Source organism: Bactrocera oleae, chromosome 5 (genome assembly GCF_042242935.1).
Source record: "Bactrocera oleae isolate idBacOlea1 chromosome 5, idBacOlea1, whole genome shotgun sequence".
NCBI classification, from domain to species: domain Eukaryota; kingdom Metazoa; phylum Arthropoda; class Insecta; order Diptera; family Tephritidae; genus Bactrocera; species Bactrocera oleae.
The window spans coordinates 32,222,174-32,366,352 of NC_091539.1; the positions used below are offsets into that span (position 1 = coordinate 32,222,174).

Sequence of the window (144,179 nt, forward strand, 5' to 3'; positions counted from 1 at the left end):
TTGCACTAGTTAGGCATTATTCCTTTACTATCAAGGTTGACAGTTTATTGCGTTTATGACGTAAGCTATTTGGACCCTTTTTAAAGGTTAAAAATAAATTCAAAACATGTGTTCAATCTGCATAAGTATCTAATATTCTGTTTCGCTCGAACTTAACTCTTCTTTAGATGCTTGAATGGTTTTGTTTATCTCAATATTCGTTAAAAGTCGAGAAACCTATCAAATGATAGCATATTCGTTTGAAGTGAAATATTATTTCTTTACTATTTTGTCGATTTATTTAAACATATTTTGGTGAGTTCTTAAAAGCTTGCTTTAATCTATATTAAATATAAAGAGACTGTGCAGTAAATGAGTGACTATATTTAAAATCTTGGGTTCAGCAATTGATTAACTCAAGCAAAATGAGGTGAATTATGGTTGGGTGCATTGAATGTAGTATATTATACCTCCTGCTGCTGCAAATGGTAAAATGCGATACCGAAACTACTTCCATCACTACTACTAAGGAGGTTACTGATTCTTTTACGTCTAGAACAGCTGATACTGAATCTGAAAATTCTAAGATCGCAGAAAAAACTGAACTGATTAAGAATTTAGGAAGTACAAAATAGAAAAAAAATAGTAGTAGACGTCTACTAAGTAGGATAAAAAAAATCAGGAAAATATATCTTAAACTAGGGGAAGAAGCATGAGTAGAGAGTAGAGCGCTGCCCTCCATGCAAAACATATATAAACGCATAATTCTAACTAATAGACGAAGATGTTTCCGTTGCACTGAATATCTATCTAATGATCTAGACAAAATAGTGGGAATAATTTATGATAACCATTTCCTGTCTGCGTTTATATCCTTGCTTACATATTGCATGCCACTAAATGATTCTATACATATTTTACATAACTTGTTGCTTAGATGAATTTAGATACGATAATTATTTTAAAATCCCATTATGTAAAGTAACTGTTGTATGGTTGCCGATCTACTTGTTAACGCAATTGTTTCAGTGCTTTGTATTGCGTATGGCTACTGTTCCCAATCTGCATGAAAACACAGACCGCATCTAATTGTGTTAATTTTTGAAAAGCGCTTTTGAAAGTTATTGATACTACTGCTCAAATGTATGCCGAAACTCGTAAAATTAAACAAAAGAAACACTGACTCATATGGGAATTTATATTGTTATGTTTAGCAGATTTAAATAAATTTACATTACGTGAACAATGAAATAATTGAATTTCTTAGAAATTATCTGAAAATTTCCCGATAAATGCATGTTGTTAGAGCAACAGCTAGCGACTGCAGCCATATGTAAAGCTGTAAATAATTGTTCACATCAACCAGAATTTAACCACTACTGCGCATGCTTTGGAAATTCATTCAGAAATTTTTGGCGGTATTTTTGCTCTCTGTTGACATTTTGCAACAAACAACAAGCTTAGAGGCAGGTACGTTATCAAGGAAGAAGAGCTTAGCGAGCGATGACGAACAACGAAGAACTACGAAAGCAACACTGCATTCGTCCTTATTAGGCTGAACGAGGACATAAATTCAGTCAGTTATTTTCCAAACGTGCCGGCGTGCAGATCATAAATATTCCGAGAAAGCTGCTTAGGTATTCTTCGAATGGTCAATTTATAAATTGCATTTATCAATTTATACGCGCCAATATACATTATTTATACCTACATATGTATACAACGGTGTCTGGATGTACCTATACTTATTGTTTCGGATAACGCGAGCTGTATATGAAGAAGTTTGTGTTTAAGCTTACATGTGTGTATATGTAAATATATACAAGTGTGTATAAATTGTTGCTTTACCTTTAACGGTGCACCGGGTGTAAAACGCATGTGGGTATGGGTGTGAGAATAAATGCGTAAATAAATTGAATTTAAATACTTCCGCCATTGTCGGCTAGGCGGGAGGTTGCAAAGACACTGGGAAGTCGCTCAGGGGTTTTATAATGCAGTTAACTAAGGAAACGAAACAGACAAAGCGGAAACGAAAGAAGCTGAAAAGGCATAAGCAGTGGCGTTAAGTCCCTAAAGGACGTCTCTCAAAGAGTGCAGCATACAGTTCTTAAATTCAAGAAAAGTGAAAGCAAAAAATAGTGAAATTTCGCCAAATTTGTAGCAGTTTAAAGTAATAGGAAGAAATTTCAAACAAAGCAGCGTTGTAAAAAAATACTTGTTTCACTGGTAAAAGAGATAAAATCAAGTAACACAGAAACAGTAACGCATGTAATTGTATGCCGTGTTATCCTGATCTGTGCGTACATTTCTCTTCGTCTACGTGGCCAATAAAATGGAAACGCGTTTGCAAGCTCTGTGCTAACGACCGTCTGGGGAGCGTGGGTGTGCAACACATGGAAATTGCGCGACATACCAACAGACGCGTAGCGTATATTAAATTGCGCGCGAAAAAGTTAGCTATGCTCAACTGAATTAAAGTTTTGTTGCTAGAAAAGTTGCAAAAACAGTAGTGTAATCGACAACAGATTTACAGCAACACCAATTTGAACACCGTTATTTATTTTATGGTGTTACGATTAAGCAATGAAGTAGTTCCAAATTTTTTCAGTGGTGACAATGAGTCGAATCTCAAAATATTCCTTATATATTAAATGTACATACATATATGTACATTTAAGGAAAAATTATTTCGACTGCCAAATAAATTAACTGCAAATGTTTGTTAAATATAATTTCAACAACTGAGTATTCATGCTACCGACTATGTGTTTCTCTATTCATGTAATTGGACCTAAATTTGTATTTAGAAGTTAACATATATAGAATAATATTTGAAAGTATATATAAAGTTATAAAATGCTTGCCATATTTTTGTAAAAGGGTTACTGAAATGTGGTTATATTTATAAACATATACTTGTACATATACTTAAAGCAAAGTATGTTTAATCTGCATACATACATATATACTACTGTGGTCAAGAAGCAAAGTGAATTTGTTTACAAAATGTAAATTCTTTATTTATTCTTCCAAATCAATTTCATCGTCCTTCAAAGTAATAACCGTCCGATAAACCGCACTTTTGCCAACGCTCTTTTCAGTCCTCGAAACAGTCGGAATAAGACATTCTTCGAATCGGTTTTTATCTCCACAATCGTGTCAAATGGTGCTCCCGTATTGGCCTTTTCTGAGTAGTCAAAAGTCGCACGGAGCAAAATCAGGCGAACAATATGAGTCGAGTTTTTGGCAATAAAGTCGGGAAGACCCAACACATATAATATGGTACATTATCGTAAATGCATGAAGGAACCAAGAGTTGTTCGCCCATAATTGTGGATTCTTCAGACGATTTATAACGCTCAAATAATATTCTTTGTGGATACGATTATCACCTCACCTACTTTTTGATCACAGGGTATATGTAATTAACTCATATCAAACTCAAAAGTATTTGGCTTGCTCTAAGGACCGTCGCCGGGAAATGTATTTGATATTCAAAATCCAAACTGACACTCAATCGGAAAAATAATGAGTTTCTGCGCCCACAAATTTTCGAATGATAAAATAAATATATTAAGTATGACAGTCTGATTTTCATCTGAATCTGGAATATAAAATTGATATTGTTTCATAATAACTAAAGCTACAGACAATTTTTGATTCAATGAAAGTAACTAGTATTTAAAGTCTAGATATTAATACAAGGGAAAATCTAAAGTCGGTGGTATGGTATCTTCCAAAAGCCATCTGCTTTATTCGGACTATATCTAGTCTTCGGGTGTTTTTCTGACATGAAAATATTACCTGCAAGGTCTTAATCCAAAACGGTAGAACGCTGACAACGCAAGATGTGTCAATGTTTACCGCGTAAATTAGTAAAGTTGGCTGAGTAAACATGCAGTAAGCATGTAAACTTCTTATACATACACACATATATGTCATTTCAGTTGATACTACAATAGAAAAAGCGCACAGTGAGTAGGTACTTCCTATTCAGGCGCTCAATTAATGCAAAGTTTTGACATGCTTTAATTTAAAAACATCTCTTGATGAACATTGAACAATGGAAGGTGTTTTGTAAAGTGAGTTACATATATGTTCCCACGCACTTACACATGTGAGCACCGCGATATTTGCAATCAGCGAAATCATGCTCGAATCCTCCAAAGCGTTGTAATGTTGAAATTAACGCAATTTTTTAATTTTTATTTATTTTTTTTATAGTGAACACAAAATAAGTTAAGCACTAAAACAAGGTTGGAGCTTATTGCTGCATAAACCACAATTGCCATTGAAAAAACAAAAGCTTTTGTTATTGTTACTGTTCCCAGCATTATACCGTTATTTCCTTTAATTTTCACCAACGCATTTTTGAAGCGCTTCTGTACAGCATTGAGATGTACAATGTGCGACAAAAACTGCAAATACAACACAAACAAAACCAGACGGTGCACCAACGGTGGCAAGAGCAACAACAGCATCAGCAGCTGCACATGGATGTTTAATCTTGTGGCGGTTGCCTTATTAATCCAACATGTCGCCTGTGTTGCAACAGCTAGCGTTCATGTTACAGGCGAGGCGACAACATCAACAACACTGGTGTCGTCAAAGGCGCTCACCGATCCCCTACCATCCGCATTTGTACCCACAGCCCTGCTGCTGAGGCGCCATGGCGATAACGGTAGCAGTAGCAGCTACAAAAACTCACCCACACAGTCTGATTCCGGGAGCCGCGCTACGAGCCGTCACCTCAGTGCCATTGAGTCCAGAGTCGGCGGTGTCAGCAGTATCGTTGCCGGAGATGATGGTGTGGACTTCGCTGCCTATGTAAATGGTGAGTCTCATGCAAATCCATGTAAGTTTACATATATACGAGTTCAAGCAAAATACAAACAATATCACATATACACAAGCAAATCAGTAGTTGCAAACCTTGCATTTTCAGTGGATTTTTGGTGAAACTCTTAGTAAATTTTACACTCCCTCGCTTTACATATTCGCCAGAATTTGTACACACTTATGAACACTTACACTTTGCCCAAGGTTGCGAAAAGAAAGTGCCAAAAATATATACGTATGCATATTTGGCGCGTTTTCGTTTTACAAATGTGAGCATTTATGGTGTAGCTATAAATTTTTGAATGGCTTTGTTAGCTTTTGGAGCTGCAAAGTTCGCCGATTTAAAGGAATTTATTATGGCAAGCGTATGAATTTATTTGGCACAGTAAAAAGTAAAAAAAATAGAACATAAGAATACATTTTAAGATTTATGCAATAAGTAAAGTTTTTTGTTGACTAACTGCTATTGCTACGGAGATTCAGTACAGTTGACAATTCTCTCGCTTTGAAAAGAGGTTGGCACATTTTATTTAAAACAGCCGGTAACCATGAGGGCCATGCTTTTTATTTCTGATACATAGGGTGGTCGTCATGGTAATATTTTACTTCGAAAGTTCGCCCATCGAAAGCGCTATTGTATTGTTGCATTTATTTTGCTGTTTCAGAAAGCTTAAAAGGCGTTGATTAGCGATTTAGCAATAAAATAATGAAATGGTAGTGCAAACGCCTGCAAAAGGTAGTACACGAAAAGCCATAAAGTGCCAAAACTGCCCCTATTCTGTGCACTTGACAAGTTCAACAGTTTGCTAATTTGTCAAGATTGATAATTTATCACATAATATAAGTGCCATTAATAAGAAGCTGTGTTCTTAACAAATTATAAAGATGTGAAATGCTCTTGACAGTGCCTTTATAAATGAAATATCTGTGTTCCTATTTTTACTCTGGCAATTGTTGAGGCGAATGTTTGCCAGTGCTAGATTTTGAATGAGCCTGGCGCGCATTTCGCCAGGTCGTGCTTGGTCCGATGATGTTTAGCTTTGCTGTCAATATTATTGAACTAAAAATTAACAAAAAACCTTGAAATATATGTAAAATTCTATGTTGTAGAAGAATCCAATCGATCAGAAATCAGCTGTTTTGCTTCTGTTACTTTGTTCACCACACACGTAACCCTTAAGTTCTGAAGCTTTATATATTATCAAGATAACAAGAAGCTTATGACTTGATAAATATCTTGATAAATTGTCAATATTCTGTTTATATGTCAAGTGCACAAATAAAGGTCTTAGTCCTATAGTTTCGAATGTACAGTTTTTCCCAGACAGGTTGAATAAAGGTTAGATTTTTTCAGTTGGTCCGCATTCTGAACAATATACTCTGACATTTATAAAATGGAAAGAGTTAAAGCTATTGAAGCCGAAGAAAAAATAAATGGTAGCATTTTTGAACAACAAAGTCATCAGCCAAAAAACGAAAGACGTCATTATTTATCGACGATTAAACTCAAGAAAGTGTTGGGATAACTTCCTAAGAAGGAACAGTTTTTAGACAGTATAGAAAATGTAATTGGAATTTGTACTGCAACCTGTGCTGCACTGGATCAAGGTTAACCGAGGACTTTACTCCTTTCACTAGAGAAGTCCACATTTTGTGCAAATGTGTCCCTGAGTATGCAGCGAGAGAAGTTTATTAATTGCTTGGGTTGTATCCTCCCAGTAACAATTTTACTTGGCGCGGACTAGTACTTTTCAGTCAGGGCTAATGGTATAAAATGCAGTTGTCAAAATTAATTTACCCCTATCGACCAAACAGCCCCAGCTAAACGTTCTATGTTAGCTGTGAGCTCATTTCCAGCTTTGCCTTTGCAATCTGTTACCCGAATTATGTGAACCCGGTTGGAAGTTAAAAAAATAAATATTATTTAGCATTTAATGATGGTCTAAAGATTCACCAGAACTATGAGACTACAATTTGATGCATACCTTTACGCTGTGCAGTACAATAGAAACACCGCTTATAAAGCTGTTTCGATGTTAGCTTTTATTGTTTTTTATTATTTTTGCTTTTATTCTTTAATGCTTTTGAATCATTAAAAGTTGAAGCCACAAATCACTCCGCACATAGAATTTGTGATTTCATCCGCATAAGGAATGCTTATTCAAATTAGCTCGGGGCAACGTAAAGTGGCGTGAAAATGGCTATCTCATTCACCCACTCGTACTAACAAAACGAGCATGTACATTGTGTTTCTGTAACTGCAATGCGGGTATTATTTGCGATCTGACTGCGACCTGAAACTATCGCCACTCAATTTGCATATTGACAACTGCTAATTCAATTTCAGCGCAAGCTACTGGATGCATATAAAAACCTCACCACATTGCAATTTCAAAACAAATGCGGTGATGATAATGGCAATTGTGGGGCCAACAGAGCGTATACGCAACTTGCGCGTTCAAATCAAATCAATTATATCTGCACATACTTATATATAAGAAGGTATACTTAAACAGAGATATTCGCAATTTGGAATGTGGCTGTGATATTCTAATTAGTATAATTTGGTTTCCTTTTAGTCGAAAGATGTAAATTTTGAAGCACTAATACACAGCAGGCTTATACCTAAATCTCATCGAAAAAAATTGAAAACACTTGCTTAGGTGCGAATAAAGCTTAGATTTAGGCTTTATTGCACTACGTCATCACAAACATCATTAAATCGAAAATTGTAAATAATTCATGTAAGTAATCTCTAGGGTATATGTAAGGATATACGAGTATTTGGACTGCGATAGATTAGCGCCGTGTCACAGTGACCGCAAAATGCAAAAAACATCAAATCAAACTCAACTAAAAGCATACGGATGTGTATGCACGTTTAGGGAAAATAAAAGCTTAACCAAACACGAATTCGGTGTCATCGGTGGCCTCAACACTTATTTTGAGTGCATTGTTGCAACATCTCCACATGCTGGCTTGTACAAACACCTTCAGCAGACTGGCTAAACATCAAAATTCGCCATCACACAGTGTTTCGTTTAGTACACATACTCTAAAACTGTATTGTCAGTTTTAAGAACTTAATTAAAAACTTTGAAAAGGATTTCATATAGTGTTAAGAGTTCGTTCAAATTTGCTCCTTAAAATAATATGTGGCTTGAAAGCTACAGAAATGAACCAATTCGATAGAGAAACATTAGTTCGACATGCGGAAAATTCGCCCAAATTACATCGCTTAGATAAAAACTCATTAGGGAACTCATAGCAAAAAAATTTCGACTAATACTGTATATACCAGGGTAGAAAATTTTAAAAGCAAATAAAATTTAAACAAAGATCGAATAAGAAAATATAAACGAAATTTACGAGCAATCTGAGGTTGGGAAGAGAAAGGGGAGGAGCGTGGCTGAATTTTTACCCGTTAAAATTTTTTAACTGGCAAAATTACGAGTCCTATCGCTAAGTTGTAGGTAATATAGCTAAGTTGTAGGTAATGAAAAGCTCTATAATCTTTGTAAATACACCTTTCTCATATAACCTCAAAATTAATGTGGAAAATTCACATATCCAAGTTTTTTATTTTTATCTTCTACCAAAAAAAAAGTCTTTCTTTTTTGAAAAAGTCAGTAGGCGTTATGTTTACTGAAACCTCTGCTTCTTGATGGTATACAAAATATATAAAAAAGATTACTATGGTATATTTTCTTAGGACATGCAAATATAACCCCATCATAGTTATTTTTTCTTCATCTGCTTTTCGGGGTTTTTAATTTTTATGGTAATAAACAAAAAGCCATTAATATTTTTATTTTTAGTTGACTTGCACTTATATGCAGTTTCAAGAAAGAAACGAAAAAACTGTTAATATTTGTACATTGTTAAAAAAACTTTTAAGATAAAAATCTATTTTGACCACATAATATTTAATGTTGTATCTATAGGTATAGCAAAGGTATATATAAATATATATAAACATATATATGTATATAATTATTATTATACTTTAAAGTCAACATCGAAAAAAGTATGTGTGTAGATATACATAACAACATAACACGCTTATTATTTAAACGGGGATATCCTTTAATGAACACAGATTGAGAATCGACTTGTTTTAACTATTTATTTAGCTTAAATTTAAGTAAAATAAAATCAAAAGCATCGAGCGTTCTCAAATTAAATTAGATTTTAATTTTTATTAAAGTCGATTCCTTACTGTGTTCTTGTCAACCAATTACCATGTATGGAAGATAAACACTGTGCGTCACTCCATTTACATACGTCTAATATTCACCACTATCACTCACCATTTATTTACGCAAACTGATGTGTTTACTTTTCACATCACATATTTAGTTTGTTGTTGTTCGTTTTTAGTGCTATGTAGTTTTGTCTAACACTTGTTAATACATACACATACAGGTAGCATATTTATTTAACTAGAGAAATGTTTGTAAAGTTGACACCATCTGTTACTAGACACAGACTCATCATTTTGCCACTGAAAAGCTATACCATTATAAGTCTTCGTTGACTTACCTTAACTGAAGTGGCTTTGTTTATATTTAGTGAAAATCATTCCCATCGCGACTGGCAAAGCTATGTTATCCGATAGAACTCGTGAGTTCGAAAAAGATTGCCATTCTTTGAGAATTTCTAAGAAATTGCTTTCGTTTTCTTTATTTTCGTTAATGAACTGTATAAATAATAATAACAAATTATAAAGACAAATGAGTCTATATGTTCTAAGGGTGATTAAGCCAAAATTTTATGATAAACTTTTGAAGTATATCTAGTAGTGTATGAAAGTATACATTTCAATCTCACCAGCACAATTTGTTACTGTGCATACTATATGTACATACTTCTGTATATACATTTAGTTTGAATATAATAATAACATTTTATTTAAATATGTTAATATTTACGTTACTCTCAACGCGTTCTAAGCTGGTATTTGCCTACTCATATATTTGTTTACGTATTTACTTAGTGATATAGTATAGTTTATTTATTTATTACTTTATACATTCTTTTTGACATATATACACAACTTATTCGTCGTACTCGGCGACGCCGTCGGAGGAATTTTCGCCGAGTGTTGCCGCCGTGTAAAACACAATGCGGACGATTTCCGTCGTGTGTATTCCGCATTCAAAAATATCACAATAAATGACGAAACCAAACATAAGCAATCTTATTATTGCCAACGCAGACATTTTTTTGAATTTTTTTTTTTATTTCTTACGGTTTTTTCCTTTCTTTGATATGATGGTGCCGTTTTTGCCGCGGTCGGCGATCAAATTAGAAATAGCTCTATCTCAAAAATCGTCATGGTGGACGAAATTCGCCGCAGTCATGTATTGTGTTAATCTTCATATTCAATCGTGTGTTCTAAACACCGACGGTGTCGCCTAGTACGACGAATATTCGTTGTCGCCCGTATTGTGTTTAAGTTATTAAGTGGGGCTAAATTCGGGTGCAGACGCACAAAAAATACTCAAAAGGCCTGCAAATATTCGCAGGTGTCGGCAAACTCTTACTAAAAAAATTTTGGCAAATTCGCATAATTTAACAATTGTACTAAACGAAATTGTGAATCGATTACAATCAATCAGAAGAAAGGAAGCACCAAATTTTAGAAGGATAACTCATAATTTGCTGTATTTATTTAGTATTAAGTCAACTAGACTAGAATAACGAAAATCTTTACATTTACATTTAGTATATTGGGCTAAGGTAATGCATTTGCTGAGTTCTTTCACCATTTTCTGCAGCAAATCATAGTATAGCCAAAAACCCAATCGATTTTTGTTTTTGCATTTATATCACTTGTATATAAGTATATTTGAGAATAGTTTCCGAAATTTTGAAGTTCATCCGGCAAATAGTTTCGAAGATATGAGCGTATTTCTAAGAATTTTTTAATTAAGTCTAACCGGCTCCCAAAACTTTAAATGCCTTTTTGTCGAAATGCTGTTTTCAGAGTCCGTAACAGCTGTAATGATCGACTTTTCATATATTTTTGTGAGGTAATAATCGAAGGAATAAGATTTTTAAAAATAATTTCGATTTTTAAGCCCTTCTGAAGAGTAAATTTTTTGACAAAAAGCGACTTTTTTAAGAACGGCCCAGTTTGTCAAAAATGAAAATTTTGATGAGCGCTTCCATCATTACCTGTATTTATCTATAGAAATATGAATATGAGTTTTGGGATTTGAAATAATTTTTAAGCAGAAAAAGCTTCTTCATCGCGAGACACCTTTTTCGGAGGACATCCAGGAGATCAGCTACGGGATCAAAGGAACCCAAAATTTTTCGAAATGAATCGCCGATTATTAAAGTACTTTATTGAATTATGTAAATGTAAATGAAGTATGTAAATGACAAAATTTAAAATGGAGTCACATGGAAAATTAATGAAATACATAGTCCGATTTTGTCCATTTGTACTAAGAACCTCTGTACCAAATTTGTTTCCATGCTAAAATAGGGGAAAAATAATAACGACGTATTGTTGGCACAATACCTATTTTTAATAAAGGTTGCTTTTTTCGACAAGTGGTTTTCAAGAAGAAATAAAACGCATATAATTTAATGCTATGACCAAGAATTTATCTTAATTGTAAAGATACGGATTTGCCCTTATGTTTTAAAAATTATTTAAGGCGGAGTGACAGCCGCGGTTGGTTCGAAAAAATTCCAGCTGAGACCACAATTGTTTGACCACTTTTTGCAGCAATTGGGACCTTAAGTCAGCAATAACACGGCATCAATCGGCTCTGTTTTATCTGCGTAAACAAGCCACTTCACATAGCACCACAAAAATAGTCAATCGGTGTTAAAACGTTCATCTTGGCCCCCGACGGATGAGGATAATGCGCTCACCAAAAGTGTTCTTCAATAAATTGATTGTTTCGTCAGCTGTATAGCTGTAGCGCTGTCTTGTTGGAACCAAAGGTCGTTCACATCAACATCCTCCATATCAGGCACAAAAAAGTCATTAATAATAACTCTACAGTTCATTGACTGTAACACAATGTTGCTTAATTTTTAAAGAAATATGGACCAATGATTCCCATTACCCATAGGACACAACAAACAGTTACTTTTTGAGAATATTACGGAGTCTCAGCAATGGATTATGAACTACAAATGTGACAATTTTGTTTAGTTACGTACCCATTCAACTAAAAGTGAGCTTCTTCGCTGAATAAAAACTAAAAAAATAGCATAGCGCGAACGAAACCATTATTTTAGTAACAAAGTTACACGATTTTCAAACGTTGTTCTGGAGTAAGTCTGTTCATAATGAAATGGCAAACCTGAATTTCGAGCGTGTTTCTACAATTGATAAAAGAAAAGCAGTTGATATTTTTACTATTGATTTGTTTATATATAATTTTTCACAAATTTTTTAACGTTATCGTTATTTTAACTATTACAATTCTCAATTTTTTAATTTTTTGTTGCTTTATGTGATAGAGAGATATTTTAATAATATTCTTGATATATCTTGAGTAAATCAGCTGATTAGAACTTGAGATATTGTGGCAACTGCTTAAAAAAAAGTAGTTTCGAGAAAAAAGCGTTGAAAGTTTTACATTAAATTTCTGACAGCTTTACTGATAGAATAGTACGTATAACTTACTTTTTCCTAACTTAATCAGCCATCACAGCTTCATACATTGGGTCTTCCTTTATATTCTCTCATATTGATTGATTTCAGGATTTCTCTCCTTATGACGAGCAATTCTTTCTTCTTTTGAAGTATCTGAGGCTCGAATCTCAAACCGTTGAATTCTTGCTACCTTGAGCCTGACTGGTTCAGTTGCCACGAAACTAAAATGGCTATATCTTCAAAAATAATTTGAATTTTAAAAAATACTTTTTGGAAGATATTTTGAAAAAGCTAAGCTATCGAATTATTTCAAATGTCTAGACTAGAATTCCCCCTTTAGTCATTGCAGAGTATAAAAATATATTTCTGTGCAACATGTTGCGAGAGTATAAAAAAACACTAAATTTTTTATAACATAACAAAAGTTAGAGAAGAATTCAATGTTAATAAAATGCGCCGCAATTGGATTACTGTATACTTCCTATGGCGCATTCGCCTTACAGAGAGACCAAATACAAATTTCTAACCACATATTATCAAATTAATTGTGGTTGTTTTTCTACGTTTTTTTAAACTCAGTTTTAATTAAATTAATTTCAATCGACCCAATTAAACAAATAATTGAATTACGAAATTGCTAAGAGCACGGTTTGCTGCCTTGGCTTCTGGAAGTTGATGCAAGACATACAAACTCACTCACCTATAGGGAATGTTTGCTTGTATTTGCATATACTTGAGTAGGTGTGCGACTGTTTGAGCAACATTAAGCTATAGTTCGTATATATCTATGTATATATAGTTACATAAGACACGCGCACTCACCGTTATAACAAGGACGTCTACGAAAATAAAATGAAATAAAATGAGGTGAAAGTATGTCAAGCTAACAAAAGCAAGACCGGTCAAGAAAAACGAATACTCAGATACACTCATATACATACAAACGTACAGACACGTATACATCTGCAAATACAGTCACTCAACTTCGTCTACTTCGATACCCAAAGTGCGGAAGAAGTGTGAATAGGCGGAGATAATGCACGTTTAACCAACTTTCTTTGTGTGAGTGTATGTAAATATGTATGTATTTAGCTTATTTAAAGGCCTTATGACACCATAATAGAGTGCAAAATGCCATTGCTGGCTTAAGTCGTTAAAGACTACATTACCACATTCATATATACATACAAATATATATGTATATACATTAGGGTGGAGCGAATTTTTTTTATATTGTTTTGCTTAGCCTGGGGATAGAATCTGTAGATTATAAAAAATGGAAATTTTTGGACAAAAAATTTTTTTTTTAACATCTAGAGGCGGCGCACTCAGTTTTAAAGTAAATTTCAAGTAAAAATTTTTTTTGGACAAGAAAAAATTATTTTTGGTTTAAACTCTTTACATTTATATAATGAAAATTACCGAATGTGACGGTTTTTGACTCAAATTTATTTTAACGCTTAAGGAAAGCATGTTGTCGCTTAAGACTTTTTTTAAAACTCCAATAATGAAAGAGGACTCTCTTCTAGAACACTTCTCAAAAAATTTTTTAGAAAATCAAAATTTCAACTCGAAAATTTACTTTAAACTCAGCGCCGCCTCTAGATGTTAAAAAAAATTTTTTTTGTCCCAAAATTTTCTTTTCTTATAATCTACAGATTTTGGCTAAGCAAAAAAATTTTTTTTTTCGCTCCACCCTAATATACATACATGATTCTGACATACATATGTATTTATTTTTATGACATTGTACACAAGCATGAAGAAACGCCACCAATTTAAAGAGTATATACTCGTATATGTATGTATGTACTCGTATAGCAAAGTAATTGCTTCATTGTGTTTTAAGATATTATACAATATACAGATATATAAAGAAAATATCCTTTAGTGGGCGGCATAAATACCGGGAAACCAGCAATTACTGAAAGATATAGATTATATCAAAGTTATGACAATTCTGGAAAATAAATCTTGGAAAATTTTCGTGTTAATAGTCTAAAATTTTCTACGTAACCATATAACATCAAATTATAAACAAATTGTGTAAAATATGCTGACAAACTTTCAGAATGTAGGTGCAAATATGAGTATCAAGTTAGACTCCGCAATCATATGGATAAATTTTTAAATAATTTAGGGAATTGTAGTGATGAACAAGGAGAGCGGGCCACCAGGATCTTAAAGTGATGAAGAAAGGCATCGTCACATTTTGCTTGCTTGATTACTGTTGCTTCCTAAAAAGAGATTGTCAATTGGAAAATTCTAAAAGAAACTCTCATAAAAGACATATGACATAAGTTTTCGACACTGTCTCTCTGTTTACTTCGATGTATCCTTATTTTTCAAAATAAAGCTGACAATATAAATATATCTGTTATTTTATTTCATGTTTTCTGATTTTTATAACGTAAAATGAAAACAAAGAGTTCAAAATAAACGAGAACAATTCTTATATTGTAAATTATATATACATATATCTTTAGGACAACAAAACCATTTTAGACCGGTATAATCATAGGAATTTCCAGTCTCAAATGGAATTGCTATTGGCGGTTTAACTTGTTCAATAAGCAAGATATTTATAAGGGTATAAAATGGTTTTTTTTTTTGGGAATGGTTATTGAATTTTGAAATTTAGCTAAAAATTAATATTAATAGCCCCTTTAGAAATAGAAGCTGGTCAAAAGAGTGTCTGTTAAAGTTCGATGTGTTAGGTGGATGTTTTTGAGTTCAAGTCGATTTCAGTGGTTTCGTTAAATATTTCGATTTGTCAAAAAATTACAAGTTTCGAAGGTCTTGCAAAGAATGGAAGCAATTAATAATTCGATTCTGTTTTAAGTGGTTTTAATGATTGTTTGCTTTGAAGTGAGCTAAGTACATACATATATCTCTTTTGGAATTTCGTCACGATCGCAACTGTTTGGAAACTTCTCTGATTCTGAAAGTAATGCAATTTCTAGTGACTACTCAAGATTTCCTCGATCTTGCGATATTCCAACTGCCGATTTGGCATCTAAAAGACTTTAAAATTTTATGGCTTCATGATTTTTTGATTTATGTTACAAACCTTCTTAAATAATAAACTTTGTTTAAATTTTAAAGCAGTTAGTGAACGTATGGCAGACATAGTTTCTTGGAGCGTTTGCTCGGCATTCTTTAAGGTTGCGCTCTAGTTGCGCCAAACAATATTTCGAACAAAAACTTCAAAGCGGCAAGAGCAGAGTCAGCATGAGAACATATACACTTGCACACAACTACAGACATATGCATGGTAGATTTTATTCCACACTTTAGTCGCCGCGTCCGCGAGGCATGCGATAAGTGCCGCAGACTAATGGTAGAAGGCAGAAGGCATTAGTTCAACAGGGCGTATGAGGAGCGGAATAACATACGAGTATACTATGTATGAATACAAAAAGTTCCATGGCAATCGGCAAGGTGCATATGTGTGTGTAAGCATGCGCTCCAAAAATTGCCATATAAAAATGTAATATCGCAATGGGCAGAGCGAGAAAAGCAATAAGAACACAATAATAACAACAGTAAGAGCAGCAAACGAAAAGCGGAGCGCAAAGTTATACGTAAGCACCGACATCATTACCGAACAACGTAAGCATCAAGCACTGCACCGCAATCATCGCTGGTCGGTGTCGCCACAACCACGACTACTACAAGTGTAACAAACCACTTTTTGCCAACGGCAGTGTCACTGTGCTGCTACTTTGCAGCTGGTTGCTTGTCAGTTTTGAAAGTGTGCTGCTGAAGCACTGCCACCACTCGCAATTCAGTCTGAAGCTCATACTCATTGTTTGCACGACAACCCCAACCCTCTCCGTCGCTATTATAATTGCAGATTGTGCCTCTTTCAAGCAGTCGCATTGCCTGCAGTTGGTGTTAGTTGTGGCAAGTATTGCACGAATGTCACATGACGACGACATTGTTATTTCCGCAATTTTCGCATACAACAATGCAACAGTGCAACAATGGTGGTTAACCACAAAGGGGGAAATAAATTTTGATGAGCGTTGAATTTTGCGCGCTCTGCCATTCCTTAACAAAATAAAGCTTGAAATTGCTAAATAAATGGAAAATGAGCAAAAAAAATGGAAAATTTTACTGAGTCCACGATGCATGAGATTGTGACGCAATAAAATTATTACTGTGGTTAAAGTGCATGTTCTAATCCGAGTTTATGGAGCTATTACCATGTCCTTAGGTTTATGTTATTTATAGAAAAATACAAAGCATTAACCCATAAAGTATTTCCTTACTACAACGCCTGTTTTTATGATATCTTAGTTGTGTTCCTTTGGACCCAAATTTGGTGAGTGTCGAATCGAACAAACAGATGGCATAAGTCAAAAAAGTGTGTTAAACTAAAAACGGTTAGATTAGAAAACATAATTAAATAAGTAAGAATAGGCTAAGTTCGGTTGTAACCGGACATTTTATACTCTTGCTACTTGCAAGGATAAAAGCCGGCTAAATACCTTCAGGTGTTGGCAAAACTTTATATAAAAATTTTGCGAAAGAATTCAACATTAATTATACGGCAAAATCCTGAATGAATTACAATTAAATTTGGTATTTTATTAATTTTATTTTAGATTATAGGCCATAGGCTCACTTAGTTTTGTTGCTATATTTTACTTCCCGTCAGCTAAAATTATATTTAACAAGTAAGGAAGGGCTAAGTTCGGATGTAACCGAACATTATATACTCTCGCAAAGTCAAATGGTATTTCGTTTGAGATTTCTTTGTAGATTGACTGATATTTTCGGTAGAACTATAGGCACTGGGGTCCACATATTTAGTGCTTAGGGGCTTGAACAGTTTTGGTTCGATTTATTCAATTTTTGGTCACATGGTGGCATACTTTAAACGTATTATTCATGCAAAGTTTTACCCCGATATAATCATTGTTGTTTGATATGCATAGTGGAAAGTGAAAGAATCAGATGGAATTGAAAATGGTGTTATTAGGGAAATAGGCGTGGTTGTAGTCCGATTTCATACTATAACATAGAAATATGAAAAGAACGTTATGCACCGAATTTGGTTGAAATCGGTTAAGCAGATCCCAAGATATGGGTTTTCACCTACAAGTGGGCGGTGCCTATAAATTCATCTCATATCATCCCAGAGATAAAATTTAATGTCTTTGTCGTGTTTAGTGCTTGATTTATCGTGCTTTTAGTATTTTTTAACAGTACCGTTATATGGGAAGTGGGCGGGCTTGTTACCCTATTTCACCCATTTTCCACCAGTGAATTTAGTTATTATAACTTTAGTGGTTTAGGAGATATGCACATTAAAACTTGATAAAGGGCCCACGACCACTTTAAAAAAATTTTGTTTAACTGCAGATGCCCCTTTCTAATGCGATTCGTTGTACCAAATAGCAGTCTTTTATCTTGTTAGGGAGCTTAATTATGTCAATTTATTGATTTTCGATTAATGGCGTTTTGTGGGCGCGTCAGTATTCCGATTACGCCCATCTATAATACTATCATTCTTATGGTGCTAAGAACATATTTACGAAGTGTCATCAATATAACGCAATTTTTACTAAAGTTACATTTCGCACAGACGGACGGACGGCCGGATAGACAGTCAGCCGGATTTCAACTCGTCATCCTGATCATTTATATATACCTATATATATATATTCCTATATCTAACTCGATTAGTTTTAGGTGATAAAAACAACCGTTAGGTGAACAAAACTAAAATAGTCTGTAGCAACATGTAGCAAGAGTATAAAAATGACAATTATATGTGTATTCACTGAGAATTGTTTAACAGTTCCTGAACGGAAATACTAAATTGGCATAACTTTGCTCCAGTAATACAAGCATTTATTGATTCTTATACCATATTTGAAGTAGATGAAGATAATTATTCTGGTAACTTACATATGATCCGATATATGTATGCAGCTTAAAGTCAATCGAAATTTGAAAATTGTTATATTAGATATTGTATATTGGGACTATGGGAATCGCTGGAACGATTTTATCCATTTTCAGAACGAGGCCCAATTTTTATAAGGAAAAAATGTCCACTTCATTTCACTGAGTTATCGTAAATTTTGACTAATCTTTGGTATATAGTCACTGATATTATCATATTCGGTAACTGGAGTTTAAATATTGTAGTTATTATGCGTTTTGAAAAATTTTAGTTAAATGTTGAAGATATTATGTGTATTACATACATATGTTCTATTCTCATATCAAAATTGGTTTTACGGGGCTAAACTAACAATTAAGGAGCATACTTGATAGTAATTTTTGACAGCAAACCACTACTCGCAATGCAGTGGAAAACTTTGCAGCGAAATCAGTTGCGAGATTGGCGGCAAGAGCAAACTTTTCTACGGACGGATCAGAAATGTCTTAAGGAGTGGGCGCCGGAATCTATTGCAAGGAAATGGATCTCAGGAGACCCTTCAAGCTTCCGGAATACTGCAGTATCTTCCAGGCCGAAGTCTTTTAAGTTAGGAAAACTCAAATTACATAGAGAACATTAATATATACATGCCAACGTCAATTATGGCATTAACCTCACATAATATTACGTCAGAGAATGTCCTGAGAAGCATGGAGTCAGAAGTTGTGATGGCTGCCGGAAAGCGACTGCATATACAGACTGTAGGACCGTTGATGGCAGACATGTGAGCCGGATGGGCATTAGTAACGAACTTATCTAGAACTCGTCTTAGATATCAAGGGGCTTCGCAGTTCAAAGGATCAAACTATATATTTAGTCTATCTTAAACTTCGCTGTATGACGAGTTTTTCAACTAAAATTAAACTGAACCTCCTTCTGGCATTACAAAAGATGGTCTATATATGACGTGACAGCCAACCAGTAATCGAACCTACTTACTGTAAAGTGCGGTGGGAATATAATATTGCGTTATCTATAAAGTAGGCCAGGCTGTAATCCAACGTCGACAATTTTCAAACTGTAACAAGGATATAAAGAATATGAATAAGAGCCCTAATAAGAGGTTTAGTAAGATGCGTGTTTTTCAAGGGCTGTCTGACTAGGCATTGACCGATAACCATTCATGCGGTGACATTAAAAATTTTGCCCTAAGTCCACAATCGAAGCTTTTCGAGAATAGCAATATAAGATCATATCAGCACGTCATTCTCGGGAATTTTATTCCAAAATGGAGACAGTCACTCCTTTGTAATGGAGTGTTTGACCGGTTTCAATTTTTTCATCATAGAGCAATTGCTTTGTACATACCTACATATACATTCACATAGTTAGTGTTTAAAAGCTACTGGGTTTACCGCAGACATTTCCTATTTATTCCATTTCGACCTTTTTTGTTGAATATCCTTTTATAGCTTTTTTACTACTAACTATTTAATTATTATGTCATTTAAATTTAAATATTCATAAAAATGAAATAATAATGGCTTTTTAACACCCACAACGCTTCGAAAAGTACACGACCGTTGAAGGCTTACTCATTTAAAATTCATTAATAATGACAAGTGGAACTGCCAGCTGCTGCCTTTTGAATGACAGCGCACACACCTCTTTTGGCATTCAAAGCCTTTGCCAAATTTAATTTCATAAACGCCTAACCGGCCAGCTAACTAATAGCAATTCTGAACTGCCGACGACGCTCTTTGTCAGAAACGAGTACATATAAACATGTGTATCTATGTAAGTGAATGGGTGAATGGGTGAATGGTTAAGTAAGTTTGGTACCGCTTTACTTTCGGCAGTCGGAAAATGTCGGAAGTGGGTATTTTGTAAGCCACAAAGAAAGCGCCAAACACGGGCAAGAACATAAATTCTCGACAAGAATATTTACGAGTACATACATATATACACGAGTACATAAATAATATAATAATATATATTGTAGTACTGCGATGTATTTGCAAGCACGTAAATTGGTATAGTATAAGTATAAGTAGGAGTAAGAGCCCACTGGGAAACTTTTTTCCGTAAAAGGTATACCAAACCTGTGAATACCGTCAGATCGTATCGGCTGACAAAAATACTAATTATATATAGTAATTATGTATAGCAAATATTACTGTTTCCAAAATGCTAAATATATTTCTTGTTACGAGTAAATTATTTAAGAAAAGAAGGTTTGTCTGGTTAAGTCGAAAATGTTGTTTATTTGCTAAATGCTTAATGATGCTCTAACAAAGCTAGTAAACCAAATGAAGTGTAGCATTGAAACAAATGGTGTTTGAAAAGATAGGTATATGCAAAACGAAATAGATCACTAGAATTTCAGAAGGCTGGAGCTTGCTATCCATTGGTTTGGTTACAGCAACTCAAATGTTTATGAAGTGGAAATGCTGACACAAATTATGGGTCTGTAACACTAAGAAAGCAATAAAGGAAACTGCGGTGTCCACAGGCGGTCAGGTATATTTCACTGTCTCAAGTGAAAGCATATGCAAGTAAAGTAAATTATTTTCATCCATTACAAATGCCAGGATATAAAGTGGTTTATACAAGCAAGAATTTCATGAATTCGGAAGAAATTTTGCATTAATTTAATATTGCCGGCTGTAGCACACACTTCTCCTAATGTCGTTAGATTAAATATCTTCAGGTGTTGTAATATAATATTAAAAAAAATGTTACGAAAGGGTTCAACTTCGTTGTTCGCTCAAATCGTGAACTAATTACAACCAGAGTTGGTATCATATTAACTTATTTTGAATGTCAGCGAATATTATACTAAAATTATTGGGGACAGAGAAATAAGGTTTGATTTCATTAATGTTTTACATTGCTCAGGTATACTTGAAATCTTATTTTCAAGCAATTTTACAAATATATAAATATAAACATACGTATGGAATAAAATCAGCCGGACGTTTCAAAATCTTGAATATCAGTTATAAGGTAGCAAGAGAAACACACTTTATCAATTTTATTGAAATTACAAGCATATTGGCTGATATATGTGGTAAAAAGTCAACTGGAACCTCGAAAATCTTTGTATTAGGTATACGGGGTCTAGGAAATATTAACCGAATTCTAGCAATTTTTGACGGAAGGGTATATTATTATCAAAGAAAAATTTTCCCCGAATTTGAATCACATATCTAACAGATTGACCAATATTTTCGGCAAAAAGTCAGCCACATGCACTAGGGACCACATATTTAGCGACTGGGTTCTTCAAAAGTTATGACACCGGCTCCTATAAAGGCTCTCGTGCCATCCTGGGTGTAATATTTTATGTCTTTGGCGCATTTAGTTATTGATTTATCGCGTTTTAACAAAACCGTTATATGGGTAGAGGGCGGGGTTAGAATCCGATTTTCTCCATTTTTACACTGTCGGTTCTTAAAGGATTTGTTCTAAGCGAATTTTGTTTTGTAGCTAAGGCCACGCCCATTTTTTTTTAATATTTAGCCCACAGGTGCCCCGTGCTACTGAAATTTCCTGTACCAAAAACCAGGTTTATATCTTTGCGTTTTGTGGGCGTGGCAGTTGTCCGATTGAGCCCATCTACGAACATGTAACAAGTTTCATTACAATATATCAATTTTTACTCAAAGTACACCTTGCACATGCAGACGGACAGACACTCACCCGTATTTCATCTCATCCCGTAAACCTGATCATTTATATGTATAACTCTATATCTATATCGGTTGTTTTTAGATGATAGAAACAATCATTAGGTGAACAAAAAGGATTCAATCATGTTTGGTATCTTATTAAATTTTTGATATGATCCGATAACGACAAATTTTTTAACTTGGGATATTATTAAAGCACTATTTGTGCAAAGTTTTATCTCAATATGGTATATTCGTTGGTACTTGATTTGTAGACGGTAAAATTGTGTCATATGGGAAGTTGTAGTCCGATCATTTTCATACCGTAACATAGGCATGTCAGGATAGTATTAAATACCGAATTTTTGTGAAATTGGTCGAGCTTATGAAGCTTAGTTGCGAGAGCATAAAAAATTTAAACTACTGGGGCTTCGATAACTGCAGAAAGATTTACCCCATAGCATTTTTGGTACATCTTTTTGTACACTTTGAAAATGGGCGTATAAAACTACAATCTCGCGTAGTTCTATGGGAATACCAATTTGAATTCAGATTTTAAATGTGAGAAATCGGCTTAGAGCATTCTTAGCCCAATATAGGAACTCAGTCTAAGTGTTTTCGAAGATCTGGTTGACTTTGTAATGTATCTAATATTGAATTCGTTGGAAAAGTTTTATAAACATTTTGTGTGGAGTTCTGGGTACGTCTGTGTATTTAATCCAACAAACAATGAGACAATTTAACTTCGACTGTGCCCGAACTGATGTTTACTTGTTGTCGACCTTTGTTAATTGTCTTTAAAGCAGTTTCTCGCGGTAATTAAAAACAAAGTTTTACCAAATATTCAAACCAGCACTGTTACTTTGTGCTCGTGTTCATATCTATTACTTATCGTTTTCGCTGAACGCTGGAATAACATCGATACATATTATCGACAGTCAAATCCACAAGAACAGTTGGATAAACAAACAAATGTTTGGTAAGCTGCGGTAACATTAAATAAAATGTAATGTTGTACTGTAAACATTGATCTTGCGATACATGTATGTATGTTCGCAGTCTAAATGTGAACACGACTGCAAATATATCGTTCTATTTGCTAACTCGCAGATGCATTCAATTCACAATATTCTACTATTGGGCGCCCAACCCAAGGAAAGCTTGGTACATTCACATAAATGCACGAGTATTTGGCCTTTTGTATATTCCAAACAATTTTGTGGGCCACACAATTGTATTTCCACATATTTACGTTTCGTAGTAAAATTAAAACAAATCCCTCAAATGCTATGAAACCCGTCAAAAGCGGTGTGACCTTTAGCTCTATTGTGTTTGGTCTTTATAAGCGCTACACTTCCTGCCTTTCTAACACATTTAACAAATGGAGAATTCAAATTAAGTGTTCACCTTACCAGCTACCTTCCTTAAGGCTACCAGCTTTCTCATTCCTTCAAGTTTGTCTCGCCTTGTGTCTTAGCCATTTTGCCATTCTATTTTGTAGAAAGTTGAATAATCTACGAACACAATGCAATACTATATATAAATTTGACCTTAACCTTGAATGGAAATTGAAAAGCCAGGTACACACGGAACAAAATTTTGGTATGTACATAAATTATAAAGAACGGAACAAATAAATACTCACAATAAATAATACTCGCAAGTATACACATCTGTTCATATAAGTATGAAAACATTTTCACTTTTACGAGCAAAGCAAACAGAATGGCAGCCAAACTGTGTTGGCCAAAATTCTTAGCTTCGAGCGGTGTAATGAGGTTATCTTTTGGAACGGCATAGTGTTTCTGAATGACTGGTGGATTGTCGATAGAGGGCGCTTTCATCGAAAATCCTCATTTTTTCTATTCGTTAATTTCTAAATAATTATGACACATTATTTCTAACGAAGCACCTGCTGAGTTAACAAGGTCAATGAAGTGGATAAAAGTATTCATAGAAACAAAGAGATATTTTGTGTTCACAATATATTTTAAAAATGATTTCGGGCAAGTGACCGCCGTGGCTGCCTCGAATAAATCTCAATCGAGAGGCCCAATTTTCGATCAATTTTTCCAGCATTCAGGGCCATACGTCAGCAATAACTCACCGAATATTCCTTTTCAAGGCCTCAATCGTCTCGGCCTTATCTGCGTAGACAAGTGACTTTACATAACCCTACAAAAAATAGTTCGCACGATCTTGGAGGCCCACGACACGAGATAATGCGTTCACCAAAAGTTTATTTCAATAAATTAATAATTTCGTTGGCTGTATAGCATGTAGCACCCACTTGTTGGAACTAAAGATCGTCCACATCAACATCCTCCAATTCAGGCATGAAAAAGTCATTAATTATAACTCTATAGCGTTCTCCATTGACTCTAACATAATGGTCGGCTCAATTTCTTTGCCCCTAGCACTTACAAGATCAATGCTTGAACAAAAATTTACGCCAGGTAGCGTAAGATCGTTATATTACCAACAGTTATACAAATCTAAACTATGGTATGGACCAAGTCAGACGGTCCATATCAAAGTTTTGATTCGTTTCGAATGGTTATTAAACAAGAAAAACGTTAACTTTGTCTGCCCATTCACATTCGTCCATTGTCACAGGCCCATATCTAATAGCAACTATGCATATGTATATATAACTAAATCTGAAAACATTACCGGCCAACAATTTGCGTCTAACGAAAATCGTTTTGCTAGTTCTTTCTAGCCACGTTGTTTTATATAAAAAACCTTCAAGTCGAATTAAGGTTACTTAATAACGAAACAATGTTTTTTATGAAGATCTTTATCTTAGTTTGATCGGTTAGTTTGAATGGTAGAGATATGTTATAGTGGTCCGATCTGAACAATATGTTCGGAGGTTGTAGCGTTAAGAAAATAATTATTATAGATTAGAATCTATGCCAAATTTCCTGAAGTGCGTTTTCCATACAAGATCTTGATCGATCAATTCGTACGGCAGCTAATTGCATAGATATTATGTCTAATCCTTTAACTTTCTAATGGCGTGAAAGGTTTATTTGAAGAAACTGATATTCCTTGTCATACATTGGCAGGCACGTACCAAAATATACCGAAGTGGGAAAATGCAATATTAAATGGGAAGCAATTGTTGATCCTAAAACTATTTTAATGCCGCCATTGCATATTAAATTGGGTCTTATTATACAATTTGTAAAGGCTCTTAATCATGAGTCCCAAGTTTTAAAACACTTGAAGATTTTTTCCAAGGCATTCAGAGGCGAAAATAAAAGCTGGACTCTTTGAAGACCCTGAAAAAAAATTATGGATTTTGATATTTTCACGAAGTTACTTAGCAATGAGGAGAAAAAAGCCTGGAACAGCTTTATGGCAGTAGTGCATGATTTCCTTGGAAACCATAGGTCTCACTATTATGACGAGCTGATCACTGACAGATTGTCTTTGAAATTATGAACACATGTTACATTTTCATTGAGATAAATTTACAGATAAATGAAAGCTTATTCGGAAGAACACAAAGAACGCTTACATTAAGTTATAAGAAATGAAAGGCCACATGAGTTGCATTTGATGCAAATTTGCAAATAAATTTGTTTTTGAAGGGGTTGATGATTTTTATGTATTCGGACGCTTGGCTGGTGGTGGTCATGCCTTCTTTTTCGCTGCCTTTCCTGATACCTTTGTTGCTTGTTTCTGCGGCTTCAAAAGATCAATATTGTCTGGTGAAGTCAATTTGCAGCTTACCATTGCGTTTCGGCCACTTTTTGAATTTTTTGATCGAGAAGTGATGCAGTGCTGTCAACGGTTTTTTCCCACCCAACGTTCAATGGATCGAAAATTATTCATGGTTGTTCGTCTTCACTGAGAATTCAACTTCACGAGCATTCAATTCTACAGCCTGGACATCGGTAAAAATGTTAGGGTTGAATGAGTTTGACTGCAAACTGACACGCCAATTCCTTTAACTCATTAATGCTAAGGCCATAATAATGATTGACGCATTTCAGAATACACTCAACGAGGGCCCGTTCTTGCGAGGGAGAGAAAACCTGGAAGGAAAACAATTTAATGAGAAAAAAATGATAACACTCCCAGATATAAGAAGATATAGTTAAATGATTGAAAAAAGTTAAAAACCATACCATGTACGATGTAATGTGCGTATGGAAGTGCGGATGAATTCAAACCAATCAACATCACTGACAGTAGAAATATCCGTGAAATGGTCGGCAACTTTTTTCACGTGACGGGTCAGCGTGATCCTATCGACTCCATATTCACGGGCAGCTGCTCGTATGGCTTTTTATACCCTGAACAGGGTATATTAAGTTTGCCACGAAGTTTGTAACACCCAGAAGGAAACGGCGGAGACCCTATACAATATATACATAAATGATCGGCATGATGATTTGATTTAGCCATGTCCGTCTGTTTGTCCGTCGATCTGCACCTGTCCTTTTCTCACTAAGAAGCTGCTCATTTGTCAGAACGGCCGATATCGGACCACTATAGCATATAGCTGCCATACAAACTGAACAATCGGAATCAAGTGCTTGTATGGGAAACTCTTTCATTTTAAGAGGTATCTTCGTTAAATTTGGCACGGATTATTATTTAAGGCTAAAAATTATTCTCTGCAGAAATTGGTCAGATCAGACCATCATATCATATAGCTGCCATACAAATTGAACGTTCGGAATCAAGTTCTTGTAAGGTGTATTTGTGATTATTTATTGTGTATTATAGCTTCGGCGCAACCGAAGTTAACGTTTTTTTCTTGTTACTTTTACAAATTGTCTTTAGTGCCACCCAGCAACGCCTTAAAGTTCATTTCCTTGTATTCGGTAGCCTTTTTTGGGGTTGCGGAGGTGGTTTGTAAGGTTGATATATAAAATAGAGTAAAATTACATAAAAATACTTCCTTTCAATGTACAATATATAGTGATATTTGACAGTTCTGATGCAACTCTAGCATGAATTACGGGTGGTTTATAATCTAACCACCGAGATGGTTCCCAACTCAGCCATGACCCAATTTTGTAAACGTCAAAAATAAAATATCCACAATCTCAATAAGACATGAACCAATATTCGATAAATTTATAAATCGCAAAATATAATCAAAACAATCAACGAATATGCATAACTCTTGCCTTTTCGGCACAAATTCAGTCACTTGTATAGCATAATCAGAATTTTTTCGCGATCAACTGTCAATACCACGTCTGCAGCTGTCACAAGCAATCTGACTGGATGCTTCTGTGTTATCACAAAAACTAGCTAATGATAATATACAAGCTTACAATGACCGATGGTGATATCGGTCAATTAGGGGGAAAAAGTGCTGATTATTTACTACTCAGCCCGGTTCACAACCCAGCCCTCTCCCCAAATTCAGAACTACTTGTATTTTTAAACTCTTGCAACATGTTGCTACAGAGTATAATAGTTTTGTTCAGATAACGGCTGTTTGTATAACCTAAAACTAATCGAGTTTGATATAGGGTAATAAGGTGCGCGACAAAGTGATAAAGGCACTTCGAAGTTAGTACAATATAAGCAAACGGAAATTCCTTGAAAATGGTAACCATATTACAAAAATTCTATATATAAATGAGAGAGAAAAAATCGCTTTGGGACGTAAAAAGATAACGTTAGATTTACTAAAAATTGCGTTTATTTTAATAGGTGCTCAATACATTGCGACAAAATGATGAGGTCGGTAATTTTGGTAAAGAAATTTTTATTTCAATTGTAACATTTTTTAGTTATTATTAATTTATTAAATTTCCATTATTTTCAATTGTTTTATAAACTTTGTTAGGCATGGAATTTATAAGTTCAGTTCTTCAATTGATCCGTGCTGTTTATTTTCGGCAGACACCTGGCGTACAAGCAGTCCCTATAACATAACATTCATATCGGGAGAACGTGGAGGCCAGTCAAGTAATTCAATATGGTGGTTCTCGAATTTTTAGCAAGATAAGGCAGCAAACCGTCAGAACACTCTGATACTCCAGGCTGTTCATCCGATTTGATGAAAAGTGGAGTTCTAAGGTACCACTGGAACTGATGCGCCTCACACCATCAACGAACCTTCACCGAAATTCCGCTTCGAAAAGCACATTGGTTCCTTCCGAAAATCTCGCCAGTAATAGCTAAAACCGTCTGGTCCATTCAGATTATATTTTTTCGCATCAGAAAAAAGTATCTAAAAAATAATATGTGCACTAAATTAAACTTACCTGTATTTATAAATTGTTTACCAGATGCCAATTGGTCCTCATATTCCTGTTACGCAACTCCCTGCTCTTTAATCAAATACGGCACTATTTTTAATTTAGATTGTACAATGTGTAGTTGTGCATTGATAGATCTCCGAATTGTCCTGATGGATGCTTGTAGACAAAGATCTTTCCTCATTTTTGCCGCACTTTTCATAGAGTTCGATGTCATTCGTGAAATAGCACGGGTTTCACGCGTAGTTAGAATCTTTGGCCGACCTGTAGTTTTTAATTTCCGGTAATTTTCTCTGTTTTTTACAAAATTTTGTACGCCGCATAAAGATCTGCACAAACTTTTGGCAATTTCTATCATGCTTCTGTATATAAAGCAGAAATTTGTCCTTGTTCAGAGCTAAACGCGACTTACCACGTTTTTAATACCCAAGTTTTGAATACAAAATATTTATGTATCGAAACTAATACCGAGCGCACTAATCAACAGCTTTTTAAAGACTGCCTTATCATTTTGTCGCAATGTATTGTGCACTTATTTAAATAAACGCACTTTTGGTAAATCTAACGGTATCTTTCCACGTCCCAAAGCGATTGTTATACTCTCGCAACTTGTTGCTACAGAGTACAATGGTTTTGTTCACCTAACGGTTGTTTGTATCACCTAAAACTAATCGAGTTAGATATAGGGTTATATATATATAAATGATCAGGATGAAGAGACGAGTTGAAATCCGGGTGACTGTCTGTCCGTCCGTCCGTCTGTCCTATGTCCTTCCGTCCGTGCAAGCTGTAACTTGAGTAAAAATTGAGATATCTTCATGAAACTGCGTTCACATATTTCTTGGTACCATAAGACGGTTGGTATTGCAGATGGGCTTAATCGGACCACTGCCACGCCCACAAAATGCCATTAATCAAAAACAAATAAATTGCCATAATTAAGCTCCGCAGTAAGATGCAAGACTGTTATTTGGTACAAAGGATCACATTAGGGAGGGGCATCTGCAGTTAAAATGTGTTTTAAAAAGTGGGCGTGGTCCCGCCCCTAATAAGTTTAATGTGCATATCTCGTAAACCGCTAAAGCTATAATAACCAAATTCTCTGGGAGCAAATGTTTTTAGCACCTCTATTGACGGTGTGAAAATGGGTGAAATCGGGTGACAAGCCCGCCCACTCCCCATATAACGGTACTGTTTAAAAATACTAAAAGCGCGATAAATCAAGCTTTAAACATCGCAAAGACATTAAATTTTATTTAAACACAATTTTAAATTCCATCTGATTCTTTCACTTTCCAGTATATAATATATAATTCCTTTAGCTTCCATAAACCTAATAGAATGATTTTCGAACTAACAGCTGACTTTATATCGCATATTTCAGAAAATAAGTAAGATACGTTAGCAAAATTTACTGGAAGTATAATATTGGATTTACTATAGTTTAATCCCGAAAATTGGTGAAATTGGTTCATATACTACATATATTGATTTTTTATTGTTCTAAGAAACCGTATGCACCTGAAGATATTTCCCTGGTTTTGATCGTGGCAAGTTGAAAGAGTATGAAATGTTTGGTTACAACCGAACTTAGCTCTTACCTACTTGTTTATTTTTAACCTTATTTTGAGGTATAAAAGCAAAAAAATTAAGACATGTATAACCCATGCTAAAAAATGTTTTCACATGATGTCAGCATCTTTAAAATACTAACGGGACAAGAAGTATTGACACCAGATTATTCATTTTAGAAACAAGCGAACATTAACATTGGGAAAGATGTTCTTTGAACTTCATTAATAAATTTCACAGATTGACTGATATTTTCGGAGAAAATTCAGCCATAGGTACCTAGATATACATTTTCGGCATCTGTAGCTTGAACAGTTGTGGTCCGATTTTGACCCTTTTTAGACGGGAGATGGCATATTTTGAAGGATTTATTAACACAAATTTTATTCAATATCTTCATTGATGCTTTATTTCATTGGGTATTGCAAGTTTTCACATGGTGTCGTAGGAATATCCGAGTGATGTTCTGTTCCAAATTTGGAAGTGGAAGTGGGCATTATCATAAAATCTTTACTGCAAAATTTAATCTATATAAAGTAAATTTTCACTGAGCTATCGCGTGGTTGTATAACGATTCACTCATTGTTATGATGTGATGAAATGTAAAGGGGAAAATTGTTTCATTAAATGTTTAAATCGCTGACGCTTCTTCAATACTGAATTAGAGGTTTGTATCTTAATTCGTGTGTTAGATGAAAATAAATTCGCACCGTCATACTGCTTATATTGATGTATGGTATATATACATATATGTATAACTCTATATCTATCTCGTTTAGTTTTAGGTTTTGCAAACAACTGTTAAGTGAGCAAAACTAGTATATTAGACTAGTGCAGAAGGCTTTGAAAATAATGAAAAAAGGAAGAAATTCATAGCAGGTTAAACCCATCGAAAAAATAATATACGGTCGATCTAAGATCGGGTAAAGGAAGGGGAATGGCGTGGTTGAATTTTTAAAGGTTATAAACTGTTAATGAAAAGATCTATAACTCTTGTTTATAGACTTTTCCACAAAATATATATGAAAAATTCAAATAATCAAACTTTTAGGTTTTTTATTTTTATCTTGTACAAAAAATTATTTTTTCATTTTAAAATGAACAATCCATTACTAATCAGATAGTAAAACTCTATAAAAAAAATTCCTCATAAACTGTTAAATATTAACCTACATGCTCACAGAAAACAATCGAACCAAACGGATAGAAAATCTTTATGATATGCTGAGAGTTCGTTGGAGAATACTTATGTGGTTAAGAAATATGTATTCTCTTAAGTTCTAAAACCAACATGGTTTGCTAACAAAAAATATTCTGCTTTCAATGGAATTGCTTTTAATTTACGTCGAATAAAATTTTTCCATGAAATATAAAATCTAACTCTTGAAGAAATTATACAAAAATATTAAGATCACAGCATGACGTAGCCTACTGCGTATGTGTTTATACCACAAAAGTTTGCATCAACAAAGTTACGCAAGAGTGTAACTCCAAGCAAATTAATGGTAAAAAATATAAAAGACTTAAAATGCAAAGTTACTTTTCAAAACAAGCTGGTGATGGCGGAAGGGAAGCAACCCACTCAAGTTTTTTTACATTTCTGACTTTAACTTCTAGTTAGAGATGTTGAGCCGCAAAAGTCAACTGTGTTAGTTTTGTACCATTTTTTGCGTATTTTTTGCATAACCTAACTATCGCTTAGTTGTTTGCCTAATAAAGTTTGAGTCGTTTTCGGAGTTTTTATTATTTTCTTATTGCTAGAAGTTTTCAATTTTGCGTAAGAAAATGAAAATTACGAAATCTTCGCAGATTTGTCAATGATTTGCCTTTTTGATTTATTTTGAAAACTTTTAAGAAGTCACAGAATCAATATCGTATACTAATTTAATGAAAAGAAAAGGAAAATAAGTTTGGTAGCAAATAGAAAAAGGCAGTAGCTCTATACTGATATCCCGAAGTGCATTCTTATCGAGGAAAGTAATATCTGAATGAAGGCTTTATAATTGTTATCAATGATGGTAAATTTAAGATAAGCATACTATATTTACAGGCCAGAAAATTTAGGACGCAATAACGAAATTTGGCCCTGACTTCTTACCATAAAAGTATTTAAAACTCTGAGCAAGATAAATTAACCTAAACCCAAAACGAAACGTCGGAGACCTTATAAAGTATATACACTCAAAATTAAATTTGCCTAGGACAGGTCCATATAAACGGCGAACAAAACCGGAATGCATAGAATATTTTTTTTAGATTGTTTTTTGTTTGCTCGTGTGAAATTTGATCTGCATATGTCAATTAGTATGTGTTTGGCAGGTGTTTGTATAAGACATGAAGAGTGACGAGCTTAGTCGATGTAGCCATTTCCGTCTCTCTGTCTGCCTGTATATGCGCGAACTAGTTCCGCAATTTATGAAATCTGGATGTGAAATTTTGCACACGTCCAAAAGGAAGTACTTGTATGGAAACATTTTTTGTTTAAGAAGGCATCTTCATAAAATTGGCATAGATTATTATCCAAGACATCGCTGCAATCTCCGAACATATGGGTTAGATTGAACAACTATGGTATATAGCTGCCATTCAAACTGACCGATCAAAATTAAGATAAAAACATTTTTATACTATTTGTGCTAAAAAAAATGCATTTTTCAATGGTAACATAGCTTCGGTGCAGCCGAGTTTTTCTTCTTTTAATCTAACTAGGCCTTGTTTTACGAAGTATTGTTTGTTTAAGGAATGTACGTAGATAAGAAGCTAATAATGGTTCATACTTATTAAACAAAAATAAAACAGAAAAAAATTGTGTGCGCATTTGTCACCCTAGTCCCATTGCTACGAGCTTAGAAACATTCCCTCTTTAAGAACTCATGTGTTTTATTTTTGTAGTTACAGCACTTACATGCATTTGCTGACAACTGCGTCCCGAGCTCAAGTCACATATGTTTATATTTGTGCGGGTGGCAACAGGACTGCTGTTTTCATACTCTCGCAACCTGTTGCTACAGAGTATAATAGTTTTGTTCATCTAACGGTTGTTTGCATCACCTAAAACTAATCGAGTTAGATATAGGATTATGTATATATAAATGCTCAGGATGAAGAGACGAGTTGAAATCCGGGTGACTGTCTGTCCGTCCGTCCGTCTGTCCGTCTGACCGTCCGTGCAAGCTCTAATTTGAGTAAAAATTGAGATATCTTTATGAAACTTGGTAGACATGTTTCTTGGTAATCGGACCACTGCCACGCCCACAGAGCGCCATTAATCAAAAACAAATAAATTGCCATAACTAAGCTCCACAACAAGATACAAGACTCTTATTTGGTGTACAGGATCACAATAAGGAGGGGCATCTGCAGTTAAATTTTTTTTTTTAAGTGGGTGTGGTCCCGCCCCTAATAGGTTTAATGTGCATATCTCCTAAACCGCTAACGCTATAATAACAAAATTCACTGGAAGCAAATGTTTTTAGCACTTCTATTGACGGTGTGAAAATAGTTGAAATCGGGTGGCAACTCCGCCCACTCCCCATATAACGGTACTATTAAAAACTACTAAAAGCGCGATAAATCAAGCACGAAACACGCCAGAGACATTAAATTTTATCTCTGGGATGGTATGAGATGACTTTATAGAAACCGCGTTCAAAATTAGACAGTGGGCGTGGCACAGCCCACTTTTAGGTGAAAACCCATATCTTGAGATCTGCTTAACCGATTTCAACCAAATTCGGTGCATGACGTTCGTTTCATATTGACATAGTGCGAAAATGGGCGAAATCGGACTACAACCACGCCTATTTCCCATATAACACCATTTACACTATGCAAATCAGGCAACAATGACTGTATCGGGATAAAACTTTGCGTAAGTAATGCGATTAAAGTATGCCACCTTGTGGCCAAAAATTGTCTAAATCGAACCAAAACTGTTCAAGCCCCTAAGTACTAAATATGTGGACCCCAGTGCCTATAGTTGACCTTCTACCGAAAATATCAGTCAATCCACAAAGAAATCTCAAACGAATATACTATTTCACTTTGCGAGAGTATAAAATGTTCGGTTACATCCGAACTTAACCCTTCCTTACTTGTTAAAAATATATTCATGTGCTTTATACATAAATCCAAAGCACGTGACTTATAAAAATAAAGTGACAATTTTATGTGTACTTTGTGCATGCTAAATGACTTCATGAACTATGTTTATGATTTGTAAATATGTGTAGGTACCATGTATATGTGTAATATATATATGTATATATAATATATGATGCATGTGCATATGTACAGCACAGATTTGGAAGTGGCATAGAGCAAGAAGTGTCAAACATGAAGTGCTCAAAGTTTCCACGGCGTTGCCAAGGACGACGAGGCGGTGGTAAGGCTGTCACATTAAATTACTTTCGGGCAAGCGTTAGCTCGTGTATTTGCTGGCAAGTAGTAATGCAGGCAACTTGTGCGAATTAGCTTGGATACTGTATGTATGTATAGTACGTAAGCTTTCATGACTTTTTAATAATAAAAATTTGCATGTAATAAAATATAAGTACTCGTATTACACTTTTACATTAATACATTACACAAGTAAAAGATTTAGGCATATCCGACAAGCTACTTTATGTGTCCATAGGTATAATGCGAAAGAAGAGTAAACTAAATTGTCAGCTATCGCAATTTTATATCTGATTTTTATATTCAAGCTAAAAATGTGCGCAGTGCTTTAGAACATGAAATATTCTGGCTAAAAATTTATAAGTTAGAGTTTAGCCGAATATTAGATTTTCACGTAACGGAACAGACCCTAATTTTTATCCAGCCAATAATTGCAGCATTCCTGAAAAAAATTTGGAAGGATGCTTTCTGCACAACTACAACAACAAGGGACTCCTCTCCTCAATCCGGTTTTTTATATGCAAACTTTATATATATTTATATATTCTGCAAAATAATTTATTTACAATTGACTGCTAAATACTTGCTCTTGCCTTGGGTCCGTATGTTTATTAAAGAATAATTTATCTGCTTTGCCCAGTAGGTGCAAAATATCTACATCTTATAAAGTCATAAAATCTCTTAGATATTCAGTACTACTACATGATACTTTTTCATTTTGGAAAGTCCCGTACAAAGACATTTGCCAAGTGGTGGCAAATGGAACAAATATGAAATATAATAAATCTCGTGCCGAATTTATTACTTACTTCTGAATGCTTCTTCAGCAGGTTTTTGTGGTGTATTAATGTTGGCACTTGACACATAATAAATTCAACAACAAAGTTGGCTCATCTTCCGCTCCTTCGTTGTTCATTTGCATGGCCATTTAAGTGCACTTCTTGTCTTTTTGGACTGCTGACTGCCTGACTGGCTTTATTTATTTATTGACGCCTGGTGGAAATGTATAAACATAACTTTTCACTTTAGAATTTTAATGGTCGTTACATGCTTCTATTATCAAATGATCAGCACTGATAGTGTATTAAGCAAGCTGAATTTAAGATGTTCCTCTATTTTTATACTCTCGCAACCTGTTGCTACAGAGTAAAATAGTTTTGTTCACCTAACGGTTGTTTGTATCACATAAAACTAATCGAGTTAGATATAGGGTTATATCTCTCTATTATATATAAAAGTTTTCTGCTGCTGTCGAAAATCAACTAACATAAGAGCGAGCTAACTCGCGCTCGGCGGGGGGCGGACGTAGGCGAGCGAGCGAAGCGAGCGTCCCGGAGCGCAGCGGAGGGCGCCTAGTATAATATATATAAATGATCAGGATGAAGAGACGAGTTGAAATCCGGGTGACTGTCTGTCCGTCCGTCCGTCTGTCCGTCTGTCCTTTCAACGGATGCGATGCAGGTTTTACTAGGTGCACCCCCTCTTGACCTGATTGTTGTACAGCGAGCTGTTGCATTCAGGTTAAGAAGGGGCTTGAGTGTGTCATTGCTGCGGAATGATTGGATTTCCGATGATTATGTGGAGAGGGAGGGATTTCTAGGGAGCAAGAGGCTTCTAGATGATAGGGTTAGGAGTAGGTGGCAAGACCGTTGGGACAATAGTCCTAACGGTCGGGTGACTTATGAGTACATCCGGGATGTTAGGTTCGTTGAGGGTAACCCAGACTTCAGATTTTGTCTGAGTCTGGGTTTTTTGTTAACGGGGCATGGGCCTCTGAATGCATTTTTGCATCAGAGGCACCTTTCTGATAGGGCGGGGTGTTTGTGTGGGGCGCGTCGTGAAGACTGGGTTCACTTGATCGCGGAGTGCCCGATGTACTCGGACATTAGGGATCTAGGGGGTATGGGGATTAGCTGGACTGATGGACGGTTAGATGTTAGCGGTGTGATCTCCACTAGTCGGAATGCCGAACAGTTAGGGTCGTTTGCGCGTGAATTGTTTAGGCGGCGGAGGCGTTTAACTGTGAGTTAGGGTTAGCTTCTTGTGTGAAAGGTGTGTGAGTGTAATGTGCGTATGGGGTTCAACCCTTGGTTACCAGTCCAGAGCTGTATGGAGGCTCAACTGGTAGTAGCTTCGGCTACGAGGTCTGACCGGAGACTTAATTCTGGTACCACGGGGAGCAGGGGCCCTTGGAGTTCGCTCCAACCTGCTCGTGCGGACTGGCCCTTCGGGGAGTATCGTGGTGGTTGTGGTTTATACCCAAATGCGGGAAGAACTGACGTTTTGTCAGTTCAATGTGGAGTTGCATTGCAACCGGGTGCCGGACCCAAAGTACGGCAGAGGTTTTAGATAGGCCTCGAACCTTACCAAGGTGTGTAGTGTGTCCATTCCACACTACCAATCGGTACTGAAAAATGCCTAGCATTTTTGGGGCGCTGATCAACGCATTGTATTGATACGCTGTGCTTTTGAGCGCCGTGAGATAAGGCCGTCGACGGCAGGTACTCACGTTAAACACACCGGACGTTGTCCGTCTGTCCATCTGGTTGGTATTGCAGATGGGCGTAATCGGATCACTGCCACGCCCACAAAACGCCATTAATCAACAACAATAAATTGCCATAACTAACCTCCGCAATAAGATACAAGACTGTTATTTGGTACACAGGATCACATTAGGGAGGGGCATCTGCAGTTACATTTTTTTTAAAGTGGGCGTGGTCCCGCCTCTAATAGGTTTAATCTAGGCAAATCTCCTAAACCGCTAATGCTATAATAACAAAATTCACTGGAAGCAAATGTTTTTAGCACTTATATTGACGGTGTGAAAATAGTTGAAATCGGGTGGCAACTCCGCCCACTCCCCATATAACGGTACTGTTAAAAACTACTAAAAGCGTGATAAATCAAGCACTAAACATGCCAGAGACACTAAATTTTATCTCTGGGATGGTATGAGATGACTTTATAGGAACCGCGTTCAAAATTAGACAGTGGGCGTGGCACAGCCCACTTTTAGGTGAAAACCCATATCTTGAGATCTGCTTAACCAATTTCAACAAAATTCGGTAAATAACGTTATTTTCATATTTCTATAATATAGTGCGAAAATGGGCGAAATCGGACTACAACCACGCCTATTTCCCATAGAACACCATTTTCAATTCCATCTGATTCTTTCCACTATGCATATCAAGCAACAATGATTATATCGGGGTAAAACTTTGCGTGATACGTTTAAAGTTTAAAGTATGCCACCTTGTGACCAAAAATTGTCTAAACCGAACCGAAACTGTTCAAGCCCCTAGGTACTAAATATGTGGACCCCAGTGCCTATAGTTGACCTTATACCGAAAATATCAGTCAATCCACAAAGAAATCTCAAACGAGTGTACCGTTTGACTTTGCGAGAGTATAAAATGTTCGGTTACATCCGAACTTAGCTCTTCCTTACTTGTTTTTGTTTAGGTTTATTAATAAACGAATCTGACACTCTTTGGCAACAATCATAAGCTACATGAACGCAAATATACATTTTCTTTCAGGCACTATTATCACTGTACTTCCAAGAATGAAGAACTCAATTCATTTGTTCTTCTATGGTAATACAAAATATTAATACCTTGGATAAGGCATCAAAAAAAATACTTGTCGGAGAATAATTTTGAAATTATAGCACCTCAAAGTCCTAACTTATGGTGGAAACAAAATAAAAACTAAGTTAGGGATTTATATGCGCTGATATACGATTCTCTAGTTCAGCTAAGCCATTTGCTGGACAGGTAGCCGTTAAAAGATTGACGCTACGAGAAATTCTTCTACCACTTCGATTAAACAAGGTGCAATGAAAAATTTCATTACCAGCATTCCTCAGGCATAAAATATCATTAAGAGAAACCATAAAAAATTAAAAAAAAAAGTGCATAGGAACGTTATTACAATTGAGTACAATCGGGTAAGAACAATGACTTATAGTAGGACCATTGTCGAATATTTCGCCCATTTAAGTTTATATGACATATATGTGCTATAGTGGTTTAATCTGAACAACGTATTCAGAGTTTGTAGCGTTTTCCAATATCGGCTGTTCTGAAAAATGAGCAGCTTCTTGGGCAGTGAAGGACATGTGCAAATTTGAAGTCGGTGTCTCAAAAACTGAGGGACTAATTCGTATATACAGATGTACAGACATACATATTAAGCTCTTGAACCATTTTTAACGTCGGAGACCCTATAAAATATATACATGAATGATTAGCATGATGAGCTGAGTTGATTTAGCCATGTCCGTCTGTCTGTTCGTCCATCCGTCTGGCTGTATATATAAGCTATATATTTTTAAGCTATCGATCTGAAATTTCGCACCTGTCTTTTCATCACTAAGAAGCTGCTCATTTGTGGGAACGGCCGATATCGGACCACTATAGCATATAGCTGCCATTAAAACTGAACAATCGGAATCAAGTGCTTGCATGGAAAACTTTTTTATTTCACGAGGTATCTTCATGAAATTAAATCGAAATAAAGTTCTTGTAAGGAAGATTTTTATTTGTGAAGAATATTATAGCTTCGGTGCAACCGAAGTTAACGTTTTTTTTTGGTTACTTATAATTTTTTTGTATAAAATTATTCCTAGTAATATGTTGGATGGGTCCTTCTGAGTATTTTTATATACGTAGATTAGTATATATATTAAGAGCACTTGGTTAAATAGTGAAAAGGTTTAAGGGGACACTGACATAAGGAAAAAAACGAATTATCGAAATCGATTTATTTTAGACTTGTCCGTTCCTTTTAATTAAGGGAATTTAAGCAAAATAAGTATTTTATATTTTACGTAATATGTTTCTTCTATCCCTCGTTAAACACTTGCACCGCAAACTATAAATGTACTTGCCTTTACATACGGACATGTAATTGAATATAATATTGTATATACTAAGGAAGCACATTTTAACTCAGTGAGATGCGAATTGCAGTAAATGACCATAAGAAAATAAGTTGAAGTGAAGGGAACCAGGATGAACAGTGAAATTGCAAGCCGCAAAGGCCACAGTGACAAGACCGAAAAAAGAAAACTGCGAATATCCGTGCCGTTAGTCTGAAAATCAATTCGTTGAATGCGCTGGCAGTTAAGAAATATTTTCTTTCATCTTTCAGTTCTGGCGATACTTTCACATTTTGTTTATTTCCTTTTAATTCTCAAAATGTTTCTTATTATTTATTTAAGTTTGTGTTTCCCTTTTTTAGGGTGACATCAAATATTAAAAACGAGCGCATAACAGTCTGCTGTACGTCTGTTGGAAGCTCGGTACTCCCAGCACACCTTTATAGCGAGTTGTACATAAGCTGCATCCCAACTCAGCCAGACATATAAAAAACAACGATTGATGAAAAAACTAGTGGAGAGAAAAGTGCAGTTATAAATATGTGCAAGCTGTCATTCCAATATGATAAACATTTTACTGTATACAGCAAAATGTAAAAAGAGTTTCCTAAAGCCGCTAAAATGAAAACAAGTATAACATAAGTTAGGTCTTAACGTTTTCATATACATGTACGAGAATATACCTACATATATATTTATACCCTGCGCAGGATACATTAAGTTTGCCATGAAGTTAGTAACACCCAGAAGGTGACATCGTATAAGATATATATGATTTGGTGGTCGGGATCATAAGAGTGAGCCAACCCTAAAAACAATATGTGATATTCTCTTTCGAAAATTCATCAGTGAATTTAACATAACCTCTCATATGCAAAATTTGGTTAAATAGTGTTCTAGCTGAAAATAAAAATCCCTTGAATAATACTACAACAGTTTTGATTGGTTTAAGCAAGAAAAAACGTTGACTTCGGCTGCACTGAAACTAGAATACCCTTCACAAATAAAAGAGTGTTCCATACAAAAGCTTTATTCTGATCCTTCAGTTTGTATGGCATCTATATATTATAGTGGTGTGATATCGGCAATTCCGACAAATGAGCAAAATTGAGTGGGCAAAATTTCAGATTTATATCTCAAAAACTGAGAGACTAGTTCGCGTATATACGGACAGACGGACGGACAGAATGATGGACATGGCTAAATCGACTCAGCTCGTCATGCTGGTCATTTATATATATGGTCTTAAACGTTTCTTTTAGGGCAATATATATAATATATATACAAGGAGCGTTCCAAAGTATACAGGACTTTTAAAAAAAAGACAGAACAAATGGTTTTATCGGCAAAACCAATTAATTTTATTCTAAATAAATTTACACTTTAATACAGCTTTTTGCATGGTCCAAAAGCATGTCTAACGAGTGTTTAAGCTCGTTGCCCGGTATGGCCGGCAGTATGCCGGTGCAAGCTTTTTGAATGGCCTCCACGTCTGCATAACGCCTTCGTTTCATCGGCAAATGCATTTTTCCGAAAAGGTAGAAGTCGAACGGTGGCATATCAGGTGAATACGGGGAGTGGTTGATTGTTAAAATGTGACGCTTCAAAACTCCAAGATAGAATACCGCATTAACGGTTTGGCTGGGTGGAACAAATTTTTTGTGGACTCTTTGTGGAATACCCTTGGAATCATAAAACCAAATCACCATTGTCTTAACTTTTGACTTCTCCTGGCGCGAATTTTTGGGTTTTGGCTCATTTCTCATTTATGTCCTCACGACCACTTTGAAAACGTTGAAACCACTCGGGCACTCTGCTACGTGATAGGCAATCATCGCCATAAACTTGTTTCATCAATTGAAACGATTCGGTAAGAGTTTTACTAATTTTTAAACAAAATTTAATGTTGGCTCTTTGTTCGAAGCTGATTTTCGCACCGATGACAAAAACATACTGACACTTAAAACGCAATAACTTCACTTCCAATAGATGAAATGTCATTAAATTTTTACTGGAAGTCGATAAAGGATAGCAGATTCTAACGCACTAGTCGACATATAGATGGCGCCACTAGAGATTACTTTGTTACTTTTTTACTCTTTACTTTGGAACGCACCTTGTAGTACTAAAATTATACTTTAATATTTATTACAGTTTCCGTCTTAAATACAAAGCTATCAAATACCAATTAGTATAAAAATCTACTTAAGAGTTACACGAATGTAAAAACAGCTAATCAAACTTATATAGACGGTGCCGATTTCGTTCATACATACATTTCAATTGAGTCTATCCGGGTCAAATTTGATCAAATAATCTAAAGGAGCATTCCAGAAAACTTTGATATTCATCAGAAAATGAGTTTATGTATATTCTGCATTAATAAGTTAAATATAAATTGATTTCATAAATTTACATATAAATGTTCGCTGGTTCTTTGCATCAAAACTAAATTACGTATACGCCATGCCAAACCCATAAAGCTTTAAAAATTTGAAGAACAAAAGCATTATTCATGTAAAACACATCTTTTTAATTATAAGCTTAATAGGCAAAACAGCATATTTGAAATGGCTTTACTCTAAAAAATATAACATCCCCAATTTTACATCATTTATTTGAAGATAAAAGCTGATTCATTAAACTTTAAGTATATTTATATATTTATGCAAATAGGCTTTTAATTTTATATATATGTACCTACAGGTTGGTTGAAATATTGGTTGGTCTCACCAAGAAATGGAACTACTAGCTCCAAGTTTTTTTTCAAGTTAGCACATCTGTCGTGAGAACACATGCAAAGTTACAAGTCATTCTGTCAATTAATTCTTTGTTTACAAGTCATTTAAAGTTGACGTGTATTTTTTTAATATGAAGAAAATTGAATTTCGCGCATTGATAAGATTCTTTGTTTTCAAAGGTTTAAAACCAAAGGAAACTTATAAACATTTGTTAAAAGTGTATAAGGAGTCCGCATTTTCAAAACGTACCGTTGAATTTTGGGCTGGTGAATTTAAACGTGGTCGTACGAAGGACGACCAAAAACCGCAACCATACCAGAATACAATGAGCAAGTTCAAACTAGTTGAGCAAGCGGACATGTCAGATGTGGTGATTTTTGTGGTATTAACAATATGTTCTAAAAATTTTTAAATTTGGAGAGAAAACTTACTGAGTTATTGAAACAGTTTAAATTAATTATTTTAATGAAAATAAAAGTGTGAAATAGCATAAAAAACAAAAATGAAGTTAACAAAAAATGTGCTTGCGTAAATAAGTGCAGCAGCAACAACAACAGCGCAAGTGGTCTGAAAACAATACCTAGCACAATTAATAAACTCAACTAGCTGGTGTGCACACACAAGGAAAACAAAAACAAAAAAGCGGAGAATTAAAATGAAAGCAGCACAAAATAACGAAGAAGGGGTGATTGGAAGAGTAGATTAAAGTGCGGTGAAAATTTCTGCAGCAAAATGCAAAAGTGCAAGCAAGAACAGGGACGAAGCTGTGCAGCTTGGTGATAAGTGTGACGAAACTTTTAAGTGTCATTCAAATATGAAAATTCCCAAAATTGTGAATGTGTTTATCACGAAGGTGACTTCAATAGATTTAAAAAAGGTTTTTACGTGGGTAAGCGATTGATTGTGTGTCTGGATCATGGTGATGTAAACGTAGCCTCATCCGACCACGCCACGCTGGATAAAAACTCAAGAAAAATAATAGCATATATAAAACAGCACGAAAAAGAAGATCTTAAGTTATGTTTGAGCAGCAGTGTAATGTTGGATACATCAAGCTCACAAGATCTTCTCAATAAAACAGTGAGAAACAATGAGGATGAACAGCTCCTGAATGCCAAGGTTGAAAGAGAATTGCTACGTGATTTAAATCAAGAATTGAAATCTAAAAACAAATTATTAACTGAATCTACTGGAAATAAATAAAGCAGAAGTAAACAAATGTAAGTCGTACGCTGAAATTTTAAAAGAGGATAAGAAAGAAAGAGTGTTTGAAAAAGTTCCAGCGATTGTAGTTAAGACCAAGAATAAAGAAACGGATAAAAACTATGCTCAACTAGTTAAAAAAAATATATATCTACTAACACAAGTGCTCTAATAAAAAATGTAATGACAACAAAATCGGGTGCAGTGATAGTTAAGTGTAAAAGTAAGGAAGATGTCTTAAGAACCAAAGACCTACTGACTGAAAAACTAGGTGAAAATTTTGAAGTGGTACAGGAGAAAATGAATGCTCCCAAAATCAAAATTTTTGATATAGAAAGTGGCATGAACAAGGAAGAACTTATCTAAAATTATAGCTGACTTTACTAATAGTAAGAACAAACGTAGCTTAATTCTTGAAGTGTCTTCTAACATTTATCTCAGTGCGATGTCCAATAAAGTTACCTATGTTGGCCATAAGAGCTGTCGTGTGTTTGATGTTTTTAACTTGAGTATGTGCTTTCGATGTGGCCGGACCAATCATAGCCGCAAAAAATGTAACAATGAATCAGCTTGTCTAATTTGTGCTGGAAAGCATGATACTAGAGAATGCACCAGCACCATAAAATCATGTATAAACTGTGTTTATTACAATAAACATTTTAATAAAAACAACCCCACAAAAATGCTCATGTAAAACCAAAACACAACAATCGTAAATTTAAACAGCGAAAAAATTGGATTACGATTGGCATTATGAAGTCATGTCACACTAAAGAGAAGTTATATAATAAATGGAAAAAAATATAGATAATATAGAACTAAAAACAAAATACAATACTTACTGTAAAAAACTGGACAAAGTTAAAAAAATTACTAAGTGTAATTATGAGAGTAATTCGATAAATAGTAAATTTAACTGTAGTAAAGACTTATGGAATTATGTAAATCATAAATTAGGTAAAAATGTAAAGGCATCTAAAGATATAGACTACTTAATCGAACATGATGTGAAGATCACTAACTCTGCGGAAATTGCTGATACTTTTGTAAATTTTTTTAGTAATTAATACTAAGTCAATTTTATTTAAGCTAGCTGATGAACAAGAAATTGAAAAAGTAATAAGAAACCTAAAAGACAAAGCTGGGGGAGTTGATGGAAAATAATAAGTAAATTTATTAGTAAACCATTGGAATTTATCTTTAATAACTGTATGACTATAGGAATATGGCCAAATGGATTAAAATGTGCAGAAATCCTACCAATCCATAAATCAGGACACAAATATAAAACAAATAACTATCGTCCAATATCCTTAATTTCTAATATAGCAAAAGTTTTTGAAAAAATTATTCATAAACGAATTTATAACTTCATAACAGACTCAAAAATTATTGCGAAAAACCAATATGGCTTCTTAAAAAATAAAGGCACTAAGGATGCAATTGTAGCAATTACCAGTTTTATATACACTAATATTGATAAAAATAATTCAACAGTGATAGCTTTCCCGGATTTAGCAAAAGTTTTTGATACAGTAGATCATGCTTTATTGCTGGATAAATTATATAGATATGGAATCAGAGGAATGGCTGTTGATTTAATTCGTGACTACCTTAAAAACAGATATCAAGTAGTTAAATTTAACGGGGTAAAAAGCAAATCATGTAAAGTTCAAATAGGGGTGCCGCAAGGTACAATCTTGGGACATTGCTTTTTCTTCTATATGTAAATGATATCTTTAAGGAACTACCTGAAAACTGTTTAGCAGCTTATGCAGATGATACAATAGTTAAATGTGTAGGTAAATCTTGGGCGGAAGCTGAATCACAAATGAATGTGCAGTTAAGTTTAATAGGGAATTGGATGTGTAATAATTACTTAACTCTAAATGTTGGAAAAACTAACTACATAACTTTCGGTTCATATAAAGACAGTATTTCAGAAAGTTTTGAGTTAAAAATTTATGATAAGACCATTAAAAGAACTGATAATAGTAAATACTTAGGTGTATATTTTGATAGTCACATGAGATGGGATATTCATATGAAAGAAGTCATAAAAAAAACTAGATATTTTCTATTTATATTCTCAAAATTTAAAAATATAATGAACAAGAAAGCACTAAAAACAGTTAATTACGCATTATTCGATAGTATAGTCAACTATGGAATTATTGCCTGGGGAGGTAGTTATAAGAATGTTACAAAATTGTTAATAAAAATACCAGATAAATGAATTAATCATTTATGGGATAAAAACGAGAGAACACCCGTACTGGGTATTAAAAAGAAGTTTATTTCTGAGTCACTATGTCATCATTATTCCGATTGTAGAGAGGTATTTAATGAATATAAAGGTAAGGCTAGAGCTAAACCGTTACAGTTATCAAAGATTAATTAAAATATATCTTACAAAGATTCGAAATATATAGCAATTAAATACTACAATATGTTACCGCTGAGTCTAAAGTTGTTAAATATTAAAAATAAAGCAAGCAAAAAAAAAATAACTGAGTTGATTGTAGACACTAATATTTAAAAATACTATGTTTTCTCTTGTTTTTCAATTATAAATGACATTTGTTATTAATAGATTAGTACTTAGTTATAATAAACTAATATTACCAGGTCTATGTACAGGTGTTTTGTAACACCTCTATAGGTGCATACTTTGTATGTAATATGTACGTTGTATCCTTGAATAAATAAATAAATAAACAAATAAATAATATTGTCAGTGAAGATCCAAGTTTGACTAAGCGTAGCTGTTTGGAAAGTTAGTCCCGCACACGTTAACAATTCAACAAAAAATAGATCGAAAACAAATTTCTCAGTTCGTTTTATAACTTTGGCTCCCAGCGACTACTGCCTCTTCAGAAATCTGAAACCATTCCTTCGTGGTTTCCGCGTTTTTCGTCGAATGAAGAAGCTATTACAGCCGTAGAAGGGTGTTTTGCAAAGCCTCCGGAAAGTCATTATACGGATGGCATAAAATTAGTGGAGGATCATTCTAATAAGTGTATTGAAGTTAAGGGAGATTATGTTAAAAAAAAAACAATTATTTCGTACCAAAAACAGTATTTTTCCATTTCGTGCGGAGAAACTTTTCAAACAACATGTATATATATACATTTTATTTGATCACGACAATGTATATCGCCACGGAGTAATAATTTGTTAAAGGAATTAGAATTAGATTTAAAGTAACATTTGCTGCTTTTTTCTTAATTTAATATTGATACCGTTTAAGAAATAACACAAGGGTACCTCAACGTGGTAGTTAGCTGGACGGAAAGAAGCGGCTTAGCTGTCAATCCAGAAAGTCCAGTCAAAACTGAACTCGTTTTATTTCCCATAAGGTATAAAATCCCGGATGCACCTTTTCCCTCATTAGGGTCTCTGGACTTCACCCTATCGAAAAGCTGAAGTACTTGGGCCTAATTCTTGATATGAAGTTATCATGGAAGGACAATGCGGATAAGAAGGAGAGAAAGTCATTGGTTGCCTTATATTGTTGTAAATGACCTATTGGGAAGCGGTGGGGTCTCTTACCAAAAATTGTGCTTTGCGAAATAGTAGCTAAACCAATACTGTTATATGGTGTATTTGTCTGGGGGAGAGCGTTCGGTAAAGCTACTCTCGCTAAACAGCTAGAATGTGTTCAACGAGCGGCTCTAATTGGCATCTGTGGGGAACTACGTACAACACTAACGATAGCACTTAATGCCATTCTACATATAGCACCCGCGGACATAGTTGGCAGATGCATTGCTGTGAAGGTTGCTATCAGACTCCAGGAAACTGGATACATAGAGCGTCTCAGAGAGGGATACTCCGAAACCCTCTCGCTTCGACTGCACACTTGATTCTCTATCAACTCTAGTTTCCGGCCGTCTACTGTAGTTCTTTCAAGCATCCGAGTAATCAGCCCATTTACATTGGCAACCTAATGTAATATTGATTCCAAATTCGACGCTGAACTGGCAAAATCTTTACTCAGCGTATCCATAACTAACATAAGAATACATTTACTCGCTTTTATTACTCGCATATATATAAATATATGTATAAACATAAATATAAATGCGGTTACCTTTTTCAGTCCCTGTCTGCCTCTTATCTTATCACATTATTCTCTAAAGGTTACCATATCCTCAACCCAAATCGCTGCAATAACACATTTACCAATCATTTCTCATCACTTTTGCTTTTCGAGCGGAATATTTAAATATACCATTGCTCCACTTAGCAGGAGCTGCAGCGACACTCCGAAAACCACATAATATTGTAAGGCAGCAAATAGCCAAAAGCGAGCACCCAACAACAACAGTTACGTGCGGTAATGTTCTACGAACAAGGGTTGATGTGGAGATGCAACAGCGCACAGATGGTGGTGGAGGAAACAGTAGCAGCTGGGAGTATTTACTGTGTCTGCTGCCGTCATCGGCAGTAATTTATGCCCGCCTGCTTTAATTATAGTGCTGGCGTGCATAGCAAGCGAAAGACGATTGCTTACAAGAATACTACAAGTCGGTTTGCATTCGCTTGCTCGTACCTGCTGCTCATTTTGCACACGACGACAATCGCTTCGGCAAAACAACAAAAAAAATTTGTGCGGTGTGCCGCGCCTGTCTGGATTTTGCTTTTAAATTTTATTTCAACTATCTTAACGAGGAAATTTAAAATTTAATGCATTGTTCATTGTGAAAAATAAAGAAATCACTTAAATATGAGAATTAAATGCACAGAAGACGATGGAAAAACGCATTAAGTCAGCTTTGAGGTGTGTGACATCGCCAGTTAAAGCAACTTCCGGTGCGCGAAACAGTTGGCCTCGTTTGTTGTTATTTTTTTAACTTTTATTGAAAAAATAGTAATTATTTTTAAGCACAACTTCTTCACGTTTAACTCATACATATACATAATTGCTGATATTCGCAAGCACTCCCACCCATAAACGCCATTTGATACATGCACCAGGAGGCACCACAAGGCAACGCGCCATCTTAACTTCCTCAAACACGTCGGCTGTAAAAATTTTATAGTCAATTCGTTTTTATTGCAGCTGAAGGAAAAGGCATAAAACCCAAATACCGAACACAATGCCATACCAAAATTTCGAGAAGACAGCCTGTGGCAGCTGCAGCAGAATATGGCCAACGAGGCAAAAAACTAGAAAAAATGCGGATGAAAAAGCACGAAAAGTGAATGAAAATCGATAAGGAATGTAGAAAGACAGGCAATCCCATGAGCCATCGCATGCCACGCAATTTTGCGCCGCACACCATATAAACTCTTTGTAATGCTAAATGCGAAGATTTAATTTTGGCGGAGAGTATATGCAAATGGTACGAATAACTGCCATTTTTCTTATCCGTCGACCGTAGAGCGAAAGGTGCCGAGACCGTTCACCAGCATTTACCGTTTCTAATGCTGCATGCATTTAAGTAAACCACTTGCTCACGTGTTTAAAAGTATGTTCGTAAAGTTACAGTCCTGAAAGGAGTAAGCGCCAAATGAAAGCCCAGTTTGGTGAAGTAATAATAATTATTTCCAATTAACATAATCAGAATGTGCGATTTCGAAAAGGTCAACTGCGATAAATGTAGATATTTAGTGCTAGCTGGTTTTATGTATTCATTTTACGACATAAATGTTATATCTGAATGTGTGCTTAATATGATCTCAGACAGCATGAAAACCCGGCAGGAGCACTATGCATTGAAATGAACATACCACGCTCACTCAAATATGATATGTGCGATTTTTATACTTACAAATCAGTGTTATGCATATTATAGTTAATATAAAATTGTATTGAGAATAATTCAATACTTAATAATATTTTCTACTGTACGGTTAAAAGTTCTCATCGGACAAGCATCAAACATGTCTAATACAGGGTCGTAGGCCCACCATATTAATTTTTAATTTAATAATTGACTAAAATTATTAATTTGGGATCCCCAGCATTAACTCTTAAAAAATTTTAATAACAACCTACAAAAAAAAAAGAAAATGAAGTCGATTACCCACACAGAAAAAGAGTTATTACGGTTGGTTTTTGTAGCACGATCCGTGAGCCACCCGGTATTAAAAAGTAACAATGATTTGTTAACAAGTATATTATCCTAGTGGCCTACAAATTTTACATTATTATACTCTCGGAACATGTTGCTACAGAGTATAATTGTTTTGTTCACCTAACGATTGTTTGCACCACCTCAAACAAATCGAGTTAGATAGAGGGTTATGTATATATAAATGATCAGAATGAAGAGACGAGTTATAATCCGGGTGACTGTCTGTCCGTCCGTCCGTCTGTGCAAGCTGCAACTTGAGTAAAAAGCAAATCCTTGACAAAAAAGTACGTACACAAAATGCCCTAAATTATAATATAAACCTGTTATTTGGTACAGGGGATTGCAGTAGCAAGGGGCACAAGTAGGCGTGGCCTCGTTTTCCACTAAATTTAAGGTACATATCTCCCAAAATTCAAGTTATATCACCAAAATTCTCTTAGGACAAATTCCTACCGACAGTGTGAATGGATGAATCATAACCATGCTCTCTCCCAACGGTTTTGTTAAAAAGTGCTAAAAGCATAGCATAACATTAATAACTACAATATTTAGGGGGAAATCCATATCTCCGGGCTTACTCGACCGATTCCTACAAAATTTAGTACATAACATTATCCTAATGATATTATGTTATAATGTGAAACAATCGCTCTATAACCTCGCCTACCTTCTATATAGCACAATTTTAAATTCTATATGTTTCTTTACCTTTAGTATATAAATCAATAACTAATCAATGTATCCGAATAAAACTTTGCACAAATAGTTCCCACAAGGTATTTCATCTTAACATAACTTTTGAAGAACCCAGACCCAAAAATATCTGTCAATCTGTGAGATATATTATTGAAATTAAAAAAAAAAAAATTTTTTTGACAATTTATACCCTTGCTTAAAAATGGGTTGAATTGGGTCAATACTTCTTTAACTCCCATATACCTGATAAATAGATTTTCGAACTTCCAGTTGACTTTATACCACATATATCGTTCTATGTACTAGTTACTTTAATGAAATGGAAAGAGCGAGTTTTTCTAATAACAGTGTATCTTTCTGCCTAAAAGGGATGAAATCGTGCGGAAACTTGCCTTAGCCCCATATAATTGGTATTTGAAACGTCCGATTGACTTCATCTTTATGTTTATATTTATAAATTTATAAAATTGCTTGAAAATAAGTTCTCAAGTATACCTGAGCAATATCAAAAATTAGTGCAATCAGCCTTTCTTTTTCTCTGCCCCCAATGATTTTGGTATAATTTTAGCTGACTGGAAGAAAAATATAGTAATAAAACTCCTTCCTCAGGAAAATATACAAAAGAGTCAACCGATCTTTTCAATCTTTAAACCATGCTAAGAAGAAAACACTATTTTGCACCAAATTTGGGTCAAATAAGTCGAAAAGTTCCAAACAGTTTTGACTGATTTATATGTAAATCTTTTCAAATTTTCTTTCATATCATTCATACCAACAGATTTATTGTTCTTTACGAAGATAAGTTTTACATTCGGTGGTTTTGAACCATATATTGCGTCAATAACTATATTCGTACGGTTTTCTTTTCCAAATTTGAATGTTTATTTAAGAAAAACATGTACCATAGTATTATTCAAAGTATTGTTCATCTGACTTTACAACATTTTCCCATTTTTTCTGATAATTTGCGCATTCTTCCCATAAGAACTGCGTCGGCTTGGTGGGCACGAATGAATCAAGCCAATTATTGATACGCTGTTTTGATGTGAATCATATTTAAGTGAGGGCGTTCTGCATCTAGCGTTACAAATGGTAGTCACAAAGGGTAAGGCCTGCGAAGTAAGGCAGGTGGGATAAGACTTCCCTATCGCTATTTTTCTATTAGTTTTTTACCAGTCTTGCATCAAGAGGCCGCGTGTTGTTATGGTCGTAGTGGATCCATTTTTCATCACCATTCACAATCCGATGTAAAGACGACTTCTTTTTGCTGCGTTCAAGCAGAATTTCTGACATTCAAAATCATCTTTCAACATCAGCTTCAATTTATAGGCCTCCCGATTTCTTTACATGTTCAAAATATTGGAGCAAGGAAATAATAGTCCAGTTATGCCGTCTCTTGTCAAACCGCACGAATATAGTTATAGACCCAATATTTATGTGTGAGGTAGGCTCATACCTATACGCCATCTTCACAATATACAATGACACAATAAAAAAAAACGTCTCTACCTAGATCATTACCATCGTGTCTATGATAACTTATCGAAAATGTTCGTATCAAAAAATTTGGGACACGTGCTAATCTGAACATAGACAGATTTGGTGATAATAAGCTATTTCACATAAATATAAAAATAAAATAGAATTCTTTCATTATTTTTGCCTCTTTGCGATAGGCAAGAGAAATTTCTGTTTTATTGCACGGGCGTTGTTTACTTTTTTATTTAAGAAATAACTGAATCTACAAATTATTTATATATGAATTTTTTCTTTCACTTAACTTGAATAGCTTAACCCGGATTAATTTAATTATTAAAATTAACCATAAAACTATATGCTTGAGAATGTTCGTTTTTGAAACTACAAGTATAAAATTTTCTCAATTTTTGATAATGCAGTAGCAGTGTGGGAATCAAAAATAAACCATTAGAATAAACAAAAAATTTGAAGTAGCTATTAACATGCAAGAGGGAAATGAAAAGGGCACTAATGTTGCATTTATATATTATATGAAAGCAGTGCAACGCTGAGTAATATAGAGCGACTAAATATCGATATTTAAAGGTGAACGTTTACAAGAACCAACAATAATATTGACAATTTAACAATTAATTTTTTTGTTACTAAACAATTAAATTAGTTAAATCACAGATGACCGATACAGTCCATTTTCGAAAGTCGAAGTGAAATACAATACAATTGGTTAGCTAAAGTCAAAATCAAGAGATCAATACTTTCTTTCGAATCAATACTTTCTAGCTCCAAATAACCACTTTTTTTTAAACAATAACCGAACTAGCATGATAAATCACACATAAAGTTAAAAAAAAAACGGGTCCAACCGAACATTTTATAATCTTGCAACTTACCAGGATCAAAGCTGGGAAAATACCTTATGCCTAATCATATACGATATATGTGGTACAAAGACAGGCGGAAGTTTGAAAATATTTCTATTAGGTATATGTAAATGGGGTCAACGGAAATTATTGATCCGATTCAACCCAATTTTGACGGACATACTATTATCAGGAAAGGATTCTTTCCAAATTTCTATAACACATCTCACAGATTGACCGATATTTTCAATAAAAAGTTCGCAATGAGAACTGTGGTCCTTATATTTGGTATTTGGGGGCATGAACAGTTTTGCTTCGGTGTGGGAAATTCTTGGTCATGAGGTGGCACATCATAAAGGCACTATTCGTGCTAAGCTTTATTTGGATCCATTAATTGATTCTTGATTGGTATACCGGAAAGTGAAAGAATCAGATGGAATTTAAAATTGTGGTATATGAAAAATAGGCGTGGCTTTTGTCTGAATTCGCCTATTTTCGCACTGTAATGTATAAATATCAGAATAATGTAACATACTGAATTTGCTTGAAATCGGTAGAGTAGGTCCCGAGATATGTGTTTTCACCTAAATATGGCCGATGCCACGCAAATCGTAAAATTTTATGTCTCTGGATCATTTAGTTATAGATTTCTCGCAGTTTTATTAGTTTTTAACCAAACCGCTATATGGGGAGTGGGCAAGGTAATAATCCGAATTCCCCTATTTTGACAGGGTGGGTAGGGATGGCAAAAAGATCTATTCTAAACGAATTTGGTTATTTTGACTAGGAGATATGTACATTAAGCTTGTTAAGGGGCGGGCCACACCCACAAAAACATTTTTTTTTCAACCATAGATGTCTCCTCCTAGTGTAATTCGTTGTACTAAATAACATCCCTGTGTCTTATTGGGGAGCTTAGTTATGTCAAGTTATTGGTTTTAGATTATTGGCGTTTTGTGGGAGTGGCAATAGTCCAATTCCGCCCATTTGCAATACCAATGCTTCTTAGGTGTCCAGGAACATGTGTATCAAGATTCATCGAGATAGAGATTTCAAATATTACTCAAGTTATCGCTTGCTCGGACGGACGGACGGACAGACGGTAGAAGTTACAGACAGACAGTCACTCGGAATTCATCTCGTCTCGTTATCCTGATCATTTATATATTTATATAAACTATATCTATCTCGATTAGCTTTAGATGATGAAAACAACATTTTGGTGAACTAAACTGTTATACTCTGTAGCAACATGTTGCGAGAGTATAAAAATAAAACGATCTCAAACAGAACCCACTAATTGCGGCATTGTTTTGATTCTTGCGGAATCCCTAGTGCCAGTTCGTCATTTCTTCGGTATACCGTGATTTATCGCTAGCCTCAATTACAAAATCATGTACTCTCTCAAGCCGAAGAGGAGAGTTTCGTATAACAAATGAGTTATTATGTTTAGTAAAATTTCTGTTATGCATATGTCAAGAGCTAGCGAACTTTTACATAAATTTCACTTAATGACTTCTATGGCGCTTTCGAAGGCCTTGTTTGCCGGTCTTGCATTTGATAAATCATAACTGAGGCCCAAAGTTCGTTCTAGGCACTATGGCCGAGTGGGAAATATATACATATAAATTATATATTAGAGTGTAGAATAAATTAATTATCATGCAAATTTGTGTTTATGTTAGGTTGTGAATGAGCTCTACGTGTATAAATTTGTCGAACTTCCAATTGGTATTTTAAAATGGTTCACATATAAAAACAAATCTACGAATCCGATTCGGCTGAAATTTAAGCAGGAGCTGTCTACAGGAATGTAGTAGAGTTTCTCGGTGTGAGGCGGTGAGGATAAATATTTATTGAACCACCCTCGTAGTAGTGAATTATCCATTTTTTATTAGTAATAAACATGAGAGGTTATATACCTTGGAGTTTTGAAGCGTTTGGTGCGCCGTATTCGACTTGTTCGGCTCGAATATCGCGAAGATGGAAGTAGGCGCTTGTTGCACGATAATGCGCCGTTTCATCGATCGACGCTTGTGGCCGATTATTTGACCAAAAATAACATTTTAACAATCAACCACTCCCCGTATTAACCTTATATGGCACCGTGCGACTTCTACCTTTTCCGAAAACTGCTTTTGCTGATGAAAGGAAAGCGTTATGCAGACGTGGAGGCCATTCAAAAGGCTTGTACCGGCATACTGGCGGTCATACCGGGCAGCGAGCTAAAACACTCGTTCGACATGCTTTTGGACCGTTCAAAAGCCTGTATTAAAGCAGAAGGAGACTATTTTAAATAAAATAAAATTAATTGATTTTGCCGATAAAACCATTTGTTCTGTCTTTTTTTTTTAAAGTCCTGTTTACTTTGGAACGCACCTTGTATATATTGGAAGCTTAACTATTCTCTAGTTATAGCTAGAGTCAATGTCTACTGTAGTTATGTCGTTTCTTAATTGTAAAAGGGTGTCAGAAATTTCAACCAGTATATGAGTCAGACACTTTAAATATTTGATTGCGTCCGCAGTTAGAAATTCCTTACTTGGCAAAATTATATTAGTGTACTCCACGAATGAGGTCACTTTGCTGTTCATGTTTTCAAACTGGTCGATATTGTTTATTATTGTGCACTACACGAAATGTTGTTAGCTGGTTTTCATTTTAGTTTCTGTTCCGAACTTGCATTTCCTTTTATATTGCCAGGCGTTGGTGCCCCTACTTTTATTTCACTGCTCCGTTTGCTTGAATTTTTTATACTTTTTGCAATGGAAAAAATCGTAATTTGCAAAATTTATTGTTATGGTCGAATATGAAAGTGTTGCCGGCACCTTCTACTGATAGCGCGATGGTTTACGTTTGTGTACGTTGCTTAGCAACTTAGTATGGGCATATGTACATAAATACGAATTTGTACACGATTACATTTGAAAATATACTGTTAAATATACATATATAGCACAATGTGGACTTGTTATTATTTTATTTCGAGACCCGGTTTAATGGTCCACCACCAAGACTTCACTTCCCCTCTCCTTTTAATTTTTTAATAGCAGCATGAAGGCATGGATGGCTTTGGTTTTTGAATTTTATTGCTCCAGTAAAAACTTCACAAATATACAGTTGCCCCTGGTGGTCTAAATGAAAATAAAGTGTACAGTTTTTTAGTAATTTATTGCATGCACAGTTCTACACATACATACATACCATACCCATGTTCTTATGCACATCCTTCTTATATGTACTGCACATTCCATATAGCAATATTGTAGATGTACTACATGCTCGTGGCTTGACACAAAGTAATTTAGGAACATTTTTGAGTGAATTGAGATTTTCCTGAAGTATATTTGAACAAATGTATGCCAAATAAAGCCTTGGAGAGTTTAACTTATTGATGTTACACACTTCTTGTCATAAATCAACATCAATATGTATACCAAAGCTTTGTTAAATAATTCTGTACATATACACACCGACTTGGTGTTTGTGAATTTGCATAATGATCGATACTCATGGTGAAGAAATTGTACAAGCGGTGAGTTCCACCGCGAAGAAAATAATATTTGAGAGGGTAATCAATATATAGGTTATCTTTCTCTTTTTCTTCAACTTTCTTTAAACAGGTCAGGTCAACCGATTGAGGAAAAATGAGAGGGAGAAAGAAAAACTGATGGAATATAAACTTTTTTGGATGAAATAATACTTTTATCAAATCTCAATGCAGTATGAGGGAAAGGACTGACATTTTTACTTTGTAAATTATTCCACTGTTGCAATTATTTGCCTATACAAAGCCTAGCATTCACATAGAAGATGTTCCATAGGCTCTTCTTCATCTGCCTCTTGGCAGCTTGTACAATAGTCCTTGTATGGTATCCCAGTCTGGTGGTCTGCAAATAAGACAGCACTCCTACTAGAGTTCTTATGTCATCCCTTTTGAATTTTGATATTTCGCATGTGCCGCCCATATTCCATTCATGCCAGGTTTGCCTGTTGAGAAAGTAAGGCATTGTCTCCACTTAAACTCAGCTATATACATACATATATACCTATAACATGCCTGTCGATTAAATTTCTGCAAGTAGCATATAAATTCCCTCTTTAACGGAGTCTTATTGTAGAGTGTTGCATGCTCTGGCTAGTTCATCTGCTTCACAGTTGCCAGGAATATAACTGTACCCACCTGTACTGAATCTATTGCAGGTTTATCGTGAAAAGGATGTTAGATCCAGTAAGAGATCCAGGCATTCTTTCACTATCTTCGATGAAACCCTAAGGGTCTTTAGTGATTTCAAAGCCGCTTGGCTATCTGTATATGGTATAAAAATATTATTACTTGCTGGGAACACACTCGGAGCAATAGGGCTTTCTTTAATTGTTGTGATCTCTGCTTGAAAGACACTACAGTGGTCTGTTACACCACTAGCGATTAGATTATGTAGTTTGGACCCACCCGTATAGATACTTAATTCTGTGTCCCTGTCTCATCTCTCAAAGGTACGCAACGTTGGACGTTGAATTTAAGTTTAATTCTAAAGGATTATGAAAATCTGTGATATTGGATAGAAACGAGAACTTTCTAAATACATACATAAATGATCAGCATGTTGAGCTGAGTTGATTTAGCCATGCCCGTCTTTCTGTATATATACAAACAAGTTCTTCAGTGTTTAAGCTATCGATCTGTCATACAAATTGAAGATCGGAATCAAGCTTTGTAAGGAACCTTTGTATTTGTGAAGGTTATTATAGCTTCGGTGCAACCGAAGTTAACGTTTTTTCTTGTTTCCTATACTTCAGTATTCTTGCTAATTTTGGGACCCTAGGAATTTTTGTGTTGTAGTCAAGGGGTGTAGGCGTCAAACCACCACCATTTACTTAAATGACATTAATAGATATACGTGATGGAAAATTTTTGAACTCAAATTCTTAATATCAAATACCTCTTAGCACTTCAGTCGTAAATTTTTCCTTCACATTTGTTGAGTAGATTATTGGCCATCAGACCAATAAACAGCCTTACAACTGCTGTGTACAGCCAGTAAGTTACGCGAGGCGTTAGTCCGCATCTGGGCCTCACCATCTTTTTACAATCCTTATAAAGTGCTGTAGCTGTCTTCTTTATACTAGCGTCAAGGTTTGGTTTCCATAATGGCTTCCTGTCTAAAATTAGTTCTAAGTAGTTTGCATTGTCTCCCATTAATATTCGCAGTAAGCGAACAAACTGATATTATTCAAAGCGAAAAATATTCCATTGGTTTGAAGAAAACGCATGGTGTTATGTTAGGTTAGGTTACGAGGTCGATGCTAACAGGGATCTCACTTAGACAGCTTAGAACGCCAGTCTATTGTGGTATCTAAAACTCTAATATAATAGATCATAAGACCCTTACAATTCAACAAAGCGCTTCGAGCCTATTACAAATTTGTTGCGACGGCTAATGTCAGTTTCGGCTATGTCTTCTGGTTCGCCGAAGTTAAGACTGACGAGTTCAACAAAGCGCTTTGAGCCTCTCACAAAGTTGTTGCGACGGCTAATGTCAGTTTCGGCTATGTCTCCTGGTTCGCCAAGGTTAAAACTGCCGAGATGTTTAAACCTCAGTCTTGCAAGGGACTGGACAATTGATGTTTTCACCTCACCTACTCAAAGGGATCTCGCAGTCGCATAGGAGTTGATTGTCAACCAGCTCCTGCTAAGCGCTCGCGAGGTCTATTGGTGAAGTACTAGAACCCAAGACGCCAATGGAGATTCATCTCTGTCCCATTTGAGCTGGGCAAGGGTGCCTAGACCGGCTAGCTCATTGGCTTTGCAGTTTGTAACAGTACGTCTACCGTCACCTTAATAGCAGCTGCTTCTGCCTGAAAAACTACAGTGGTCAGGTAGCCTACAACTAAGATTAACGGAGATTACCTTAAAGAAAACTACCGTCTAACCATGTTTCGTAGCTCCTACGATCCAGGTTTTCAGGAATGCAGTTGAAGAGGAGACAATTTTGGCATTTCTTTGTTCGGACCCCTTCATATACGTTTCTCTGAGCCTAAGAGCACACTTCGGAGCAATAACTTGCCGGCAATGTCTACGGGAAAGAAAGAAAAAGCATGCTGCTAAATTTAATTGGCCTTTAAGGTTTATTAGTATGTACATATTTTAAAAAGAAAATTGATATGTTTTTTTACTCATTGTCAATCATGGTCATCAAAACCTTGTTTTTCGTAGGTAACAATACATAAACATTCTTTAATTTTCTTTTTACTTTTTTTGCAATAAATAAAAAAATTGTGTATTAAGTTTTAAAGTTATTATATGTATAGCAGCCTGTTGCAATTAAAATAGAAATATACAATATTTTCTTCTAAACCTTTACAGCTAGCTCACACGACATGACACAAACAAAATTCTAATTGTCTAGATTATAGCACATTGCCTTACAGAAACCACCTTCAAATAACTTTTATTTTTCTAAAAAGTAAGAAAACTGCAAAGTACAGAAACTGAAAATAAAATAACGCAAATCAAAAACAACTTTATTTGAGAAATCCTCACAGGTAAGAAGTTATAAACATTAATCATAATTGTTTTACGCAACATTGCTTTTGCCTTCCTTTTACTCCGTGACATGCGTTATTGCCAGCAATGTAAGCGAGTTGAATCAACAAATTGCCGCCGCACATGAACTCATCAACAACACAAAGCGCTGAAAAGTTGTAGTTTTCATGTGGTAAGTGGTGGTGGGGAGGTCGCAACAGCAATAACCGTTAAAGTCTTACCTTTGATATTGTGCCTGTTATACGCGATACCGCAATCCATTTCGTATGGCGAGAAAGATCTAACCCACCGCCTATCTCATTCCTCCAACAAAACCAGCACCTCCAACAATTGTACATTCATGGCCGCCAACGCGATTAAAACTTTCGCCAAAGGGAAATGCCAAATGCCAAGCAAAAGATACCCGACGCCCAGTCAACCAATAACTAAGGTAGTCATCGCAATCTGTCTCATTTCAATATTTCGCCATTTCACTGTCATCGCTGGTGTCAACATCGTCCGTGTTTTTGTTTCGGTGTCAGTTTTCGTTTGTGTGCTGCAGGCGAGCGGCGAAGCGAATAGCAAACACTTATCAGAATGAAATGAAAAAAGTTCTTTGGCCAGAAGCAAAAAGGTGCCGGCGAACATTTATATATTTACAATATGTTTGTAAGTATGCATGTTCGTATACAAAATATGTTTATAAATATTTACCTTCCCCCAACTCCCTTTTGTGATTTGGTCAAAACTTGCAGTACCATCTAAAAGTTCAGCCCACAATCAAAAGCTATTTGTTGAAGTTTTAATATAAATAAAAGGATAATTTCCTTTAAATATTTGTTTTGCATTACGAACTTTCAGCATGCCATGCAAACAGAGCACGTGATTCCTTACCATTTTTCAGATATTTTATTCACTCGTAAAAATTTTGTAAATTTCAAATTAGAATCCTAACTTAATTTAAGTTTTTAAATAATTTCGCAGCCGCAAGTTTTCCTAGTTTCCTCTGTAATTTTTTGTAATTCGTAAGCCATTATGATTATTTTCGCTTGCTAAATTATATCTCGGAGTAACCGGAATTTGTATTTAGTTATACTGAAGAATTTTGCTTCAACAAATATTTAGTTCACCTATCTTGGCCTGCTTGTGCCAAAGATATGGATATTTTACTGCAGCTGTATTTGCTTCAAATTGGCTCATTTGGAATTCTTGGATCAAATATTTTGCAAAAGTGTTTTTATTGACAGCATTGCCTAGTATATCAGACACATATTTCATAAAATAACAGTGCAAATTTTAGCACCTCAAACACTTTTCCGACCATTTTTTAAAAACAATTGTCGTCGGGTTTAAAGTCATTGTAAAAAAAGTGTCCGTATTTCCGCATTTTTTTGATAAATATCACCAAAGCAAATTTTGGTTAGGTAGTAGCATGATTAAAAAAAGAAAAACTGTACTAATACTTCTATAGAACGTTGTGGGATCTTCGAGGTTTGTCTCAGTTGGAGACTATAGGTGGCTATGAAATATAAAAAATATCGACGACAATTTTTGATATAAAAATTCTCCGAAAAATCGACACTTGCTGAACTTGAAACTTTTATAATATAAGTAGATCTGAGGTGGCAGTAGAATCGCTGATAATTCATTCTCTACATTTGTGGATTTCGGCTGAGAGGTATTAAGACTTCTCTGCTCTATTTTGAAACAAAGTAGAAATACACTAGTATTTATGATGAATACGATATACTCGATATACTTGCTTTTACTCTGGTCACTTCAAAGTAAATAATTCGGTAAAGCACACTGCGGTTTAATACAATTTTATACCTAAAGTAATCGGTTTATATGAGGCAAGTACTATTGAGTAATAAATGTATGTATGTATGCAGTTGATAGGTACACAAAAAAAAAAACAAATAAGGAAGGGCTAAGTTCGGGTTGAACCGAACATTACAAAGTCTTGCAACTTGCCAGAAGTTAAGCTGCGGAAATACTTTCAGGTCTATTAGGTTAGTTATATAGGGGGTATAAGGGAAGTTTTCACTTGATTTTATTCATTTTAAGCACGAAGATGCACCGTTTTGTGTAATCTCGGGTATAAAATTGAATGTCCTTGGCGCATTTGTTTTAAGATTTACCGACTTTTTAAAATTTTTTTCAACCATAAAGGTTTTTGACTACTGGCGTTTTGAGGGTCCGATTGCGTTCATCTTCAACACCAGCCCTCCTTGGGTGCCAGGGAACATGTTTACCAAGTTGCAAGATATTTAAATTCTTTCTCCAGTTATCGCCTGCACAGATGGACATACGAAAGGACGGACAGACAGACAGTCACCCGGGAATCAACTCGTCTCGTCATCCTGATCATTTATGTATATATAACCCCATATCTATCTCGATTAAGTTTAGGTGATATAAGCAACCGTTAGGTGAACAAACCTATTATACTCTGTAGCTACATATTGAGCTACATGAGTATAATAAAAGAACTAAAAGGGCAAGCGAAAAGTATTGTAGTTACCGTTCCCTTACTACACAATGGAGTGGACATATGGTAAACAAAAAGTGTATATATTTATAAACAGGGGAGATTAGTTTTAGAAATATTTTTCGCTATAATTCTCCTTTCAGCTTTAACTTCTAATATAAGTCTTACATTTTGTATTTTGTTGGGAAAAATACTATTACAATTACAGGTTAGCCGTTCAATTCACCTTTCATTATTAATATGTAATTTAAACCCCAAATACCACCTACTTCAAAGTCCTTTTTAATGTAGAATATTTTCTCTCCTTGCGTTCACTGCCAATGCTCACCCAAGTTTGTTAGATGTGTAACGTGTTGGCGACACGTTCTCGCCAAATAATTATTCTATAACTCTAGAAAGCAAGCAACTGTATTTACATGCTTGAGGATAGGTCACAAATAAATCAGCCACCAAGACCGACGGAACTTTTCGACCCAAACAAAATGTCCGGGTATCGCGGTTTTCATTCCTGCTTAGATTTGAAAGGTATTAACTAATAGTTTATTTCTTTTCAATATCAGTCATTGTTAAAACATTGTCTTATTTAAATATCACATATACTTACACTTTTCTAGTAGAATGCTATTTGCATAATAATATATTTTTTATTTCGAACTCCTTCTTAGCACTTAGATATCATATTTAAGTATAACTTCTAATAAATACCAATACTAATAGTAATATATTTTAATTAATATAAATCAAAGACATCAAAGAAAATTGTAGAATATATTTCACTGAACTTTGCCATCCTTTGTTTATTTTAGTAATCTCAACCATTTTTATTTAACTAACTTCAAACCCATCATACAGCCTGTGTTCCATATAACTCTATTTTGAATCTCAGAAACTTCATTTTGTTAAAACAACTTCTAACTCCTAACCCAAAGCAACCACAAATGTTCCAATGTATGTTTACAATTCAATTTAAAATAAATCAATAAATCAAGAGCGCTCATAAAATTGTCAAATTAAAAAGTTTTTTGTATGGAACTTGGTTTTGATCGTTCAGTTTGTATGGCAGCTATTTGCTATGATGATCCGATATCCGCGGTTCCGCCAAATTGGCAGATTTTCGGGGCAAAAAGGACGTGTTCAAAATTTCAAATCCGTATCTCAAAATCTGTGGGACTAGTTCGCGTATATACCGACAGACGGATATGGCTAAATCAACTCAATTCTTCATGCTAATCATTATATACCGTACATATGTGTTTTATGTGGTCTCTGAAGTTTCCTTTTCGGTGTTACAAAATTCGTGGAAAACTTTATATATTTACTTTATTCAGGTTATACTTAAGCTATCAGTGTGTTTTGGTACATTCGTATATAGTATGAAACTGTTTGCTCTTAATTTTGATCTCGAGCTATAACTGTAATAGCCGTTTTCATTCGGCGGACATATACAGTTTATACATAGTTTATATATAAACTAAAAATGAGCTATAAATAAACAGATCGTCAAAATGATAGTAAATAACTCGGAACACATTTGTTATTAGAACAAAAAATGGGTGTAAAGCCTAGCCTAATAACTGATTTCCGTAAAGCTTCTCCGAATTAAATATTCAGAGTTTTGCAGACGGTGCGATAGTAATAAGAAATTATTTCTACAAATATGTGTAATTATTATCCAATCTACCAATAAGTCTTTTTTTATTTATTTTGCCTTTGTAAACAGGTCTACGCTTGGCTATTGTACTTTAATTCCAACATAATAATTTCGTTTCAAGCAAACCAAAATCAAAAACACTGAAATGAGTTCGCAGACGACATTTAATGTCGGCGGCGCGACAAATCAAATCGGCATCTAAAGGAAAGCATACATTTTGATCCAAATCGTCAGCCCACAAAGTCAGTAGTACCAGCCACAACAACAACCTATGTTATGGCACAGCAGTGTGTAAATGAATAAAATAGAAAAATAAAACATAATATTCTAAGAAACAAATTATGTTGGCAAAGGAGTGAGTCATTGATGGATTTGATTTATATATATTGTATGTGTATTGGTATGTTCATGTCATGAATGGTTGTCGCAAATTATATAATAAGTAAATAAAAAATGTAAATTTTGTCTATTTACACACAAATGGTTCACATTAGGACATGTACAGACAGACTAAGCAATAAAATTATCTATGAACGTACATGATAATATGTAGAACAATATACCTCGTAAATACTTAAATGTACTTGTCATGAACGTAACGTTTAACAGAGGTCGAGAACGAGCGACCATACAGGCTTAAAAGTCCATCGGACTGATGGACGGACTAAAGTTTTGGATATTATATCAAGTCCTCAAGAGCTCTCGATGCAACTTTACTAGAAGTAACAATTTAGAGTAATTTTGTTTTGCTTTAAAAAAATTATATTCAGAGATAAATCGAGGCCTGCTTCAACGATCCGCCCTTGAACAATTTTTATTTACTTACTCACTGTTCTGCGTTGCGTGATATGTAAATCTGTTTTTGCTATGCTTTTGAAATCTGTTTGTGTCACAATACCGATGAACTGCGATTCGTTTGTGACTTCTCGCTTTTGCCATGGCAGCCATTTGTCACGATTAATCAAACCATTGATCAAATATTTTGGAAATGTGTAGTTATTTTTAGCAACGATTTATATTGCATATACAATTATTTGTAAATCATTTCTATAGTCATACTTTACGTGTTGAGTGTAAAATCAATGGAGCACAACTTATTTTTAGCGGACTGAATTTGTAGAGTATCTTCAAAAGGGCATATCAAATTGTATGTGTTTGGTTATGCAAAAATGTGTTTTTCATTATTTTATGATTTTAATTTTTTATGTCTTATAACCAACTTAAATTCCATCTTTCGATATATTTACAAGTACACATAAAATGGATAGATCGAAAATTTCGTAGGATTTTAAACAAAACCCGATTTTATTATTCATTAGAGTTACTATCGTGGGCGATATACCGGTGCTAGCCATCCTTCAACTTTTGATACCATTTTTATAGTGAAAGTAGTAACCGGCTACAGTCCCGGCGATTGGTTTTTCATCAACGATAAACTTCGCTTGAGGTAGCGGAGAGCCCGATTAATACTCATCAAGCCCCTTTTTGGTATCAGCAGCATGTTTTTCATTGGGAAATTTCATTTGCACACCAAATTAATTTTTATAAACTTTTTCAAAATTGCAAAATAAGAGTTATTAGAGAATAATATTAGTTATATTTAGATTTTGTCTCCGGTCGGTATACCAGTATTATTGGTATGGTCCGATTTCGTTTATTATTGGTATCATCCTCTTTGGGGTTCTCGTATGCTAATTCATATTTTAATATTATTTTATATAGATTAAATTATAAGGTGTTTACCTAAATTTATACAGGAAGCAAAAATACCAACATATACATATACATAAGTATGTGACAGAAATATTTCGTAGATTTACATATTTGTTTTTTAAGATTTCGTGGTTATAACAAGTATGGTCAGTTTTATTTCGGTAATGTTAACGTTGAAGCGTTTCGGAGAGGTTTATGATAATTGTGAAAATTTTGTTTCTGATATGTGGTAAACAATATTGTTATATAAGATGTCCCAAGTTGGACATTGAGTTTTCTAGTTTGCCAATTTTCTCTACGTGTGAGGGGAAAAAATTAAATATTTTTGCAAGTCAAGCAATAATACAAGAAGTCCATTTATATCTCTTGCGGTTAGGTGTTGCAATCGGATTTCCAATCAGACCTCAAGTAATCAACAAATATAGATAAATTCCTATTCTTCCCTGCAGCTTCTTGATCTATGACATATCTTTTTCCTGTATTGGTCTATATAAATATACACTTGAGACGTGAACTAGCAATACCTTTAAATACTCTATATTCGCACCAGTTCGTATGCTTCATGAATGTTTATTACACGGTATGGACACATATATACTCATGAGTAAGTATGTATAGACGCATGTATGTATATATAAGCTTATATAACATAGTGTATTTAGTATATGCGCGGTTCTTTGTTGTGCCCAAACCGCAGATTGCTACTGTTTGTGCTGTTTCTCTTCGTGTTATTACCGAATTCCACCTCTTCACTCCTCTCTGAAAGCCCGTTAACCATAAATGATGTGGCTTTAAGCCATTGCGCAACCGCTTTCACGCACAATGCATAAAAGACGATTTGCGAGCTATGTGGACGAGGGCTTCAACCACGCATTGCTGGCACCGACACGCACATGCATTCAGAATGAGTTTGGGAAAGAAATGAAATTGGAGCCATTTCCATTCTATTTACACGTGTTGCTCGTTTGCTAACTATTGCTTTAGCTTCTCCTGCACATGTACTGGTATGCATGTAGTTTTAAGCTGAAAAGCCGGCGTATGCCTGGACGATTTTTTGCGGCCTTCTATATCAAAACGAATATTCGTCTGTGTGCGAGTCTAAAATCCCATAAATGTTGCTATCCGAAGATTTGTTTGCTATTGAACTAAGCCTAACGGGTCAATTAAACAGCACAACTTGACGTTTTAATTTGTCTGTATTTAACAGAAAGTAGTGGACCGCCCGCCGCTTGCCGTCACATGACAAAATGACTGCGAGACCCATTGACAGCCGAGCGGCACTAGAGTACAATGAAATTGTAATTCATCTGGAATACGCCAAACAGCCGCAAAGCAACGTTATGGGATTCACAAGCTTGTTTTGCAAGTTGCGCAAGAATTGTATGCTTCGCTTGCCTCTGCCGATTAAATCGATCGGGTCCTAACAACCAGCCGCGTTGTGCATAAGCGATTTTTTGACATAAAGGTGGGTCGATATAGAGTGAATAAATTCTTGCGCGTATCAGTGATGCTCTTATTCAATTTTAGTAAGAGAAGTATCGATAAGCTATGATCGTGTAGATTGTGTACGTTGAGAAATTATACGAACTTTTTTTTAAATATCCAAATATGAAATATCAATAAATAGGACCAGACAGCTTAATAATTTTTTATTTGATTTAAAACTTAATATTGTTTTCCCTCCGTCTAAAAAGAGGACATAGCAGGTAGGAATAAAGCACTAGACCTACATATTAGGGTTTAGTAAGTTCTATAGAAGTTGTTATAACTAAGAATCACTCAAGCCATTTCAGAAAATTCATTGCAAAGATCTATTACAACATATTTGTGGAAAAATGAAGATAAATTGGTATATTATGTTGAATACATATATACCTATATATGTAAATGTGTATTTAACACGAATTAAAATTTTATCAAAACAACATTTGCAAGTAGTGGAAATTATGATTTTCAGCCTTCAATTAAATAATCTCCGCAATATGTCAATATCCTCTACAATCCTAATTTTGAGAATTCAATAGGCTCATACATAGGTACATTAGTGTGGCAGCCAGTCAAACTACATTCGAACTCTGCGAATTAGGAGCAGCTGGTGCTCCAATTTCCAGTACACAAACAAATATACGATAAATGTGGGTTTTATACTTAAGTATATGAAAAATGTACATAAGTGTGGTTAAATGCAGCAGTCCCGATCTCACATATCCAGACATTCAGCTGTAAGACCATATCTCGGCTATTCCAATACTTTACTGAAAGATTCATACCAATTTCAAAAAATTTTGAAATAATATATTAATTTTCCTTCCTTTCGAAAGTTTGTCAAGACTCTAAAGGTATGACTTCCTCTGGTTCTCGCTTTTGTCGAAAAAATAGAAAAATAACATTTTCAGTGAAAAATTTTCATTAATACTTTTTTTTTGGAAGTTTTTGGAAACATTTTTACATATTTTCAAGTATCGTCCACAAATCCCACTGTTTTCAATTTAATTCCATTCCCACTTCTTATACGCCCTAACGTTTGTAAACATGAATGATACTCGTATCTTTACACAGTTATTGTCCAACTTTATAGCATGCGAATCGCCTTTACCACGTCCACCAAATGTAATTATGTAAATCTGTGCACATGCAGACACTTTTATATCACCAATTAGAATCGCCTTACTGTACGCAATTAACGACACGTCGCAAACTTTAATTCAAACTATGGCGACACGCACTTGCATTTCATCTTTATACCCACTATCTCGTTTTATGTAGGCAGATTCTATTAGCAAAGAAGACATATAAACACTTGTACATACATATACTCTTAGGGTAGTTTTCTCGATGTTAAGGTCTGGCTAACTCAACCAAGACTTCTTCCTTCGGTTGAGTTAACCAGAACTTAACTGACAGATGGTTGCTAACCAGACATTGAGAAAGCGGCCCTTACAAGATTAGTCTGCAAAAATGATTGTACATGGTCCAGTTTTATATTATTTGTGTAATCCAAAAATAGTCCTCTGTACTGCTGTAACGGAACAATTCATGTCGCCACACTACGGCACGATTTGTAATGGACTGCAATGAAAATGAAACAAAAAAATGTTTTAAACATTTTGTTATCTTAAAAGCTCGTGAAAATGAAACAAAAAAATGTTTTAAACATTTTGTTATCTTAAAAGCTCGTTCTATTGTAGATAACAAAAATACTTTCGAGATTAACTTCCTCAAATACTGCTGAGGATAATTACCATAATAGTGAGAAGTTGCTAAAGTAATCCCATGAAGTACACAGATTTATGCCCAGTTGACTAAACAAGTTAAATTTAGATATTTTTTTGTTTCACACACGATATCTTCGTTCTCAACACCGGTATATAAATTGTTCCATATTCCGGATAACTTTCTAATCCATATAGCAGACATAAATTTCTCGCCCTTTTTGCTCGGAAAAATTAACAGATATATGTTGTACATTCAACAACCAGTTGTTGCTTTAACTAGCTTTAAAATAAAATTTAGTAGGTTGCAAATCTGCACTGTCTACTTTGAGGACATAAAAAAAACATAACAGCCACATTGATTAACATTTTCGCATAAAAATGAAAGCATCAAATAAGTCTTACATATCTGTTTATTATGTATGCATGTATATAATCGTTTATTAACACACCGGATATGACCCCAAATCATAATATTAAGAAACGGATGTGAATATGAAATATAATAATATGGACAGAAGTGCCACAGAACATCTGCTAGAAAATCGACCGAACAGTTGTTTGTTAGAAAAATAATGAAATAAAGATGCATACATGGATTTGGCTTACATATGTATATGGAAAGAAAATAGAACAAACAATGAAACAATTTATTCGTTCCTCCCATTTCCTTCTGTAACTTGATATATAATATGTCGGATAGTACTGAGAGCACCAGGTTTGGTGAAGAAGCTATTTTTCAATGATAATCATAATAATTTAACATATTTGATGAGACAAAGTTAACACATGAACTCAGTATAAGTTAATATGGCACCAAAAGTTCGGATAATCACTTGGCAACTTTGCTTAATAACGAATACGTATGAACTCAGAAAACTTTACAATAACGACACACACACACATATCTCAATATTTCATTCACCTCTAAAGTTTACAAATACCGAGCTTATCTAAAGTTCGACTGCACCTAAACATTCAAAATATTCAAACCAATCATTTTAAAGCAGTTTATATTGCTAGTTTAAGATGCTATGTAAAGAATATGAAAGAGTTATATAAATAAACATAACCGCGCAAGGGTCACTTAAATAAAGTATTTTGTACTATAAAGAATATTTTGCACTTAATATTTCTTCGAGGAAAAAATAACTTAATATTCATAGATCGATTATGAAGGTGTTTATTTTTAGTCCAAACACTAGAGTCGGAATAAACTTCAATAATTAATATCTCAGTATCCAAACATAACATTATTAGAAGATACTCATAATCAATATATATTTTTACTACACATTATATAAGATATATAAAAAATGGGTTTCTGTGAAACCAACCATATTTACCAGTGGTTGGCTTCATGTTTAATATTCCCTCTGCCTTCTCCCTTGTGCGGTAGGGGTGAATATAGTTTGCTAGTAGTTGTAGATTTAATGCTCCTATAAGCCCCACAAATCCAATATATTAAAATAGTAAAACTTATATAATATATGCAGTTGGAAAAGTTAATTCAAGCCCTCTCCTAAAAGAAATTAAATAAAGATCCAGTTCATGGACTATTTGGATAGAAACTTTCATATACAACTAGCAAACTATAATATAATATGTAAACATAAATGCAAGTAATAAAGTAATCACATATATATAAATCAAGAAAAAACGTTAACTTTAGCTGCAGGGAGTCCCTAATACCCTTCACGGGTGCATTTTTTATAGCATAAAAGAGTATAAAAAGACCTTTATCTTGGTTTTGATCAATCAGTTTGTATGTTAGCTTTATGCTATAATGGTTCGATCTGAACTATTTACTCTAAGGATGTAGCCCTGTTTTAAACAATAATTTGTTCCAAATTTCGCGAAGATATCCTAACTAAAAAGCTGTCCATGCAAGGATTTAATTTGGATCGATAATTTTGTATTCCCTTTACTATACCCTAAAGTGGTTCATTATAGGCGGTTCTGAGACATGCTAAGCTCCTTGAGGAGAGAAGGACGTGTGCAAAATTTCAAGTATTTCTAAAAGGAGAGACTAAATCGCGTATATGTATACAGACGGACATGGCTAAATCGGCTCAGCTCGTCACGCTGATCATTTGTATAGTTATATATTTTGTAGGGCCTCCGACGTTTTCTTCTGGTCGTGGCAAACTTAACATACCCTGTTCAGGGTATAAAAATTGATATCGTACATTTATAATATTCAATGCTTATATATTAGCGAAAAAGAAAATCGCATGGGAGAAAAAGCAATTAAATATGTCAAATAGCAATCAAAGTTGGGCAACTCTGCTGGTAAATCGTAACAATTTGGAATCGTTTATATTTATTTTCGAATTTGTGTTGTAGCTTTTTTTTGCTATTTGATATAACGAAAATTAATGATGAAAAAGTTTGACCACTGTTGTGACATGAAAAATGTTTGCGCGAACATTGCTTCCCAATCTTCCAGGCCAGCAGATCATTAACGCTCCCTCGCCGCATTTACAAGCTGGCGCACATGATCTATATATGCATGTGAGTACTTATATATCATATATGTATACACACACATGTATAGAAATATAATATGTTTATTACTTACACCCAAATATCACAATATGTTTCTACGAATATGAACATGCACCATATTAATGTCTATATTAAAACATGTTGAGCATATGGATTTGAAATGATTTATGATTTTCTTACCACAGCCAAAGACTTGAGCTTTGCGCATGTATTGGCGCTTATGCAGTAGTGTTTAAGGTTTCGTTCAGGATTTTCAGGATTTGTAAGAACAACAAACCTGTTATACAGGGTAGCGCGCAAATCGTGCTACAAAAACAAACCGTAATAACTTTTTTCCTGTGTGAGTAATTGGATTATTTTTTTTTATTTGGCAGGTTATTATTTAAATTTTTTGAAAATGAATGATTCAGATACCGAAAAGAAGGTTTGGACTGTACAGCTGTATAATGCTTTGCATAGATGGACCATTATGAGGTTGGTAAAGATGTTTGCCACTTCTGGAAGTATCGCAAAAAAACCATACCATCGAGAACCTTATTTTTCGTGTTCAAGAAACAATCGCGACTCGCAACTTATCGGAGTTAGCAGACGGTCATTACAACGGCTAATTCATGATGTCTTAAACCTGTTTACGTGCAAAGTTCAAATAACAAGCCGGTTAAACCCTCTAGACTTGCCTATTCGCCTGGAATTTTGCTAAGTGATTGCCGAAGAAGGCAACAACTTGTTAAATTGAATGTTTATTTAGATGTAAACGGAATTGCAAAATTGTCGTACATGGAGTGAATGAAATCCAGAAATATCTGTGGGGCGCGCACTTACTTCAAGGTGTATTATCGAGCCATAATTCTTTGAAGAAAATGGTGTAATAGTAACTGTCACTGTCAAAGACGTATCCCTTTCAATAGCGCTTGGCTCTAGCTAGATTAAGCAACTGCACACACACATAGCCAGACCAGTTAATGCGGAGCTCAAGAAACTCCATTTTCCGTTGACCCCAAGGTCATCTGACCTGACTGCACTAGCCTTTTTTTATGGAGTTATATCAAGCAAGAGACGTACAATACAAAACCCAGAAATCTGACCTAAATCGATAATTAAGGCAATCCCGACTTCAATCCTTCAGGCGTCAATGAATAATTTTCTAATTAGGTGTCGTCGTTTTCACACTTTAAGGATTTTTGTTAAGAAGTTACACTTAAACAACCATAAAAACCCTAAAAAGTTAAAATTGGGTTTGGAAACTTTAGTACCTAATAGTTTTCATGAAGCTTGAAATAAGATTGCGTTTGTTTTGGTGCTAGAACTTAAGATTTTATTCACATTTAGACTCTGGGACAAAATCTCATTCCGTTTTTAATTGTACCATATACAACTGGATCTATAAAAACGTAAACAGAAATATTCCATACTTTTTGAATAAACAAAATACGCCTATCATCAAAGACTGTAGAGCAATATTTCTTAATTTTTTCTTAATTTTTTGGTATAAGGTGGTCTTGTTTCAGTCTAAGCGACCAGATTAAAGGGAATGCAGAAATTGTTTTCTAAAAAGAAACTTTGGTTATCCGAAAGCCATATCGCCTATAATACTTGTTTAAATATTTCATTCCACTTCCACTGATTGTCATAGGAAAAAAAGTCATACATGGTTGCCTATCAGGAAGTACATATGTAAAGGGTGATACACTTCGAGGTTCTTTACAAGAAAAAATACAGAAACTTCAAATCTAATGGGGAATGTTTATTATCATTCGAAGAACATTCTTTGGCATTTATTTTTTGCTGATTATTTGTTTCAACTATTGGCTGCGACTACGTCTCAGATGGTCCATCTTTTGAGTCCAATTCTCGATGACTTAATTTCAGGCATCAAATAGTCGGTTATCATGACGCGATAACGGTCGCCATTGACGGTTACATTCTAGCCGGCATCATTTTTGAAGAAATATGCACCGATGATTTCACCGGCCCACAAACCACACACAACCGTTGGCATCTCTTGAATCTCTTTAGGTTGATCTTCGTACCGAATGCGTCAATTTTGCTTGTTTACATACCCATTGAGTCAGAAATGCGCCTAATCGTTGAACAAAATTTGGCTCGAAAACGTCGGATCTTCTTGAAAGATCCCATAGAGCGAGGTCGAGAGGCTTCAGTTCTTGCACAAGCTGTATTTTGTACGCTTCAATTAAGATCTCGACGTACTCGTAAAAAGCGCCAGGCCGTTCCATACGCTCAGTAGGCCGATTATGTTCACCATAAGTTGAGCGAAGCGCGCAAAACACATTATTTACAGAACGTGAATTTTCGTAATAAACTATTAAAAAAGTATCTCTACTTCTTATACACGAATGGATTAAAAACATATCAATATTTCTATGCTCGTGGTATTATTGATTATGGCACTTTGAGGCCATTCAGATTACTGGCTAAACTCTATTTCTTTACTGGATTTTCCAAATCGGCTTAAAATTTAATGGAATTGAAAGGAGTTAAATATATTCACACATTTGCTATCACTGTGGTTGCTATTATCATTATCAATATTACCCATGTTTTTGATAATGCTTATTTTTATACGCCATTTTTGGTTGGTTGTCGGGTTTAGGCAAACTGCTGTGTGTGTTGTGATTACGTAAGGAAGTTTATTGATTTTAAGCCCTGCAACAATACCTTTTGTTTATAACATGTAGGACAATTTGATATAATGAAAGTGGCTTGTTAACAGTTATGTCAAATATAAATAAAGTAGGGTTATGTTTGTAACATTACAAGTATATATCTGCATCACAAAGTAAAGTCCTTGCTTAAGTTTCTAATACAGCTCAGCTTGCCACAACAAATGTTGCTCATAATTTTGTGTTATTTAATCAGCAAATTATGGCCTCTGAATATGCATTTAATCAAAACAAAAGTCACCTTAGTATTGAGGTGGCTAAATTTTACACCATTTTGTACCACACCCATCTATATATATCTATCTATAGAGACAAATTTATAAAAATTTCCTATATATTCGTAGCCGCTACTCCCATTTTTATATTCTCGCAACATGTTGCTACAGAGTATAATAGTTTTGTTCACCTAATGGATGTTTGTATCACCAAAAACTAATCGAGATAGTTATGGAGCTATATATATATATAAATAATCATTTTTACGCGACGATCTGAAATACGGGTGACTCTCTGTTCGTCTATCTGTCCGTGCAAGCGATAAGATGAGCACAAATTGAGATATCTTGATGAAAGTTGTTACGTATGTTTCTTGGCGATCAAGAGAGGTTGGTATTGCAGATGGGTGTCATCGGAAAAGTGTCGTCACTAAGCACTAAACTAACTGAAATGCAAAATTGCAAGTTGGCACAAGATATTGCAGTACACAGGACAGGACCCTTGCGACACTCTAGTATACCTGAGCAATGGAATTTCATGACTTGTATTTGCATTAATAATTTTTTTTTCAAGTCATTAGATGTTTTAAATGGATTTTTCTGGTACTAACGTACCAACATTTAGTTGAAACGGTTTAAAGTTTTGACTTTTCTTCATTTAGTTTCGGGGCTTTTCACGCCGTGAAGGGTATTAAATATCATGTTTTTGGAGTAGTTCGTGATATTGGTTTTTTCCTGATACTTTTTCCTTTCTTGTATAGTTGCATGCATTTCGCAGCCCATGTTTCATTTTTGTACTCTCGCAACTTGTTGCTACAGAGTATAATAGTTTTGTGCACCTAACGGTTGTTTGTATCACCTAAAACTAATCAAATTAGATATAGAGTTATATATATATAGATGATCAGGATGAAGAGACGAGTAGAAATCTGGGTGACTGTCCGTCCGTCCGTCCGTCCGCCCGTGCAAGCTGTAGCTTGAGTAAAAATTGAGATATCTATATGAAACTTGGTACAAAAATTTCTTGGTACCGTAAGACGGTTGGTATTGCAGATGGGCGTAATCAGACCACTGCCACGCCCACAAAACGCCATTAGTCAAAAACAAAAAATTGCCGTAACTAAGCTCCACAATAAGATACAAGACTGTCATTTGGTATAAAGGATATTATTAGAGAGGGGCATCTGCACATTAAATTTTTTTAAAGTGGGCGTAGTCCCGCCCCTAATAGGTTTAATATGCATACCTCCTAGACTGCTAAAACTATTATAACAAAATTCACTGGAAGCAAATGTTTTTAGCACCTATATAAAATGAGTGAAATCGGGTTACACCGCCAACCACTCTCCATATAACGGTACTGTTAAAAAATACTAAAAGCGCGATAAACCAAGCACTAAACAAGTCAGAGACATTAAATTTGATCTCTGGGATGGTATGAGGTGAGTTTATAGGAAACGCGTTCAAAATTAAACAAAGGGCGTGGCACCGCCCACTTTTGGGTGAAAACCCCTATCTTGGGATCCGTTTAACCGATTTCAACCAAATTCGGTATATAACACTCTTTTCATATTTCTATGTTATAGTATATATTTATATGTAATGGGCGAAATCGGACTACAACCACGCCTATTTCCCATATAAAATCATTTTAAATTCCATCTGATTTTTTCACTCTCCAGTATGCAAATGAAGCAACAATGATTATATCTGCGTAAAACTTTGCGTGAATAATACGTTTAAAGTATGCCACCTTGCCTCCAAAAACTATCTAAATTGAACCAAACCTGTTCAAGCCCCTAGGTACTGAATATGTGGACCCCAGTGCCTATAGTTGACTTTTTACCGAAAATATCGGTCAACATAGAACAAGACGGCAAGATCCACAAAGTATAGACATATATAGTACAGAGAGTATAAAATATTTGGTTACATCCGAACTTAGCCCTTCCTTACTTGTTCTTCCTATCATTTTTTAACTATAAATCTAAGACTACTATTTTATTTATTATTATTGTATCCATTAAAAGCCAAAATGTTATTGACATGTTTGAATTCGAAATTTTATTTTTAAAATAAATTTACGGTGAGTGTCCCTATTATTTCTTCCACCTCAAAACGCTGTCAACTTACACAAAATAAATTTACGCCAATATTCTAGAAATAATTGATGGTAAACAAAATAAACAGAAACTACTGTTATCAAGCATCGTTGCATAGTCACAAGTGATTCAAACCTACATGTTGGTAAAAAGTTTTTTGGGCTTTGAAATAAGCCAATGGGTTTGTCCATATGATTTTTGCCACCAGTGTATATTAATTTCAGTTAGTGCTAATGCACCATACCCGTAAATGTGCTGGGCATATTTATTCATAATAATAAACGAAGTCATGTGAGTATATAATAGTAAATGAACAGTAAATCCTAATAATGAAAATATTTCCAGCAAAAATATTTAGCAAAAAACAAAAAAATCTAAGAAAATGAACAAAAACAGCTGTGGCCGCATATAAAATTCAAATTAACCTCGTGTGGCAATTATATATATGTATATATGTATGTGCATTTGTGGATCTCATGTTTGAAAGCTTTATGTGCAGGGTCTTTCTCGAGCAATATACACGAGTGGACAATTGAATGGCTTGCCTGACAACCGGCCACATATAACCCCACTCTCAGCGTGGGGTCTCTGAAAGTTTTCGCATGCACGCTAAGCTCCACATATTTAGCTTTGCCACGCGCATCGCACACGGCAGCACTTGGCACATTTTTCGACGCGTCACGCTGTCACGCTGAATTATTTAAATTTTTACGAGCATGTTGTATTTTTTTCGTATTTTTATTTGTTTTTTAGATATTTGTATATTGCTAGCGCCGAGCTTTACTTTTTACTACGATTAACAGTCAACACGACCTGATTACGTGCGTGAGTACCCTTAAACGCGCCTCTGCTTTAAAGTGTCACAGAGGTTTACGAAATATGTACGTAAAAAACAAACAAAGTGGGGCGCATTGATATTCACACAGTTCTAATTCAATTTAATAAAATATTCACCGCAACAATTTTGGAAAATGATTAAATGTGGGCAGTATAGTCCGACGAAATGATGAGCAATCAAGGAATAATTAAAATGTCCACCAGAACAATGCCACAAAATATGAGATTTTCAAGCAATTAAGAGAACGCTCGTACGACTAAGAACTACTTGTGCGTACTTACGAACTCATATACACTTAGCACGCACTTGCTAGTGTAATGATTCATTTGACATTCAAAACTATGAAAATACACTCTAGAGGAATTTGACGCCTTGTTTAAAGTATACTTGTACTTTAAGATCTTGGACGATAGTTTTAGTTGCCTAAACTTTACGCGAGCTTAAATTGCTTGCATCTAATGTATGTAAATAGAGATTAAAGTTCTGCAAGATATAAACAAATGATAAGTGTCAATCTGTGGTCCTATGAAATTAACATGAAATATGCAGTTTTATCCTACTAATTTCTTTATGTTGTATCCATCTAATATTTAAAAGTTTTGTGTCACAGTGTTTGTTGCCATACTAATCCGAAACAGCTGGACCGATTTTGATGAAATTTGGGAGTACATCTGAGAACCGGACAACATTATTTTTCATACCCTTTAATATTAATGGTGGTCCACCCCAAATATTATTATTTTTTTTTTTTTAACACAATTTTTGTTGTTCTTTTTGCATGATTCAGCATTAAAAAATACAAACAATTCTAAATTTTCACCCTTATACAATCAACCCCTTATTTTTAATCGTGATTTTTATATTAAACTGTTCCATCCACAGATTCGCAAGTTGGCAATCGAATACAATAATTGTAGTCTACTATAACTTTCATGTAAAATTCTATGAACCAATCAATTATGCGCGCCAAGTTTCTCCAGCTATCATTTCTCAACCAGCAAACATCACGGAGTAGGGATGAAATAAAATCGGCTTCCATTTCTCTCTTATTTATGTACATCTCGATCGTAGCAGTGCATTTTAATTTTTCAGTACAACTCTCAGGTTAATTTTGTCATCATTGTGAATTAAACATTATTTCTTTGTCCATCTCGAAAACGGCCTTTTTGGTTGGGGTAACCGAACACGGGGTTTTCGTATATATTTTAATTAAAAGTTGGAAGTATGTCATTGCTTATTTACAATCACAGACAAAGATACATTATTATTAGAAAGAGATTCTTTCAAAACTTCATTAAGGTTTCTTACATATTCACTGATAGATCTGTTAGTCAATCGGAAGTTCGAAAGCATTTATATTAGGTATTTGGGGTCTTTTAATTTTACCCATGGCACAAGAGCATGCTGCTTTCACCAAAATGTTCTCCCGAATTTCAATATTAGAACTCATAGAGTGACCGATTTTTCGGTAAAAAATCAGCCATACGCACTGGTGTCCACATAATTGGTGTCTGAGTCCTTGAAAAGTTATGGTCCGATTTCGACAATTTTTGGGCGTTAGATTACACATTTGTGCAAAGTTTTACTCTAATAACTTTTTTGATGTTGGTTTTGTGTCCTGTAAAGTGAAAGAATCAGATGGAATTTAAAAACTGTTATATGAGAAGTAGGCGTGGTTGTCAACCGATTGCGCCCATTTCCATGGTGTGTAATACACCAAATTTGGTTGATATTAATTAAGTAGTTCCTGAGAAATAATAATAGTGGGTGGTGCTACGCCCATTATTTCATTGTTGTACTGGCTCCCATTAAGCGCTTCTCTGCCATCCTGGCAGTGAAATTTATTGCTTTTGGCTATTTTATTCCGTGTGTTATCGCACTAGTAATTTTTAACATAACAGTTGTATGTGGCGTGGATGTGGTTATAATCGTGTACTGGTTTAAGTTAGCGCTTGCACGGACAGACAGTCACCGTTTTATGTGATTCAAACAACCGTTAGGGGAACAAAACTATTATACTCTATGCAATACGTTGCGAGAGTATAAAAATGGACATCAGTTGCTTTATTCAAATCAAATAATTTGGGTCGTGTATATATAGCCAATCCGAGGCAGACTAAATGGTTCTATCTGCGTCTGTTGTTGGTTAATGTCACCCGACCATTGTCATTTTAAGATGTACTTGAAAATGAACAACACTGTCAGACGTTTAAGGATGCGTGCTTTGCACTAGGCTTGCTATATTATAAAAGAAGACAATAATTTTTACAGTGTGTCTGCTGATCCAGCATTAAACTGCATAGGAACACATATTTATCTATTATTTGCTTTAATACTGACGACATGTTTCCCGGCCCGATCACGAATGTTATGGGATAATCATAAAGATTCGATGCCTGATTATATATTATATCGGCATCGTACAATCTAACGATATATTTAGTGATGCAGTATACAATGATTGAGGATCATTGCATTGTGATTGCGAATTTACCAATAAATTATTTCGGTATGAGTTCACCAAATCCAAGTGCATCTGATATAAATCGTGAAACGATAAAACATTTGTTGCCAGGGACCATGACTTTGCAAAGGCACAGTATTAGTTATTAAAAAATTAAAGAAAAACCTTAACGAAGCAACCATTTTGAATGACAAGTTTCGAGGAGAAATTGTATGCTGGGCAACGGGCAAATTATGTGGCATGTTCTTGCGTGAGCAAACCATATTGTTTGTTTATAGGCATTTGCTAAAGACGGACTGACCAAAAATATTGTACACTCTATTGCGTTGAGAGATTTATATTTGCTTACTTTTAATTGAAATAATAAGTAGTAGAAGCATGATGATATGGTACGTAGCTATTAATGGTAATAAATAACACGGAGTTCATATACGGAATCATCAGCCGCGGCAATACGTAATTTGGATAGCAGCCAATGAGGCATACATATGTACTAAGTATATATAGCGTACAAAAATTTAAGAAAATTATGTAAAATGAAATGACCGAAAAATATCCGAATAAAGTAACGAAATAGGCAACATCAAAAGTGAAGTTGTCGATAAATACCATGGTAATTGCAACTACCGAATTTGGTCGAAATTGGTCTATTAGTTCCGATATATATGATTTCACTTAAAGGTGGGCAGTGCCACGCCCGTTCCTTGATTTTGACCCGACTCCTATAAATCCCTGTTGTACCATCCTGATTTAAAAATTTAATGCCTCTGACTGCATTTAATTATTGATTTAATGCACTTTTAGTAGTTTTTTACAAAACCGTTATATGGGAAGTGGGCGGGGTTATAATCCGATTTCATCTATTTCCACACTTACGTAGGATGTTTCGAAAAGACGTGTTTTGTGCAAATTTGAGTGATATAACTTGAATGGGCCCTTCGTTAATGCATTCCTTGTACCAAATTACAGTTTTTGTATCCTATTTTGTGCCTTATTGATGGCAATTTATAAGTTTTTGATTAATGGCGTTTAGTGGGCGTGGCAATTTTCCGATTACCCTCATTTCCGATTACCCAACTCTTTATGTGATCAGGGAACATGTGTACCAAGTTTCATCAAGATGGATAAATTTTTACTCAAATTACAGTTTACACGAACGGACATACAGACAGTCACCCGGATTTCAACTCGTCTTATTATTCTGAATCGGGAACATCTTGCAACAGTATAAAAATAACAAGATCAATAGAGGAACGAAAAAAGTTTACGACGCTGTGGTGTGTGTGTTATTTCGATCATGGTTTAAAAAATGTTTTCACGATCAGTTGCCTTTTTTAAGCCTTGGCGAATAAAACTTATGGTTACTACTGTAAATCTCCCATCCTGTTTCGTTTTCATTATTCTTGCTGTTTCCATCTATTACTTTGAGAATTTCATTATCATTAAGGATAGAATTTTCAAAAAATTCGTTGACATCTTTAATGTAGAAATCGTCGCTAGCAAGTTGAAAAATATTCGCGCATGCACTTAAGTCCTCCTTCCTTATGTAATAAGACTAAGCGATTCGCTGAACTAGTGGCTGAATTGTAAAGGTCGTATTTGGTGGAAATAATATAGTCTGAATATTTTCATGTATTATTGATTACAAATGACCAGGTTTTTAACAGAACTATTATGTGATGAGTGGGCGGTGTTTTAATCTGAAGTGACCCATTTTTACAGGGCGAGTAGGGATGCCAAACAAAGTTGCCCTAAGCGAATTGTGTTATTATAGCTAAAACGGTTTGGGATAACTTATTAGAGGGCGGGCCACATCCACATTTTATAAATATTTTCAACCATAGATGCCCTTTGCAAATGCAATTCGTTTGGACTAAATATCAGCCTTGTACGAGTATCTTATTAACAATGTTCCGATTCCGCCCATCTGCAATATCAACCCTCTTTTGGTGTCAAGAAACCTGTGTAAGAAGTTTCATCAAGATATCTTCATTTTCTCTGGCACAGACAGACAGACAGTCGAAAGTCAAACCGTCTAGGCATCCTGATCATGTGTATATCTACAACTCCATATCTATCTTGATTAGTCTCAGGTGATACAAACAACCGTTAGGTGAACAAAACTATTCTACTCTGTAGAAACATGTTACAAGAGTATAAAAATTTAATTTGGCACAGCAAATAGAAGTAAGAAGAGGCATCTGTGGTTTGAAAAATTTTAAAAAGTGGGCATGACTTTCCCAAATTAGTTTAGTGTGACTATCCCAGAAACTATTAAAATTATATCAATCAAATATTCTCAGGGGAATTTAATTTCAAATTCTTTATTATACAGACGGCCTCATAGAAGCCGGTGTCAAAATTGGAAAAATCATTTGACTCAGATATAATCTGGAGCCCTTTCAAGCCAATTTGGTGTATTACACAACTCCGACATTAAGCAATATATCATATATAACCATTTTAAATGTAATCTGATTCTTTCACCGTACAGCAAAAAAATTACGAATGACGGTATCAAAATGAAACTCAACACAAATAATGGTATTTTAGTTTGAACCCCGAAACCCCAGTGTCGATGCTCCCCTAGCTCCCATATACTCGTATGTACCTAATAAAACGATTTTTGAACTTTCGGTTGACTTTATACCACTTATAGCGGCCAATATGTGCGTTATCTTTAAGAAATTCAGAGTAAATATCTTCCTGATAACAGTGTATCGTTGTACCAAACAAGGATAAAATCTGGTGAATACTTCCACTAGTTTCTACTTGGCTTAACATATATAGTAGAGAGGTTGACTTTATACCTTATATATTGGTCAGATATATTACATCTTAATGAATGTCAGAGATAATATTTTAGGGTAATGGTATGACCTTATATGAAAATCAATAATAAAATCATGTCAATAATTTCAAACTCCACCTGAATTAAAACTGTTTATCTGGGTCAATATGTGTGATATTTTATTGAAGTGGACCAGTTTTCTTATTTCTAATTTAGTCATTTTCATTCTTTGGTACTGGATGCAGAAACTTTTCACGTTTAATCCGATACCTACTGGTGATAATAAAGTGAAAGAGGTTCCTTTCTCTACCTAGGAAAGAAGAAAAAGGATAGGACTATTAATTTGAATACTGACTTTTCAACTTTTTAAAACCGTTCGTTGGCCAATTCTCTAATTGCTTTCAGCTGCGTGTCTCACGTCGGATGCATCAACTGTCTTCGTGTTAAAAATATTCCATTTTATTATCATACAAATATGAGCTGAGCATGGTCTCATTCGGTGTGGAATGACGTAAATAAGCTAATACGTCTACCGTATGAATCTGTCACTCTTATTTGGAAATATATATTTGACATTATAATTAAAAAAATATATATATTTATGATATGAGATTGAAAAGCATTCTTCTAGTGTTTCGTTTTTTTAGCAGTTCTCTTGAAATCTAGTTATTGGAGAAATCTTAAAGCATGTCTTGAAGAGCGTTCTCAATAATTTTACTGTCAGAAGTAAATTTTCCCTCATGAGAACCGAACAAGCTGGCGGCAAAAAAATGTTTCTTCCATTCGGTAAATAATTGGGAAACCCAAACTTGCACAGTGTTAATGTAACTATAAATACCTATGTTGCTAATAACAACGCTAAGCTCAAGAAAATATCACGTATATTGATCGTTATGTAAGTCGTCGTAAATCGTCTTAATTTTAACCATTCTTGCATCACGAATGTTACAAGTCAGCAGCTTTAGTTGTAATTTTTTTTAATGCAATATATGACGTGATCGTAATACGATTTTACTTATTTTAAAATACTGCAAAAAGGACAAATAAATGATACTAGAATTTAATGATATTTCATCCAATCATTCTCAAGTTATTGGTCTAAAAGTGCTTTTGATAAAATATTGTTTCATGGTGAGAAAAATATCTAGCACAGATCCAATAGAATAAAGGCTGATTTACATATAACTTTTGCTTCGCTTTGCGTTAGACATTTTAATACTACTACTTTACTTTTGTATGAGTACGCTTGCATCGAAGAGAAACGCAGAAAGGCGAAGAAAAAAGTTGGGAAACTCTCACCTTTTTACGCTTTGACAAGCAACAGTCGCAATTTTTATTACACTGAAAGACAAAACGTTAATTCGTTCTCATCATACTGTTGCTTTCTTCGCTTCATTGTTAAAGCAAGGATTGTCAAGCAAAGCGAATATCCTATTATTTTAACGTGAAAAAAAAAATTTGGACAAGGACTTTTCATCCTAGTCCTCTCGATATACAATATATTAACATTCTTAATTGATGATGAGCTATACAACGAAATCCATTGACGGAGCAAAGGTTAAACAAAAATTAAGCAAATATGTTAACGTACCAGATATATTACAAACAAACGTCCGATTTAAAGTTAAAATCTTGACGCAAACAACACTCCACTCATGTTGCTCCTAGTTTGTAAGGCTATGGGAAAAAAAGCTTGCTATGCTCGATTAAATAATAAAACTTACTTCAATTACATGAGATTGAAACTGTAAAAACCAACAGTTTAACGATAGAAAATTGCACTAAATATTTCTCTACAAATAGCAAGAGTGGGAGGGTTAACAAGGTTCAAGCGACGAAAATATATAAACCCAGCTAAATTTCTTGAAGCAAAAATACAAAACGCTTTTATACTGCCTGTATTTGTCTGAGTAGATTTAATAGATTGTGGTGTCATATTCAAGAATTGGTTTAATATTGTTATAAAAAGTAATTTAGTCGTAAAAAGGGTCACATCATTCTCTTCAAACTTACTTCAATCAGAATAAAGCATCTGTATCGCTGTTAGCTGGTAGAAAATTTCTTCACGAGAAGCACATTACTACATTACTTAAATTTGGGAGTATTGGCTTAACCCCACATCAATGCTATTTTTATACAGCGTCTACCAATAAGGATTCCGTCACCTTTCACTTTGGTACAATGCTTGTAAATAGCAAAAGATTATTACGCAAATTCCGTTCTCGAAAAAAACGTTAATCGAAAATCATCTTCTTAAATGAGGCCCATTTCTGGCTTAATAGGTTCGACAACAAACAAAATTGTCGCTATTGGCGAGAGTCAAATCCTCTTTGGTTCAGGAAACATAATTGCACCTCCAAAAATTTACCATTTGGTACAAATTGTGGTATGGCTGCATTATCGGGCCTTATTTGAAAGATTTTTCTGTGAAATATTTCATATGCCTTAAAATCTTAAATTTTTTTTATGTGGTATAGAGCAATACATTGCTTCCTATACTTGTTCATTATTATTTTTAAAGTTGCGCTTAATTGAACATCTTCGCATAATTTGCCTTTGAAATAATCCTAACTTCCAAAGAATTAAGGCAGCTTTTGAAGTATACATACTTGGGTGGAAGTGTCAGTTCCCACTTCGAGGCTTCGATATACTCAAACTACAACTAACAACTAGCATCGAATTTAACACCCCCACAGCGAGATTGCACACAAACAACAAGCATACATCAACACCACTAAAAGTAATTAATTGCGCTATTTTAACAGGATTTAATTAAATTCACTTTCAATAAGGGCACTAAAGTGAGTTCATATTTTACACTTTTCGCGCTGGTTAACCAAATATACTTGTACAAATAACTCAACACATATTTATGTATTTACGTCTAAATGTGCTGGAAAGTAATGATAATATTGAGCGCAGTGACTATGGTGGCGAATGTATGCCCAAAGGATGCAAAGCATGCTACCAAAGTTCAAAAGAAATGTTCCGGCTTACCAGTGCCCCTCCTGCGGGTCAGGTCACACCAGACAATGTTCGCAAATGTTGTAAATGTCACATGCATACCCCGGGGTGCCACGTCGCCCGCAAAAACGAAAATAATAAAGGTGGAATGCTTCATCCTAGTTGCAACTACCCAGCTGGGACGGTTGCGCAGCGCGGTGAAGGGTAAGGCGAGAAAAAGTCTAAAACTGGCTACACAACGCCGGCTGCTGCTAGCGCCAAGCTCCGTACATCTCATCATGCCATCTGCACTGTGCCCTTGTGACATTTGTTAACATTTTAATTTTCGCGCGCTACGAGTACATTACTTTTGCACCGCTGCGTCCACTGTTGGAACACAAATCCGTCAAGCGCTAAAACATCCGCGGACAGTCAGCGATGTTGCAGACGAAAGCTGCTGCGCGCTGATGCACGGCACATGCTCATAGCACGAATAAATGTATAAAATATATAAATGGTATTTATACCATATACACATATGTATGTATATACAATAGCTGCAACACAGCTGAGACATCGGTTCGGGCACTCATTCAACAGCATCGGATTTCATTTGGTTTCTCTAGAGTTTAATTACTATAATTATATCTGGGAATGGGACCCGTAAGCGCAGTAGCATTTGCCTTGAGCAATGTTCGAACGGTTTATTGCACGATGGGGCGTTGTGTGTTGCTGCCGATGGCAAAGGTCCGCAAATGGAACTACATTGAGCCCAACTTTGATATTAATTCGTTAGTTTGTATGTATACTTTTATGATTACGTCTGCATTCATTTACAAAGGCACTTATTAAAATTGGTATCTATGTAGTAATCATTTACAGTTATAATAGTTAATAAATGATTTTGATACTGACGTACGAATAGTAAGTGTCTCGCCATCAAGTTACAGCTACATGACACTTACCTACAACATTAACTAAAAAGAACAATATTTTGCGATATAAAAGAGAGTATTTCATCTTGGTAAACCAAATAAGTAATGGTGTAGAAAGTAGAGTACTATTTTAACCATTTGGTTATTGAATCTGTTCATTACTAGCGATATAATATGATAAAAGTAATACCGATACCTTGGTTATTACTCTTTAGTAATATATAGAACTCAATACCAAATATCACAAGCTCATCAAGACCTTTTCAAATTTTATACAACAGGTACATATTATGATTCGAAACACTATCAAACCAAAATGAGAAGCGATATCGAAAATCTTAAATTACGGCTAAGGTCCTTTGGAAGTATTAAAGAGCTATATATGAATATAATATATTTTTAATGTGAGAAAAACACTGGGAGGTTTGACATTGGTGTACTCTTTTATAAACTAGCGGATCCGAAAATGAGATACTTTAACATATTATATTATGCATATAATATAGTGTATTAAACATTCGGAGGCGTCAAAGCTAACCCTAATAAAGTAATCGGTGTTTTATTTAGATGATAATTACCAACCGATTGACACCAATTATATGTATGCATTTGATTTCGTTTAGATATCGCTCTTGCAACCTATTGTGAACTCCGGATCCAAATAGAGGAAACTAGTTTTAGGTTTCTCATGACTTCTGTTTTCTTCATGCCAATGATATTGACAGTCTTAAAACTCGTCTTGGTTATTTATTTATTTATTTCTTGCAATCTCTGAGGGCAAAATCAGTTCTTAGATTACTTTATGCTAGGGTCTAGGAGAATAAATGAAGCGAGATCAGTCATATCAAGTAACAAAGGAGATCACCAAATTTTATTAAGATTACCATGCACTGACATAGTATATAAGTATATCCACATTTATTACACTCGGAAACAGTATATTTGTTTTATGAAGCTTCTTGCCCCATTTTGTTTTCAAAATATGAACATATTACATTTTTAGCCAAAAATACTACGATTTTAGAATTAAAAATATATTGCTCTTACTTAACATAAAAATAACTTTCTTCTATGTGCTTTTCTTGCATGAGTAGAAACATCAGTCTTGTTTTGAATGCTTGAGCAGTAATCATCCATCATATTTACATTCCTACGACTCTGGTATCGCTCTTCCATAGTGCGAATATGCTGATGTAAGCGTTCTCCTTGTCGACGTCTCCTTCTGGGTGTTACAAACTTCGTGGCAAATGTAATATACCCTATTCAGGGTATAAAAAATAAAATTATCTGCAACTCAACGTGAAACTATGGAAATTGGTGAATCGAACAAACAACTGGTATATATTAAATATATTGATATACTCAATTAAACAACTGGTATATAATAAATATATTGCTATATTCAATTAAATACATATTTAGGGTATTCAAAAGGTGTCATATTGTCTTATTTTTTATGATTGTCATATCAACACTGTTGTTGTTTCCCACGCAAAATTGAAAACAAAGAAAACACGGCGAGGTATGCTGTCCTATCAGATGTATCTGTTTACTTTTTTATTCTTGACGTTTAAGTGTCTAAAATAAATAAAATATATAAATTTCAGCAATTTCTTTAATAATATGGAAGGAAACCACAATATTCAGGTAAATTAAGTTGAAGAAAAGTGAACTATAAAAATATTTTGTTGTTTCTGTGGTTGCCATATAAACCAAAATGCCGCGGTTCAACATTAAGAAGCTTTAATTTTATTTTTGTCACTTTCTCATGGCATTTTTGTATTCGTAATTTTTCACTACCAGCTGATGAAGGTATGACATACTTGTAAGATATAAGACGAATCTTGTGAATTGCCTAATTATAACGAAGTTATACTACTTCAATGAGCTATACCGTATAGCAATAATACAGTGCTCTTGAGCCAAAAAAGAAGTTGATTGAAGACGCCTGTAAAGTGTGTGAGAAATCGATTTAATGCCCAGAATTTCAATAATGCCAAACGATATTTTCAATTAATATTTAAGGTATTGTAAATAATAAAGCAATATATTACATAATTGATATTTTTTTTCATTAAAATAAAACTAGTTTATTTATGTGGTTGCTTACGAAATAATGTTTTGCATAAAGTGTTGCAGGATTTTAGAAATTAGTATGTAGAACTAAGCCCTGACAGTAACTAAAACTCTCTATGTTTTATATGAGAAGTAATCTAGTGTCAATTCAAGCAATACCTTATAATCCTTTTAAATGAGCTTGCAATATACACAGAAAAATTTTTTATTTATTTAATATTTCAACTTCTATTTCATATTTTCACCAGAGGAATTAAAATTCAACTTTTAGTGTTTAATACATATGTAAATATTACAAGTTTTCAAGAACATAATGTTTGCTTTTATTTTAATAATTTATCCACTACACCTTGACGAGTGCGGATCAAATAAACTGAAGTATAAAAGAAAAGTTCAGAAGAATCGAGGACCGTTTTATTAGAGATACATACAAGTATATGTATACTTTATTTATGAGAAATACAAATGAATTCAGTCACTCTTAGTTGTATGGTTAATTCTAACAGATCTCTTAAGCACCATTTTTTTCAGCATAAGTAGACTATGACTCTTTTCTTAAAACAAGCACTAAATGTTGGTTTCCAACTCCTCAATCTGAGCTGTTTCATTAGACCATTGACTTGGAAACTATTTTAACGGAGACAAATAACATACGCTAGCTAGGCAATTGACATCTTGATTTCTAGCTCAGATTAAATTCGCCAAAAACTCTTTCAATTAATCGAGAATGAATTGGGTAGCGCTAACGATTGATAGTAACGTTGGCTTCATCTTAAGTCTTGTAAAATAATGGACTAATAATAACTTGTGCATTTGGTGCCTTTAAGTCTTGCAGAGGTGTGACTCGCTGATGTGTGCAAAGAGCTTTTAAACTTTGCCGAATAGAACGGTAGCTTTGGAAAAGAATGTTCAGGATTTTTAAAAGATGTTCCATTGTAAGCCTTCGCCTCGTAATTTGCCAAAAGACACTAAATATAAATGTCAAACTAAATTTGGTGACAGCTCGTTTGACAGCTATCTCTTTCGGAAATTCTGTAGCTCTATAGCTCTAAAGCTTTATAGCACTTTTAAATTAGTACAATACTTTCACCTACTTCTCTTGTATGCCAAACTTTGTTCTTTGATAAATTCCACAAAATTCATATGCACCGGTCAGAGCTAAATACACAGCTATGCAACTCACACACCAAAACGGTTATTTGCTTTGAACTTACGAACGTTTGTGGCCGTTATATTATATATTGGTATTAAAGTTGGTGGCGAAACTATAACCCTTAGTATTTACAAACTGTGTATGTGTGGTCGACATTTTTCACAGCGGTTAAAAAAACCACACTTACAAAACGGATTTTGTTTCAGTTTGGCTTCTCTTATCCACATATTCGCTGAAAAGCCAACAACATATTTACCCAAACACTCTTGCATTCTACTTACTTGTCTCAAATATTGTCAATTTTTTCCTCTTGCCTTATAGATTTCAATATGCAAGCTGAAGCTGCTATACCCGAGGATATTTTGGACCAACAACACATACAAGATGTCGATGCTATTGATGCGGACAGTACGCAATATGTTGGAGATGACGATGAGGATGTTGAACCCGAAGCTGATATTGTAAGTAGAGTAAGGTCGAAACCTAACACAAAAACATAAACTTTTAATGCATGCTACAAGTACCATTAAGTGAATCGAAGGAACTCGTATGTACAAACCACTGCAAAAATGCTAAAGAAGAGTAAGAAAAATCTATCTGTAACCTTTTCAAGCACCAGAATGCATGTTCTGCAAGAAATTTCTGAACCTCCCTTCCACATATTGCTTCAAGTATAATTGAATGGGTTCAAGATACCAATGTATTGGAGAAAAGTCGGACTATAACCGCAACAGCATACAACTTATTTAATGGCTATTGATATACATATATTTAAAACTCATAGAAAATGAGTTAAATCAAAAAAAAAAAATTCAAAAGAAACTAAATGGCAGTCTCAACTCAGTTCTTAATACTTGCCCATTTTATATGCGAAATCATGAATGGCTAAAAGAAAAAAGCTAGGTAAAAGAAAAATAGTGCTGATATGTTGCATAAATAACAAATAATAGAAGAATAGATTAACCACAACTGATGGAACTATATATTTCAATAGGAAATTCTATTTAATGCAAGCACGCCTTCAATTTAAACTAAAAGTATATTCCATCACCTATTTTCTAAACATAGTAAGAAATTTGGACAAAACCGGTATAAAGTTGGGCTACTCCCAAAGGAACGAATATAAACAAGTAAGGAAGTTCTAAGTTCGGGTGTAATCGAAGATTTTATACTCTCGCAACTTGCAAGGGAAACTACATCAGGTGTTGGCAAAATTTTATATTAAGGGGAGTATTGATCCGATTCAACCCATTTTTGACACAAAAACATACTATTGTCGAGAGTTTCATTTATTTACTTTATTATATGAATTTCAATTAATTATCATACATATTGAACGGTATTTTTGGTAAAAAGTCAACTATAGGTACTGGGCACCACATATTCAGTATCTAGGGGCTTGAACAGTTTTGGTTCAATTAAGACAATTTTTGGTCAGAAGGTGGCATACTTTAAACGCATTATTCACGCAAAGTTTTACCCCGATACAATCATTGTTGCTTGATTTGCATAATGGAAAGTGAAATAATCAGATGGAATTTAAAATGGTGTTATATGGGAAAAAGGCGTGATTGTAATCCGATTTTCGCCCATTTTAGATTCATTGCTATACTTGGAACATAGAAATATGAGAAGAATGTTATGGACGAATTTGGTTGAAATCGGTTAAACAGATCCCAACCTATGGGGTTTCACCAAAAAGCGGCCGGTGCCACGCCCACGGTCTAACTTTGAACGCGGTTCCTATAAAGTCATCTCATACCATCCCAGAGATAAAATTTAATGTCTCTGGCGTGTTTAGTGCTTGATTTATCGCGCTTTTAGTAGTTTTTAACAGTACCGTTATATGGGGAGTGGGCGGGGTTGTCACCCGATTGCACCCATCTTCACACTGTCGATAGAGGTGCTAAAAACATTTGTTCTCAGTGAATTTCGTTACATAGCTTAGTGGCTTAAGACATATACACATTAAACCTATTAGGGGGCGGGACTACGCCCACTTCTTAAAAGAATTTTCAACTGCAGATGACCCTCCCTAGTTTGATCCTGTATACCAAATAACAGTATTGTATCTTATTGTGGAGCTTTAATATGACAATTTATTTGTTTTTAATTTTTTTTTGTGAGCGTGGTAGTGGTCCGATTAATATTAGTAAGCAATATCAACTGTCTTACGGTATCAAGAAACATGTGTACCAAGTCTCATAAAGATATCTCAATTTTTACTCAAGTTACAGCTTGCACAGACGGACGGACGGACAGACAGTCACCCGGATTTCAACTCGTCTCTTCATCCTGATCATTTATTTATAAGTATATAATCCTATACCTAACTCGATTAGTTTTAGGTAATACAAACGACCGTTAAGTAACCAAAACTATTATACTCTGTAGCAACATGTTGCGAAAGTATAAAAATGCACCGACAAACAAATAAGGAAGGGTAAGTTCGGATATAACTGTATATTTAATACTCTCATAATTTGCAACCATCAAAGCGTGTATATATTTTCAAGTGTTGGCAAATCTTTATATTAAAAATGTTGCTTAAGACATTCATCATTCGGTGAAATTTTGATTGCCTTAAAATCATACTTGGTGTCACGTTCGAATTATCAAAATCAATCTAAATAACTCAAACAAATAAGATATAGGTACATACATATGTGACATAAACTCAACCAATGAGGATACATTTAATATGGGTATACCTATAAGAAAAAGGTCAACCAATCGGAAATCATTATACGAGGAATATGAGGTTCAGGCTAAGGTCTAGACCAATTTTCTTCATACGCAGCGCTAAACTTTCCATATCGGATATATTGAGGCTAGAAGAAGGGACTATTCAAGTATACTCGACAACATGCTTCTATGTTTTAGCTAGCAGTTATATTATTAAATATCGAACGACAAATTCACCAAAAAGTCTGCTGGAATAACGGAAATCTTTTGATGGAAGTTGGGGTAATACGCATATCGATTTCATACATTTAAATATTTTCTAAGATATTTTACATATTGACCGATATATACGGTACAAACTAAACGGATGTATGAAAATCTTTATGTTAGGTATATGAAGGATAACGGAATTACTAACCGATTTTATCAATTTTCGACGTAAGAGAACATTTTTCCTATAAATTTCATTAATTGACTGTTATTTTCCGCAAATAGTCAGATAATTAAAATTGTGATATATTGGATGTAGTAGGCGTGGCTGTAGACCGATTCTGTCCATTTTCAGAATGTAAGATATCGCTATAATGTTGTATACCAAATTTGGTTCAAATTGGATTGAATACTATCTAAATTACTTCGGTATTTATTGCGGACCTATCGGACTTTAACGCACAGAAGCGTTATACGAGGGTGGGTGTAGTTATCAAGTGACTTCAACTATTTTCATAGTGTTTTTAAAAAATTTCAGTGCACTTTCCATATTTCGATGCCTTATACAAAATTGCAGTATCTTTGTTTGTGGCTTAATTAAACCCCTTTATAGTTTTGTGGGCGTGGAAATATCCCAATTCCTTTCCAGAGGTTGACAATTACATTTTAATGAAGGGCCTTATTTCGAGATCGTTTAATTAGATTTATATTTTATTTATCACAAAAGGAGTCCGATTAAATTCTTCAATATTGATTGGTTGGATTAAAAGGGAGGCCAGACCACTTAGGCTATCATTAGGTCCATTGTGCTCCTGGATGGTAACCAAATTAAGCTTTATCCAGCAACTCAGTAGCTTTGGTAAAAAGCCTGATTTTTTTTCACCTCTTGTGTCCTGTCTCTTAAGTTAGAGCTATGGGTGCCGAAGTATATCCTTCTCATCCGGCTGAAGGCTGGGCAATCGCAAAGATGATATTCCACCTTCTTATCTTCCTTCGCGCGTGCTTTACATGTCCATTGTTTCAAAAAACCTCTAAAGGGTCTGAATTGTTTAGGCAGGTTAATCAATTATGTATCTAGTATAGCATTATTTGGGGTTTAGCTCTCCATCAGAAGGTTTATGGACTTGCTGGTTAAAACAAAAGCCAACTACACCTTCTGTTATATCAACAGTTTTGGTCTAAAAGGCTGGATTGTAGTCAATTAGTTTGAAGCTATCTTCTGCGTATGGATTTCTATTCCTATTTCACCCATTTATCCGTCGGTAAGTATGTACATATATTTCGCCTTTGGAACTGTCGATCACAGAATACACAGGTCCATACTTCTCTACTGGAGAATGAAAACGTTGTGGTAAACTCTTCATTGATTTTCTTTTCTTGATCGCATTGCTAATTTAGCTTGAGTTCATTTACAAGGTCCAGTATGATACCATGCTGACTGACCGTAAGCATTGCCTCATACTTCACTTGAATGTATTGGTATAATATCGAGGATAACCTCTAGAGTTTTTGTTTATATAGTTTTGATTGTCACTACCAAACTATCGCATCGCACCATGTGTTAGTATGGGAGAGATGACACTTGTTTAGAGCCAATAGGCGTGGTGAGTTTGTAAACCACACTTTGGGGTAATGTGTCTTCGGCAGGAGTTCCAGACTTAAAGGGCTTTGAAGGCCCTGCTCTCCATGTTTTCTCTCCAGCTACGTTTTTTAACTAGAATAACTCCGAGATATTCGGCAGAGCTCGAAAGTACAATACTCGTAGTTCTACCCTTTAAAGAGATTTAGGGAGATTGAAATGTAAAATTTTTTGAATGTACCTTCTACGTCATTAATGCGACTGGGTGAATTCTCGTTTTTCTAAGGAACTTTTAATCGTCCAAAATACCACATATAGGGCGGTATTAACGGATTTCTCTTTGAAGTACGCGTGCTGCCTACTCGGTTTTACTTTTGGCCTATGAACATTTGAAATTTCGGTTTTCATGTTCAATTGGCTACAAAATTGTATTTTCTTAAATTGAATTATAATATATGGTACATAAATGAGATTCTTGCCTCTTCCACTTTGTCTTCAGTTTAGGCATGTACTGTCCTTACACCAACTTTCCAAATCAACAAACCTACGAACCAGTAATGTATAGAAATATCAAGCTTTGATTAAATTCTATGTTTTTATATGTCGATTTCGGTTAGCTCCATACTAAAGTACACTGAAAATGTATGTAGTTATATACCAAATTGTGGTGGCCATCACGAATGTGCACTTGCAGCTAGGAGCAAACTATTGTTTAACATAAGCTTCTTAACCATGAAAAGTTTATCAAAAGAAAACAAATCGTAAAGTACTCGAAATAAAAATAAGCTTAAATAAAATACGAAAGTAAAGTGCATGAAAGAAGAGCAGTCAGTTAGAAGTCAGTTTTCGAACAGCACGGCACCAGAGTACTATAGCCGTGGTAGGTTGAAGGGCAAAAGTTGTATAACAATGTACACAAATGCGATGCGTGTTGAATGCAAGGCGAGGATGAGGAAAAATAACTATTTCTAAAGAAATTTATGAGCTCATGCCAAAAATTTAAACTATTCAATACAAAATATAAACAATGCCATGCTCTTGAGTTTAATAAAATCAAAAAAGATAAATTAAGAGATGAAAGACTTTAAGGACAACGGGAAAAGTCAAAGCATGTACAACGTATGCATATGCATATGCGAGGGTGCTCCAAAAATTATTTGGCCTACAAAGAAAACCCGAAATTTTCGGAAAAATAGTTTTAGCGCTGGCCCAGCGATTCTTCAACTTATTTAACTCGCCTAATTAACACGTTTTCTAAAGGTCTTCAAAATGGATCTCTGTTGCGACGATAACCTCCTCACGTCACAAAAAGAAGTGGTAGAGAGATTAAGAAATATGGCTTTTACTACAAAAAAATAAAAAGTAAAGTTGAAGACCGTTCTCGATGGCAACGAAAACGAACAATGAAGTCGAATTTCAATAAAAAGTGGTTTTCTTTAAAACAATATGCGTTTTTCATCTCACATGTTTCACATATAAGTAATAATACAATTAAAATAATGTATGGAAATTAAACGTATTTTTGTAACCAGTTCCACTTGCTTTTATAATCGAGCGAAACTTGTTCCATATTCCACAGTTTCTGGATGGCTTATTATGAAGTCTTTTACTACCAAGGTATCTTTGCGGCTTTGCACTACTTTTAACTGACTTTTGCAAGGTCGAACGGAGCCACTTGAGTCCTAGTCCCTGTTGGGAACCAAATGTAAAAAGTGACGTGTGAGCCCAATATTGCGGTGCGATGACTGTTTATTTGAAGATAGGGCCCTCCCCATTCAATTATTTAATAACACAAACAATTAAGTTTACATACATACCTATGTAAATACATATATTCGTTTTTCAAATATTAAACTCGGGTTTCCTTAATATGATAAAAAAAACTTAAAACTTATGTTCATACTAATTGTTTACCGTAAAAATGCAAATGCGTAATTTTAGCTTAAAAGCTATTAAAATATAATATTACAATTTTTCATTTTATTTCAATTTCCGATATAACATTAAATTTCCTTTGCTGACTCAATTATTTATTTCTTTCGCTTATTTTCAATTTATGCAGATACTTGCAGCGCAAAAATTCAGCACATCAGAAAGCAGTCGTGAGAAAGTAGAATATTACGAGCATAACAGTAACAATCGAGACAATAAAAACAAAGGCAGCAACGAAAAAAGCGCGCAGCTAAGGAAAACTATAAGAAAGCGAAACAACAAATTGAAAAACAGTGATGACAGAAAATATAACAGTGACAACACATCTGTCTACAATGATGATGATTCCATAGATGAAGCGAATGCGTCGGACATCACGGCTGAGGAGCCAATGGCGCTGCCCAGTGTGAGTGAAGCAAGGCAAAGTTTTATATTGACGCGACATCCAAGAGGACAACAAAATCACAAATTAATAGCAGCAGAGGACGCACGGAGTTATGAAGAGCAGAGCTGGGACGTGAGCGGGCGGCATCAGCAATTTATTGAAAACTTAGTTGCAGAAAAATTTAATAAAGCAACGGGACAAACAGTAAACAATGATGACAAAGCGAACGACAACATGCACAGCAGCAGCAACAATAACAACAATACGGACAATACCGGTATCAATGGAACTGCTGTTGACGAGCAAAGCGAAAGCATCAAGAACCCTGCTATCTATAGAGGCAACAATATGAGTAAACAAGTAAACAATAAATCAGAAATGGGGTACACGGACGATAATCAACCGGAGGAAACGGCGATCGGCGATATCGAGGACAAATTTCGTAATGAAGAAGACGTTGTAGGGCAGCAACAACAGCAGCACTTGCAAAAGGAACTGGTCGGCCATCAAACTGCATCGATTGTCAAGCAAAACCGAGGCGGGAGGGCAGAAGTGAGGCTAGCATCTATGAAGGGTAAACATGTAGAAGAAGATTATCGACAAATTAAAAAATTCAAGCGAAATGAAAGAGCCAGTAGCAACAGCTCAAACGACCATGCTAACAAAAACAACAAGAATAAAAATAATGACAACAACAACGGACACTCTTATAAACGCCATCACCACGGCGAACTCTCTCACATCGAAGGCGAATATGAGGCAAACACGTCCACGCAAGTGTCAGACGCAGAGAAAGTTGAAACGTCTGAAAATCAACCCAAGCATGTGCAACAAAAACTTCCGCAGCACGTTGAAGTTGCTGACAGCGTTGGCACGGTAGCAGAGCCACAAGCCGATTACTCAATAACCTATTTTGGCATCTTAACAAACAGCTCGGAGAAGCGCGAAAAGGCATTCGCTGAAGAACAAGCAGATGCGGATGAGCTCGAGAATACCAACGGTAGCTTGGCCAAGACAGCAGACATTGTTACAAAAATTGCTGACAACAATGATGCGGCCCAACTTGGTGCTGTTCATGCAATACGAAATCACTTGCAGCTAGAACAACAACATTCGCTAACGGGTAAGTGTTGACGTTGGTTTTGCCAAAAAACAATTGTTGTACCAGCATATGTATATACATGAGGATGTGTGTGCGGTTGCCTTGGATGTTTAGACAGTATAAAATATCTCGTATGTATGTGTGGGCTTGTGTGTACATTTGCGTGTGAATTTAAGCACTTTGTTAGTTTATTGTTTTGCAAGTATTCGCTGTGCGATCGTGTTGAAGTTGTTGGTTGTCTTTAAGTTGCTCTCAGCCAAAGTTTGTTTAATTCCGGAAAATATTTGGAAAGCAATATTTTGCGAATGAAATCTGTATAAACAATATTGCGGGTTATCGGTTTGCTGCTTTCGCACAATTTTGGATTTTGTTTTGATTTAGTATTGCTTTTTTGTGTGAGAGCTCAGCAAAACTTACAAACCTTTCAATGTAAATTTTCTTTGTTGTAAACTGTTTATGATTATTGCGAGTTAAAGCGTAAAAGTTGCACGTCAATCTGGAGCTCACCACTTTCACTGTGCCTTACAGCACGGGCTTTCGAGTGTTCTGCTTTTAGGGCAGACTAACCTGATGATATTGCTGGGTATTCTAACTATATTCGTGCGTTTTGTCTATAGGTGGCGTAACTTGATTATTATTCCGAACAAGTATTGGAATAAATAACAATCATTTCACATCACAAACTTAACAGGGTATATTAGGTTTGGCACGATGTTTGTAACACCCAGAAGCTCAGAGTTTATTGGTAGCCCGCCGGTTTATCAGCAAAAAGCTGCTCATTTGTCGGAACAGCCGATATTGGACCACTATAGAATTTACCTGCTATACAAACTGAACTTCGGAATTAAATTCTTGTATGGATAACTTTTTTATTTCACAAGATATCTTCACGAAATTTGGCCTAAGTCACTGTTGCAATCTCTGAGAAAATTGATCACATCGAATCAATATATCATAGAGCTATTATAAAAACTGACCGATTAAAGTGAACGATGCAACCGAATGCAAATATGTTGAACATGTGCCTGAAAAAGTATTTTTGCGGGGAGTTATTTTTCAGTACTGTTATTTGTAAGAAACTCTCCGCAGAAAGTATTCGTATTTTGGTGAAAGGCTACATGCGCGATGTAAAAGTGGTGAGTTCGGATTAGAAGACTAACCTGGAATTGAAGCTACGGGACGTTGAAAGACGATTTTGCTTATCAGAAGTGCTGCTTGAACGCTAAAAAAAGTTGTTATTTTTGCATTGGATTGTGACTGTTGATGAAAATAGGTATTACGACAACCCTAAACGCAAAAAATCCTTCTCCTCCTCCCCCTTAAAATGTGTCATGAATGGCTATGTTAAGATATATGTAACTTGGTCGTTGCGAGGAGCCAAAATTGCTCTATCACTGAGCCACTGTTGGGTGTTGAAATTAACTTTAATTTTATTGAATATGCTGTTTAAAACATCATTCACCGATTCCATCAAGTATCAATAATTATACGGAAATATTATTGAGTAATTGCCTGGCATATTCATGAATGTTTCTTTTTAAAAGCAGCTAAGAAAACTCGTGTTATGATCTGGCACCTTGGAGATGAACGCGCTTATTATTGACAGTGAATGATCTCTTCTCCATAAATATGTTGATTTCAATGTTATTATAGGAAAAACTAAATATTTTACTGAACTGATACCGAACAAAACAAAATAATTTCGTCGTTGCACAAAATGTTGCGAGGGTATAAAAAATAATCACTCCAACTTATTAAAGAATATTTGTCTCTCCCGGAGTTTTCTTTAATTGATGCCACAATTAAATATAAAAAAAGTTAAACTATTACTCCTCACTGCCTCATCACTGTAACCTTGTGGTGGTCAGAGGACAACATCAAATACGTACTAAACCAGCATTTAATTTACTTCCATTTTAAAGTTTGAGCTTTAAGGGATAGATTGTAATAAATAATGTAGCTAATGTAGAACCATCTATACTCGTGTTTTCAAACAATGCCTAGAGTGTTGTTCCGAGTAAATTTATACGTAAATGCACACTTCTCTGCGCTACAAAAACACCACAAAGTGGCGTGAAAATAATATACAAAATAAATATTACAAATTGAAATGCTGCCAATGAGTATTCCTTTGTGAGCGATTGTGAAAGCGAGACACGTTGCGACAGTACATTGGCACAGTTTGCCATTACCACTTCCTGTGCCATATAGAATCGTCTGTAGACATACATATATTATATAACGAGTATACAAAGCGTATGCACGACGTCAGCTTGAATCCATTTGGTCTGCGGGATGCACACTAGCAGTACATCAGCAAAATGTAGCCAAAAGTAAAGACACACCATCTATTGTGGCCTACGTGCCGATATGTGAATTATGTAATTCGCCGCTTTGCAGGGCATCAAAATGATTCACATAACCGTATACATTCCTCTCGAATCACCGCCAACCGATCAATAACGTAGAGAAATTTCGGCCCATTCGTATGCCAAATGACGGCCGTTAACGCACTTAAAACGTCGCCACATTTTCCACGTACCAAAGCTGCTTATGCACATCTTATTGGCGTATTTCAGTGACCTTATTTGTGTGCTACTACTGCTTACAGTTTTGGTTAGTTACAGAGCATTTTTGCTCATACGCAGTGTTGAACGGTATGTGATTTGCTGATTGACAGCGGGACGTGCGGGTAAACCGCAACTGCTTCCTACCCTGTATATGGCTTAATATTGCTCAATTGATATTCCGCTGAGTTTCTAGCACCGTGGAAAGCGTGTGGTGTGTAAAGCGCGAAAATAGAGTACAGTCTTTGGAGAAGTAATGTACGACTTAGGGAGTCGATAAGAACTTGTAATTTTATATTAAGATATCTGATTGAATGGAGCCAAGCTCACTTGCTCACTTAGTATATTCGGAAATATATTACATAATTTAAATAACGAATACTGACACTGTAGATCTCGAGAAATTTTTAAAAGTTTAATATGGTATTAAAATGGTCTGAAATATTTTATATTATACTCTTGCATCATGTTGCTACAGAGTGTAATAGATTTGTTCCCCACCCGGTTGTTTGTATCACCTAAAACTAATCGCGTTGGATATAGGGTTATACCTATATATAAATGATCAGGATGAAGAGACGAGTTGAAATCCGGGTGACCGTCTGTCCGTCCATCTGTGCAAGCTGTAACTTCAGTAAAAATCGGAGTATCTTCATGAAACTTGGAACACATGTTTCTTGGTACCGTAGGACGGTTGGTATTGCAGATTGGCGTAATCGAATCACTGGCATGCCCACAATACGCCATTAATAAAAAAATAAAAAATAGATTGCCATAACTAAGCTCTGCAATAAGATAAAATACTATTATTTGGTATACAGGATCACATTAGAGAGGGGCATCTGCAGTTTTAAATTTTTTTAAAAGTGGGCCTGGTCACGCCCACTAATAGATTTAATGTGCATATTTCATTGGACAGTGGTCGTGGCACCTCCAACTTTTAGGTGAAAACCCATATCTTGGGATCTGCTTAACCGATTTCAACCAAATTCAGTGCATAACATTATTCTCATATTTCTATGTTATAATGCGTAAATGGGCGAAATCCGACTACAACCACGCCTACCTCCCAAATAACACAATTTAAATTCCATCTGATTCTTTCACTTTCCAGTATGCATATCAAGCACCAATGAATATATCGGATAAAACTTTGCATGAATAGTGCTTTTAAATTGGGCAACCTTACTACCAAAAATTGACTAAATCGGACTAAAACTCTTCAACCCCCCATATATTGTGAATATGTGGACCCCAGTTCTTAACGCGAACATTTGATCAAAAATATCGGTCAATCTGTGAGATATATTATAGAAATTCAAAGATTATTATTTTCGAATAATAATATACCTGTGTGTCAAAAATGAGTTGTATCGGGTCAATAATTCCTTTAGCCCCAAATACCTAGTGGAATGATTTTCGAACCACGGGCTGAGTTTATACCGAAACAAGAAAAAACGTTAACTTCGGTTGCGCCGAAGCTATAATACCCTTCACAAATACAAAGGCCCCTTGCAAGAACTTGATTCCGAACGTTCAATTTGTATGGCACCTATAAGATATAGTGATCTGATCTGACCAATTTCTGTGGAGAATAATTTGTTGCCTTAAGCAATAACTCGTGCCTAATTTCGTGAAGATACCTCGTCAAATAAAAAAATTTTTCATGCAAGCACTTTACTCCGATCCTTCAGTTAATATGGCAGCTATATGCTATAGTCATCCGATCAACACAATTTCTTCGGAGATTAGATTAATGCTTTAAATAAGAATAGATGCCAAATTTCGTGAAGATACCTCTTCAAATGAAAGAGTTTTCCATACAAGCACTTCATTCCGATTGTTCAATTTGTATGGCAGCTATTAGCTGTAATCATCCAATCTATACAATTTCTTCGAGGATTGGATTAATGTCTTAAATAATAATCCGTGTCAAATTTCGTGAAGATACCTCGTCAAATGAAAGAGTTTCCCATACAAGCACTTCATTCCGATTGTTAAGTTTGTATGGCAGCTATTAGCTGTAATCATCCAATCTATACAATTTCTTCGAGGATTGGATTAATGCCTTAAATAATAATCCGTGTCAAATTTCGTGAAGATACCTCATCAAATGAAAGAGTTCCCATACAAGCACTTGATTCCGATTGTTCAGTTTGTATGGCAGCTAAATGCTATAGTCATCCGATCTATACAATTTCTTCGAAGATTGGATTAATGCCTTAAATAATAATCCGTGCCAAATTTCGTGAAGGTACCTCGTCAAATGAAAGAGTTTTCCATACAAACACTTGATTCCGATTGTTCAGTTTGTATGGCAGCTATATGCTATAGTGGTCCGATATCGGTCGTTCCGACAAATGAGCAGCTTCTTTGTTAGAAAAGGACAGGTGCAAAATTTCAGATCGATAGCATAAAAACTGAGGGACTAGTTTGTATATATACAGACAGACGGACAGACGGACATGGCTAAATCAACTCAGCTCATCATGCTTATCATTTATATATATATTTTATAGGGTCTCCGACGTTTCCTTCCTGAATGTATGAAATGTTCGGTTACACCAGAACTTAGCTCTTCCTTACTTGTTTTAATATATTTTCAAAAATGTTTTACTATGACCGAAATATTGATTTAAGGCTCTCAAATTTCTTAGAGCTTCACTTATTATTCGGCAAATCATAGTTTAGAATTAATAAATATTATACTCTATCAGTAAAGATTTTAAAGTCGTTTTGATAATCTAACGAGGTATTCTAGGGCATGAGTTCGAGGACTACTTTCAGTGGCTATAAAAAACAAGAATATATCGCCACCACTTTCTTAACAAGATATTTATGGTTTTACAATACATTACAAAGTGAAAGAAAAAGTGAAATGAAAATGCTATAATTGGTTTCCGAATATATTGCATAATATGAAATTAAGAAGAAAAGTTTTTTTCCCAATTACATTTGTCTGTTTGTTTTTGAATTTATTAGACTGAATGATAAGTAAAATCAATTGGTTTCAACCACTCAACAAAAATAAATACAATCAACGTTTCTAGTTTATAAAAATTTAATCAACAAAAATGCTCACGATTTTTGCTTTTTTCTCTTTTTCTTCCCCTCTACAACCTGGTGTCCATGCAAGCAATACATAATTAAAACTTGCACTCGCATACAAAATCAATTACAAACAACAAAAATTATCTACCCTATTGCAATGTAGGTAAAGTGTCCAATGCTGACGAGCCTTATGTAGCCTCAGCCTTTGAGCGTTACAAGGCGCAACGTCGGAACAGTCGACGCTATGGACATAAAATGTACAAGAAAAAATATAAGGATTACCTCCGTCATGCAACGATAGCCTCCTTGACAGCTAAAGCGATGACAACAGCAATTGACGCAGCAACAACAACAGCAACGCCGTACATGTCGACAGGATTGGCGCCTATGGGAAATGCATTTGAAATGAGTGCTAAGCACACACTCAATTCAACACAGACGAAGTTGATAAATGACAACTACACCGATTACTATCGGAAACAACAACAAACCAGAGAAAATGTTGCTAAGGCCAGAGATCAAAAACATTCAGAAATGTTAAGAAAATATGCAAGGAAAATTGAAGTGGAAAAATCACGTGGATTACCAGCATCACCAATATTTGTTGTAGGCAATCAGACTGCTGCTGTGTTGGCTACAAGCGGAGCGAACAGCAAAAGGCGCATAGGTGGAGACCCAAATCATTTTTACGAAGGGCAGGTAAACTATTACTTAGAGACGGATGACGACGAGGGCATGCAGACTAAAGCAGTGTCGATGAAAAGCTACAAGCCAACAGGCGTCGAAGGGGAGGGCACGAGTATTGCAGAGATAAGGCTGTCTAGAGAAGACGAGGAGCGTTTGCGTGCGCACGAACGTAGCATGGAGCACATGATAGCAGCGGACAATAATAACTGGTACCGTCGTGTAAGCCCAGTGTTACGTAATGGTATTAAAGTTTACAGCAACGAAGATAAAGTGCAGCGTGAGAGATCAGCCAGCCACCTTTCGCTTGTGCAGAAGCAACAGAATCATCAACACCTGCAGCGACAACACGCCGCAAAACAACATCAGCATTATCACACACATCATGGAAAGCATCAGAACCAACATCATCGACAACACGGACAACCATATCAGCATCGACAACAACACCACGACTCACATCAACATAGAGGTGGCAGCGGTAATCATCACAAGCATCATCAAAATAGTAAACATTATCAATCAAGCGACAGACAGCTCCAGCAACAACATCGAAAAGATTCCGATGAACGAAAACTACTTGATCCGCCCTCGCCGCACGCCTCAGACACACAGGCCGCAGTGGAGTTGGGCTTGGTGCAGGCACCGATACCGCCACCCGCATACACAAAACAACATCTGAAACAAACTGGGCACGATATGGCGGAACATGAAGCGCGACAACTGGGACATCAAATCACAGAATTAGAGGAGTTGGAGCGTTACTATGCCAAGTGGCCCCACTTGGCACGTGTACAGTTTCAGTTGTATGATGAACATTTCCGCGAGGACCACCCTGAACTCTATCCAGAAGTAAAGGTCGACGCTAGCGGTTTGGCTGACACCGTAGAAGACTACGATGATGATTATGAGAGCGCTGCCGAGTTGGAGGAAGCGCAGAATAGTCATGATGAGGACGCAAACTTACCACCCTACATTAAGAAATACAACAGACGCAATAAGCAATTGCTGAATTTGCTTGAAGGCACTCTACCGCCACCGACACGCCTTCCACCAACTTTGGGGCGCAGTTGGTCGAGTTCAGTACTGCAGCCGGGTCCTCATGCAAGCAGTCGAAGCGCAGGTGGAAGCAGTACTGCGGGTAGAATACGCATTGATGACGACTATCTAAAAGAGAAACGCAAGCGCTATCATAATCGTGATATCACCAGCGCTGACAGTAGCAGTATTGGTGCAAGTAACAATAATAACCGCAAGGAAGACCGACATCACTATCAAGATTTATTTGCACAGCAACGACTGACGCAAATTACTACTACCCAGACGACAGGGGAAACAACAGGTGTGTTGATAAAATCTAAAGCAATCTCCGTCAACCCAGATGTAAGCGGCAAGTCAGATGTAATCAGCACCTATAAAACGGCAGCACAATCAAACAACCAACTGCCAGACGAAGATGTCAGCATTTCAACCGACACAGACATCGACGCTTATGCTGCCGACGATGGCGACATTGACTTTTGGCAAAAGGAAATCGAAAATAAATCGAATGCAAACGAATTGGCAGGAAGCGCACAAATGAGATGGCAAATCGAAAAATTAACAACACCCAACCCCGCGCACGCTGCCACTGTGTCGAGCACGCCAAAATCAGCAATTTTTCGTTTGCCCTCATATCCGGCCATCGCTGGCAGTTTTATCGGAAAGCCGCGCAGTCGTAGCGCGCAATTTGCACCAAGTGGCGGCAGTCGTGGCAAACTAGCGTTTTTAGCGCCAGCTAGTAGTGAACTTAACAGTAACAGATGGGGCAATATATATGGCCTAGGCGGTGGGAAAGTTGCAAGTGCTCCTGGTGACGTTGGATTCAACGGTCTTGGCTCACGCGGCAGTTACCACAAATCGTTGTCACGTTTCAGTGCTTACAAACCGAGTGTTTATAAAACGCTAACCGCTGCAGCAGCAGCCGCTTCAACCACGACGATGACTCCCAGAGAAAATGGTGATGATGGCATGAATGGTGACGACTCGGCAGCCACAACAACTTCTGCGGTTGCGGTAACGCCGAGTGGCTTTGGTAGTGATGACGCAGATGGCACAGATAGCGCAGAAAGGGGTGTTGATAATGCCGTTATGGGACGTACCATTAGCTCGTTTGTCTACCACCGTGTGATTGATGCGTCACCGCGACAAGTGGGTACCGGTAATACGGGACGCAAGCAACGTTTGCCATTTGTGGCTATCACTGATCGTCGGCTGGAGACCACAAAGAAGGCGCAGCTAGAGCGACAGAAAGATTTCGAACAAAATCACTACCCAATGCCTTAAATTCACTGCACTTCAATGACTGCGGCAGCGAAAGAGACGTGGACGGAGACGACCCGGACAAGTAGCACAAACATTCACACCAGGACCGAAACGCAAACGATAATAAAAATGTTGACCAAGACGACAGTGTAGATGGAGATGTAGAAAGTAAAAAGAAGAAAACAAAAAACGAAATCAGTAAATAGTATTAACAGATGTTTAAGACAGGTGAGGAGTAAGTAAAGCATACAGTGTTAATCCATATCAGAATGAACCAAGCGCAGAACTATTGCACCAACGCTGCATAAGCTGGCAGCGCAGGGAAAATGCCACCAAAGCAAACAGCTTGCACAATTCCACACACACAGTTGCACCAGAGCATCACAACAATTTTATTTTTTACTCAATCGATTTATCTTTCTGTTCTGTCAGTACTAAATATACTTGTATATAATATTTTGTGTCTAATTTAAACAATAATTGTTGTATGTTAGCTGCTTTGAGAGGACACCAACGCTTTGTAGTAAACACTGACTAACGGCACGTTATTTTGATATCTTATTTTTTTGCTACACTTCGTGTTTTCCTCGTTTTTTAATCATTATTTCTAACGCTTAACTTTTAAATTAGACGACAACTACGGCACTATAATTCACTTATAAATTATTTGCTAACATAAAATATATACATACTTATTTTACTACATATCAATACTCGTACATTCTGCGGGTTACCAGCAATGTTACATTAATATATGCAAGGATGCTGCAGGCGATATGCGCCAAAATAAAATATTTTTAGGTTAAATTTGAATTTATGTATCTCAGCCCTGCACGTCAAATATTGTCCCGATCGTTTGACCCGTATTACTTCACGCAAATGTTGCATAACTTCCTTGTAGTATTCTTTATTAATACCACACCATTGTAATCAAAGAAAACAGTGAGGAAAACCTTCCCATTTGATCGAACTTGGCGAGCTTTTTCGGTCTTGGTTTATCTGGCAGCTTCCATTGGGATGATTGGGCTTTTGTTTCGACGTCAACACCATATACCCACGTTTCGTCACCACTTCTGACCCGTTTGAGCAAACCCAAATCATAGTTGACGTCATTCAACAACACTTGAGCGATACTTTATGTAACTCTTACACAAGTTTAGTTTTTGGTAGTTTTTCATGAAAATATATTGCTTCATTGTGCTAGAACTTCATCACAAATGAAAGAGTGACAGTAACGTTTCCACGACAGTCGACTTTAAATAACCGCAATAGACCTGTACTTAACAGTAAAGAGCAGTCACCTTGGTACTCAATATAGAGGAGAATCAACTTCTTATCTCATGGCCCCAAAGAATAGGAAATATAGTTACTGAGTTCTAGATCGAAGTACTTTCACATTGAATAAAAAAAAAAGAAATGGCGGTGAACTGTTTACATACGATTTTTAAGAAGAACGTCCTTTGGGATGAAATACGAAATTCTTCTCAAACAACGACCTTGCAGTCTATATTAAACATGGAAAAAGCGATAATTGATATGATCTTGCAAAATACATACCTATATGCAAAAATCATCGAAAAAAGTTCCAAATATTCTACAACCCTCAATTTTATTTCTTTAAGAAGAAGAAGACAAAAATTGTTGACAATATTCAATATCTGTCATGAGGGACGGTGTTCAAGTTCTAACAGTGTAGAATTCCATAACCTCGAAGCCTGTCTTTCCATACTTTGTCCTCGGGTTCTCATCTCGAAAAGGCTGGAGAAAATTAATACAATTATCGCATTTAATTTTTATACTCTCGCAACCTGTTGCTACAGAGTATAATAGTTTTGTTCACCTAACGGTTGTTTGTATCACCTAAAACTAATCGAGTTAGATATAGGGTTATATATATATAAATGATCAGGATGAAGAGACGAGTTGAAATCCGGGTGACTGTCTGTCCGTCCGTCCGTGCAAGCTCTAACTTGAGTAAAAATTGAGATATCTTTATGAAACTTGGTAGACATGTTTTTTGGTGCCGTGAGACGGTTGGTATTGCAGATGGGCGTAATCGGACCACTGCCACGCCCACAAAACGCCATTAATCAAAAACAAATAACTTGCCATAACTAAGCTCCGCAATAAGATACAAGACTGTTATTTGGTACACAGGATCACATTAGGGAGGGGCATCTGCAGTTAAAACTTTTTTTAAAAAGTGGGCGTGGTCCCGCCTCTAATAGGTTTAATGTGCATATCTCCTAAACCGCTAATGCTATAATAACAAAATTCACTAGAAGCAAATGTTTTTAGCACTTCTATTTACGGTGTGAAAATAGTTGAAATCGGGTGGCAACTCCGCCCACTCCCCATATAACGGTACTATTAAAAACTACTAAAAGCGCGATAAATCAAGAACTAAACACGCCAGAGACATTAAATTTTATCTCTGAGACGGTATAAATTGGCTTTATAGGAACCGCGTTCAAAATTAGTCAGTGGGCGTGGCACAGCCCATATCTTGAGATCTGCTCAACCGATTTCAATCAAATTCGGTGCATAACGTTCTTTTCATGTTTCTATGTCATAGTGCGAAAATGGGCGAAATCGGACTACAACCACGCCTACCTCCCAAATAACACAATTTAAATTCCATCTGATTCTTTCACTTTCCACTATGCAAATCAGGTAACAATGATTATATCGGGGTAAAACTTTGCGTGAATAATCCAATTAAAGTATGCCACCTTGCGGCCAAAAATTGTCTTAATCGAACCAAAACTGTTCAAACCCCTAAGTACTAAATATGTGGACCCCAGTGCCTATAGTTGACCTTCTACCGAAAATATTTGACTTTGCGAGAGTATAAAATGTTCGGTTACATCCGAACTTAGCCCTTCCTTACTTGTTTGACATTATATTTAATCGGCGATATTTTCCAAAACTATTTGGGTATTGTCAGATGCCGCTACAACAACAACTTAAATACTTATAGTCTTGTGTATATATATATTTGATGTAAATCCGTGAGTATGTCATAAATGTTTCATAATCAGTACTGGAGATAAACAAACCACATCGGCTACGCAAGGGCTTAACAAATGCGAGTGCATATTTACCTATTTGCCATAATAGACAACATCTATAGTTTATGTAAGAACAAATAGGATGTATGCAGACGCATTAGGGTTCACATGAATTATTAACTTTACAATTTGACAACTAAATGCATAAATAACGGAACATATACAAATACACATGCGAAATGACACATTCAAAAGTGGCTCTTAACATATTGCATTTTACAGATAATCACAATTGAGTACGTTATTTATACAGTACTTATGCATGCGTGTATGTAAATATATGCATGTAATTAGAAATATGTATTTCTTCTCAAATGACTGATTCAATTCAAACTTTGAATATCCCAGTGGTATCATATATGGTAAGTAACGATTTCCTTTATCACAGACTTTCGCAAAGGAAAATGTAATGATTTGACATCTAGTTAGTAATTATATATGATAAGAGGTGAATTACTTGAAGTATCGCCTAGAAGAGAAAGCCCATGAACAAAGTATGTTCTTCAAAAAACGTTAACACACTAAAAAATGCTTAGGCTCAAAACACACACTTTTACATCTTGGTCTAGGCGGCGTACGCAATTGAGTTTAAGTGCTAACTTAGTTTTTGTAAGTTATCCTGCTTCATATTTGAAATATTTATTTTTAGAAATTTCAGATTTAATTTGGTTGACAAGGCTTTGATCATTTTTTAGATATCTATCAAACCCCAATTATAGGGCCACTTTTTAACATTTTCTGAAGTGTGATAAGCGCACTGGCCACTGGCACCACTTGTACTTAATCGGATGGACAATCAAAAACATTCGAGACTTAATTCAGCTCGTCATCTTGACTGATTTTATAATCTTATATCCCAACTAGAATAAGAGTCTTGTCTAGTCTACTTTGCGCAACAAAAATTTCGTAATTTAATATTATCAACAGACAAGCCTAACACGACCATTAATGATTTCTTGCAAACATTTGGTAAACAGTTCAAGAGTAAACTGCATATACAAGTAAATATTAATTACTCACTTTTGAAGTAGAAAGACTCTTTTAGCTCGGATATATGGCATGAAGCCGAGGGTAGGTGAGGTTACTAGTGACTCCTCTTATAAAGTTCTCCTTTAAGCTTAGTAGTCAATTCGGAAGTTTAATTTCCTCTCGGCCAAAATATAATCCTTCACAAGCATATGTGATGACTACACACATACGGCGGCTGTGTTGATGGAAGGGTCCAGTTCGTCCTTGAATTTATTAAATGGAATAAAAGAAAGGGGAATTCAGCACTACATTCCTAAGATCTATTATAGAAGGGCTTAACTTAATCTAGCAGTCGGCTACAAAGGAATGCCTTTGGCGGCTATTGTGTTAAAACTCAGTCATAAATCATAAACTTTCACAGTCGTTCGAAAGTTTTGATTGGTTATAATAAAAATGTAAGTTTTAGGCTCGAAATATTTTACTTTTCTGTAAAACAGGTTTTGGATCTCATGCTTAGTTTGACAAAATATCAAAATAAATGTGCAGCATATAGAAAAACAGTGCTACCAATTGCTTGCTTCCAAATTGAGTTCACATAAAAATATTGAATATAAAAGACAAAAACTATTAAATTACCTATGAAGCAACACCAGAAAATTCTATAAATGGCTCAAAAATTATGTTAAAGCAAATTTCGACAGCGCTCTTGTTATTTAGTCGCTTTCTCATCATATTTTCCCTTCTCTTTAAATGTCTCACAAAATCCAAAATAAAAATAAAGTTGAGAAGAAATAAATTTCCCTTGTGAAACAAGCAGAAAGTTTAGAAAGTTAGCTTTGTACATGTGTAACATGATCCCTTGGCTGAGGTCTTTCTTGTCATCGTAAACCTTTTATAAACAATTAAAGAAGTCAACGATCTAATCCACCAGAAACATGCAAATGATTTGACAATTAGCCTACATAGAAACTTTCTTACGAGACTCTTTTCTATTCACAAGGTGCTTTGACATTGTTAGTGTAACATTACCTGTTAGGAGGAGAGGGCTTTACGAAAACAGTTCATGGAAGCGCGGTGGAAGTTTTATATTAGATGTTGAGCTGAAATCGATTAAACATCAGTGTCAATAAACTTCATAAACAGTAAATTAATTGCATTATCATATACTTGCAAAAGTGTTTGCATTTAATTACACACTCATCTATCCTAGTTAAAAAAACACACATACGCAAAAATCATTTTACTTCATGTGAAATATTGTCTTGGTGTCTGCACAAAGCAATGGCAACCACGGCAGCAAAAGCAATAAACCCAAACAACTACATAAACCACACGTTTACATATATTAATTGCATATTAAATATCAATTAAAGATTAAAAATATTCATTGCGCACAAAATAAAAACATGGATCATAGTTTATCAATGGTAGCGCATTGACAACGCATACCGCAGAAAAAACGTTTTTATTGAAGAATATTTTAAATTTTTTCAAAACGCTGACAGCTGAACTGCGTAAACTGAGGCGTAAGCACAAAATAAAATGACATAAAGCGTCAAATATTATTGCAAAAATTTTCATTTTAAAATAATACAAAGTTTTAAAGCAAAATAGTCTGCAAACGAAATATAAATATATGAAAAAACAATAAACATTTTACATACGTAGCTATATACATATATATATTGTTTTCTGCTCATTAAAGTACCCAAGTGTAGATATGCAAGTAGTAATCTGTACGACATATCATGAATACGTTTTTTGGACATTTGCGAGATAGTTGTGTCATTTGTGCTATTAGGTGCATTATCGATTGAACCTTTTGCAAAATTTTGTTCGGTGTAATTCAGCAAAAAACTTAAAAGCGCGTTTAATTTAAGTAACATATCGACGCATAAATAATTCACATATGTATGTGTGTCCTGCATACAAATGAAAAGTGTGTAAAAACTATAGAAAAACAGAGCAAAAGCCATTATGTAAAATGTAAGCTATGGCTTTATGTTCACTTAAGTGCATTCATTGTATGTACGAGTATGTTATACATATTAATTAGTCATTATAAACTTATGTTAGCAACTTTTATGCGCAAAAAATATAATAAATATTAATAATAATAAGTGAAATATTGGTTTTGTGGATTTTTTGTGCCAATACACCTGCAGTCCCAAAGGTAAGTATGTTCTTTAAAATGCGTTTCAGTTGTTCATTTAAATTTTAGTGATAAAAGTTGAGCCCTATAGTACACTCGTATAGTGGGGGGTATAGACAAGAGTATTCTAGAGGTCGCTTCTTAAACAATTTAAACATTAATTTTTTGTATTTCTTACTACATTTGTGAACTGTTTACTAGTTATGAACATTTAAGATTCGATAATACACATATTACAATAACTAATAAAACCGTGGATGTAGTTTTTTTCCCCACAAAAGCATACATCGATTAAATATTTGTTTTACAAGTTACAGTGTATCCAAAAGTTTTATTAAGACCTCTATTACGATTTTCTACCCAACTGCATTTTGGTTGAAATTTTGAAATTCGGTATTATGGTTATCAACTCTGTGTTGGTGGGGTTGACTAGGGAATCAAAACATTTCAACTGCTACCAAGCAGTTGTAGTTAAATATGAATGAATTTATTTAGGAAAAATATTAATAGATAATGGAGAATGGGTAAAATAACTATTTTATTTATAATTTTAAAGTATTTCAATTAGTTATTATGTACAAATACATAGAAAGGTGGAAAATTTGTTGAGCTCGTGGAGTAAAATTTCAAAACTGGACGAGGCAAGGTATAATTTGGAAACAGTTAAAATCAAATTAGGGAACCGTGGGTAGTATTTCGAACATAAATATTCGATAAAATATACTACTCCTAGGAATATACTTTTTGAGCAATATTAAATTTTTGAAGCGTTTTACTCCACATTACACACACATTACGTTACAATAATTTGCCCTTTCTGGATCAATGAAGAACAACGAAATGCAATTGTTTGTACTTGCTTAGTACAAAATTGCATTGTGGACAGAAACATAAGAATTTTTCCAACTGCGTTTGTAAGGATCACAAACATTTTTTTCTCTAAAGAAATTTTGCTTTAATTTTGCAAAAAAGAAAACAAAGATAAATCAGATACCATGCAGTACTCATTAACTTATAGTCAAATAAGTGATATCCTTTTTATTGAGTGAAATCCTTTATATTGAGGAATGCCAGGGTCATGGAGCTCAATTCCCCCCCTTTTAAGGGTAAACCTATTGCACTCTCGTGCACCCTTAAACATCTTGAGTTCAATTCTAGGAAAACTATTTTTATTTTCTTGCAAATTAAAAAATGTTCAATTGCGTACATTTCAGTTAATATCGATCTTTTTAATGTGTCAGGTCGTGAAATAAGAAAAATGAGTACTCAGTATAGGAAACGTTTTGAAGCAACCTTTCAAACGAAGCATCCCAAGGATCCGCACTGCACAGTATTTAATTATGAGTTGTACATTTGTGAATAGGTGGTCTGACCATTTTGGAGAAATTTAACATTTAAGTAGCCAGCATGTTTTTTGATACTTCTCTGCTCTGAATTTGAGGATAAGCAAAACCATATTATTATCCTAGATTGGCAATCACAGTCACCAGATGCCAATACAATGAAGAATGTTTGAGTTTTAATTAAGAAAACATTTTACAAACACTTGTCAACAAAAGATTTCATTCGGCTACCATAACATACCTGGAATTAGCTTCTTTAGAAATATACGGAAAATTTAGTTGCAAATTGTCATGAAAGATGTCAGGCAATAATAGACAACTCGGGAGATTGGAGCAAGAATTGATTAAACGTCAGCAATAACAAAACAATATATTTTCTATAGTTACAACATTTTTCCTAATAAACGCTACCTACACTTTGGAACTCAAAAACGTTATTTTTGAACGCACGGTATTTCCTTTAAAAGGAAAATGAAGAAAATTACCTTTGCGATTACCTTATCGATTGCATAGACGGACGGACGGACAGACTGACAGATAGTCACTCGTATTTCAACTCGTCTTGTCACCATGATCATTTGTATATAAAGAGTTAATCTATCCTGATTATTTTTAGATGATAAAAACAAACATTAGGGGAACAAACCTATTATACTCTATAGCAACATGTTACGTGAGTAAGAAATTACACTTGCCAATAGCTTAGTGCAACCGTTCTCAGTTACACATTTTTTTTATTTCTGCAGTTCAATATATATTTTTTTAAGATCTATTTTGTCTAAAATTAGAAATTGCAATTTATATTTTGTAAGCGAATAAATAGATCGGTATTTAGAAAGACGATTGTAATATTGAAATTGTGGATAATATTAAAGCGATTTTCGAAAATATGATGAAAATTTGATCTTTGGCCCCCACAGAACCATAGAACCAGAACCACCTATATTCAATTACTTGTCAGTCACTTGACATCACACAATTAAAGCACTTCAATAATAATTAAACGCCCTCAAGCCAATTAAAGTTTCGCAACTCGTGCTTTAAAATGAACCACTCGAAATACATTTAAATGTCATTAAATATTTAACTGCCCAAAGTCCCTACATATACGAGATTGAACAATATACTTGTAATAATATATACTGGCTATAAGCTAGCCACAAACAACGAGTATGCCACTTGTGCCACTTATATCACAGAGTTCTCCCAGCGACTTACCAAATGGCCTCTTGGTGCACGTTTTAGTTGTGCCCCCTAATTAAATTGCAATGTTTTGCAAATTGTATACAAATCCAAGCGTGTGAGTGCAGTTGTTCCTGTCTGATAAAGCGATTATACATACATAAATTATTCACAAGCTCTGTGGGCGTAGAAATAGAATCTAATAAAAGCAAATGAGTGGTAATGAATTGCAATGAAACGCATTGAATTCAAATATACGTGCAATAAATTTCGAAATATTCGCTTACATAAGCGAATGCAGTGGCCGTATAAACAGTTATTCGTACACGTTTATGTAAGTTTACTTGTATCTATAACTAACTTGTATTTTAAATATTTGCATCCGTAGCAACATGTTGCACAGGCATATCCCAACTTTGTTTAGAAATGTATTTTTGGTAAGAAAGGTTCAGAAGCTAGGGTAGTATTCCTCTTTCGCTTTTTTTCCTCAGTAAAAGGCTTAGTTTACTAACGTTGCAGTTAAAATAGATTAATAAACTTAGAAATATAATATATAATATCAGGTATTCTACAAACCCAAAAAGAATTAAATTAAACAACTAAAACTTCGACTTCGAAATTTACGAATCAATATACTTAGATTGCTGAGCATGCTTAAAGAACCACCGAAATAACTTACCAAATAACCGCTATAGTGAAAATACGAGTCAAAGTTTAATAACCGATAAGGATAATTTCACACTAACTTACGGAAATTATGCAAAAATTCAATCCATTCGAGATTCATAAAACATAATTTCCCCTTTGATCCCCCATCTTTTTTTTGGCTTATTTAAAAAGCAAAGTTTAAAAGTTAAGACCATCACTGATGAGCGCACGGCACTTACAACAGATGTTCAAAAAATTAATGGAAAACGCAACCAAAGGAGCTCATTCGGCCTTTGATTGATGACACATTAAGACATAGTTCAATTAAATTATAACGGTTCACATCAGACAAAGCTATCTCAAAGTTAAAAGCCGATTACCTTAAACAGGGCATATTAGGTATGCTACGAAGTTTGTAACACCCAGAAGAAAACGTCGGAGACGCTCTAAAATATGTGTATATATAAATGGTCAGCATGACGAACTGATTCGATTTAGACATGTCCGTCCGTCCGTCTGTACGTAGGTCTATCCGCGATAACTTCTGTAAAAATTGAGATATCTTGATGCAACTTGGTACAAGCTTGGTATTGCAGATGGACGCATCATTACCACGCCCCACAAAATCCCATTAATCAAAAATCTATAAAGTGCCATAACTAAGCTCCACAATAAGATACAAGGGTGTTATTTAGTACAATGAGAGCGTGTTGTACATCTCTGTGATAAAATCAAGTGAAAACTTTCCCTAGACTCCATATAATTAATATCAAGATTTTCAAATCTTTAGTTGACTTTATACCGCATATCTGTATTAGCGATGGTATGTGAGGTACCTTAGTGAAGCACATGGAGTAACTTTTTTCTTAATAATATGTAGTAATATGTAAAATCGGGACAAAATAGGATCAATACTACCCCTATACCTAATTTAAAATTTCAAACTTCCGGTTGGCTTTGTATATATAGGTCAATATATAAGATATCTTAGCAAAATAAACTGAATGTATAATATTTCATATTCTATAGTTTAATACCAAAAATATGTGAAATTGGTCCACAATTACCCAAACTCTCTTTTACTATATATAAGAACTTTCGTTATGCCAACAAAGCTTATGCCGTATATGTCGATCAGTGTAGTAGTTATACATTTATAAAATTACTTGGAAATTGATTTCCGACCTTCCACCTGTCTTTAAACCGCTTACGTTCGTCAAACTGTGTGATATTTTATATTAATCATATTTTATAATATTCATAATATTTTCATTGTAATTTAGTCAATGAGTATTGAATTTATTCGCATTTTAAAATAAAGTTTTGCCAAACCCTGGTTGCAAGAATATGAAATGTTCGGTTAATCCCAATCATAGCCTTTCCTTACTTGTTTTTGTATTTTTTATTATTTTGATGATTAAATATCGACATAAAAGTTGTAGAAGCCATTAACAGATCAACGTATGTATATGTAAATTTAAGTAAGTCATATAGAGAAGATAAGTACGTACTAGTAATAGTTCTACAAGTACTTACAATTTTAAAATCAATAAAGGCTTTAATGTACATTTTTGTGCTGGGTATAAAATGGTCGGTAATGCACAAACTTTATGTTGAAGTTAATTTGATTTTGCATTAGCATAATAAATTAAACTTAAATTAAATTAAATAGTAAACGATTTCGACGCTCAAATGCTGTGGAAATAATTTGTTGCACAATGTGTCATAGAGAAAATGTGCTCATATAAATATATATAGATATATATCGGACTTCAATGCAATGCTTTTGTGCACTTCAAAAACAATATTCATAAGCGGTCGAAAAGCATCAATTTATGCCAATTATGTATATAGATTTTATATTTATTTGACATTACTAGATATTGTAATACTGTATATTTATGTCAAAACATAATCCTAAGTATCACATGGCATTGCTCAATGGGCTTATTCTCATATCAATTGTTTTAAGGGCAGTATTCAAGGCAGCTAAATGTTCAGAATAATGAATATATTATATTGTTCCGTTTGTCTATGCAAGTGAAACTTGAGCGGGTCAAAAAGACAAATGTTATTTTTCGCTTTGTACCCTATTAAATTGGTTGAGAGACACCTCTAAGAAGAACTAGAAAGTCTCACCAATGATCTCTTAATTGTAACGAGAAGAATCATTTCAAATTGTAAAGTGCATAGTCTTGTAGAAAAGTTAATGCTCTACAAAAATAGTCTATATCATTTTTCGATTAAGTTGAGCGATTACAAGATAGTCATTGTCAAACTTCAATTACTATCAAAGGAAAAAAACTATTAATAACTGGAAGTATAACATATAATGATAAATACTCTGTATATCAAATTACACTAAAAATTTGGAAAATTTTCTAACATAATTTTTTAAAAAAGCTAAAATATGGCCGAAAGAAACGCAATCGCGTATATTTTGCGTTATTTAGATACATTCTACAATACAAAGGAATCATTACGGAAGATATCGCACAAGTATTTAAAAATTACATTCAATTGAAGAAAACACATATTTACGTGACTTTATATCTATATATCACTTATTACAAGTATATAAATATTATCGAAATCTAGTATTATTACATGCGGTTATATAATACCTAACTGGAAATCGATACAAACTAAACACGAATCTTTCTAAGCTCATAGTTATTGAGCTAATTTGATCAAATATTGTAATTGTATTATGAAATGTTTGATAAAAAAGTATATAATTCACTCTCGTAATGTAACGTAACGCCTTCTTTGAAACTTTAATTTTTGGCACTGATTTCTACTTCTAAATATATATTTACATGTTTTTAGAATATGAGAGAACGCTCCATTTAACCCAAACGCAAACTTTCTACGCTATCTAAACTCTAAATCAGCACTGCCCTATGCTACTAAAGTAGGTCACTAATGGGGCCATGGGGCGTATGCGTAACATTTTGCATTTCATTTGTTGGGAAAAAGTCACATTGTAAAATGGTCAAATATTATTATAAATTTAGTTAATGCCTAACAAATAAATAATATTTCGTTCAATGCGTGATTTTACCCTTTGCTATTATGTTATTGTACAACCACAACGTAAATGTGCACTTTGAATATTCACCACTTGTGTTATGGCAATCGCAGGATTTATAGTAATAATTCATATATTAAAACTAAGAATAGTATTTTCAGCAATTGCAGAGTAGTTTTCAGCAGAAGCATTATTCATAGTTTTTTAATGTGCGGCGTTTGATCTGCGTTTGTATGTATGTAATTTTACTTTTTATATGTTTGACACTCAGATTGAAACCTCAGCAAAACTTAAATGGCTTTTACTCAAAGTTTTTAGTAATAACCATTATTTTTTACGTGAACTTTTTGATAGACCTTAAATACTCAAGCATCAAAAGGGAAAGAGTTTAATTCTGGTGAAATAAAAACAGTAGTGAGATTGTACAAACACAAAGAAGGAAATCGGAAGAATAGTGGTGCAAACACATTTCTCTATTTAAAGAGTAATAAAACATTTTTAATTGACGAAAGATTTTTTCGACAAAGTCTTAGACATTCTGCATTAAAAGTTGCTTAAAATGTTGGAGAGAGATGCTAATAGTGGAAATAGGATGATGCCATGAACAAAATTCGCAAAAGCAATATTATTGTGACCGTGTGGCTTGCACGAAGTCCTTTATTCGCTAGAAATTATTTAAATAATTCAATATCATCTGGAAAAAAGCGATTTTCTCAGACGATAGCAAGTTATGTGAATTCGAAGTGAGTGCCAGAAAAATGGCTGCGTTAAGTGGAATGCAACGCTTGATACAGCAACAGCAACAGTGAGAAAGAAATACATATATGTATGTATACATATAAGTAGTATGTAAAGCACATAAACAGATACATAGCTACATATATGAGTAAACACATATGCCTTGGGGCGATCAATGGCTCGACTGAAGTACAGTAGCGTTACAGCTACGAGTTCTCTTGCCACACACTTGAGGCAACCAAGTGCATCCACAAGTGCACACACTATGTACATTTAAGCAAATTCAACTGCAATTGGTACACATTCGCATTTGCGATTCAAGTATTAGCTCACTCACACATCTCTACGCTCTGGGCATAATCATTTATTTTCGCGCTGAAAGTTTTGCTCTTCAATACAGTACGCCTAAAGTTTTAATTTGCGCGAATGTTTAAGGACGTTTGAGAATAGATGAACTGGTAATGAGTTTCAATTTGCATAAAGTGATTTACATAGGTAATGCCGCACTAAGCAACTCCTTTGAACTAAATAAATGCTGAAAGGCAAGAAGAAAAATATTCTTATAACCACTCTGATAGAAAGGAACACCTACATATTTAAAGGCTTGTGATTTTCTGTGGTTTCTAGCTGAGTCACCAATTTGAGCAAAAATCGGATGTTTAATTAAGGTAATAAATTGATATTTTAGTACCTTAATTAAACTTAACTCAAATAGTGATGTTGCATTTTGCAATACTTTTCCAAAAATTATCGGAACCTATCAATCCTCTTTTGTATACCAAATATGAGAATATCTGTTCAAGTTATGGCATATATTTGATCAATGAGTATTAAAATTAAATAAGCTCATGATTTGATATGTTATCAAAGAGAGATAAAATCAAATCATACTCACTAGTAGTCCCCATATACCGACTATTATGATTTCTATGGCAGTTTACTTGCGGCCCTTAAAACTCTTGGATTTATTCTAAAATTAAGTTATAAGATAATTATACTCGTAGCTTTTGGTTTTTTAATAAATTTTAGTTGAACATTTTCAGCCGAAACATTGAATTTGGTTGCTCATTACAACTTATTCAGCTGCGTGAAAAGACGACATCTCTTATTAAATAAGAAAACCGAAGTAACCAGTTAAAATTATTATTGCTTATTTACTTGTACTTTCCTTCAAAATTTAAATAAATAAAAAGAAACTTCAGCAAAGTAAGAATTAAAGTCTTAAATTTCTGATTGTAGATTTAAAGTCACAATAGTCTACGTAAACATACTTCCGTAGCATATCCGCGTTGCAATGGCGTGGCGACTGTTGTTGGTAGTTGTCGGCATAAGGCAATGGAAAGAATGAAAAAATGTGTAACATAATGCAAATGTGGATACACCTTACGCATGCAAGTATTCGTTGGACCTCATTCATATACACACTAAGGGTCAAGTATAGGTTACAATAGATCGTGGCATAAAAGCCAACAATAATGTTATTAAGGAAATAGTAATCTCCACATATTACAAAAAATTCAATGAAAACTGTCTTTGTTATTATGATATTTGACCGCCGCATATAAAAAATAGTGCATTGAAAATAGCCTCTCCAGCAATCCTTTTTTGATTTTTGTAGTATTTTATCATTAATTAATTATTTGAACTTTACCTTACCTGGTTTATTTCAGAATTGTTATTTGTATATTTCGAATTAAATAATGAAAAAAATGTCATTATTTATATCATATGGAATAAGGATGACTTGTAAAGAGTTACTGAAGCCAATCGGCAGAGCATATTTTTCGAGAAAAATCATACCGACCTAATCACTTTTGGTGAATTATAAATGCCGTGTACAGGGCTTATTTTACTTCCATACATATATTGTGACTGCTAACTTTTTAGCAGTTGAAAATTTTTGATTTCCAGTTTCAGCAGTTACTTAAAGAACTTCCATTGCTTTACAACTCTTCAGAAACTTATCCACACTAACTTTGCAATAATTATTTCTCTACTTTGACCGAATATATTTACTTGATTTCACTCCGGAGATTTTTCTCTTGCACTGACAGCATCGTATATTATTTTCAAAAAGATATAAAAAAACAAAAATACTTTTAGTTAGAGTAAAATATGCAACCTACAGGATATTCATCTGACCGCTTGTGTATAATCATATCATATTGGGACACAGTTTGTTTGAAACCAAATGCATGGAGAATTTTTGTGCATTGCAAAACCATTTTGTTACATTTACACCAGAGAACACACAAGTTCTCTGTTTACGCCATGAAGTGCATAAGTATCCAAGCGGTAAATTCAAAAGATATATATTTAGATACACATATTTATATACCATACTGTACACAACATTCAACGCTTTTTGTTTTAAAGGAACAATGGACTCAGCCGTCTCGAGCAAAAGTAATTTGCACCAAAGCTCTTTTCCAACTCTAACTGTTGGTGTTGAAGAAAATGGAATACTCATGTCTTCATCACTGTGCATATACAATACATGGCACATTGTACAAGCATATATAAGCGTACGCAACTGTTTTTATTATGCATTTCTCAGGTTATGACATACGCTCTCATGTATATCGCTCATTGAAGTGTAAATGTGATCCGACCCCTCTAGGAAAAGCTGAAAGAGCTGAAAGAAAAGCTGATAGAGATTTCACTTGGCAAAACTTTACATATTTAAGTCGGAAGGGTTGAAAATATTTCGCCAAATTCCTGCCGTATAGCTCCTGTATAGCCTAAAAGCATACTTACTATCGACGCAATAGCTTCGTTATTCCCTCTGAAAATCAATTATCTTGCTTTATTACCATAGCTGTCTTCGATTCGCTATACCAGATGTTCAAACAAACGTTCAGCACTTGACGCATGCGTAATAGTGTTATGAATCTTTCTTAGTGGAGAAATAATTTTTTTCACGTTAATAAACGTTGCTGTAATCGTTAAAATAAATAAATTAATAAATGTTTGTTTTCTATAAATTACTACAATTGATTTCAAGTGTTTTATTTTTTAAAAAAAACCAGAAAAAAAAAATTTGTATTTGTCATTGTCAACCAATCACAATAGTAAAAGTGATCTAAAACATGCAAAACAAAACTTGTTAGCATTGAAGATAGCGACTATACCACTTTAATGCGATATCCGCATATTCTCTGAGCTGAGAAATAACGAGTCGAAGACAACTTATGCCAGGAACTGTTAACCCGTCGCGTACCAGCGGTCCTCGCTGCAGGGTAGGTTGAATGTTCCTTAAAAGTTTGTCTTTAAGCCAACCCAATGGGAAGAATGTTACTTATGCTAATGAAGCTTTGGAAATTGTACGTACATATGTATGTGTAAACGAGAGATCTGAAAGTATGTTGGCACTTTAATGGATCACATCCATATGTCATTTGAATGTAAGCGTACTTTTAGGCGTCAAAATAAGTCATAATTTTTGTGGAATCAATTAGAGATTGTATATTAGTAACGTCAAGTCATGCATACGTGTACAATTACTAATTTCATTATCCTATACATGCGATTTAATATTGATTAATTATTCATGCAAGTGCTAATTAAGTTACAAGATGCTTAATCAATTTGCAGTTGAAGCATGCTAGTTATAAGAGTAATTTAACAATGCCTTTTGTACTAAAACTCCATTGAATACAAGTTCATGCATTTACATACTGTTCAATCCCTTGCTTGTAAAATAATAATTGTCTTCGATTCGCAAAGCTGCAATCATCGTTTCTTATAATACTCTTGCAACATATTGCTACAGAGTATAATAGTTTGCGGAAATGTTGCTTGTTTACATTCACAGAGCCAGAACTGGAACTCATCGCTGAAAAAAATTAGGCTCCAAAACGTCGGAAACTTCTTCTAGGAACTTTTCAAGATCTGATAGAGCGAAGAATCCGCCAAGTAGTTCCATACGGAGTCCGAGTTGCTGCGAACGGCGCTGAATCGACTCTCCACGGTCTTCGTGCACACTCTCAGATACGGCTGCTCTATTTTCTTTACTGCGTGCTGGACGTTGCCAAATCAGTCGAATAATATCCAATAATGAATGCTGGGTCTCAAGATGGGTAATGGTGTTGCGAATAGTATGCTCAGTTGGCCGATTTTGTTGCCCATAAATTGAGCGAAGAGCGGGAAACACATTATTTACAGAACGTGAATTTTCGTAATAAAGTTCAACGATTTGTAAACGTTGCCCGGACGTAAGACTTTTCATGATGAAAGGCCAAACAATCCTGAACAAAAATAACATGACCAATGCGGGATCTGCCAAAAAAAGGCTATTAAAAAAAGTACATCTACTTGAATCAGCCGTTGTAAGTTACCAGGATGCGAAACGAGTTGAAATCCACGCGACTGTCTGTCCGTCCGTCCGTCTGTACGTGCAAGCTGTAACTTGGGTAAAAATTAAGATATCACGCTGAAACTTGCTACACATATTTCCTGTCAAAAAAGTAAGAACGAATTCTTAATTCCCCTTAATAAGTTAAATGTATATATCTCCCAAGCCAATACACCTAAATCACCCAAAATTACACAGGATAGATTTTACGATTGTGTGAAAATAGGTGAAATAGAGTGGGGCTATCATCTCTCCTCTCTCCCCCTCCTTATATAACGATTTTGTTAAAAACTACTAAAAGCGTGATAAATCAAACACTAGCACGCCAGAGACATTAAAATTCTCTAAATCGAATCAAAACTGTTCAAGCCCTTAGGTACTGAATATGTGGATCCCAGTGAATATAGTTGACTTTTTACTGAAAATATCGGCCAATATGTAAGATTGAAATTCATATAAAAAAAATAATTAAATGAAACTCTCTTGTCTATGTCTTTGTGTCAAAAATGGATTGAATCGGATCAATATCTCCTTTAAAATAAAACTTTGCCAACACCTGAAGTAATTTTCCGGGGTTTGACCCTTGCAAGTTGAGAGAGTATAAAATGTTCAGTTATCAACGAACTTAGAACTTCCTTACTTGTTAATGTTCTGTTCGGTTTAGCAAGACATAGTCCTATTAAGGAGAATGAAGTGAGAAAACCAGTCCCGTTGGCAGTTTCGAAAACTGTTCCTCATTTAAATTAATTGGGGAGGGGTTTGTAGAGTGCTTCAAAATGAATAACTTAGATAAGATTTTGAAAGTACATTATGTCTGTGTAGAATCTTAACTGTTACAGAAAGTAAGAAACCATTTCATGCTTTTAGCTATATAAGAGCTACTGGAAGTTTTTTGTTCGAGCACGCAGTATACATCTTTGAGAATCTGCTATAAACTACGCCATATATGTATGTATTGTTTATATTTTTAAAACAATATCCAAGTAATGGTGACTTATTATGTAACAATTTTCAAAGTTGTCTTAATATTACATAACTACAGATTTTTACTAATAGAAAATAAAGATTTATTCGCCTTCCACTTTTCTATTCTTTCACGAAAGTGTAATCCGAAACTCCAACACACGGAATTCCACTAATGTAAGCACTTTGCCAATACATTAAATGCATCATCATCAAGTGCAGCACCAAACAAAATCCAAACATAATATAGATCACTAAATATGTGTAAATTTATATTGTACATAGGTATATACTTGTATTGTATATGTTTGGTGTGTGGTTTGAGCAAGAGAGTTGAATGGGGAAATCACTTCGAAAGCTAACGTTACGTAGCTAGAAAGTGAAGTGGAAGCGAAGTGAACCAAACTAAAATATACAATAAAAAAGAGAAACTGCAGCGAGAAGAGAAAAATCGTGCCTGCCACAATTGTCACACTCGCATGCCCACACGCGTTGATGACACATGCCATTTCAGAAGTTCGCAAACTGCGAGCAGAGTGCCCCGCAAACTGCTGACACTGCGTCAGTGTTACTTTGCAACAATACACTTGTAAGTGACATTTACAGTGGCAAGTTGCAGCGCAGTGTTGAACTGAGGCACAGTCTTATTTGATATTTTACTTTTGTACATTTTTGATATTATATATACACTTGTATTCATATTAATAGCACATTGGGTGTATTTTTAGTCAATTGTTAGGTCACTGCTATTTTTGTGAACACAAATTTCAACTTTTTGAATTTATCGATAGAACATGGAAATTATCTTACAATCCGAAAATTAATCGAATCAGGATTATTGGCAATTATTTACATAAATCTATTTTCATACTCATTCGGATATGAACAATGCTATTGTAATGAACACATCTGTATTTATATACACGGCTATTGCAATTTTTTTACAGCGTTGTATCAATAGAGTCTCGAATAATTTGTAAGTCACGTAAACTAAGCGATTTTACACTTTTTTCCAATTGTCAACATCCGTCTTCCTAGTTCCGTTACCCAACACCAAAGCAAGTTACCTCAGTGCATTTACTTGCTTGTTTGGTTTAAGAAGTAAATGGAACGTGATTCATCGACGCACACTAAGCAAACTACTCGGCGGTGTTTGTGGTGGGAAGTGTGAAGAACTTGTACAAACCAATGCGATCTGCCAGATATGTACTTGTATTTGAAATGCAGCACACGCAGATTTGCTCAATCAATGCAAACTCAACCAAACGCCAGACAAATTCCCGACAGTACCATGGGGTAGGGGTGTGACTCTCTCACTTTCATTAAATTTACCTCGATTTTTTTGCACTTTAAACCTTCGAAAGTCCGTTTTAAATTGACTCCTACTGATGGTTGCATTATCTAGCATTCATGTTATCATCATCATCATTTATTAAACGGGTATGATGATGGTCTTATAAAATTTAATAATTGTGTTTAAAGAGAGGTTTTGACAAGATAGACCAAATTGCCAACGGTTTTACAGTTATAAGAATTTGGTAAAAGAGGTCTTAAAACATTCCAACTCTGTAGTGATATTAATGTGCAACAACTATTTCTACAATGGCAACGAGTTTTCATCTATAAATCATTCAATAAAATGAGTAACAATACCAGTTCATTCCAAAAATTGAGCCTGAGTACTCGAAGTATTAACTCGGATGTAAGTACAGCCTTATTGTGCCACATGTCTTGCGAGAGTACTAATCATGTTAAGTAAAATAAATTAAATTCAATGAATAACGGAGTTTTTAATACTCAGTGCAAAAGAAGCAAAACAAACATCGCCTAACCAATTGAGTGGAATGCATAATTTATGCCCAATAAAAGTTTGCCTCGCTTAGTTCAATACGTACATATATACGAGGGTGGTCCAATGACTAATTAACCTACAAAATAAAAATAAAAATTTTAAAACAATGGGAACTAATTTCTTCACGTATCCTCTGATTTAGCGAATTTCTCCAATTTCGTTAACCAAGCGGAAATATATGTTTTCTGGAGGTATTCAAAGTAGGCCTCGGTGGCTGCAACTTTATAACGTCTGGAAAAAAACGAACGGAGCGAAATCTGGTGAATACTGTGGATGGGATGCAGTTCGTAGTCTAGTTCGAATGGCGTTGCTTTTTCCTGGCGAAGAATCGGCCCAATATTTCGCGATGTTAGAGCCCTGTGACCAAATCCCAGAAAACCTTCCGGCAGATAGCGTCAAATACTACTGTAAAGCGATCTAATAATTGCGCTTGGCCCTTACCAAATGCGGGCCTAAGCCGAATTTTGAGATGTACTTGTGAGTGTGGACCCATCCGACTGCCTTCATTTGAATGCACCTACATATGTACTTACATTGATTTTCGTACAATTTATTACTAGTTTCCTGCGGCTACTCCAGTTGTTTTCAGCTAACAACAGCAAACACGCTGCCTGTTACTGTGTGTGTCTGGTGCTGCTGCTGCTGATGGTTTTGGAACTTTTAATTACGCAAACTTCTACCTATAAAGAGTTCACCAATGCAAGTTTTATTTCCCAATTTCATCGATTTGATTTTATTCTAATAAAAACTAGTGTTTCTACTCGTATATATTTAAAATGCCGCGTTTTACTGAAAGTAACTCAATACACCCACCCATCCAAGAAGGAGACTCCAATAAAAATTTAGGAAATTTTAGTTTAGTTACCTACCCCAGTTATTTAAAAGCTTACACAAGCAGTAGGATTAATAGCAGATAAGTAGTAATGAGTATATCGCTATATTTCTAAGAATAAATAGCTATTAGACTCCAATTTAAAATATAAAATTCAGGGAATTAGAAGGTCTTTACGTCGAATTAAATTTTATGACATTACATTATATATATATATCAAATTCGAATCCACTACAAAACAAACAGGAAGCCTTTCGAAAATTGTTTCCATATGCACCCGGAGGACCAACCAATGAATTGCACTGAGCCGCTTAACAATAACGACAATACAAATTCCGGCAACTTCGGTATATTATTAAAACGTTAAACTTTTTCCACCTTAGCTGACGGCCCAACTTATTTTAAATTAAAATATTGGGAGCCATCGAAGATATCCTGTCCGAACCGGCTGATGGCACGACGTAGATAAAGGTATTGTTGTGACGTTTCATCTTTACTTTTTGTTGAAGAAATCTTTTGTACTCTACTATTCACAATACCCCAAAGTAATTTTTTGATACGCCAGGACAAATGCTGCGTAGAAGTACTGCTTTCATTCATTAAATTACAATGGAAATGATTAATTTTTTTTTGCTAATTTATTGAATTTCCAGCTAAAGTGACTCTCTTCAGTAACTCTTTCTGGTTATTGTTTCGACCAAGCTGTAGAAGAATACCCGAAACTGATTCGAAATTCGTGCTGTGTAAGTATTATTGTGTGTTCACATTTTAAGGAAAGTTTTCGGCACAATTATTATTGGCACAAGTGCTCAGCATTTGTACAAATTGTGTACATTTTATTTTATTCATTAGGATTTTATTATTATTTTATATTATTATTTTTCTCTTTAAACGATTGATGAAAGTTAGTAAATTTTGAAATCAGCATATGGCTTTTCACGTACTCAACTTGGTAATAGATGTGGTTCTATATAACAGTTCGCGTTAATGCTGAGCCTTTTACAGTTCAAGTTCTCGATTGATAAGTTAAATTCTAGTTGCAGGGCAATGTGAAATAAGACGCCCTTGAGAACTTACACTTCATTGTAAAGCACTCTGCATTTGCAGCAGACGACGCTGGCAATGCCGGAAATGAGGAGGTAATACCTGCGATGGTAAAGTTAGCGAAAGCGATGATGATTAAACTGGTAATGATGAAAGCGCCAATGATGGCACAAGCAACAGTGGTAGAAATAATGATGACAGTAAAGGCGATAATACTGACGGTAACACAGTTTATAATGATGATACAAGCAACAACAATGATGGTGACAAAGATGGCGGTAACAATGATGGTGATCGATTCCCAAACTGAAGATTCGCTTGCCGATAACAACGCCAGCAATCCAGCAGGTGGGAAAACAAACCCGTCTAATCATCACAAAGCTCAAAGAAAACGCCAAAACAAAAGACGTCAGAATAAAAACCGACGACCAACGAAATAATAGATGCCACGAGATAACAGACGCCCAGTTCGTGGTTAGCTCGTTCACTACACAGCTGATACCGATGCAGATGAAACTTTTCAGAATTTTCCATACTTTATCTAGTTTAATATAATATTGAAATAAACACATTTGTTTTTACACTTGAAATCATTTACTTTGTTTTCAATTGATGGTGGGGGTAAAGAAGTGACAAATGACAATGCGTTTTAATGAAAATTGTTAAAACACAAAAATTTCTATAATAGTAATTTTTCCTACATCAAATGAAGGGAACAAAAATAAATAAGTTGGAAGAAATCTATTGTAAGAACATCATAGCAAAGCAATTACTTCTTCAAGTCGTTCCAAATTGGTTCTACATTTTTTCTTTTTTTAATCTTTACTGGACATAATCGAATTTTTAGCATTTCTAAACATTATTTTTGCAAGTGGGGTAGGTATACACTACTCAACAAAAAAAAAATTCACGACTGAATGTGCTAAGAATTCTGTGGGCGTATTTGAGGTGGCATGATTACGAATTTGAGTTGAAACATGTTTCATCACGTAGAGCTATTTTTTTCCATTTTAGTAAATGGCGGTGGTTTGACCCCTACATCCCTTGACTACAACACAAAACATCCTACGTGTTGGGAAATTTTTATACTCTCGCAACCTGTTGCTACAGAGTACAATAGTTTTGTTCACCTAACGGTTGTTTGTATCACCTAAAACTAATCGAGTTAGATATAGGGTTATGTACATATAAATGATCAGGATGAAGAGACGAGTTGAAATCCGGGTGACTGTCTGTCCGTCCATCCGTCTGTCCGTCTGTCCGTCCGTGCAAGCTCTAACTTGAGTAAAAATTGAGATATCTTTATGAAACTTGGTAGACATGTTTCTGGGTACCGTGAGACAAATGGTATTGCAGATGGGCGTAATCGGACCACTGCCACGCCCACAAATCGCCATTAATCAAAAACAAATAAATTACCATAACTAAGCTCCGCAATAAGATATAAGACTGTTATTTATTACACAGGATCACATTAGGGAGGGGCATCTGCAGTTAAAATTGTTTTTAAAAAGTAGGCGTGGTCCCGCCTCTAATAGGTTTAATGTGCATATCTCCTAAACCGCTAATGCTATAATAACAAAATTCACTGGAAGCAAATTTTTTTAGAACCTCTACCTACCGTGTGAAATTAGTTGAAAGCGGGTGGCAACTCCGCCCACTCCCCATATAACGATACTGTTAAAAACTACTAAAAGCGCGATAAATCAAGCACTAAACACGCCAGAGACATTAAATTTTATCTCTGGGATGGTATGAGATGACTTTATAGGAACCGTGTTCAAAATTAGACAGTGGGCGTGGCACAGCCCACTTTTAGGTGAAAATCCATAGGTTGGGATCTGTTTAACCGATTTCAACCAAATTCGTCCATAACATTCTTCTCATATTTCTATGTTACAAGTACAGCAATGAATCTAAAATGGGCGAAAATCGGATTACAATCACGCCTATTTTCCATATAACACCACTTTAAATTCCATCTGATTATTTCACTTTCCATTATGCAAATCAAGCAACAATGATTGTATCGGGGTAAAACTTTGCGTGAATAATGCGTTTAATGTATGCCACCTTCTGACCAAAAATTGTCTTAATCGAACCAAAACTGTTCAAGCCCCTAAGTACTAAATATGTGGCCCAGTGCCTATAGTTGACCTTCTACCGATAATATCAGTTCGGTTACATCCGAACTTAGCCCTTCCTTACTTTTTACTATTAATTTCGGCTTTAGAAAAGAAATTAGCAAGTAACAGTCTCTAATATCGTGATCGCAAAATGACTGTAAACTACTGTTATTATCCAATTTCACCCATTTTTACCCTTAATGATTAATGAGATATGTACATTAAACCTATAAAAAATCAGGGCCATACTGAATTTAAAAATTAAATCACAGAGAATGTCTCTATTGCAAATGTGTTTTTTCTCTCGATGTTTGCTCAAATAGACAGACGGACATATATACATCCGTAATTCGATTTATAAGTTTGATCATACCGATCGCCAAACGTCACTTATCAACAAGTCTTCAACTTTTCTTCTGCAAAATAAGAGAAAAGGAAGTTGACAAATAGGGTGCTCCAATCTTTCATATTTCTGATGATCGACTCTTATGCAAAGCATTTATGCTTGGCCAATACAGTTTTGCTTTTACCGAGTCTTCTTCTAGATAGTTTCCAATGCACAGAAGTCCACCTTATTTAACTGTGACTAGTATTTGATAGATGATATCTTGCTCCATAACCATTTGATATATGCTTTATTCTACATATATATGTTGCGACTAGCATCACTCCTAATTGTAAAAGATCTATGTAAAAAACTATTCTTAATATTGTTCTTTCTATAATCTGGTAACACCAAATTCAGCAACTAAATTATTGTACTTATTTCTTCTTGGTTTTAAACTTTGATAAAAAAAAAAAATTGTTCTTAATTGAATTTATTATTATTAATATTTTATTAACACACTAATTTATTATTAATCTATTAAATTTTGTTCTACCTACTCTTTTATTTGATCTTCATTCTTGTGGTTTATGTAACATTAAAGGCGAGTCAGATCGCTACGTTTCATGCTGGCTTTGTGATGGGCTTGCCCATATTAAATGTGCTGGACTGACTGGTAGAATCTTAGATTCTATTATCGACTGTAAGGGATTGCGTTGGTCCTGTTTAAATTGTAGATCTATTGAAATCGATCTATTTAAAGTTTATAGGGAGACACGCAATGGCTTTAACGAAATCGGTCGTGATCTTGTAACCCTCACTGAAAAATTTAGGCACTATGAAAAATTGTTCAAATCTTTTAAGTGCCTGAATGATTCTCACGAATCCTCTAAACCTGCTCCTAAGCGTAAACGTCCTTCCGATGAATTAACACTTAGTTCTTCTGTTCAGAAAAGAACGTCTCCTCCCAATGACCTAATAAATCTCTCTTCTCCTTGCCCTCAAGGTGACAAGCCGTCAACTTCCAAAGAGCTCAATTCCCCAAAATCTCTATCTAATAGTAATAAGTGTCTCACAATTCCAGAGGCTCCCCCTTTTAACTTAGTAGCATCAGTTAATAACTTGATAGTTATTCCACCTAAAAAGTCTATATTTATTTCGAGACTTGCCAAAGATACCTTGGTGGAGGGCATTAAATCTTACATTTCGTCACGTTTAAAAATCGATGATATCAATATACGTAAATTTAACTTCAATTATGATAGAAGTATATCATCGTTTAAAATAGACGTATCTCTTGAAACATTCAAAAAGATCTTAGATAGTTCATTCTGGCCATCTGGGACTTTTACGCGAATTTAAACCTAAACTTAGAAGTCAAACTGAGGAAAACAGTGTTAAATTACCAAAAGCAACCACCGATATAAAAAACTGATTGGTAGAAATTCGCTAAGCATTTATTATCAAAATGTTAGAGGTCTTAATACAAAATTAACTGAATTGTATTTGAACAGTTCCAATTTTAATTTCCATATAATTGGATTTACAGAAACTTGGTTAAAACCTCACATTTTTGATAATGAGATTTTAAACAGCGAATTTCAAATTTTTAGATGTGATCGACTGAACAGAATCGGTGGAGGTGTTCTATTTGCCGTGCATTCCTCTATCCCATCTGAAAATATTCTTGTTCCAGGGACCGACTCATTTGAATTTAAATGTATGCTTTATTTATTTAACCCTATCTTATATACCACCCCATTCCGACTTATCTGTATACATGCAGCATGCTTCTTTAATAAATAGTGCTACCTCGATGGCAAATAATGCAGATTCAATAATTGTATTAGGTGATTTCAATTTACCGTGTGCTTCGTGGAAACCATTCGATGACTATATCGTGCCGATTTGCAATCGGTCATGTTTTAATGAGTTTTTCGAAAAAATGTCCGAGTTGGGTCTGAACCAAATTAATTTGATTCCGAATAAATTTGGTAAATGCTTAGATTTAGTATACGTTGATACCTCTGCAAAGTGTTCCGTTATTCAGAGTAATCCTCTTGTTCTACCAGAGGACTCATATCATCCTGCTTTGGAAATATCTGTCGAAATCTCAGGCATTGTACGGGATAATAATCATCAAACTTCGTGCTTCTGTACTCGGTTTAACTTTGCAAAAGCTAATTAAAAAAAATTAAATATAGAACTTTCTACAATAACATGGCCTAATTATAATGGTGACATTGAATTGAGTGTCTCTCATTTTAATAATATTATTATGAAATTATTTGAAAAGTATGTTCCAATAGTAATTGTTAACAAAAACAAAAGTATAAGTTCGTGGTTTTCGAAAGAGTTATATAAATTGAAAAACAGAAAAACTCGAGCCTTTAAACATTTTAAAAAAACCGGTTCACTTGTCGACTATTCTAAATATTCGCTATTGCGTCGACAATATTTTGACCTAAACAAAAAATGTTATAATAATTACTTAAATAAAGTTAAAAAAAATATTATAAGTAATCCAAAATCGTTTTATGATTTCGTCAACTCCAAACGCAGGATTTCCAAATTTCCGTCCGCAATGAAATACAAATCTATCATTTCAAGTGACAATGATATTATATCCAATATGTTTGCAGAATTTTTCAAGTCAAACTACTGTAATAATTCTTCCAAAACTTTTTCTTATCAGCAAGTGCTGTGTTCGAATACTTTAATTAACGCCCCAGTTATTTCTGAAGAAGACGTCCTTTTTAATTTAAATAAGTTAAAACCATCTTTTAGTTATGGCCCAGACATGATACCCTCATGCTTCCTAAAAAATAGTGCCAAATATATTTACTTGCCTTTGACAAGGATATTTAATTCCTCTCTTAAACACGGTATATCTCCTTCAATATGGAAACAGTCATTTATAATCCCTTTGCATAAAGTGGATTTAGATCCAACATTGAAAACTATAGAGGTATCGCAAAACTATCAGTTATACCTAAACTTTCTGAAGCTATCATCACTGACCATATAACCTTTTCGATTTCTCCGTTAATTTCCCCATCTCAGCATGGATTTCGTAAAGGGAACTCGACTATATCAAACTTACTTGAATTTGTAAACCATGTATCATTGGGTTTTAGGGAACATAAGCATACGGATGTTATATACACAGACTTTAGCAAAGCTTTCGATAAAGTAAATATCTCGATTCTCAAACATAAACTTGATCTGCTGGGCTTTCAGCCAAGATTCCTTCAATGGGTATCTTCCTATCTTTATAATAGAACACAACGAGTGATATTTGAGGATACACCTTCAGATACAATTAATGTTTCTTCTGGTGTTCCGCAAGGTAGTCATCTTGGCCCGATTCTGTTCTTGTTGTTTATTAACGATATCTCTTCAGTAATAGAATTCTCAAAAATTTTATTATACGCTGACGATGTAAAGCTTTTTAAATCATACACTTCAACTGAGGAAAGGTGTCTGTTGCAAACTCGCAAGACTTAAACAATTTGGTTGCATGGTGTGATAGAAATGATTTGCCATCTTGAATTGAATCTCAATAAATGTAAGACGATGTGCTTTTCCCGTAGATCTGTGCACCCCTCTTCTTACGTAATAAAACACCATATTCTAGAGCAAGTTTTAAACTATGTTGATTTGGGAGTTAATATGGACCCTAAGCTTAATTTCAGTCTTCATATTGATACCATGATCTTGAAAGCTGTCCTCAGTTTTGTTAAACGTTGGTCTAAAGAATTTAGAGATCCGTATATTACTAAAACACTTTATACAACTTTGGTTAGACCTATATTGGAATATGGATCTGTGGTATGGAACCCTAGCTACCAAATCCATTCTGACAAGTTAGAGTCGGTTCAAAAACAATTTTTACTTTTCGCCTTAGCGCATTTCCGATGGGATGCTAGGGTAAGTCTACCTCCATACACAAGTCGTTTAAAACTTATTAATCTACCTACACTTTCTAGTCGTAGGGAAATGCTTGGCATAATATTCTTAGTGAAACTTTTGAATGGAACTGTTTGCAGTTCTTTTTTCCTGTCTGAAATTAAATTTAATATCCCGGTTCGCCTTTCGAAGCAGTTTAGACCTTTACTGCTAAAATCCTGTAGATCAAATTTTGAACTAAACGAGCCATTCCGCCGTATATGTCATGATTTTAATTCTCATTCCAGCACACTTGACTTATCTGACTCACTTTTCAAAATTAAAAAGACTTTATTGTTTTCTCTTAATAAATGAAAATGTAACAATTTATTATATTGTAACTTTAGATCTTAGCTGTTGAAATTTTTGTTTCTGTAGCTGAGCAGTTTTAGATCTCAACACTTAAACATGGCAATACTGAATTCAGCAACTAAATTATATTATCCCGTTACAATATTAATTGCATTATGTTATATCTCCTTATTCCTTCTTCTCGATTGATCATCCAACGTGAAAAGACGTGTTCTAGCGTAAGTTAAATTTATATATTTAAATAAAATATAAATAACGAGTTGAACGTGGTTTTATTATTTACCCCTCAACTCCTACATATACATAGTATTGTGACGAACACAGATACGAGAACAAAATAGAGTCGATGATTAATTACCAGAATCAACCAGACAGTGAAATTCGTAGTTGTCAGAATGTTCGAGTAGCGAATTTTTGTTAAAGATCTACTATATAAGAGCTGCCGGATTGTGCAGCAGAAACAGTTCTACTTAGAGTGCTGCTGTGATAAGAGCAATTGAGATATAAATAAGTTTATATTGGAATGAAAAATAAAGATAAGTGTTTAAGTAATGGCTATACATTAAACTAGGACTTTTATTTAACAATCCAGTGATCAAACTCAAGTGTGAGTTACAAGGTAGTCAATTTATCGAGAAATCTGTTACAGTATGTGATTGCAAAAGTCTAATGCAGTTTAAATGCAAAAGGAAGCATACTTTCAGGCTTTTAGGCATTATATCACGATACATCTGTAGGTTTGATTAACATTCTCGCTTTTTCGTTTCATGCTATATACATATGTTAAATGATTGGCACATTGCAATGATTTCCGATTGTCTATTTATTTGTCCAATCATGCAACAGATAGCTTGAGTAAAAATTGCGATATGTATATTGACGAAACTTAGTACACGTGTTTATAAGTGGTTGGAATTGAAGAGGGGCCAAATCGGATCACTGCTATACCCACACAATTATTTTCAAACTATAAAGTAATATATCTATGTACCGGATTAAGCGATTAAATTATATAAAATTTGGTACAATGTACCACAGTGATTAGGGACATCCTTGCTTTAAAAGTAGAGACAGCTGCAGGAGAAAGTATTCGAACTCATTTATTGACGCGCTAGGGCGAGCAAAGCAACTTACAAGATACATTCCATGTATGTTCGCACATGTGAAGCCCGTTTTGGGCATCTCTGGAGCACGATGGGAAGGCTTGTCCCTTGCAAGACCATATTGCTGCCTTGCCACTTATATCTTTAATCCAAGTGCTTTCCGAACGCTGAGTATATTGCTATATCTATATTTTCTTCTAGCACCCTCTCTTTTAGCAGGTCTTGTGCTGCAGCGCAATGGTTAAGATTTAATTGTAAGATCTTCATTTTTTCATTGACTTTTTCATATCTAGATACTTAGGACAGGCCGTACTCAAGACGGGTACAATGTATGTATGTGTGTGTGTATGAAAATAAGCAGTGAATTTACAAATGCTATCAAATTAAAACTATGACAGTATTTTATCTGGATCACAAATAAATGTCATTAGGTGCCCCAACATCCCGGCTCCTTTGAAAGACCTATCTTTCAAGAAATCTGGAGAATTGCTAAATTTTTCGAAGATTTACCACCCTCACATGGCCGTCTCGTCCAAGCAAAGTTGATTCGACTCGACCTAGTCTCCAGCGTTGTGGTAGCGGTTGTCGTCATGTATGATCACTAAAGCACCCTCAATGAGATGAGGTGAAGGTGTTGTCCTTTGGTACGAGCTCGCATTTCATTCACATAGTCCGCCGACCAGCGACGCCAAAAACTTTGCTTGATGGCAGTGATTGTATTGAAACAATGTAAGACGGTCTAGCTGTGCGCTCAGGCGAGCCACGCAATGAATTTCCGACCAAAAAATTTCCAGCTGTCAGTGACCTCAAGTCATTAGGATCTGATGACATTGAGCAAAGCGTACGTGGATTAAGAATAGCTTCTACTTCTACAGCAACGGGGCTTACCTCTTCGAATGTTAACTAAGTGTTTGCCAATTTTTTGCGCTCTTTACCGCGGTTTCCCAGAGGCCGCCTAAGTGAGGTGCCCTGGGTGGAATGAAATGAAAATTAATAAAATCAGAGGAACAGTATTTATAGATTTCATTTAACGTTTCTTTCTTGAATAAGAACTGTTTGAGGTCCTTTAAATGGTTAGATGCGCCCACAAAATTGGTAGCATTGTCGCAAAAGATATCAGATGGCATTATGCGGCGACCACTCCTTCGCTTCAATGCATTCAGAAATGCATTTGTTGATAGGTAGGAGACCACCTCGATGTGCACCGCGAGGTACACAAATACAGCTAAGCATGACTTGGTAGGTGGTTTTCCTCGACTTCGAAGATATGTGTTGATCGGTCCACAAAACTCGATTCCGCAACGATCAAATGGGTGTGCAGGTGTAAGGCGTGTAGCTAGTAGTGGGCCAATTAGCTGTTGTAACTTCACTGGCTTGTAACGAACACAATGCACGCAGGAACAAACGATGCGACGAGCAACATCTCTAGCGTTGGCAATCCAACATTCTAACTTGATAGAGGCAACCAATGCCTTTGGGCCTGCGTGAAAATTGCGTAAATGTTGGTATCGAATGTACTTTAGTACAAATTGAGAATCGCTGGGTAGTAGAATCGGGTGCTTCTGAGAGTTTGGTTAGTCTGCATAATCTAGACGTCCACCAACCTTTACGAGTTCAAAACCGTTTACGTTATCCAGGAGGGAGAAACTTCAAGTTACTTTTTATAGCTTGGTTTTTGCGAAGCAATTCAATGTCGTTTGAATTTTGTTGTTGCTGAATATTGAAAATACTGCAACATGATGCGCGTCGTAATTCGTCAGAGGATGGCGCTCAAGTAATTTGCCTCCTTAACTACAGCAAATGTCTTCTTGCGTTTCTCTGCGTCCACAATGTCAATGTCAAGCTCAATATTGCATGTGTGCTTGGCCATTTCAGGGCATTTTCCTACAAAAAATCAGGGCCAGAAAACCATATCAAGACTGAAAGCTCAGCAGCAGGGCAGTCTCGGGATACTAGGTCGGCTGGATTCTTCTTCGAAGTTACATAGCTCCATTGTCCTCTGACAGTCAGTTCCTATATGTCAGATACCCTATTGGCCACGAACTTTGACAGCGTAACAGAATGTTGTTTTAACCAATGGAGAATTAATTGCGAGTCAGTCCAAAAGAAAGTATTTACGGGAACAGTGGTAAATATATCCCTTACCTTAGCATACAGGCGAGCGAGAAATCGCCGATCCGTATGCACGCATTGATGCATCGCAAAACCACAAAAAGCATTTGGTAGGAGCCAATATCGAGGCAGATGGAAGTGAGTTAAGAGATGCTAAGCAACTATTCCAGACTTGGTGTACATATACGTTGAGGCACCGACTCGTCCCATCCTACTTTTAGCAGCCATAATTCTTGCATAATTATTTTTGAGGTAATCGCGAGTGGTGAGAGCACTCCGAGTGGATCGAACAGTGATGAAGCGAAGGACAGTATTGTGCGTTTTGTGAACTTGTTTTGGTGTGAATGTGAACAACAACGTGTCGCTGCGTTGATTCCAAGTCACGCCAAATGCACTTGTTATATAATCATCGGTAATACTTCGATCTTTCATTGTTTGGCTTGCTATGAAATTTGGATGATTGGTATGCCATTTGGATAGAGAAAACTGACCGCGTCGAAGTATCTCATTAACTTCTGCCTTTAATGTGTGTAAGGATACATTATCATCCGCACCACACCGAAGATCATCAACATAAAAAAAGTCTTTACAGCCGCAGCGTCCATTGGAAATTCACTCATATGATTATCTGCTAGCAGTGAAGGCTTCGTACTGCTAGATATGAAGCTGAGGCAGTGCTATATGTCACAGTGTTGAGCTGGTATGTGAGAAGATCTGCGTCTGAAGAAGCTCGCCAGAGAATATAATGAAATTTACGATCATTTTTATTCAATGATACTTGCCTGTACATTTTAGTGACATCTGCAGTTATAGCGTAACGATATAGACGGAAGCACAGTACGATGTTTGTGTCGTAGTTCGGCAAGAGGCGTTGAACACTACTCGTAACTTTGTTGATGCTCTTTTAGGTTTCAGTACGTAGTGATGGGGAATGTAATAGTGTGGTTCATATAAGTTCGGCGCCTTTACTATAGACATGTGACCAAGACGTTCATACTCTTCCATGAACGAGACGTACTGGGAATAAGTGTCTGGCGAATGGAAAAGACGGCGTTCGATTGCAAAGAATCGGCGACGAGCAATGTCGAATTAGGCTCCAAGTGCTGCGGGATTGTCCTTAAATAGCAGCCTCACAATTATGCGTCCAGTAGTATTTTGATGTAATGTGGCTATAAAGTGACGTTCACAAATCTGATGATCAGGTTGAATAAGTTTGGGTGGCCAGTCGACAGTTTCGAGCTACCAAAGACGTTGACGACTTTGAAGGTGTATAGTGCTTCGACTGGTATCTTCCAGAAACCACCCAGCCAAATAATGTATTTTGCAATGTAGGTATATTTGGGCTAAGTTAAATTTGACCAACAGCGAGGGCTTCAAAAAATGCCTCTGTTCCAAGCAACAGATCGATGCGTCGAGGTTTGAAAAAGGCTTCGTCGGACAAAAGTGGGTTGGTTGGCAAATTCAAGTTTACTGTGTCAATTTCAGCGTCCGGTTGGTATGCAATATGGGGAGTGATACCACACTGGAGCGAAAGTTGAAATGCTGATGTGCGTAACTTAATTGTATTGGTGGTTCGAGCCTTAAGATTGGTAACTGAATCACCTATGCTGCGAACGCCAATGTGATACTTTTCTCGGTGCCAATTTATCAGTCATGAAGTTTACTTGGGAAGATGAGTCGAGAAGAGCTCTTCCAACTTTGTACGAAGCGATGGAATATTTAACTAGAACTAAAGCTGTTGCTAAAATGACATGCCCGTGGTCCGATGTCTCCATATGCGAATGCGTGGCTGCTAGCTGGTTGTATGTATGAGGTTTGTTTGAATATTATGTCGACGAAGTTTGAGACGATTGCGAAATGGGAGGAGATATTGGAGTTGCATGTGTAGGCAAAGTTCCATTGTCATAATACAAGAGCGTATGATGTGCTCTGTTACAGGTGCGACAGCGATGTTTCGACGCACCTTGAGCTACTCTGTGACCATAGCTCAGACAATTGATAAAGAGGTCGTATTTTTTGGCAGCATCGAAGTGTTGATTCGTATTCATGTCCTTACATTGAAAACAACCAAAGGACACAAGAAGGCTTAGTGATTGCGAAGGATGAGTTTTGTCCACGGGTAGTGATACGAATCTGTTTGGTGAAATCGGGCTTATGGTGTTATGAGGAGTCGGTTGAAAGCAGAAACTGACCGTGACGTTCTAAAACTTGGGTGCATTCTAGCCAAGTTGGAAGCGATTTGTAGTCTAGCTATTCGTTACATTTTTTACGAGATTGCTGATCAAATTTGGCAATGGTAATGTAGATCAGCATGGCTTGCGCGATATTGGAGCTTGTGCCAAACGATTCTAACGAACTGAAAATAGCTAATGCCTTGTCAATCAAACTACGCAATTGTTTATGGTTTGACTCATCGGCTTGTAGCAGCGTAAATAGCTAGGCAACACCTTCCAAGAAATCGAAGCGTTCCCCGAGTCTATCTAAAGCATTCGGGTAGTTTCGCTGGCGGTTTCCAGAGGGGAACCCTTAAGACAAGACAATAAATCATTAAATCGTTCTATATTTGAAATTCTAAGTTCACGAGCAATAAGTTCAGTGAAAGATGCAATACAATTTTTGTATTCTGTATAACTCCCGCTATTATGAAAAAATATATTTTTTTTTATTTAATAAAATTATGAAATTAATAAAGTCCTTCTCAGTTATAAATTGAATAGGTACTCATACCTAAGATAGAACAACTGTCAGCTATACAAAATAAAGTAGTACATCAAAGCTACGCTGTGGCGGTACAAAGTTCGCCGGGTCAGCTAGTAAATAAATAAAAATTATATACTATATAAATATATATTTTAAAATTACATTGTATCATTATACAACAATTTTAAAATCTTGCATATAATATACATGCACCCTCTAGCTTATTTTAAGACCTATTCTTAAGTCAAAATTACTACTATTTTGCAATGAAATCTTTATGAATATTTGAACAATTTCCATGAGTTACAACTACTTATAAAAGAGCATAATCCTAGCATTGTATCGTTGCAAGAAACTCATTTGCCCTTTGCATACTTTCACAATCATACGCAAAATACGACAAATAAGCGAGGCATAAGTGTATTCATTAAAAAAGGCCTTCCCCACAACAAACTAAATATATCATCATCTATCTCCACAATTGCTATAGAAATTAATATAGGCTTTAAAATTACGCTATGTCCATGTATATACCTCCAAGTCAAAGTTTTAATTTTAACGAAATTCTTACTATATTAAGAAATATTTACACACCAACCAGACAATCAAAAAGGAAATATAATAGAAGACGTGCTCTTAACGTCAAATTTGGTAGTCCTCAATGATGGCTCACCTACCCATTTCTCAACTCACCAAAGTTTCACAAATGTAGACATAACATTTTGTTCAGCAAACATAGCACCAAAATGTTCAGGGAAGATCCTAAAATATCTTCACGGAAGTGACCATTTCCTGATCATAACGTAAAGTAAAGTAAAGAAAAAATCAAAAAATAGCCAAAGTTTAACACATACAAAGCGGATTGGCCCCAATTTCAAGCTTGCTGCGATGCCATATCTTCGGAAACCCCCATCTCTGAAAATATAAGCAAAGAAGCAGTACTTATAAAAAAAATCTTTCGTTTGGCATCTCATTTACATACTTGTATATCCCAAGCAAAAAACTGTATCCGTAAACCATCTGTACCTTGGTGGAATAAGAACATTTCACTACTTAAGGTTACTAACAGGCACATATAGTGCAAATGAAATAGCAAAGTATTTTTCCTCCACTTGGTCAGAATACTCCAAAGATTCTAATTGACTCTACTGAAAAGAACACAATAAACAGAAAAGTATATAGAATATCTCATCTGCTGCATCAGAGATTGAAAAGCCCACCACCTTCATAGAGTTTAAAGATGCCTTGTATAGCTCAACAGGAAAAATACCAGGTTTTGACAGAATTTCCTATCAAATTATAAAAAATTGTTCAGATGGCACGGCCAATAGATTACTAAAACTATATAATAATATTTTCGAGCAGGGCATATTTCCACAATCCTGGAAAAATGCTGACATCGTTTAAATTTTAAAGCCCGGTAAACCTCTCGCCGATATTCATAGGTATCGTCCGAACTCCTTACTTTCATGTTTGAGTAAAGTATTAGAGAAGATTATCGCCAAACGATTACTGTGGTTTGCGCAAAGAAGGAGGTGTCATATGAGCCCTAAGCAAGTAGCTTTCAAACCTGGTCACTGTACATCGGACGTGCTTTTACATTTCGAACACGTTCTTTCAACTGCAATCTCAATTCGAAACCATGTTACTACACTTGGACTAGACTTCGAAATGGCTTTTGATCGAATAGGTTTACACATTTTCTGTATAGTATATATAGAATCTATCTATACCTGTATAGTAGGTATAGAAGTTTTCTGTCAAATCGAACATTTAAAGTTAAAATTAATAATAAATATTCTGACAAAGTCCCTTTATTAAATGGTATTGCCATTCCCTCCATATCGGTCGTGTTTTTCATTATTGCTTTCGACGAAGTGAGCAAATTATAGCTAATTATAGAGTAGAACATGCTATAATAACCTGGACCAGGTTAAAGATACTTTTTCTAACCTCCTTAACGATACCTCAGAATTGGCTCATAGCACCGGAGCGAATATATGTTATTAAAAATGTAAAACTTTACATACTATATGTAAAAAGAGAAATTGTCCAAATTATAGTTTATCTTATATGAATAAAAATATAAAAAATGTATCTATAATAAAACTCTTAGTTTTAAGGAACATTGTAAATTTCTAAAAGGAAAACTCCACAAAAGGTTGAATATTATAAAATATTATGCTTCTAAACATAATAATTGTAATCAAACTACTTTAATTAATCTAACTAAGTCCTTATTTCTTTCTGTTATCGACTATGATCTACCATACGGGTACGGGGCAAAAAGTACCCTTGCAAACATTTCGGCAATTTACCACGCAGCAGTGTGGAAAAGTCTTTGCGCTTTTCCAACAACACCAATCAAAAATCTTTTAGCTGAATCTGCACTCCCTGAACTTAAAGATCGCACCACCCATGGTACCGCCTGACTTATTCCAAAGCTTTTTGTGTCTAATAACTCGACATTGAACAACGATATAAAAAGGGCCCTGAACAGGAAACGAATCCTACGGCGGCCATCAACAATATGTAGAATCGCTATGCTATCCAAAGACGTCGAAATTCCGTTAAAACCAACTCTGGTCAGAGTACCTCGATTACCTCCTTGGAACCTTCCAACATCATCATTTGTAAATTCGTTACTTTCTCATCCAAAACAAAACACTTCACCTTAGATATACCAAAAAAACTTTTCACAAATCAGAGGTAATTTGACAGCACTCGGAGGGAAATTTATTTTTACTGATGGCTCCAAATACAGTGACACTGTTTCATTTGCCATAGTGCCTGAAGATTTTAACACATTTAGGACTGGATTACTCTTTCCACATTGTTCTATTTTTACTGCCAAAGTCCTATTTATAAGCCTCGCTACAGAATATGTAGCCACATCCAAAGGCAAATATGTTATTTGCTCGGATAGTAAATCGACAGTACAAGGACTACAAAATATAAAAAACCTTGAACCTTTGATCCAAGGGATACGTGCGAAATTAATAAAACAAAGCTCCAAAATAAAAATAATGTGGACCCCTGGCCACTGTGGAATTTCTGGTAATGAATATGCTGATGTAGCAGCCAAACAAACTTGCCATTCGCCAAGCGAAACTGTCGCCAGTCAGCGGAAATCTGGTCAACATATAAGCACGCTTACACAGTTATTAACAAATACGGCAATGCACCCTCTATTCCAATTGGATCTTCTACAGAGCAAATAAAAATATTCACTAGGTTACGTCTACGACACACAGCAATCACACATCAACATCTCCTATGTGGGTCTGCTGCTCCATCTTGCCAAGCATGTAATTGTCCTCTGACAATCAACCATATCCTTGATGCATACAGAAAGTACTCAAACGCGGGGAACAGCATATTCCAGAACAAAACACCATCAAATCTGCTAACAGAATTTTCATTAGATAATTTAAAAGATTTGCATAAGTTTATATATCAAACTGGATTACTGTATCATATTTAAGTTATATTTATCATACTGACAGACAACCTGTAACTCAAGGACCTTTTTCATCTTTATCCCTTTTTTTACCTAGTTAATTACCGAATATATATTATCGTCAGGCCGATAGCCTTCGTTGCTTGTGCCTTTAAACTGTAATATAATTATTTTTCTGTTAAATAAATAAATAATGTAAAAATGGTCGAAAACGTATCAAGACACGGCAAGATCGCAGATACCAATATATGGATGCTTTAATGCCTCCTTATGACGAGCTGTACCTCTGGAGGTTGACTAAAATTGACAGACACCATCATCTAGTGAGAACTATTTCATTCTAATTTTATTTCACTATTTTCATTGCTTGTATACTATTTTTATACTCTCGCAACCTGTTGCTACAGAGTACAATAGTTTTGTTCACCTAACGGTTGTTTGTATCACCTAAAACTAATCGAGTTAGATATAGGGTTATATATATATAAATGATCAGGATGAAGAGACGAGTTGAAATCCGGGTGACTGTCTGTCCGTCCGTCTGTCCGTCCGTGCAAGCTCTAACTTGAGTAAAAATTGAGATATCTTTATGAAACTTGGTAGACATGTTTCTTGGTACCACGCCCACAAAACGCCATTATTCAAAAACAAATAAATTGCCATAACTAAGCTCCACAATAAGATACAAGACTCTTATTTGGTATACAGGATCACAATAGGGAGGGGCATCTGCAGTTAAATTTTTTTTTGGAAAGTGGGCGTGGTCCCGCCCCTAATAGGTTTAATGTGCATAGTGTGAAAATTAGTGAAATCGGGTGGCAACTTCGCCCACTCCCCATATAACGGTACTGTTAAAAACTACTAAAACCGCGATAAATCAAGCACTAAACACGCCAGAGACATTAAATTTTATCTCTGGGATGGTATGAGATAACTTTATAGGAATCGCGT

The 144,179-nt window shown here is 35.2% G+C and overlaps 1 protein-coding gene across 1 annotated transcript; it reads left to right on the forward strand.

Moving 5' to 3' along the window:
* The first annotated feature begins 1,566 nt into the window (after positions 1-1,566).
* On the forward strand, positions 1,567-107,117 carry LOC106621049 (uncharacterized). The gene is made up of 5 exons (XM_036371855.2): positions 1,567-1,616; positions 4,204-4,813; positions 88,786-88,925; positions 95,001-96,378; positions 102,139-107,117. Exons 2-5 carry the CDS (start codon positions 4,384-4,386, stop codon positions 104,982-104,984), a joined length of 4,794 nt encoding a protein of 1,597 aa, XP_036227748.2. The 5' UTR covers positions 1,567-1,616; positions 4,204-4,383; the 3' UTR covers positions 104,985-107,117.
* The last annotated feature ends 37,062 nt before the right edge of the window (positions 107,118-144,179 follow it).

Excerpts from the sequence above, each read along its gene's own strand:
- LOC106621049 (XM_036371855.2), top strand. The coding sequence starts at position 4,384 with ATGTGCGACAAAAACTGCAAATACAACACAAACAAAACCAGACGGTGC. Across the intron at positions 4,814-88,785 it reads CTTCGCTGCCTATGTAAATG|ATTTCAATATGCAAGCTGAA; the intron begins GTGAGTCTCATG and ends CTTGCCTTATAG. Across the intron at positions 96,379-102,138 it reads ACAACAACATTCGCTAACGG|GTAAAGTGTCCAATGCTGAC; the intron begins GTAAGTGTTGAC and ends ATTGCAATGTAG.